This window comes from Anabrus simplex, chromosome 6, assembly GCF_040414725.1.
Source record: "Anabrus simplex isolate iqAnaSimp1 chromosome 6, ASM4041472v1, whole genome shotgun sequence".
NCBI classification, from domain to species: Eukaryota; Metazoa; Arthropoda; class Insecta; order Orthoptera; family Tettigoniidae; genus Anabrus; species Anabrus simplex.
In genome coordinates, this window is record NC_090270.1 from 314,484,674 (window position 1) to 314,628,852 (window position 144,179).

Here is a 144,179-nt window from a genome sequence, read left to right on the forward strand (position 1 = left end):
GACCTCTGCCTATTACAGCTGCAAAGAAGAAGGACCTATCGGATATGTGTAGATACATTCCAGTTAGATCTAGAAAATTCTATGAGGACCTGCTCTCATTAAATTAAATTTATTTGCAGAATTTTCAGCATGTTTTTATTTCTTATTAGTGACAAAATGTAATTGTGATCTTTTTTTTCTTTCTTTCTGACATGCCTATCATAACAGGATATTTACTGATAAATATGACACTGTAACAAAGGGGATTACATTAACAGCTGGTAATGTTGTAAGTAAAAACAAAAACTATCTTTGTCAGTTACAAATTTGTTCTAATTTTAAAATATGTAATGCAATATTTTTTCAAAACGTAATTGCTGTATGAAAAAAATGACTACTTTACAACTTTTATATGAACATAAAGTATAGCTAGCAGCAATTAGTTTGGAATTCTTTCAATATAAACAGTCAAGAAATGTTTTTTCCATCTCCTGCAAAATTTTCATTTAGTCAGTTACAATGTTGTTCGGATGAGCCATTCAATTTCAGAGGTGAAGATGATGTTTTTGTTCCACATTTGTGAACTGGCAAGCCTAATAGTTTAGCACATTGCAAATCTTTCCAGAGTAGATTTAATTCAATCTTCTATTCAGCACATCCAGACATTTGGATCTTTATTGATGTGTTGCATGGGTTTCCTCAAAATCATTAATGATTCTGCGAGAAAACAATATTCCTCCAAAGAGAAAGAATATAAAATCAATCATTATGCACTGGAATACAAAGCAGCAATAATTACATGATATGAGTATGTGAAGATGATGAACTTAAACAGGTCTGCAACATTTTATCTGTTACTGAAAAGCAGTCATGTATGCCTGATAGTTTAAATTAGATGTTACATATAGAAATTTTAACTTTTGTTTACTTTGTATCGCGGAGAGTCCTCAGTCTCTAAACATGTAAATGAAAATATTGCATGTGTACAACTGGGTGCAAAATTTTAAACATATGTTTGAAAATGTCATGGTTTAAACAACTCTCTGAAACATTGTGGCTCAAAAGCCATGCACTGGCTGAGAATGACATGCCGGTATTGAAATGACCAGTACCAATGTCATCAGGAAGAACTGAACACTCAAAACCAGTTAATATTTCTTGTAAATTAAACAAACAGACGAAGTAAGTTGTGCAAGTCATCAGTTGGCCTGTAAAATATATTTCTTCTTCTTCTTCTCCTCCTTCCTGATACATTTCTGCTTACCAACTTCTATTTCACTCCCTTCTAAAGAAATTAAAATAGTGGGAAACTTGTTCCAACAAGTGCCACTTTCTATCAGAAACGTTTCCAATGAATATGAATGAATTTGTAAACTAGCTGATGTTAAGCATTGAAATTTTCTCAAGGATTTCCCAAAACATCCAATCACATAATAAAATCACTGAACAATTTGAAAAATTAAAATAATGTTGGGAAGAGAAATACTTTCCACTGAAAGTGAGCAAATATTACATAGCAATTACATTATAATCTATTTATACAACTGGGACCACTAAAAGCTATTTATTAGGAGCATACATAAAAAGGAGCAAGACTATACGCTGTTATATACAAAAGAAATGTAAAAAACTAATAAAAATAATAAGGATCAGCTTTTGATCTGGTTGTGCTCTTTTCTAGCAAGTTCATTTAATCTATTCAAGGTACACATGTTCAGCAGATGTTGAAGTAAAACTGCAAACATCTGCATGGATTCATATAGCATGTTCACCATAGGTGAACGGATCAGATAATTATTACAGGTAAATTCATCTCCAATTAATGAGTAAAATCACATAACATCATCTACCCTCAATCGCTTCTGAGGTGAAGCAACTTGAGGTCTAACATCTGGAGGACGCTTTGCTGCAGGAGGACTTTCTTGAAGCCACCTAACCTGAGTAGCAGGTCCATAACCTTTCTCATTTCTTGCAGCTATTCTGAAGATGATAGCTGGTTTAGTTGTCACATCAATATGAGCAGCTGCCAGAGAGGAACTAGGAACTGTGCACTGATTTGTTGGCCCAGAGTACACTCTAACAAAAGCAAGTTGTGTTAGAGTACTAGCAGCAGGTTTTCCATCCACCTGCACTTGAGGAGCATTTCGTACTGCCAGATACACTGAATATTCAAGGATTTTGCCAGAGTTGGTTGGAGGAGGTTCCCAAGAGAGATGAGCTCCTTCTGCAGATTTTGTGATCTTAATGGCAGAGGGAGCACCTGGAAAGCCAGGTAAACAAGTCTTAAAAGCAGCCACCTCACTCCATGGACCTTGGCCACAGGCGTTGATAGCAGCCACACGGAACTTATATGCTGTACCAGAATCTAATGTCATCTTGATGTGATTACTGTATTCTGGAAGGAAGTCTGTAGTCCACTGTCCTTCTGGGAATGTCTCACCATTATCTGTAGGAGTATAATAAGACATAACAGTGCATGATGTACCTTTAATTATACCTACATCATACCATGGTGCAGGTTCTCTCTTCTTGACAGGCACTATCACTGGGGTAGTCACAGGTGTTGGAGGAGGAGGAGGAAGGGGCTCTTCAGCAGCAGGAGGAGGAGACGGAGAAGTTGGTTCCTCTTTCGATATGTCATCACATGCTTCTGTCTTAATGTCTGGGGTAGCAGCTTGATCGCAGCCCAGAGCAGCAGTTGCCAGGGTACTGAGAGCATCACTCTCCATGTCATCTGTTTTCATCTGTTGAATTCCTGATTTGTCCTCACTAACTGCAGTATTGTCCTCTGGTATTATGAATTTGGAGTCCACATCCACATCCTGACTTTCATCCTGATCCATTATTGCCACTGGTTCATCGTCATCTGGAGGTTCCTGCTTGCTGGGTAAGGATTCCTCATCCTGATGGACAGAGGGCGGACTCTGCGTCATTTCTTGACTGAAAAGAGATCATATTATGAAGTCTGAATCTCAAATATAATACCTTCTACAGCACACCTGGAAGACATATACAGCAGTGAAATTAATTAGAAAGAAAGAAAGAAAGAAAGAAAGAAAGAAAGAAAGAAAGAAAGAAAGAAAGAAAGAAAGACAAGAAGGTTGCACAATCAATTAACCTGATCTATGACTTGCAACATAAATTCAGCTAGGTCCATAGAAAATCTAAGTTTTATAAATATAAAATAGTGATTATGTTATCTGCATAAACATACTCTATCTTCAATTGCTATTTTAAAAGACACCAGAATATTGGAAAATTTGAGTTTATTAATAATAAAAAGATTGATGGAGATTTCAATGCAAAAATAGGGCAAGAAAGAAAATATCGTACAGTAGTGGGAAGATGGTCAGCTCGTAAATTCACAAATAAAAATGGGCTAAGATTAATTGAACTTTGTGAGTACCATGGACTTATTCTGGAAACCACAAGATTTAAGAGACAACCACACAAATTAATGACTTGGAAATGTCCATGTGTAAAATTGGCGGAGTTTCACATTGACCATGTAGCCATGGACAGAGATTACTACAAAGAAGTTTATAATGTGAAAGTCCTCCGGGGGGGAAGGGGGGCGACATTGATTCAGATTATTATATATCAACAATAAAAATAAAGTTAACACCTAAACGAAGACAAAAATATCTCAATTCACTAGACGAAGAAATTTTGATCCCAGCTATTTAATAAATAATAAAATGTGTATATGGAGAGATCTAAAAGACCTCTGTGACAAATTGGGGACGATAATTATTAACAAACTGAAAACTGTAGCTGAGGAAATTGCTCCCATTAAATGGAGAAAGAAACATGCCTGGTGGAATGAAGAATGTGACAGTGCATTTGAAGAAAGGCATATAGCAGGGTTATCTGACCAATAACGGAAAACCGAAAAATCCTGCAAAGAACTCATGAATGCCAGAAGATAAACAGCCAAAGAAATTAGAATAATTAAAAGAAATTATCAAAAAGAAACACGCAATACCATAGAAGAAGTATTTAATTAACATAAAACAAGCAACTATTACAAAACATTCCAAGAATATCAAAGTACACTGCACCTACACTTATGATGAAAAATAAAAATGGGGAAATGACACACAATAATAGGGATAATGCTAAAATTATGGCCAACTATTTTAAAGAATTACTTAACTGTGAAGATCCAAAAGAATAATTCAATTTTGATCCTTCCCCAAAAAATAAAACTCCACTGGAAAAGGTTATACCGCCAACTTATGATGAAGTGATCAAAGCAATAAATTCCCTCAAGAACTACAATGTAGCAGGAGAGAATCAATTGGTAGCAGAACTATGGAAGAATGCAAACAAACCAACCCTTCAAAATTTACATAAACATATCACAGACATCTGGAATACTGAATAAATGCCTGAGGAATGGACTAAAGCAATAATCCAGCCACTGCACAAAAAAGGTGATAGATCAGACCCCAGTAATTACAGTAATTATCAGGGTTTATCTCTGCTTGATGTTACTTATAAAATTTTATCTAAAATTCTATATACAAGAATTCAGGAACAATTTGACCAGGAACTGGGAGAATATCAGAGAGGATTTCGACCACGATGAAGCTGTTCCGATCAAACCACCAGTCTTAACTGGATCATGAAACACCATAGAGTTTGGAACAAGAGATAAATCATCACTTTTGTTGATTTCAAAAAAAGCTTGACAGTATTCATCATGAGTCACTATTGAAAGTCCTTAAAGAATTTGGTTTGCAACAAAAACACATCAGTCTTATTGGAATCACTCTTAAGAATACTAAGTCAACTTTAGAGGTGAATTGTCTGAGGCATTTGAAATCCACACTGGACTTAGACAGGGAGAGGGACTCTCGCTATTATTGTTTAACTGTGCCCTGGAGAAAGTCATGTGAGAATGAGTAAAGAAATGTCATTCAACATCGAGATAGGCAGAAATATTAAACTTAATTGTCTAGCATTCGCAGACGATCTCGCATTACTAGCAAACAGAGTGGAAGAAGCTAAATTTCAAATTGAAGAACTTGAGAAAATTGCTGCAAAATTCTACTGCAAATCTCGTTTGAAAAGACTGAAATGATGCCAACCTTCCAAACTGAAACACCAGCCATTCACCTCGACAATGGCAAACAAATTAAGATTGTGAATAAGTTCAAATATCTTGGAAAGAGAAAACATCAATTGACAGCAGAAAATCTAAACTGAAAACAGCACAGCGAATTACCTGGTCAACTTATTAAAAAACAAAAACAAAACAAAAAATCACTCTCCATGAATGCTAAATTTTGACATTACATTATAGCTGTAAAACCCAAAGCAACTTATGCTAGTGAAACACTTTTCAAGTTGAACACTAAATCAACAACTGATAAATTGTAGAAAGTACACTAGGTAGACGAATCATCAGCATAATCATCAATAAGAAACACCGAAGTTGATGGCCAATGGAGATTATTACCTAAAGAAGTGGTATATTGTGAAAGCGAATCAATAACAGATACAATGTGTCAAAGGAGAACTGCCTTTTTTTGTCATATATTCAGACTACCAGAAACCCGACTAGTAACGCAGTTATTTAGTTACTTCTGGAAAAATAAACAAAGAACACTTGGTTCACAGAGATCATGAATGATTTAGAAGAATTAAATATATCAATGCTCCAAACTGAAGGCAGCAAAGAGGAGGGGATTCTAAGGAATAAACATGATTCAAAATCATAACATTTGAACGAAGGAAGTACACCATTACTGACAACTAAAGGGCAGCCAGGTCCAAAAGGATGAAGAGGTTTTGGGAGCGGAAGAAGAAGCTGAAAAGCTGACTATTTAATACTATTAGACTTTCATGTACATGACTGATTGAAGTGCTCCAATGGGGGCAATAAACTATGTAAAAAACAAAAACAAAACGATTGATAATGTTATTTGTAAAAACGTATCATAAATTACTGTTTGAAAGACACCAGGATGTTGGGATACTGTCCTGCAGTAGTTCTTTAATGTTATGGAAGACAATGACAGAGGTGTTACCCTCAAATACCACAGACCTCAGCTGGGATTAAACCCACAATCTTGGAAATAGTAGATCATGACTAACTCACTGTGAAACTAAAGCTGAAAATTCCAATTTACCCCCGCACCCCCTCTGTTCACAGATATGTATTCTTCATTATAAAAGAAGAGTGGGGTCATCAAATCATGCCAGCAAGGATAAGGAAGACAGGGATGGAGGTGGGCAATCAAGTGAAGTGGATGACACACAGTGAGCAACCATGGATAACAGAATATGGAGGAAAGATCCTGAGACTACTGCAGGCTGTAGGAGCATCCAAAGCAAAATTACATAGAATTTCAGAATCTTGAAGAATCATATTCAGTGGATATTGTCATCTGTATAGGGTCATAATAAAAGTGAGAAAGTGAGCATTGATAACTCCAAGCAATTTTGTTATGTACGGAAGAGACAGAGGTACTCGAATGGTGTAATTAAGGGTCTCTGTTGGAGCATACATAATAGTTTCTGACGATAGGCCAACTGTTAACAATAGTGAGCACATGTTCCTGTGGTTTTTGGTAAATAATTAGTGTGTAGTCAGCTGGGAAAACTGAAACTGAATTTTATTCTTCAATGAATTTCTTACTGATTTTTAAAATTCATTCATTACTTCCTAATTTATGGGTTGCTAAACATGAAGAAGTATACTATATCAACAATGTTAAATGCAGAGGTCATTAAAACTAATATGAAGTGACCCTTTGATCACTAATATTGATATATCTAGGAGGATGCTATTAAGTGTTGTAACCAAGGTTGAGATTTACAAAACACAACTTTATTATTCGCTTCAAATGCAAAATACACTATTTACACAAATGAAATTGAAATTTAACTTGAAGCAAAATGAATTAAGAATCTTGAGAAAGAGTCTATCTTCTGTATACTATATACAAGTTTACAGTATTTACATCCACTTCTATCTCGAAAAGATAGTCCTTGATATGAAAGTCGATAGTCGAAAACTATCCGAAGTACTGACATAAATGTTTTGGAAAGTCCTTTCTTGCTGAGTTCATAAAAGCAAGTTTAATGTTGGAAGAATTCTTACTTGGCGAAACCAAGGGAGCTTGCATTAATTAGGGAAATATTACGGTATGTAATAGTATGATTGGATATGGGCAGCGGGAGAGGAGCGGTGACCAGAGGTGAGACCTCGTACTGCCAGAAATTCAGTCCACCTGGTCGAAGCACATTTTCAAGAGGAGTAGCCTCCGTGCTCGACGTAGGGTGTATTCTGGAGCTGGACACCGGGGCAAGTGGGCATCTGGACAGGCTGGGAGTTCCTCTTTATATTACACACACGATGGTTCAGGCACGCGCACTGAGGGCTACGCGTCGAGGCTAGAAGAATGACACTTGGCGCGCGTGTAGCTGGCTGGCGGAGCGAGAAGGGAGCGCCGGACATACAACATTAAGAATCTCCAAATTTTGTAGATATTAACATAAAATTTTGTCATTACAGTATTCCTCTGGCACCGATCAACAGTCTAACATCTTTAATGACAGACATTATGTAGAAGTGTTTGGAATATTCTATTGTTGCTCATAGATGGCTCTGTTTTCTTGGTCTATCTTCTCAGGTTTGCTGAAGCTCACTTGAAATGTGAATGTGTGCAAGGTTTTCAGTCTTGCTGCAGACACTACAGCGGGTGGGTTCGGTCTTGGCTTCGATCTGGGAGGGGGCTTCCATCCACTTACATCTTGACAAACCGTTCAGGGTCTCAATATAGTGGTTCAATGGCGTACGTTCTTGATAAAGTACAGCTCCTTTCCCATGTACACTCACTTCACACCATTTATTGTACTTTCACGTTCTTAAGAGCCCTCTTAATTCTTTGCTAGTTTTGATGTTCCTCTGTTTCATTGGTCAGACAACGTTTAGTAATGTAACTCCTCTGCTCAGTATCGAGATGAAGTATGTTTACAATGTATTAATTTCCTGACTTTCTTGGAATGCAACATATGTTCAGACTTAATTATGACAACAAATGATTTTCATTTTTCGTTCCATATTGACTTGCAATTTTAAGGAAAAAAAAAAAAAAAACTACAAAAGTAACTTTCTTAAGGATATGCCCTATACCAACTGTGTTACAATTGCAATACTGATGGCCCATTATCTCAGAAACTTTGATAGAGATCTGAAATTTTTATGAAGTTCTGTATCACTTCTTTTCTTATTGCTGAACCAGAATCAGAACATAAAGACAAATAATTAATTAGTTCTGAATTTTTAAAATTATGATCAATTTTTCTTTAAAAAAATTCAATGTACATGAGGAGGTACACGGACTGGCCATAAATGGTACTTCACAGAGAATTGACATCATAGCCTTTAAAGACAACAGCTCTCAAGGATTCATATTAGATCCGACTGTCAGGTTCGAGCACCATAGCAGTCAGCCAGAGGAGGTTAATCTAGAAAAGGTTAACAAATATAAACCCACTATCCTTTACTATAAATCTAAATACCACCTTCAAGAAATAGAAATAATAGGGATAATGGTCGGAGCTCGCGGTTCCATACCTCGTCACTTTGTCGCCACATGGAAGCGCTTCCAACTCCCAATGAAGCTCATCCCCGAAATCACGACCCTCGTCCTTCGAGGCTCCATCAAGATTCTAAGACACCACCTCTACAGCTAATTTTGAATTGTCTTTAATTAATAGATATGTACAGAAAATTGATATGTTTTACCTTGTTCTTAGCAGCAGCTTGTAAATACAGGAGGTCCTTTCAAAATAAATGGAAATTATATAAAAAACCATCAGAGGCAGAAATGTTAGTAGCTGCAGTATACTAAGTGTTAACACAGTGTGATATTATGTATCCATGTCTGTAATAGTTCCTGAGATAAGGAGTCTCTCCGCTAGTCCCACTGGTTCTGGTCGTACGTGAAACAAATAACATCTTATTCATGAGGTATATTTTTTGGGCTTATGCCGTGTAATTAATTTTAAAACATACTCGATGCGTTTCGAAAGGAACCTTGCCTTTCTTCCTCAGGATACAATAATTAATTACACGGCATAAGCCCAAAAATATACCTCATGAATAGTTACACGGGCCGTGAAAGTCTAAATGATAATCAACATCTTATCAACAGATAAGACACCACCAAATACCAAACTTCAACTACAGTAGAGAGGAGTTTCCTCTGCCAACCAAAAGAGTCCCTTTAGAATAACAACAAAAAACATCAGCAGTTTATACATTAGAAGGTTTTAATCTATACGAATATCATAAACAGAAAAAGATTTGTATGTTTGTATATTTGTTTGTAATGGATAAGCTCAAAAACTACTGAACAGATTTAAAAAATTCTTTCACCTATAGAAAGCAACATTACCAGTGAGTAGCGTGGGCTGTATTTTATTTTCAAAACAATTAGAAATCCCTACGAAAATTGAAATAATGTAATCCAAGGTATAAAAAATTTGCCTATAAAAGTGATTATTTGGCATGCGATGCGAACACGATTGATGATCCATAAGATAATGTACACGTTTATGGTCTAAACATGGTCTAACTATTATAGTTAAGTCACAATAACTGCTTTTTTTGTTCAAATTAGTCAATCAAAACACGGGTAGAATCGAAAGATGACAACATTCGTATCATGATGATAATCCTTATATTCTTATAAATTCCTCTTTAAATTAATCGTTTTGTACCTTTCGTTTAGAAATTACGACGGGTTTAAAAAGGCTAGAAGCGAGACAAATGTCACGGTGTGAGCGACCAGCCCTAGGATAGTATAGAACAGAATAGTAAGAAATCTAAACAGTTTAGTGACATGGTTAAGGGCACTTACAATTAACATTTTAATACCTGTTGAAATACTGCAAAATCCCTAAAAGAGCAAGATCTAAATTTTCTAAACATAGTTCCCAGACAAGGGCAGCTAAAATACGTCATATTAGAGAATCTTCATTTAAAATGAAAATTGTCTTGCAAGTCAGAGAGAATACGCGTCGCAATCGCGTGCCAGAGAATCGAGCGCCGAACGTTCACAACACGCATTCACAATGTCTAGCTGAACAAAATCTTAGAACCTCACAGGTTCGCGCACGAGAGTCGAGTGTTTGCAGTGGCTTGATGAAATGAGGACTAGAATCACACTAACACACGCAAGGGAATCAAGCACTGAATGTTACCAACGACTTAAGAGCAAAGAGAGAAAGAGAGCAGGCGTCAATAACTAGAGTTTGCGATCGAAATGTATCTCACAGTAATAGATTGGCTTTCACATACGATCCACAGATTGATTATGCTCAATAGACCTCCGTCCAAATCGGAGCCATGAATAAGATCTGCTCTAGGTGCTCTGCCAAAAAATAGACCGATGAATCTAATGGTATATGCTATGCTTCTGGAAAAGTTAGTCTCCCCAATATTCAGAAGCCACCACAACCAGTAATAAGATCACTTGACAAATAATCATTCACTATTTGGATATTTTTTAACAAACATATGTAGGTACAATAGCCTCTTTCAAATGACTTTGTTTAGTGCGAAAGAAATTAGGGAAAGAAATTTTATGCCCACTTTTAAAATAGAACGACAAATTGTATCATCCCATACGTAGCCTTTTACCACCATCAAGCCAAAGCCTATAATACTTGCAGATATATTTAATTTCAGATGCAGATCAGTTATCGTTGCGGTCAAATATAACCCCAACGCTAAAAATTGATTTAATCAGCGAATTACAGACCGCTTTGAATATTTTAAAGTGAAAACTGTCAATATGGAATGATTCTAATATCGCACTCTGAATAGTCACAATGTATACATACTGTCCCCTTCAAATTTGGCCTACAATAAGCATTTTATTGTATATTCAAGTGAGATGATGTTATTTCATTAGCACGGGTGATATATCTCCAGTCCTGGGTTGTAGAGACGTGCTCGCCTCTTCAGAACTAGTTCCCACCAGCGGGAAGCAAAGTATTGATTTTATATCGACCAGTCAGCTGTGTCACATGACCTACTGGGGACATCCAAGGTCGCCCTGATGTAAATCGCGCATGCCAGGTTCTTCAAATGAGAGTACTTTCGAGAATTGTAATGGCCTATCAGGTGTAAGATGACGGCCAATTATGAGTCAATGTGGTGACACACCCTTCTTAAGAAATGCTTAAATACCTCAGTTTTCAGAAAAAACACTCACTTACTTACTTGCTGTTACTTCTGCCTTTACTCTGAATTATTCGCACTTTACTGGGATTTTACGACGCAGACACTCTGTCACTGGACTTGGCAATATTTTTACTTGGCGCAGTGCAAATCAACTATCTTCCTGTAGCACATTAGTCCACGAGTCTGGCAGATTTTTGCAGGCTAAGTTAAGTGTTATTCATCTTTAAACTCGACGTGATTGTGTGCAGAATATCTTCTAAAATTTCTTGTCAGTTTCAGCCTCTACTGTGTTAGAAGAAAGAAGAGGATCACCGTGTGGTTGTTGGAGTTCGTCAAGATGTTTCTACGATCTGAACAGGAGACCTACAATACTTCTGCATTGGACTTCACTGCTGCAATGGTGTATTAAAATGTAGGCAACATCTAACATGGTGAGATAACGACGGAAGCAGATAACCAACTGCATGTGATCCAGAAATTCCAGATCATCGGCAGAGATCCAGTTTCATCATACATTTAAGTACCCTTTTCTAATGTTTTATCTGTTCATTTTTGTAGAAATAATGCTTACTTATTCATTAGTGGTAGTATTTCTTCTAGATTTGAAAAAGTAATTAATATTTTCATCCTTCTTTCACATGGGAAATAGTAGTGTTGTTATTGTGTGTGAGTGATTATTGGATCCTATTAGAATAGCTAGGATGTGCGTGTCTTCTACGATTACTCTAAATGTCCCATTTAGTAGTTCAGTGTTATTCAAAAATCACTGTCCTCATCGATAATTAATAATTTAATTTTGAAAATATTTTCAAGTGGAAGCCATGTGGGACAGATTTACGGCATGTTTGTTATGCCGGATTTCAATGTAAAATTTCTTCTAGTTGGATTCAAGGCATGTTAGTATTTCTTTTTAATATTACTAGTAATGTTGACAGGCAGCATTGATTTCAGACACGCAATTTCTGTATTGAAATCAACCAAATGGTGCTTTGTTTGGGGTTCATCGACTGACTACAAAGTTTGTTAGTGTGTGTTCCATACATGATAGTGTTGTCTTCCGTGGCTGAATTCTTTTTAATATAATATTTCCACTAAATTCTTAAGTTTAGTTATGAACAAGACGGCAGCCATTTTGTTATAGTTTCTTGTTTGTCGTTGATTGTAAAATTTCTCTTTGACCTTTTCGGAAAGTATATTATATTAGTTAACACAACCTAGGTGTCCTTTACACCAACTAAGGAACGGTAGCCATATTTTGTTAGTATTCATGCGTCGTGTATTTCCAGTATGATATTCAACGTTTAAGTTATTCTCTGTTATTGTGCGTATTGCCTGACATCTGTGTGGGAAATAAGGTGACGTTATATTCATTGAATTACTTCTCTGTGATATATGTCATTTGAGGATTCACGGAGTTTACGCTGGCATCTCTGATGTGGAAGTTTAAGTTCTTACTAGCGCTGCTGACTTGTGGTTGTGTCCATCGTGCGAATTAATAAAACTGTCCTATCTGTGATAATTTCGTTAAAGGTACGAAAGGTCTTCGTATTCATTGGTCTTGCAATAATCCTGATAAGCCTATTAAAGGAGATGGTATGATAATGATATCGCGGGATTCTTTCTATGAGAAACCGGCTTCATGTAAGAATAAAGTACATATGCTACGTCGTATTCCAAAGGATACTACTAATCAAAATTCATATTGTAGAATATTTTATTGATAGTGCCTACTCTACAGTTCATTTTTGGAAGGTGTGGTCTGGGGGTTAGAATTCACCCACAGTAACCTCTGCTTGTCGTAAAAGGCGACTAAAAGGGGACCGAATATCTCCCGGTATAAGGAGATCCCCTTCACCAGATGCCAACAGTCTCCTTGAGAGTGGATGAGCGGGTATAGGTCAGGGCACTCTATTGTCCAAGGGGTAAGAAATTGCCCCTAAAGGCGGAGGAACCAAGTGTGGTCAACGGCAGTAGAATGCAGAAGGCAACGGGAAACCACTGCATTAAAGGTCCTAAAGGACATCCCTATAAATTCACATAAAATGGCTCGGAAATTAGTATCCGGAGTTTCTATTCCCCCAATCGGATCCCCGGGGGGGAATGTTGCGAACATAGTTGTGAACGATTGTGTACTTGACAGTGCTAGGAAAATCAAAATCTATGACAAGAAATTACGAGTTGCTACTTGGAATGTATGCAGTTTGTATATGAGTGGAAAACTAGCAAATGTGGAAGCAGAAAGATGTAGATTGAAAGTAGACATCCTTGGATTGAGTGAGGTAAGATGAACAGGATCAGGAATTCAGAACACGAAGGAAGGATATATGTACTTCTCGGGAGGAACCGACTCCAATCACAGATATGGAGTTGCTGTGCTTATTTCATCAATGATCGCAAATTCAGTTCTAGATTTTGTATCACTTAGTGATGTTGCTGAGGTTACAAACATCACACCGGAACATGAACGTTATTCAGGTCCATGCATCAACTGCCGATAAAGATGATGAGGAAGTAGAAGCATTCTATGACACCTTAGAGGAAGCTATGAAAATAACTAAGATTGGAGAAATAACATTGGTCATGGGTGATTTCAACTCAAAAGTAGGGGCTGGCATTGAAGGCAATACTGTAGGCAGCCATGGTCTTGGTGAACGTAACATAAGAGGAGATAGACTTGTTCAGTTCTGTATGGAGCACAATCTGTTTGTCTCTAACACATTCTTCAAACTTCCTCCTCGGCGACTTTACACATGGATATCACCCGCCGATAACGACTAAAAGATCATAAGAAATGAAATTGATTTCATTTTGGTAAAACAACAACTAAAGAAATGTGACGCCCGTTAAGACGTATCCCGGTGCTGATGTAAATAGTGACCACAATCCAGTTGTAATGGACCTTAAAATGGTACATTTCAGAAAAATTAGAAGAAATGTTAAACTATCCAAGCATATAGATATTAAGAAACTATTGGATCTCAAAGTAAGAACTAATGTTGGAACTGCACTGGAAAAGAAGATGGAATTAATAAGATACACTGAATCATCAGAGGTAGAATACACATGGAACGCCATTAAAGATAGTGTGATTGAAATCCAGGAAAATGAAATTGGACAATGCAACAACATCAAAAGACAGAGCTGGATGACAGATGAAATTCTAGAACTTATGGATGAAAGGAGAAAGCACAAAAATACAGATCACATTCAATACAAAATTCTAAACAAAGCTGTATGCAGAAAGTGCAGGGAAGCCCGAGAATTATGGATGACAGACAGATGTAAAGAAATTGAGATCCTTCAAGAGAAGCACGACTATTTTAACTTGCATAAGAAAGTGAAAGAACTTGCTGGTTTGAAACGGAGACGATATGATCAAATTTTGAGATATGCCAATAATGAAATCATCTTGGATGTGGAAGGGAAACTCAAACGATGGAAGGAATATATAGAAAATCTCTTCAAAGATGACAGAAATGATCCTCCTTCACCTGACGAGAGAATAAATGAAAATAGCCCTGAAATAACAAAAAGTGAAGTTGTACATGCCGTAAAACTTCAAAAGAAGGGTAAAGCAACTGGACCTGACGGTGTGTACACTGAAGTTCTCAAAGTAATAACAGAACAGGAATCTACCCTCCTCAATATCTTAACATCATTATTCAATCAAATATATGTATCAGGAGAAATACCATCAGACTGGCTGAAATCAACCTTCATACCACTACCGAAGAAGCATAACTCGTCTCAGTACGATGATTATCGTATGATAAGTTTGATGTCTCACGTGCTCAAAATATTCTTGCAAATCATTCACACTAGAATATACAAAAAATGTGAATCCCACATGGATCAGAATCAGTTCGGTTTCCGAAATGGCGTTGGTACATGTGAGGCACTCTTCTCGTTAAATGTATTGTTACAGAGGTGCAGAGATATGATTGATATCTATGCCTGTTTTATAGACTATAAAAAAGCTTTTGATTGTGTCAGGCACAATAAGTTGATAGAGATTCTGAGATCAACAGGTATTGACTCCGTGACTTACGTATAATCAGTAACCTGTACTGGAATCAGTTTGCAAATGTCAAAACTGATCAAGGAACTTCAGAAACTGCTTCGATCAGGAAGGGCGTCCGCCAGGGTTGTGTACTGTCACCTCTGTTGTTTAACATTTACTCGGAGGCAATCTTTAAAGAAACATTGGAAGACTATGGTGGGATCAAAATTAACGGGAAAATCATCAACAACATCAGATATGCAGATGATACTGTTGTCATAGCTGATGACATGCCTGCCCTTCAGTGCATGATAAACTCCTTAGTTCAGCACAGTGAAGAGTTTGGATTATATGTTAACCCCTCAAAGACGAAACTGATGGTGTTCTCTAAGAAGACAATTCGGACAAATCTCACAATAAAAGATAAAATAGTTGAGCAAGTGTCTTCTCTCAAATATCTGGGTACCATCTTGGATGACCAATGTAACTCCAAACAGGAGATAATATCTAGAATTGAGCAGGCCAGGAAAAAATTCATTACCATGAAGAAATTCTTTGTGAGGTCAGATCTCAGTCTCCAACTACGAATTCGTATGATCCGCTGCTATATATTTTCTGTTCTCCTATATGGATGTGAAAGCTGGACTCTGGATCCAATCACAGAAAAACATATTGATGCCTTCGAAATGTTCCTGTATCGCCGTCTCTTGCGGATATCCTGGGTAATGAAAATCTCAAATGCCGAGGTCCTTCGTCGGATGAAAAAGCAAAAAGAACTACTGCTCACCATAAAACAGAGGAAAACGGAATATCTAGGACATATCATGAGAGGTGAGAGGTATCAGTTATTACAGCTTATTATCGAAGGGAAGATACAGGGGAAGAGATCTGTTGGGAGAAGAAGAAATTCACGGCTGAAAGACCTTCGAAGATGGCATTGCTGCACTTCAGAAATGGCATTCCATTCTGCGCTGTCAAGATCAGAGCTAGTTACGTGGATCGCCAACCTCCGCTCGGAGACGGCGTCTTAAAGAAGTGTCATCTGGCTTATTGTCGAACTCTGGTTTACATAAATTTAATATCTAGCACATCTAATAATAATACTACTACTAATTAATAATAATAATAATAATAATACCGGTTGGTACACCTCTATGCTGGAAATTTGAATTTTCCGCCTTAGAGTACCTCTCTACAGGAGGAACCCTGAACTGTAACAACTGAATCAACTCTACTGTTTATCAGAAGATGTCACTGGGTGTCTTTGATTTGCTTTTGTTGATCAAGAAGTGTGGACATTCTCTAACAGATGTCTCTACTAAAAAACTATGATAATGCACTCTGGTGTGAAGGAATGAACTTTCTTGGAGAAATTTTGTATTCATAAGTTCTGTCTTTACTAAATTTTGTTCTTTCATTTGGGGGTTGGCAATATTAAGCTTTCTTTCTGCCTGTTTTGAATTTAACCAATCCTAAATATCTGTAATTAATTTCCCACCAATAAGGTGTTTCTTCATCGATTTGTGTGTAACTTTTGCTGTTAAACAAACGTTTGTGGGCGGGTCTTAATCATTCACGAAAGGTCTCGAATTTTCCGCGAGGGTATAAAAACTGCTGATTTTCTCGTCTCTGCGCCACTTCAATAACATCTAGCTTAGCGTGTGGATATGTAGCAGGGGGCGGGAAGCGCCTCTTTCTTCGGGCAACAGATCATCAACAAGGTAATGGCCATTTAACATCTTTTCTTGCTAGCTCAGCAGTTTAACTCACGTGGAAGGTTCGAAACCTTTAATATGTAACCCATCTCTTTAAAATGTAAATCCCTTTTCAGTCTATGTAAAAACTACAAATTTCTTCAACTGTAAATCGGGGATAGAGGGTGCTTTACCCTCTCGAGTTCCCCTTCATTTTTGAATTTGAGGTGACTATGTTCTCGTAACCGTTTTTCTCTTCCTTCTTAATGGTAAAGTTATTTTGTATACCAGTCACCTCCATAGATTGGGATTAGCCCCTGTGTAATCGGCCTAGTGCCTCTTAGGTTTTAAAATGTGTATTTTGGAGAGTTAACTCACGCTCCATTCCTTTTGCATTTAGGGCCATTTAAAGTAACCTATTATTTTTTCATTTTAGGCCCAGTAGAGTGGGTACAAGTTACCCCTGTTTATTTATAAGTGTGCCTTGAAGGCAGTTAGTAGTAAGGTCCGTTTATGGCCTCTTAATAGGCTTGAAAGATTGAGAGCGGGTCAGCTCTTTCTGGTATTTTGAAAGGTGCCTCAGGGAGGTGAGACATTTTGATTGCTGGGAGCTAGTGCTCAATGTAATTAGGGGCGTTCTGCCCTTTGGTATTTTGTGGTTGTGAGCTGAGAGCTCAAGGATTGACGAATTTGGGCTCATAGCCCAGAATTTGTAAAGACCCCTTAACTTGTGCTTTCTTTTGTAAAGTTGCATTGTACCTGATTTTCTTTGTTATTTCACCTAGTGAAAATTGTTAAATGTTGTTATCTGTTGAAAATATAACCTTCATTTAAATTTTAAATTCATCTTTAAGACTTGTAGTTAGACCCATTCCAGCCCGCACTTTCTTTCACCTCTGCCTTCCACGGATAACTCCGTAACAACAACAACAACAACAACAACAATAATAATAATAATAATAAAAATTTCACCTCAGGTTAAATGAATGAATAAGGATCATGAGTTTAAATATTGCTTGATCTTGTTGTAAGATGTCAATGTGTGCTCAATTAGGATGAAAATGAGCCTGGAATATGGCGGAATCCTGACGGATTGTTTACTATTTTTATTGACTTGTGAATTCAGTTGTTGAATTTATTTGAAGGGTACGTGTGTGGTAAAACATAATTTCTTCAAGTGTGGAGCACGTGCCAATTGATAAATGTAGAGTTAAGTGATAATAATGTCGTGACTCATGAACCATGAATGCGAATGCTAATGTTTGACCTGTACTATGTGCATTTCTGTAGACGACAATTCTTCCAGATATCAACCGCTGATGTTATTATGACCAACGTTGTGAAAATTTTCATCATCTTTGACTAAGTGATCACTCTGATTTCATCACATTTCTGAGAATTGTAAATGGATTTTTTTTACCTGATACAGTCATCATGATATTTCATGTGCCTAGGGTAAAAATCAAAATAAAAACTTCGAAGTCTAGAATTCGTTGTAAATAATGCAAGTAATTCTCGTGTGTCTTTGTGTGAGTGCTGTGTGTGAGTGCTCTGTGTGTGTGTGTGTGTGTGTGTGTGTGTGTGTGTGTGTGTGTGTGTGTGTGTGTGTGTGTGTTGTAGCAATTTCAGTGATTTGTGATATATTTTTGAAATGTGGTTTTGACCCGGCTACGTGTTCATCACGTTGGGCCCAGGTTATCAGCACCGTTGTTTGAGTTGATCTGACTTATTGAGAGTTAAATCTTTAGTAAATTTTATTTTAAAATTATGTTGAGATGAGTTCAAAGTATCAGACAGCAATGAATAAGAAAGGATTATTTCACGCGCCTGGACAAGGTTCACTGTTATTGTAAAGCTTATAATGTTAAATTTTCCTCAAAGCGTCAGATGCTAAAGATTAACCTCACGTTTTGTTCAATCAAATATTCAAGGAAGTTTCGTAGAAATTATTATTGTACGAGTACAATTTGATGGAAATAAGTCTGATAGAGACATTTTTAAGTAATGTTTCTGATAAAAAAAAATCTGTGTTTTTTGTCCAGTTCAATGGATATCACGTTTAGTTCAGCCACTCAAAGGAGTTAAATTTCATTTGAAGTAATGAATGTTGACATGAATGGATATGATAATTTAAACGCTTAGGGCCAGTTATGAGTCAGACAGCTTACTGAGATTTGTTTTGTTTCAACTTGTAAATAATTATGACATTACTAAGAGGTGGTCCTCCCATAGAAAAATTATTTTTTTGTTTCGTTGAGCCAGAAGTAGGCTAATATCCATCTGTATATTTACAGAAATTTTTGACTTCCGAAGGTGTCGGAGGAATTAAATGCTGTATTTGAAGGGACTTGCTGAGAAGAATCAATTTAAAATTACCATCAAGATTTGTTTAATATTAATTTGTTAATTGCTATTGAGTGCTAGTAGTTAATAAATGTAAAAAACCTGTTGTTTTGATATATTTGTATTATTGTCGCTAGTCCTTGTCTCTTTCCCTGCCTTCAAAAATAAGCGAAGCCAGACAGCGAACGGTCCACCCTTGAGACTCTTGCTCTCCAACTGAGCATGCCAGGTATAAAGGGGGCAATACGATGTTTTAAACAAACGTAGAACTTAACTCTTCAGATAATTTAAAGTTAATTATTCACCCAGACCGCACACCACAGACAGAACACGGAGGTAGATATAATAATGCTCCGACTGAAAGCGAGGTAGCCGTTCTATTGGTTGATGAAGAAAAAAGGTCCCAGGGATATAGTGATGCATGGTAGAGACGGCCAGTTGAAAAAGGTCTCTGAATTGTACCGCTCCTATGATCCATTACAGCCTATAAGTTTCAGCGTGTAATAAAACCGTTTCGTGTATGCAATTTTATGCATTCATACTGATGGTTAGAGCTAACTCATTTAATCCATTACATTATTACAGAGAATCAATCAATCAATCAATCAATCAATCAATCAATCAATCAATCAATCAATCAATCAATCAATCAATCAATCAATCAATCAATCAATCAAATCACTACTGATCTACATTTAGGGCAGTTGCCCAAGTGTCAATATGATGGCTAAAATGATATAAGAAGGATTAAATTACATATCTCAAAATCAACGATTGCTGCCTGGGAGACAGATTACCTCAGATCGAGTAGGGGTATTACAGTCGCCTTGACAAAGAATACTGCAATGTATTCAAAACGTCGGCAAACTGTACGTAATGTACAGAAAACAACAACACGGTTCAACCCGGAAAATAAACTAAATAACAACTGAGAGCTGATCACTGCATCCATCTCAGAGATGCTTTAAATGAAGACGCGAATGTTGACCATCAAATATAGGTCAACATGTAATCTTGCCACCTTCATTCACAGGTTCTCCACGTTATCAGCATGAAAAAACGCAATGATGTACGGTCGAAATTATGGGAGACCCTACTTATTTGTCACGTTTACATGTAATCCAGAATGGGGTGAAATTAAAGTAGAACTATTACCTGGTCAATGGTCATTCGGCCATCATGACATATTATCAATGGTATTTCATTTAAAGATGAAGAAATTCATAAAATTATTCACCGAAGATCAAATATTCAGAAAAGTGAAATGTTACATGGCAAGTGTGGAATGGCAGAGCGCGGTTTACCACACTGGCATATGCTGTTCTGGTGGTGGTGGTGGTGATTGTTTTAAGAGGAAGTACAACTAGGCGACCATCCTCTATAACACTAATCAGAGATTTAAAAAAATGGAAGGGATCCGACACTTCAAAAAATGAAGATATCGGCCAAAGAAAGATAAGGCTAGAAAGAAAAATCCAGCCAGACGAAATTGATAGTGTTATAGTTGCTGAACTACCTGACTAACAAAATGATCGGATACTGTACACCATCGTAACTAAAAATATGGTGCATGGACTATGTGGAGAGCACAACTTAGCAGCACCCTGTATTAAAAAATAAAAAAAAAAATTCGTCAACGATACCCAGAACAGAGAGTATCAGGGGAAGTAGGTTCACTATAGATAATAGGTGGGTTGTCCCTTATTCCCTGTAGAATGTTTAACGCTTATATAAATGTGGAGTACTGCCACTCCGTTCAAGCTATCAAATACCAGTATATTTATAAATATATCAATAAAGTATCAGACCAAGCTACTTTCAGCGTAAGAAATCCAAGTGACGAAGTGGAAACCTATTTAATTGACTCATTAATTTAATTTAATTTTTTTTATTTAATTTACTCATTCAGGACAAATGGAATCAACATCTATATCATCTGATGGCCAAGCAGGCATCAATTTTTAGTGATGAGACAAAGTCTCTTAGTGCATTGGCACTGCCGGTGGCTCCAGTTAGCCTACGCAGTGGCCTCCACGGTATGCACTAGCCAGCGTATTGGTAGGTGTGCTAGGTACCAACTGATGAGCCCACCCTAGCACACGAGGGCGAAACGCTGGCAACCAAGAATGAGTTAGCTGGAAAATTTATAATGTCCAATAACGGACCATTTATATTGGTATTATAAATTTACTCATTCAGGACAAATGGAATCAACATCTATATCATCTGATGGCCAAGCAGGCATCAATTTTTAGTGATGAGACAAAGTCTCTTAGTGCATTGGCACTGCCGGTGGCTCCAGTTAGCCTACGCAGTGGCCTCCACGGTATGCACTAGCCAGCGTATTGGTAGGTGTGCTAGGTACCAACTGATGAGCCCACCCTAGCACACGAGGGCGAAACGCTGGCAACCAAGAATGAGTTAGCTGGAAAATTTATAATGTCCAATAACGGACCATTTATATTGGTATTATAAATTTACTCATTCAGGACAAATGGAATCAACATCTATATCATCTGATGGCCAAGCAGGCATCAATTTTTAGTGATGAGACAAAGTCTCTTAGTGCATTGGCACTGCCGGTGGCTCCAGTTAGCCTACGCAGTGGCCTCCACGGTATGCACTAGCCAGCGTATTGGTAGGTGTGCTAGGTACCAACTGATGAGCCCACCCTAGCACACGAGGGCGAAACGCTGGCAACCAAGAATGAGTTAGCTGGAAAATTTATAATGTCCAATAACGGACCATTTATATTGGTATTATAAATTTACTCATTCAGGACAAATGGAATCAACATCTATATCATCTGATGGCCAAGCAGGCATCAATTTTTAGTGATGAGACAAAGTCTCTTAGTGCATTGGCACTGCCGGTGGCTCCAGTTAGCCTACGCAGTGGCCTCCACGGTATGCACTAGCCAGCGTATTGGTAGGTGTGCTAGGTACCAACTGATGAGCCCACCCTAGCACACGAGGGCGAAACGCTGGCAACCAAGAATGAGTTAGCTGGAAAATTTATAATGTCCAATAACGGACCATTTATATTGGTATTATAAATTTACTCATTCAGGACAAATGGAATCAACATCTATATCATCTGATGGCCAAGCAGGCATCAATTTTTAGTGATGAGACAAAGTCTCTTAGTGCATTGGCACTGCCGGTGGCTCCAGTTAGCCTACGCAGTGGCCTCCACGGTATGCACTAGCCAGCGTATTGGTAGGTGTGCTAGGTACCAACTGATGAGCCCACCCTAGCACACGAGGGCGAAACGCTGGCAACCAAGAATGAGTTAGCTGGAAAATTTATAATGTCCAATAACGGACCATTTATATTGGTATTATTTAATTGACCGGTACATAAGTACATCCGAAGCTGTCTGGTGAATATTAGAATTTCCGATTCACGACTGGTATCCTACAAAGTAGAACCATAAAACTTTGATTTCCACCTATTTGCTGCCACACATACAACACGAGGAGCACAAACAGTTGAGTGCACAAATGTAAATACAGGCAGAAATTCAAAATTTGAACTTAAGGACGAATATGAGAGTTCATCTTCATGGAAACACGCATAGCAATTTCCCACAACAATTGCTAAAACTTCTGGATGTGTCTCTAGTCAAATAGTCCATAATTTATAAAGTTTAATAGATGCAGTATACCCTGACATGGAAAAGTTACATGAAAGGGACTTTCATTGGCTGTATTCTAGAGCAATAGTGTCACCTACGAATGACAATGTCAACAAAATAAACAATTTGATTATACAAAAAAGAATCCGGCCAGGTCAACAAGTATACATAGATCGACACAGTAACTAATATCGAAGATGCATTCCATTACCCACAGGAATTTTTAAATAAACTAACCCCTATGGACTGCCAACTTATGAATTAACATTAAAAATTTGAACTCCAAACATGTGCAATGGGACGAGGCTACTTATAAAGGAATTGAAGGACAATTCAACTGTAGCGACCATTATCACTGGCCCTGATTTGTCAATTCCGTTTAAAAGACTTCAATTTCCTATAAAAACATATTTTGCTTTAACAATCAACAAGTCCCAGGGCCAAACCTTTGATTTAGTAGGGATTGACCTACGAAAAGAATGCTTTACTAATGGCCAACTGTATACTGGCCTATTGCAAGTCGGAGCTCCCGAAAATGTATCTTGCTGCCACAAAATAAAACAACATCAAATATGAAGCTATAATCGATAAACTGTGAAATTCCTGGATCGATTATCCAGAAGTAACACAGACTACGTATAAATGTTCAATGAATTAAGTTCCACAAATAGTATATTATTTAGTATTATACAAGAAAAGTGGTTTATGTCTGTTTTGTTTATGTAAGGGTCAATCACACAATAACTACAGCAGCACTTGATCTAAAACTTTGCATGCAAGTATCTAGGTTGCCCATCAATAACACAGCAATAATCTTATTTTGATATTTGTAATAGTCACAAAATGTTGGATCAAACAAATACATTCAATAATATTTACATTTGTGGTACTATCTTTTAGGAATGGGAAGGAAGCGGCCGTGGCCTTAATTAAGGTACAGCCCCGGCATTTGCCTGGTGTGAAAATGGGAAACCACGGAAAACCATCTTCAGGGCTGCCGACAGTGGGGCTCGAACCCACTATCTCCCGATTACTCGATACTGGCCGCACTTAAGCGACTGCAGCTATCGAGCTCAGTATGTGGTACCATCTAGAGGCAGTATACTTACACTATAATTTCAAACATGACAAATCATTTCTAAGTACTTAAGTAAGTACATCAGTGATATAAATATCAAATGAAGTCAGTATGAGAAACTAAAGCCGGTTTCTGATAATCCGTTTAAATAACGGGCACTTCTGCTAATATGCAATATAAGACAAACATTTTACCACAACAGCGCCATAGACATAATAATTTTTAACTTAAAATTAGAAGAAGACATCATAAAAATTAAGAAAAAAGCTAGCAACATAAATGTTTTTAATGACTTTCTATATTCTTTATATGGGTTAACTGTCTGTGTCAATTTTATATATTTTTTAGCTGAAAATGTCTTGTAACGAGATGAAACATGTCCTAAATTAGCATATGTATATAAAGTGTTAATCCTATGTATATGTAGGGCAAAATAGAAGTACGGAAAGGTGGATATTCTGTCCCTCAATCAAAGCTGAGGAAGATGAAGATCGAGAATTTCCTTAACGGCGCTTCTAATTAATTTATCAGTGCTCTAAAGGAATGTCTGTGGAATATTTAAGCTAGTGTTCTGTAGCAGGCAGATAAATGTGGGTCAGATTAGGTGATTAATAACCACAAACTTCTGTTCAATTTTTAGGAGAGGGCTATTCAACAGAAGATTGAATTTCTGTTTCAAGTTATTCAATACCTCGTGATTATCTAAAATTAATGTATCATTAAAATCAATGCCCAGGTAACTGATCTTCCTACAGTGAATGATGAAACTGTCATTTATAATCATGGGTGAACCACAGATCTTTTCCTTAACAATGTTGACGGCTACAGATTTTGAAGGACTGAGCTGCAGCCGTATTTCATTAAATGATTCAACGGCTGTACTAGTCAATATTGCATCATGCTTTTGGATACAGATAGTTGGAAGAACTTTTTGTCACTTCTACCTACAGACAAGACTGGCGAATAGAAACAAGAAAAGTTTATTGATCTGACTACATGTAACGAGGATGATCTTAGTCACCGCAGTGAAACCACACGTACAGCTGAATTTCAACAATGGCATTTGATTTTTTCAAAGGGAGAAACATGCCAATTATGGTAAAGAAGCCATAAACTGTTGTAAACAATATGCATTTCCCAATGTGTACAAGTTGCTGACAATAATTTGTCCATCACCTGTTTCAATGAGCACCACAGAATACTCTTTTTCAATGCTTTATCGAGACAAGGCGTGTCTAATAAATTTGATAAGTGAAGAAAAAATTGAATGGTTCAGTTAATCTGAATATCCAAAGAGAAATAACAGAACCTGCTAAAGAAGTGATTCAAGAATGTCAGCTCTGATGTCCGTGCCGGCTGAACTTTCACCTGCGATTACAATTTACAGTTAAATTAATGGTTTGCTGGTATTGGTGGTTTTAATATGATGTCCATTGAATTCAAATATTAAAATTCCCTGACATTTTCCTGTTTTCCAGTGAAGCGTTATATATCAAAATACGCTAGTTATGTCATATACTTTGGACAATCAACCGTCTACGCGATATATATTTAAATTGTGTCTCCACTTGTAATTTCGTGAATGATTTCATTCCGTTATGGACATTGTATTCACGGCCTAGTGATTGTACGGAACTGTGATATTACCACGATTATATGAGACCAGAATGCTACTATATTTGGAGTATTGGTAGTATAAAACTTTTGTATCTGGTGGATTCGGAAAAATTGTGCCTAAGCACTGTGAACTCTTTGCCTACTGGTCATCCACTCTGTCTATATGTGGAGAAGTGAACCCTTCGTCACATGGTTATACTGTGGGTTATTATCTCTAAGGGTATTATTGCATTGCGGACGGCTACACGTATTCTTACACCATCTATGAGACTACATTGCTACTACAGTGTGTGTTTAGACAGCGCCCACCAGGGCGAGTATCGGTCTAGTCCGTTTTGCTCCTGGCGGGGAACTTGGAAGTGCACTGTTCTATGCTTGAAGGTGTTTGAAGACAGACGTCTCGGTACAATGGCTTACATTACCGCTGCCAATCCTATGCGTCTGCAGACTGATATAGGGAGATGCACTAAAACCTTCCCACCTGGGGAATGAAGTTTATTTTAAAAGTGTAATTTTGTTCCATAGTTCTTCTAGTGTAAATATGTAGTAGTAAGAATGTGAATAGGTAAAGTTTATTTCTTACTCGTGAGTTGTAGTGATAGTTCAAAACACCGTTGCCTTACCTAGGCATATATGGATTAAAGTAAGTACGCTGTTATTTCCTTGTGCTTTTCTCTTATGTAAATTTGTATATGCTGGTGCGCGTGTCCATTATGATTTAAATATATATCTTAGTTTGGTGGTAAGGCGTCATGTTTTCTATGTGCCTGTCTGTAATGAAGTATGGCATTATTGCCTAGGTAATTTCAAAATTCTCCTCTGCCTTGACTGAAAGTTGATTTTCCCTTTGGTTCATTGGTTTTCTGTATCTTTGCGTGTGATTATGGCCTTTGTTTGATGTGTGTGCCATTCCTATTTCGAATATTTTGCTGTCGTGGTGTGTGTGTGGTACACATTCCTGCGTGTGATTTTGTCGTGATTCTCACCTAATATTTTTTGTACATATTTCTGTATGTTCTGGGCATTTCATTTGCCCGTGTTCGAACTAACACTACACTTATACTAGTTTCTAAATATTTTTAAGTTCATTATTATTATTATTTTCGTTATTTAAATTTTTTTTCTCTCTCTCTGGGAATATTTGAGTTTAGTTAATTTATTTTCATCCCTATTGCAGGCTTTTAATGATCCTTGTTCTAATTTTTTTGTAATCCCGCATTTATATTAACGTTTGTCAACAATGTCATTGTAACGTGTCCATTTAATCGAGGGCTTGCATACCCCTAGTGCGAAAGATATGGAGCCTGGTCCTTATCTTATCGCTCCTGTTTATTACTGTTGTGTTATCTTTTCGTGCCTGACAGTTACGTAACCTTTTATAATTATTGGGGATATTGTGAATTGTCGCCGGCGCGATAAGAGCATCTTGTGGATTGTTCCATGAAGATTATTATGACTTGTTTCCTTCAGAATCTGTGTGTTCGTTTTTTGGGTCTCGGTGATGTTATGTGAACTGGTTCTATCCTGTAAATTATGTTTCGGTGATTAATTTATTAATTGTATTTTTATTTTCGGGGCGTGTCTGCTGTGGTGACTTTATGGTTGGTATTTGCTGTGTTCTGTGTTAATGGTGATATGTCGGGTTTCTTCATTAATATGTGGTTTGGTGGGATTACAGTTTCCACTGGGGTGCTGTCAAAAGCCCTCGATTTACAATCCAACACTTCCTTTTCTGCGTTAAATTTTAAATTCAATTAATATTAATATACTTCAAACATGTGTTTATCATGGGTAATTGTTAAGCTAAGCTGATGCATCAATATATACATTTTTTTGGAAATAGAAAGGTACTATTTATTAGGGATATTATTTTATTTACATCCAAGTCATTTATTTAATGAATATTCATTTTACTCCTTAATGTTGTGTTTGTTTTTTTGCAACTTCCGTTATTCCTCAGAAATATTTAATTTATTTTAAATTTGGTGTATATTTGTAACCATTAATTATTAATTATATTTTTTGAAAATTCTGGTGTCAATCCGAGGTGAATTGCCTCACGATTCCTAGGATCCCCTCCTCTATCTTTTTTTTTTTTAATGGGTAGGTTCCAGTAATCTTCCTTGCTACCTTTTATTTTGATGTATTTTTGGTGTTTTGGGGTTTATTTGCTCCTTGTTTATTTTGTCTAGTGTGTACACATCCCTATGACGCATGTCATTAATTATCATTGTTTGGGGTGTTGCACCAGACAGAAAAATAATTTTTCCCCAACACATAATGACTAAAATCATAAATTAAGTTTCTAACTAGAGTTATAACAGTAATTCTGACATACATTTTAAAAGCTTAATATCGAAAACATAAATGTACAATGAATGCATACTAAATTAAAAAATGTCAGTTTAACTTAATTCAATTAAAATAATTTCAAGATAAAATCACTACTGATTCAGTGAGAAAATTTCTTCATTAATGTCTACGATGAGAAGTGTAGTGGGTGACCGTGTATCATTACTGAAGACTTGGTGACTACCACTTGTTCCTGCACTTGAAAAAGCATTTAGGAGGTCAGCGCAACGATGATGACCTAAAAACGACTGTGCTGCAGTGGCGGGCACATTAGGCGGCAGATTTCTATGACAAAGGAATTCAGAAGCTGGTTTAGCAATATGATAAGTACCTTGAAATGAAATGGCATATGGCTTCTAGTGACGTGAGTGTCTGAGGACATGTTCGGCTTGCCAGGAGCAGGTCTATCGATTTGACTCCTGTAGGCGACCTGCTTGGAATTTATGCTGGAAGAAGTTTAAGTTACAGTGTTACGTGTAAAAAAAAAGAGAACTGTTTAAAAATCGCATTACCTTTTTTCTATATCAAAACAGTGCTTACTTAAAAAACATGCCTTGTATAAGCAAGGGAACAGGAAGGATTGGAACAACTATCGAGGTATCTTACTGATTAGTATACAAGACAACGTATTCACTGGCATCTTGGAAGGGAAGGCGTGATCAGTGGTTGAGAGGAAATAGGATGAAAACCAGTGTGCTTTCAGATCACAGAAAGGCTATGTGCCGAACCAAGCATCCTTGGTGATGCACTTCCTTTATTCCCACTTCTCCTTGACTGTCGTTGTTGCCATTAATGATAACACAACCCGAATGTGACGTGAAACTTATAGTTTCTCATTGAAGATGGCACTCTGGATACACAGTCTATCTCTCACTCTCCAAGTGTTAATTTGGTCTGCTTGTAATACCAACAATGGAGGAATTGAAAATAATGAACAAACTAGGATTTAAAATATGCTTCTTGATCTACGAATTGCTATTATCATGGATTTACTTGTTTCAATGCTCAGCTTTCTGCTGGGATTCATTATTTTGATTGACGTAAATATTTCGAGATTCCTGATGTGCTGCTCCCAAGTATTTTATTTTATTTCACGTGCCATAGTTACAAGAACGGTTCTATGTAATTGCATTCCCGTACTTTTATTACCTGTCTTTGCAGGCTCTTAGTTAATTAATTTTGTGTGTGCTTTAAATTTTTCTATCTTTGTTTGTGTGCACACGGGCGAGCAGAGAGTAGTATTTACCTATCTGTTTGTTTGGACCTGTGGGTTTTGAGACCATCCACTTCTGTTTCCTCATAGTTTTGAATCATGGCTGAACAATGGTATATTGTATGATTTGACGCTACGGGGTTTAATCCATGTCTGTCCAGGTGAGGCAATTTGGATGTCCCGGGCTCATCAGTTGGTAACCAGGAATGAGTTAGCTGGAAAATTTATAATGTCCAATAACTGACCAACTATATTGGTATTATAAATTTACTAATTCGGAACAATTATTTCAGGTTCCCTATGGGAATCAACATTTTTTTTTCATCTGATGGCCGGGCAGCCATCAATTTTTGAAAATGAGACAAGGTCTATCATAGTGCATAGGCACTGCTGGTGGATCCAAGTAGCCTACGCAGTGGCTTCCACGGTATGCACTAGCCAGGCGCCTTGATAGGTGTACTATTTACCAACTGATGAACCCAACTTAGGACACTGGGGCGAAACGCTGGCAACCAGGAATGAGTTAGCTGGAAAAGTTATAATGTCCAATAACGGACCAACTATATTGGTATTAAGTGGTACGTTCTGAGCTGCCAGTGAAGAGATGGCATGGAATGACATCAATAGACGAATAAGTTTGAGTGGTGTCTTTAAAAGTAGGAAAGATCACAATATGAAGATAAAGCTGGAATTCAAGAGGACAAATTGGGGCAAATATTCGTTTATAGGAAGGGGAGTTAGGGATTGGAAAAACTTAACAAGGGAGATGGGCGACTGCCCCAAATGCAGATCAGGAGTGATTGATTACAAATGTGCTTGACATGTCCAATGTCCTGAGTTGCTTCATGACATGCATGGGCCATCTGTTTCTAGGAATTCTGACTTGTGCTGGAAGTGAGGAAAGTCACGCTGAATGCTTCTCATTGCGGGGAGTGTAGTAAAGTGTATGTTATTTATTTCATAACAATGAGTGACATAACTGAAACAACATAGTTGTTAAACATCTTACAATCAAACTTTCTATCAAATTATACATACAAAAAACAATAAGAGTTGAAAGCAAAACGACCTAATCCAAAATTCAATATTAAGGAGATTAACAAAAAGCAAACATGTCAATTTCAATCTTTGTGGTATGAGGGGTTCTTTATTACAAGTCATTAATCTCATCTTTTGGTCCGTATTGACAACAGTGATCACATTAAATTTTACAAAGTATACATTTATTATTCACCTATTCAATACCTACAATACTACGTTTTGTGGTTACATAATCATAAAAGATTAAAAAGTTGTGGACATGTTTTGCCCTTCTTATTGGGCATCATCAGCACTTTAGTGAATCTTAAAACAAACAATTAAAAAAAAAAATGATTACATTATTGATTATGAAAAATTGAGATGAGATATGCTGTGATATTTAAAAAAAAAAATTTTCTTTGCATCAGTAGTTAAGAAATTTGACATGGGAAGTGCGAGCACATGATAAAATTATTGTAGTATATTTTACAATATTGTCTAAAAAATTATTTGTAATAAGTTTTTAAAATCGACATGTGTCTGGAACTGAAATGGATCCTTTTAGTAAAAGTCAGTAAAGAATTTTTTTTTTTTAAATATCACAACATATCTCATCTCAGTTTTTCATAATCAATAATGTAATCATTTTTTTTTAATTGTTTGTTTTTTCACTAAAGTGCTGATGATGCCCAATAAGAAGGGCAAAACATGTCCACAACTTTTTAATCTTTTATGATTATGTACCCACAAAACGTGGTATTGTAGGTATTGAATAGGTGAATAATAAATGTATATTTTGTAAAACTGAATGTGATGAGGGGTTCTACAGACTTATAGGTACTTGTGAAACAAACAAGATGTATTACGTTTGCATCATGTTCGCTGAAAAAGATTTATTTAGAGTGGTGCACATGAGGCACATCTGATTTAAGTAACATTATTAAAAAATCAAACATGAAACAAAGGTGCATTTGTTAAATAAAAAGAAATTACAGCTTCTTGGAAGACATTGGATTGACCACATTGTTTTCAGAAGATGCACGTCTTCAGGCAATAAAGCATTATGAACCAGGTAGCATCAAATAAACTTTCTTGGATGTATAAATAAAAGAAATATACTGTCGTTGCACCTGTGAAAAAAAAAAAAAAAAAAAAAAAAAGAAAAACTATGTGATAATATTTTTTGAGAAATACTGACCCGCAGCACATATATTATGAAGAGCAAAATTCCTTGATGTTACTCACATAATATTGAACCTTAGATGACATAACCTTACCATCCACAGTTCTAAGCTAAAATATTTCACATACAGGTTTCTGCAAGTGCAAAAACAATATATTTGTACAAACAAGAATTACCCTCATGTAAGCACTGAGAAAATGACGAATCAAATAACGGGCAATTATTTAGGGTTTTAAATTTACTTGCTCAGAATGATTGTATGCAATCTTCATTTCTGTCCATATTGATACAATTACAATAAGTAAAATGAATAAGGATTCCACCTAACCAATACATATTTATTATATGATGTGACTGTATATATATATATATATATATATATAAATGAAGGTTATTCGCCAAAGATGTTACAGGGAAATAACGTCTAAACCATAAAGATATCTGTATTCTGTTTTCATATTCGTAAATGGTACCCAGGGGCTTGTAAAATGATGTGCTACGTATTCTCATGGGGTGATTAATAATCGAGATATTGATATTAACGCCAAATTTTTAAATGGAATGGCACAAATTCATACAGCTCGCCTAAAAGTTCAATTGCGTACAAGTTCAAATATTACAAGATATTAAATACAATAAATTCAATTCAATACAATACAATTTATTGTATTGAATTAGGAGGATACTCTCATTTTTCACCTTTGTAAAGCAAGTTCAAATAAGTAAATATTTTCAAAATTGGTCAGTTATTTATTGAGATATCAATAAAAACAGCATGCGCAGTTTTGCACGCCGCATCAGCAGCGTACAGTCGGCCAAGGACATACTGACGCGCAAGCAGTTTCCTGGGTGTGGTTCCACCAACAGAATGGATACCAGACATGTAAACATATTGTACACATGTGATGGGCTTGCAAAGTGTGCATGACAGGCAAACTCATGACAGGATAGCGAGAGTTGATGTTTCTAAAACATACATACATTCATACATACATTATCATTATAGACTGTTATGCCTTTCAGTATTCAGTCTGCAAGCCTCTGTGAATTTACTAAACGTCGCCACAATCCTCGATTTGCAACTAGTGTTGTGGCCTCATTTAGTTCTATACCTCCTATCTTTAAATCGTTAGAAACTGAGTCTAACCATCGTCGCCTTGGTCTACCTCGACTTCTCTTACCTTCCATAGCAGAGTCCATTATTTTCCTAGATAACCTATCCTCCTCCATTCGCCTCACATGACCCCACCACCGACGCCAGTTTATGCGTACAGCTTCATATATCGAGTTCATTCCTAAATTAGCCTTTATTTCCTCATTCCGAGTGCCCTCCTGCCAGTGTTCCCACCTGTTTGTAAGAGCAATCATTCTTGCTACTTTCATGTCTGTTACTTCTAATTTATGAATAAGATATCCTGAGTCCACCCAGCTTTCGGTCCCGTAAAGCAAAGTTGGTCTGAAAACAGACCGATGTAAAGATAGTTTCGTCTGGGAGCAGACTTCCTTCTTACAGAATACTGCTGATCGCAACTGCGAGCTCACTGTGTTAGCTTTACGACACTTTGATTCAATCTCTCTCACTATATTACCATCCCGGGAGAACATACAACCTAAATACTTGAAATTATCAACCTGTTCTAGCTTTTTATCACCAATCTGACATTCGATTCTGTTGAATTTCTTACCTACTGACATCAATTTAGTCTTTGAGAGGCTAATTTTCATACCATACTCATTGCACGTATTTTCAAGTTCCAAGATATTAGACTGCAGGCTTTCGGCACAATCTGCCGTTAAGACCAAGTTGTCAGCATAGGCCAGACTGCTTAGTACATTTCCACCTAAATGAATACCTCCCTGCCATTTTATACTGTAACGTGTTGGCGGGGTAAATAAGTAAATAAACGAGTACAGCACCTGGTAGCGTCCTATTTCTAAGACTTATTAACTAAGCACTACAATTACAGATTTGCACACACACAGAAGAAAGCCGACATTACAACTTACACACGTACATGGTCACACACTCACACTGTTCGCACGCTCTCTCTTAGTTTCTCTTATGTTCCATCTACAATGATACACACACATGCACACGCGTGCACACACACACACACACACGCAGCGAGAGAGAGAGAGAGAGAGAGAGAGAGAGAGAGAGAGAGAGAGAGAGAGAGACATCGATTATGTACACTACACTCACTCAGCCACTCAGTCACACTCGTTAGCGCTGTCACGGTCCACAGCCTACACGTCAGTCTCGCAGGTCGGGACAGTATCCGCTTTTCATTCAATCCGTCGAACCCCGTTCACAGTCTACACACATCATCACTCAGTGTTCCCTTCTTCGCCGCTCCAGAACACCCAAGGTTCTTCTCCAGCAGCCAGCCACAAGGGACGCGCACACACACACGATGTCAGGGGAACAGGAACGAGTCCTCGGCTCCAACAGGCAGATAATTCATCAGGCTGCGATCTCCCAGGCCATCACTGACTGCGCTCCAGCGAACTCAATCTCGCTCTCACTCACTAACTCCGTCTCTCACTGACTGACCGACCGACTCCAAGTTACTCCTCTCCTTATATACTTGCTCTGGGCCTTCCAGAACAGTCTGGATGCTACATGTACCCAGGAACCTCGTGAGATAGAAGACTCCAGATTAATCTTCCAGTAGTTTCCGTAGACCTCTGCTGCGGGACCGCGGGCGGAAGCGAGAGTGGCTGGCCTAGCACTAAGGTGCTGCACATGATTGGCGCAGCTGAAGTAAGGGGGTGGGCCGAATACGGTGACGATGCAGGCCCGTAGCAATTTGGCATGGCAGACACTATAACCATTACAATACCTTTCAGCAGATCCATGTAAACTACGAACAGCACAGGTGAAAGATTACAGCCTCGTCTAACCTCTGTAAGCACCCTGAACCAAGAAATTCTACCATCAATTCTCAACATAAATGCCTTTGATTGATTTGAATAATCTACCTTTAATTCCATAGTCCCCCAGTATTGCGAACATCTTTTCCCTCGGTACCCTGTCATATGCTTTCCCTAAATCTACGAAACATAAACACAACTGCCTATTCCTCTCGTAGCATTTTTCAATTACCTGGCGCATACTGAAAATCTGATCCTGACAGCCTCTCAGTGGTCTGAAACCACACTGGTTTTCATCCAACTTCCTCTCAACGACTGATCGCACCTCCCTTCCAAGATTCCAGTGAATACTTTGCCTGCTATACTAATCAATGAGATACCCGATAGTTGTTGCAATCCTTCCTCTTCCCTTGCTTATAGATAGGTGCAATTACTGCTTTTGTCCAATCTGAAGGTACCTTACCAACACTCCATGCTAATCTTACTACTCTGTGAAGCCATTTCATCCCTGCCTTCCCACTATACTTTACCATTTCAGGTCTAATTTAATCTATTCCTGCTGTTTTATGACAATGGAGTTTATTTACCAACCTTTCCACTTCCTCAAGCGTAATTTCACCAACATCATTTTCCTCCTCCTCATGATCTTGGCTATTCCCAACACCACCAGAATGATTTCCTTTTACATTAAGATGATGTTTAAAATATTCCCTCCACCTCTCCAGTGATTCCCTGGGATCTATTATGAGTTCATTTGAATTGCTCAAAACACTGTTCATTTCCATTTTCCCTCCCTTCTTAAGATTCTTCATTACTGTCCAGAAAGGTTTCCCTGCTGCTTGACCTAGCCTTTCCAGGTTATTACGAAAATCTCCCACGACTTCTTTTTGGATTCAACAACTACTTGTTTTGCTCTGTTTCTTTCATTTACGTACCAATCCCTGTCTGCCTCGGGTCTTGTTTGGAGCCATTTCTGATAAGCCTTCTTTTTATGTTTACAAGCTGCTCTCACTTCATCATTCCACCAAGATGTTCGCCTTTTCCCATCTTTACACACAGTTGTTCCTAGGCATTCCCTTGCTGCGTCTACTACAGCATCCCTATATGCCACACATTCACTTTATATATCCTGAACCTGCTTACTGTCTACTGTTCGAAACTTCTCACTAATCATATCCATGTACTTCTGTCTATTTCCTCATCCTGGAGATTTTCTACCCTTATTCGTTTGCGGATAGATTTCACTTTCTCTACCCTAGGCCCAGATATACTTAGTTCACTACAGATCAGATAGTGGTCTGTATCATCGAAAAATCCCCGGAAAACTCGTACATTCCTGGCAGTTTTCCTGAATTCAAAGTCGGTTAAGATATAGTCTATTATGGATCTGGTACCCCTAGCCTCCCATGTGTAACGGTGAATAGCCTTATGCTTGAAGAATGTATTCGTAACAGCTAAACCCATACTAGCACAGAAGTCCAGCAAACGCTTCCCATTCCCATTAGCTTCCATATCTTCCCCACATTTACGAATCACCCTTTCGTATCCTTCAGTTCTATTCCCAACTCTCGCATTGAAATCGCCCATTAGCAGTCTTCTATCCTTGCTGCTGACTCTGACCACGGTCACTCAATGCTTCATAAAACTTGTCAACTTCATCCTTATCTGCACCCTCACATGGTGAATACATGGAGACAATTCTAGTCCTAATTCCTCCAACTGACAAATCTACCCACATCATTTGCTCATTTACGTGCCTAACAGAAACTATGTTGCGTGCAATGGTATTCCTGATAAACAGCCCTACTCCAGATTCTGCCCTTCCCTTTCTAACACCCGTCAAGTACACTTTATAATCTCCTATCTCTTCCTCGTTATCTCCCCTTACCCAAATATCACTTACTCCTAGCACATCCAGATGCATCCTCTTTGCAGACTCAGCCAGTTCTACTTTCTGTCTTACATTAAGCCCCATTAATATTGGTAGCTCCCCATCGAATTCCATTTCATTTGCCAAGTTTTTTCCACGGAGTCCCTCGCCTGTCAAATGGGAGTGGGGCTCCGTTACTCCCATAGGTCCGAGGCTTGCTTAAAATGTTCTGAGCTCAGTAAATTCATGAAGCAGGATGCTACCCTACTTGCACGTAGTCCAAGTGAGGATCTCTCCTCTAACGTGTTATGGACCACCGGTGAACTGTATAGTCCTATCCGTCTGAGCACAAGGAGGGCCACGACTCAGAATATGTCCGAGATGCCCACTCCCATTCCATAGCAACTGATATCCCGACTCTCAGGACCACTTACTAGGCCACTCAGCCGTTGCCCATGGTTCACGAACTAGGACGTGACTACAGTAACCCACACCATGAAACATCAAAAGGAATAAAATAATTACTTTGACTTTAAAGAAACATAACGAATCCTAAATTGTCACTGGTTTGAGTGTAGAGTACATACTACTGGATGAATTGAGAAATAAACATAATACAGGGCACCTGAAGAGCTCCTTCTAAAAAAGCAAATGAATAATGTCCGAGGTAGACTTCATAGGAAATGATCCTAAGTGCGTGGGCACGGGAACATAACATCTCGTCAGTGTAATACTGTTATGACGCTGACCTGTTACACATGGATTTCAAAACAAAACAAACAAACAAACAAACAAACAAACAAACAAACAAACAAAAAACTTTGACCTCACTTCCCCGCTGTGTGTTCATCAGTTATACAATAATGTTGCACACCCAGGGTATGTTATGGCTCATCACATTATGCGTACGATAGTTTACAGTACATGTCTGGTATCTGTTCTGTGGCTGGACTCAATGCCAGGAAAACAACTTGCGCGCTGATACATCATTGGCCTACCTCACGCTGTCTGATGTGGCACGCAAAAGCTCAAATGAGGGTTTTGATATCACAAAGAGTAACTGTCCGATTTTGAAAATACTTACATTTTTGAACTTGTATGCAGTTGAACTTTTAGGCCAGCTGTATGTATTGCTGCTGTTCCATTTAAAAATATGGAGTTAGTATCAATAACCTGGTTATTAATCATCCCATGAGCATAAGTAGCACATTACTTTACAATCCCCTGGGTGTCATTTTACGAATATGAAAACAGAATACCGATATCTTTAATGGTTTAGACGTTATTTCTGTGTAACATCTTAGGTGAATAACCCTGTATATGTATCACATTGTGGGACTAGTTTCAATCATATCATCCTCAGCCACTTACACTAAAAATTGACAAAGCATTAACTCTGTGTATATACATAAAACAATGACAATACTTATACATTAAAACTGGGTGATGTGCTCATGAGCTGTATTTTGAAGTTTGATGTTTCCCAAAAAAAGTAACATTTTGAGCCTGGTGATGTCACAACATGTATAAATTCTTGAAATAGTATTAAAATTACTTCTAATGACATTTTTCATTGGATAAAAGATTATTCTGATGAATGTCAAATTCATTCCATTTGATTAGTTGAGTCTGTGGAAAGTACGCCTATGAGAATCTCAGCATTTACTAAATCATGAATGCCACATGAGTGCTATCGGTTGAAACCCAAAAATTGGGTAATAAGATGCTGCTGAGGAGAAATTGCTCGTTTTTTCATGAGAGAGCTTCAACAGAGTTGATTGTATGTGTTTAATTTGTGAACTTTTATCATTTTCCAAAAATTTGAAAATGAAGTGTGGCTAACTGACATTTGTATGTACCGTATGTATGTTCTGTCCGTCAGCGATGCGGCTGGTGGGATCCTCAACAGCTCTGCCATCAACTGTCATAGATGGCGTAGGCATCACTGAAGAGGCGTACTAGGGAAATGAGGAGTGAGGTAGTTTCCTGTTGCTTTCTTCACTGAGCCAGAGTTGCTATTACATATCAGTCTGCCAAGCCCACTGAAATGCATACACCAACCGACCCTAAGAGCAACATTTTCATACCATTCATAGCAGGGACTGGCTGCATAAGTATTGGCATTACTAGCATCGCTCATAGCTCAGTCACTTTCATATTGTCAAAGCCAAAGACAGCGACAGATGTATGAAAGTAACAAAATTGCTCTAGCCTATACCAGAAGACATAGTGCACTGTAAACACTAGGCCCTGCCAGCAAAGGCATACTGACATTTGTAGAACCTCGAAAAAAGTGTATATAGATTTGTGAATTGTACCAATACGGGTTGTTGAATATAGCATTTCCGGTATCTCGTCAGCAGTTAGTTGAGCTTTAGTCTGTGTACAATCAGCAGTGACGGTGGAATTCCTACATTGCATATGGATTTCTAGGTACAATTAAATTAAACTCAAAAGGACATATTTTTGATAAACAGGCAAACATTGAAATGGCCTAGTTCCTTACACAATGCGAGTAAGATTTTAATAAACTGCATGTATCTTAGCGTTACCAGAGAAACACTGTAGAGAGGTCCCCATGTGTTGTACCTCATGTAAAGTCTGGGTAGGGGAGTTTTGATCATAATGGCAGGTACTCTTTCCTAATGCCAGCAACAGTCAAGTTTGAGAGTTTTGATTACAGTGCCAGGCCACCTTGTATACTGCCATTCACTATCGAGTTTGGAAGTTTTCACTATAATGGCAGGCCCATTTGCCTTCTGCCATTCACCATCGAGTTGGAAAGTTTTCATTCTAATGAAAGGTCCCCTTTCATATTTCCAGTTACAATCAACTTGTGGAGTTTTCATTATAATGACAGCCCCTCTTGCCTACTACCACCCTTCCCTAGGGCCAGTTAAAATGTCAGTGTCCATCTCCACGTTTTATTTTTAGGTCTAAGGCATTTAAAATATGGCGTTTTGATTTTTTATTTCACACTACGCTGTTGTTATTGTCACAATCATACAATAGCACGTCGGATCAAAAACCCCCATAACTGTTAATTGACCTGTATAGGAAACACAAATCTGGATTATATTTTTCCACTTCCGGGCAGTTGATCTCAATGTTGTCTGGTCTTTAGCATCGAAGATTACGCATAAGTTTTGTTTCTGAGTCCATTCCACAAGACTATTACCACAGTTATCACTCTAGACACAATTCCAGTTATCAAGGAGGCTGTTGAAATCGTCTGCAATGTCTGAGGGGATGGGTTTGGGAAGAGCAAAAAAATATTCTCAAAAATGACCAGTGTCATTGATTTATGAGACAAAGGAACCTACAAAGGCTTGAAGATTGTGTCAACCAGAACTGAAATGGGTTCCGTGAAGGAAGGAACCTTGGTGATCAGGTCTAGAGAAGCACCCAGCCTTAACATTAGACAACAGATTCTTTTCTCCATTCTCCCTCTCACCTCAATTTACCTCACAACAGCATAGTATACTTGTCAACAATGATCACCAACAGTTTTTATTTTATCCGTCTATGACAAAGGCTGCAGTCAAAAATTTTGTACCCATGTTCTTCTTTTGAGTGTACTCCATCTACATGCATTTACACTGCAAGTTACTGCTCTCCATCTGTTCCCTATGTCTGTCTACCCCATGTATATTGCATTCCTGTTAGCTTTCTTTCCTCAGCATTCAAAAAAATGTACATAGTACCTTCAAGAAAATACCTTGAATTATTCACAACTTACTCTGCTGAAGTTTCCTCCATTTTAAAAGAGTATCTGGTTCAGGTGCGAGAAAGATCACTTTCTACCAAGCAGCTTCACAGACCTGAAAATAAACATATGTCACTATCTTAGTTTTATTATATATTAAGATTGAATTTTTTATTATAGTTCGTTCTTACAATTTGCCTGGTGTGAAAATAGGTAACTACAGAAAACAGTCTTCAGGGCTACCGACAATGGAGTTCAAACCCACCATTTTCCGAATGCAACCTAACAGCTATGTGACTCAAACCATGCAGCCACTCACTCAGTATTAAGACTGAAAACAATCAACATAATTATTATCAATCTGAAAAGCATGATGGTTGCCACTGCAAAACCAAAAAACAATTGTACCTTTCATATACGTGCACTAAAAAAGTAAAATTAATATTTCAATGAAACCTGCCTAAAGTAGCCACCAGTCGTTCTTCAAAAACAGGTCATTAGTACAAGTGGCCGCTGAAATAAGTTAATGAATTATAGATTACGGGAAGAGGTTAATTTAAGCATATAGAATATTAAATGTAAAATATCTATATATACAAAATAAGTTTTGTCTGTACATTGTTCAACATTAAAAAAGAATGGTATTTCTGTATCGGAGGTGTCCACAGTAAGAAGGAAATGTGATTATTAATTTTCTATCATCTCTGTCTATAGGCTATGTACGTACGTGTATCGAGAGAAAATGGCTGAACAAAATTTAATGAAAATCGGTATATAAAGTCGGGGAATAACGCACTACAATCTACGTTATACATAATTTTATTTACACTGAGTGAAATGGTAGTTTAGGTGAAGGCCTAAAATTTAATTCTCAAATATCTATGTCATTAGTGGTCCTATTGGTAACCACTGTATGTTGGGTATTCAGCCCAAAGGCTGGTTTGATCCTCTACAGGTCCACCAACAGCTGTCATAGATAGCCTAGGTGTCACTCAAGAGGCATACTAGGAAAATGAGGAGTGAGGTAGTTTCCCGTTGCTTTCCTCACCGAGTCAGAAGTTGCTATTACATATCAGTCTGCCATGCCCACTGAAATGCATGCACCAACTCGCCCTATGAGCGATATTTTCACACCATTCATAACAGGGACTGGCTGCATAAGGAACGGTGTTACTAGTATCGCTCATACCTCGGTCACTTTCATATTGTCATATTGGCTGCATCAGTTACTAAGAGAGCAAGCCAGTGAACTAAGAGAAATAATGAAAGAGGAAATAGTCAAGGTGACAGAACTGGTGGTCCAAAATAATAAAGAAATATCAAGTTTGAGGTATAAGGTGAGAAGAATCGAGGAAGAGATAAAAGAACCGAGGTCACAGGAAAATAAAGCACCAGCAGGAAACTCTGAAGAAAAATATTTTTATATACGGGTTACCTGAGGACACTAAAGAAGATCTGGTATCTAAAGTGCTGGAGCTAATAAACGAGAGGTTGAAGATCAGCTGCCGATATAGACGAGATTCAGAGAATGGGGAAGGCAAAAGGCAAGAGACCAGTGAAAGCGAGGTTTGTATCAACTTTATTAGTGAAGAAGATTTTGTATAATATAAGCCGATTGAAAGGTGAGAAATTATGGATCAAACAGGAGCCGGAGAAAGAAGAAGAAGCCTTTAGGAACCAGAAAACGCTACAGTTCAATCTTGGGAAACCTAGGCATGCAGGATTAACTGCCTACATAAGGCGCAAAAAATTAGTGGTAGGTGACAGCAAGTGGACTACAACATGGGAAGTGGAGCAGTTAAAGAATATGTACAACACGGAAAGTACAATGTCCGATGAGGAAGGTGAACGCACGAGGCAGCTGAGATCAGCAGAATGCGGAGCAGTGAGCGGTGACCAGGAAGTGAATCGAAGAGGACAGAGAGAGGAAGAAGCTGACGCAGAGACAACTAGTAGTGAGTGCAGTCCTAGTAACCTACAGCAGCAGCTGAATGCTGACTCCGCGAGACATGCAACATCGAAATTCAGACGTGTGAGTCTGAAGGACTTCTGGCACACAAAAGGTAATTTAAACGAGGGTGGCCTCGATAGAGAACATGTTAATACACTAGATGAGAACTCAGACGAACTGAGTGTTACTAGGATTACGAGGTCCAAGACGGGCAGCCACAGTGAGGGGCATGGGAGGAAGAAATAACTAGAGATAACAGTAGGGTGCATCAATATTGAAGGCCTTAGAAGTAAGTTACGGAATGAATCTTTTAAAGAGTTGTTACGAAGCTTGCATATCCTCGCGTGTGTGGAAACCTGGATTCCATCGAATAGTAAGGTAAAAGTAGAAGAGTTTGCAGTTTACTATAAGGCAAAAGAAAGACAAACTGGCAGGGGTAGATACCTGGGTGGGATAATGGTTATGGTTAGGGAGGATTTTAGAATAGACCATATTGAATCAGAAATGGAGGATATGATTTGGGTTAAAATAAAGATGTACGATGAGAGTGAGGGAGATGTATGTATCGGTTTTGTCTACAACCCTCCTGAAGCCTCTCCACTTGCGAAAAAGGATTTCTTTGAAGAGTTGGCATTAGAAATTAATAGAATTAAAATTCTTCTGAGGATGTAGGTATTCTAATAATGGGGGACTTCAACGTGAGGGTTGCGGATCAGAAGCCGTTGTACGACAAAGAGGCAGAAGTTTATGTACAAAAAGGACTGAGTCAGGATAACGGCTGTAATAAAAATGGGGAGAAGTTGTTAAAGCTGTGTGGTACGGTAGAACTATATATTTTGAATGGATGGTGGTATGGCGATCTGACATACATAACGGAGACAGCGGGTAGTATCATAGCTTTAGTGCTATGCTCTAGAAATGCGTTGCCTATGATTAAAAGCATGAAGGTTAAGGAATGGGGAGAGTCACATCACCTACCAATTATTGTCAGAGTAAATGATAGAGAGGGTAGGGCATTAATAAGCAACACGATAGAATTCAAAGAAACATTAGTTACTAAATACAGGTGGAGAGAGAAGCTAAAGAAAGAGTTTATGAACTATCACGAGGGAGAAATAGGCCAGATAGTGAAAGTTGGAATAGACTCAATGACCGAGAATAACCTAATGAGTGCACCAGTAAAACTAATAGAAAACACTGTAAAGATGACAGGGGAGAAGATGAGGATAAAGGAGAGGAAGAATATAATAGAAAAGGACCGCAAAGCCCGAACAATCCCTTCAAAGAGACCTGAACGACGGACTAACTAAAGTGATCCTGTGTGGTCATAAAGGAAGAAGAAGAAAAGGGTTGGTACAATGATGAATGCAGGTGTAAAAAGTATGAAGTACTGAAAGCATTGAAGGCGTATAGAAAGCACGGGGGAGAAAATCATAGGAATGAATTTTATAACTTAAGAAAAGAATATAGAGAAATACTGTGTACAACTAAGTCTGAATGGCAGAAGCAGAGAGTTGTTGAATTGAATAGTAATTCAAAACAGAATGAAAGTAGAAAAGTATGGAGTACAATTAAGAGGATCTGCGGAATGCAGAAACTTCCTCGGCAGGCTGAAGTAAGTCAGGCTATCTGGGTGGAGCACTATAAGAAATTATTAGGGGTTGAAGATGGGTGGAGACCGAAAATAGACATAAACGGAATATCGGTAGGACTGGGGTGTACTGTGCCTGCATTAAATACAGAAATATCGATGGAAGAAGTAAGAGAGGTCTTAGGGAAAGCCAAGAAAGGTAAATCAGGAGCAATTTTGGGTATCACAAACAAATTTTGGAAGCAGGTGGTGAAGAATAAGGATATCCTAGAAAGTACTGTTAAGTTATTTAACAGGATATTTGAAGGGGGGGAGTTTGCCAAATCTTGGCAAGGGGGAGTGATCTGCCCAATCTACAAGGAGAGGAATATAACCCGAATAATTATAAGGGTATAAAGTTGTTGGATAGATTAAGTAAAATATACACAGGTGTGTTGGCAAAAAGGATTATGAATTGGGCAGAGGGGGAATCGATTCTGGAGAGACTTCAGGCAGGCTTTAGAGAAGGATTGAGGACAACTGATAATATTTTTTGTAGTGAAAACAATAATGGATAAGTATGTAAAAAAGAAAGGTGGAAAATTGTACATTACTGCTACCGACTTGGAGAAAGCATTTGATTCTGTGAGCAGAGGGGCGGTCGTAGCTAAGATGAGAAGGATAGGGGTGTCCTATAACATAAGAGCGGTTGAGAACGTATATTCAGAAGTGAAGTGCTCAATTAAAATTAAGGAGGGAGTAGTAATTGGGGAAATATTCTCCAAAGTAGGGCCGAAACAGAGTTGTAAGTTGTCACCTGTACTGTTCTTGCTGTTTATATATGACATCTTTCGGTCGAAAAGGTTGGAGGCAGGGGTTTACCCACGTCTTGAGAACCAGGATATTCCGGTTCTCATTTTTGCTGATGACATCCTTCTGCTCACATTGACACCCTATAGAATGCAGGGTAGTATAAATTTAGTAGTAAATTACTGTAAAGTGCGGAATTTAATGCACAGAAAACCAAGGTAATGGTGTGTAAAAAGGGATATAAATTGAAGAATGAAAAATGGTGGATGGGCGAGGCAAGATTAGAAGTTGTCAAGAAAGTAGAATATTTGGGTTTTATATTAAGTGGAAATGGAAAATGGGCAGAGCAAATAAAAAGAGCTAAACTAAAGGGTATGAGTGCACTGTCAGCCATTAACATATTGAATAAAAAGATGCCCAACACAGATTACAGAGTGTATAAAAATGTTTTTAATGCATTAGTTAAATCTAGAGTGTTGTACGGAGCGGAAATCTGGGGAGTTGAAGGGAGGGTCGATTTACTTGATACAATTACGAGTAGATTTGGTAAAATAATTACGGGACTACCCTGTTGTACAGCTAACTGTGGTGTGAGAATGATGTGCAGTGATATACGTCTGTAAGCGGATATTATTAAAAAGATAATCAAGTATTGGTTGAGACTGAAGCTGGGAGAAGGTGGCAAAGTATTACAGATAGCATACAAACACCAAATGAAACATCAGAACCAAGTATACTGGGTGGATGAGGTACGGAACATTTTGAAAACTGTAGGAATGGGATATTGCTGGAAAAGAGACTGTATTGAGAAGATGAGAATATGTAAAAAAAAATAGTCCTAAGAGTTAAGGATATTGAAAAGCAAACTTCTTGCTGTACAATGTAGAAGTAAGAGATCATTAGAAGAATTTTGTAATATAAATGGAAGAATGAGGATGAATGTAGAGATTACAATAAATAAGGGAATGAGGGGAATAATATGGTGGTTAATGGAGATACATAAAAATAAAGCATATAGACAAAACAGAGATGAAAATAAATGTCCACTATGTTCTGAAGAAATGGGATGGGTACACCTTATTAAAGATTGTTCAGAGATAAAGTAAAAACGAGAGAAATTTATAGATGAGGAGGATGTAAGAAAAATTGATAACGAAAATCAGCTGCATACAATTGTAAAGTTATTGAACAGAAAATGGATCCACCCGGGCAGAATTGCAAAATTATTTAACATTATTAGGGGAATGTGGAGTAGGAAACTGAGGGAACAAAATCATGTGATACATGTCAGCCAGGAACTGAATTGTGCCTAAGTTAATCTAGACAATATAATTCCGTTGAAGTCTAGAGCCATTAGGTATGTAGATTTAAGGTATAGTATGGAACTACTACACAGGGTGTTTCAAAAAGAACTTTACAACTTTGACAGCTCATAGTTATTTATTCATTTCAGTTACAGGCATGGTTTTGGTGTCATCTTGACTGACAATAGATCAAGTTTAGACTTGCGCGTGGTATGCTGGTAAAGAATCGCGCCACTGCAAGTGCTAGCGGCAGTTGCAGCAAAGATGGCTGCCTTCACTGGTCCCGAGCGTGTTCGCTGTGTATTTTGGCTGTCGAAGTCAGCGACAACTGTGCAACGTAATTTTCGTACAAAGTATGGTAAAGATCCTCCCAGTAGGCCTACTATTTATGAGTGGCATAAGTGCTTTATTGAAACTGGATGTTCGGTAAGCCATAAGAAATCCTCAGGTCGTCCACGTACGTCTGACGATGTCGTAGAGCAAGTGAGACAACGCTTTGAGCACAGTCCTCGAAAATCGACACGGAGTGCTTCTCGAGAACTGGGCGTCGCACATACGACTATTTGGTGTGTGTTGAGAAAACGGTTACATCTCAAACCATACAAGTTCACAATGGCACAGCAACTAAAAGACACTGATAAGATTGCTCATAAGGACTTTTGTGTGGACATGTTACATCGGTCGGAAGAAGATGAACATTTCATTGGAAAGATTATCTTTAGCAATGAGGCAACTTTCCATTTAAGTGGTAAAGTTAATAGACACAACTGTAGGATCTGGGGCAGTGAAAATCCAGTGAAAGTGCTAGAACATGAACATGATAGCCCAAAATTGAATGTGTTTTGTGCATTGAGCAAGAGCAAAGTTAATGAGCCTTTCTTCTTTAGTGAGAAAACTATGAACAGAATAGTGTACTTAGATATGCTGGAAAACTTTTTAATCCCGCAGATTGACACTAATGACAAAGAAATCAGCATACACTTCATGCAAGATGGCGCATCACCACACTACCTCTCCGACGTCCGGGATGTCCTGAATGTACGCTTTCCGGGTAAGTGGATTGGATGAGGTGCACCAATTGCATGGCCCCCACGTTCACCAGACCTGACAACTCTTGACTTTTTCTTGTGGGGATTTGTCAAGAAAACAGTGTTTGTTCCACCCTTACCAGCTTCTCTACCAGAACTCAGACGTAGAATCTGCATCGCAACTGAATGAGTCACGCCTGACATGCTGCAGCGAGTTTAGTAAGAAATCGACTTCAGATGGGGTGTGTGCCCCATGACCGATGAAGGTCACATTCAACCCGTTTAGGTAAAACTTGATCTATTGACAGTCAATACGACACCAAAACCATTTCTGTAAAATGAATAAGTAACTATGACCTGTCAAAGTTGTAAAGTCCTTTTTGAAACACCCTGTATAAGTGTCTATGTCTGTTCTCAATTTTCGGCTGAAGTTGATGCAGAAATTGGCGTTGAAACTAGTCTTATAAATAACGCTGTAGGGGGTCCACTGTCTGTAATTTTGTTTGTTTTGCCAATTTTTCAGATATTTATCTGTTTTAGGTCAACTCAAGACCGAATCGGTGGTTTTTACTTTTCGTGTCTGTTTGATTGTTTGTTTGTTCCACCATCACGGCAAAACGGCTGGATAGATTTCAACCAAACTTCATATTTGGTGTATACTCACCCCGAGGAAGGTTTCTATATGCATTTCATTTTAAAATCTTTGATTAGACGGGGATTTATATTATAGGAAAAACAGAACGGTTTTCCTCCATTTTCTCTTATACTATTGATTTCCTGTAAACTCCGTGGACCGTATGTGAAATGTCTCCTCATTATAAACAACTTTCGTTATGTTCATAATTTACATTACTATTCAAATGATGGAGAAATTTACTATTTTCTGCGGGTATCATGGTCTGCGTGTGTGACCAACAGACCGACAACGAACGTACAGGTTGCCATGGCCACGTCTCTGACTGCTTGCCAGCAGGGAAGTAACGTATTGCCATTTTCCTCATCATACCTTTAAATTCATGGTTGTTCCTTGGGTAGAAGGCATATTGGGATATTGGCGGAATATCGTTGGAGTTTATAACCGTCCTCGAATAGCTTAAGTAATAACACCATTAGTCATCTTATCTGTTGACCTAAGAATGCCTGCACCTAAATTTCTCCTCTGTTACCTCTTTCTTATATCCATAACTCACACCAGCATATTTTATTGAGGGGCATTTGATTTTCCAATACATTCACTTGGTATTTACATATTTGTCGTCATCCGACTGTCCTCAGTTTTAATCCATTTTCTATTAATTTCAACTTTCTTCACTGAATTATTTTCGTCCTTAATTATTAGGCCTACACCGTATGTATGCGAGTGCTAATCCCGAAAGCTTGACACTCTTTCCTTTGAGGAAATATTCTAAACTATGCAAATGTATAACTTTCGGCCCCAGAAAATATTGAAATATGGATGCAATTTTAACGACGGTGCATACCTTCGTTTCGGGATAATTGGTGGCTAATCTTTCATTTTGGAGAGATCTACAACTTTGGTCCTATGACTTTTTATCGTATTTCTATTCCTTATACGTTAAATAGAAATGTATTTCTCGATTTCAAATTAATTTTGTACTTTCACACGTATATGTTAACATTAATTTGGCACACTTATAGGAAAGATAGAATCATGACATTCGGCCACGCACATTGGCATGACCAGTGGCAATGTGATAGCCAAAGTTTATGATTCTAACTGTCACATGAGTATCACAAATATAAAGTAGTCTGCGAAAACTGTACAAAATTTCACACCCAATGATTCTAACTCAATCTAACCCATAAATATAGGAGATACGAGAAGATGTCATGGGACCAACACTGAAAGAGGCGTCTGATGGTGAGGTCCGTTTGCAGATATGTCGCAGAGTTTCAAAGCAGTAACTCTCGAAATAAAGGTCTGCACTTCTAGAGTGTGTCTGTACATTGACTATTTTGGCAACATTTCTGTACAGTTATCCGTTTCAGGTGTAATAATGATCATCTGCATACTTTTAGCTTTGGCGTCTGTTTATCTGTTTGTCTATAACTTGGAAACTACTGGATATATTTCCACCAAAATTCATATTTAGAATCCACCTGTCCTTGGGTAGGTTTCAGGGCAAATACTGTTTCTAAATCCATGCAATGACTGGGGGGTTTATACGAAACCGAAACCGTGATTTTGCACTCCCACAAAATATACACAACCAAACTTAATAGAAATCTACCTGCCTTAATGGAAATTAATTTTCAAACCTTTTTTCTCATGTGCATCATTTTGGTAAGAGGATTTATAAGGGAGATATCATTAACTTAAGAACGGGTGCGTGTTGAGCGTATTTCTTACAACTTGAAAACTATTGAAGATATTTGAAAAAAACTTTATATTTAGCATTCACCTTTCCAAAGCTAGATTTTAAAGGTCAATAACATTTCCTGTTCCTGGAATGGACTGGCGGTTTATAGGGAACCGAAATGGTGAATTTACTCTTCCACAATATATACAGTACATGACCAACCTGACGGGAAATCGACCAAATTTGTTGGAAATCCGTTTCTAAAACTTTTCTTCATGTGTATTTTCTCGACAGAAAGATTAATAAGGGAGATATCATGAATGGTCGGTTTTGCAGGGTAAGTCCAGCAGACATAGACCAAAAGGTGTTGTACGTGGAGCAGATTCCTTATTTATCTATATAAATAAAATCCTAACGACTGTGTGCCTGTACATTGACTATTTTGGCGAAATGTTCGCACAGCTACACGTTTAAGGGGTAATAATAACAACCATCTGCATAATTTTTTGGTTTAGTTTCCTGAAAGTCCTAATTTTAACCCTCCTCGCCCAAAATCCACATTGCGGCATAATCTGCCAGACGAACAAGAAAACAGAAATTTGGCAAAATTATACGTTTTAGCCTGTAACGGACAGAACATTTCCGAGAGCTTTAAATTTTCACTTTTTTCCCCGAAGAATATCAAAATATGGAGGCAATTTTAATGATGGTGCAGATCTTCGCGAAGTCCTATCACATAAGGGAAGGCACAATCTCCGTTCAATTTGGAGTGATCTGCAACATTGGTCTTATGACTTTTTGTTGTATCTGTATCCCTTTTAAGTTTGATTTTTGTCTATTTCTCGATGTTAAGTAAATTTGGACTTTTCACATGCATAATTCATACTTTCAGTCACTTATAAGAAAGATAGAATCATCAAACCCTACACGAAACCATATGTGAGCCAAATGCTATGTATGTAGCTGTCACATAATTATCTGAAAAGTAATGCAATGTGAGATAATCTTACAAAAATTTTACCCTATTCAATGTTTCTAACTCAATCTGACCCATGAATAGATCAGATATCATACGACCATTTAGGCCGCTAAATCTGACGTCTTATGGTACAATCCTTTGTCAATATGACGTACCGTTTTGCAGCAGTCAATCTGTAAATGAAGGTCTGCAATATTTTAAGCATGCATATACTTTCGTATGTCGACCTATATATATTCACTGATGTGTTGTAGCGATCGAGAAAGGGTGTGCCTGCTATTGTAATCAGTACTCCCCACACAGACTTTGACTGGCAGTAGGAATGGGGTCCTTCTCCAACACCTGTGTAATGTACATATTTCAATGTGTCACTACACCAGTTTTGGTTATTATGTCCTTGCTCATTTGTTTGTGATTTGTTTACAGCTGATGATGACATTTAAATGGCGAAACCGGTCCCATGTTAAATAAATGTTGTATATAACATCTATACAACACGTAATTAGTATTGAATAGGTTGAACCTTATAAATAACTCATCTCTGTGATCTCAGTTCAATACGGAAACAACAATGAAGCTTATATCTTTGAACCACATGGGTATGGCGATAGAAATGCTAGGGGCTTTACGTCGCACCAACACAGGTAGGTCTTATGGCGACGATGGGATAGGAAAGGCCTAGGAGTTGAAAGGAAGCGGCCGTGGCCTTAAGGTACAGCCCCAGCATTTGCCTGGTGTGAAAATGGGAAACCACGGAAAACCATCTTCAGGGCTACCGATAGTGGGATTCGAACTTACTATCTCCCGGATGCAAGCTTACAGCCGTGCACCTCTACGCGCACGGCAAACTCGCCTGGTGCGATAGAAATGAGGATGGTGTGAAACTATTGGACTTTTGTATCAGAAATAACCTGATGATAAAGAACACATGGTTTATGAAGAGGAATAGCCATAAAATCAGCCGATATAGTTGGGATGGACAGTATGGAACACTCATTAATTTTATAATAACAGACCGAGAATGGGGAAGATATGTCATGAATATGAAGATAATCCCCAGTGAAAGTATGGAGGGTGATCATAGATTATTAATTATGGAATTAAAACAAGTAAAAGTCCCTAAAATTGTACTGAGGAAGAAACCAAAGATCAGGATTTGGGAATCGGAGAAGGAGGATACAAGAATGGCATTCGAAGACTGTATAAAAAGGAAGTTGCCTAACATGGAAATACGAAGTGGAGAAGAAGAGTGGGACAATTTAAGACAGACATTTGTGGAAGCAGCAGTTGAGGTATGCAGAAAAACAAAAGCAAAGGTTAAGGGAAAGGCGACACGGTCGTGGACAGACAAAATAAAGAAATAAATAAAAGAAAGGAACAAGGTGAAGAAAGAAATGGATAAGGAAAAGCAAAAAAATGTATCAGAGGGATAAGATAGAAAGGTTACATGTGGAATACAAAAGATTGAAACTAAAAGAGGAGTATCAAGGAAGAAAAGGAGAAATGTTGGGGAGAGTTTACCAACAAAATTGAGCAAGATAGTTGAGGAAATCAGAAACTAAAATCGAAAAGAATAAATCAAGAAAAATCAAGGCATTAGAGAGAGAAGATGGATCCATACAGTAGTACATGACGAAAAGGGTCTTCAGAAGTTGATGGCAAAGTATTTTGAAAAAGTTTATGAGGCTGACTGCTCAAATGAAGAAAGAGATAAGAAAATGGAAATAATCGACAGAGAAAAAGAAGAGAACCCGATAACATGGTTGGAACTTGAAAGGGGAGTGAAAGCAATGACCAAGGGTAAAACAAGTGGAAAAGATGAATTCAATGCTGATCTGATTAAGGCAACAGGAAGCATTGGACTACAGTGGCTATACCGAGCCCTCAACGCCATATGGAAGGATGAAAGGATACCTGAAGATTGGCAACAAAGAAGCACTGTACCATTGTTAAAAAAAGGAAATAGGGAGAAATGTGAAAATTATAGAGATATAACCCTATTATCACATGGGCTAAAAATAATGGAGAAAGTCATAGACAAAAGACTGAGGGTTATAATAGAAATACAGTTATAGGAAGAATAATATGACTTTAGATCCAATAGATCAACAATAAACTTGATATTTACAGTACAAACGATAATCGAAAAACATTTGGAAAGGAACAAGGAAATCATCTTCGTATTTTTGGATTTGGAAAATGCTTATGATACAGTTAAGAGAACTCATATATGGGAATGCCTACTGAAAAGGAATGTACCAAAATCATTAATTAACAAGATAAAAATGTATCATGAGGGTGTACAAGTGGGGAGTGGTGACTCTGAAACATTTTATCCAAAAAAGGTCTCAAGCAAGGAAGTGCTCTGTCGACATTTATTATATTGATGGATGAAATCATAAAAGGTGTAAAGCAGAGTATAAGTAGTGATGAAGTGAATTGAATGCCTTGGTATTTGCAGATGTGGTGATTTGGAAAAAGGGAGAAAAGGAAGTACAAAGGAGACTGGATGTTTGAAATGAAAATCTGAAGAAGTTTGGAATGGTAATTAGAAAAAAAAAACTATAGTCATACACTGTAGAAAAGAGAAAAAGAGAAGCCAAGTGAACATAGACGGAGAACGGTTAGAGAATGTAGAACAGCTTACACATCTGGGTAGCATTATTAATGGAAATAATCAAATCAACCCTGAAATTAATAACAGACTAAGTAAAGGTACAACATTTTATCATCAAGTCGGAGAGCTTTTATGGCATGACAAAGTACCCAGGAGATCGAAATTAACATTATATAAACAGTATTTCATACCAATTGTAATATACGAACTAGAAACGCTGGTAAACTAAGAAGAGACAAGATAGTAAGATCCAAGCAGTAGAAATAACATTTTTATTGGTTAAAAAGACAAGAACAAATAGAATTTAAAATATTAAAGTCAAAGAAGAGCTAAATATAGAACCGTTAGTACAGAACATACAGAAAGCAAGACTGAGACGGTTCGGACATGTAAAAAGAATGGGAAAGGAACGGGTAGCAAGAAGGGAATTGGAAAGAGAAGTTAAGGGAAAGAGACCAGTTGGAAGACCAAGAAGAAAGTGGATGGATCAGATTTGGAAGGACATTAGAGAAGATGGATTGAATGTGGCAGAAGTAATGGAGCAGGAAAAGTGGAAGGACAGAAAGGAGTTGAGGAGGCTTGTTAACCACACCCGGGCGACTGGAGTGGGACAATGAAGATGATGATGATGATGAGTGGACACTCAACAATATTGGCTCGTTATCCAAATATCACTGTGGAGATTATTGGAATACCTACCAAGAAAGAATGGAACAGTGTTTCATATCAAATTATGTTAATGATGATCCAAGAGTAGCAGTCTTGCTAACACTAGTTTGGGAGGAGGCGTATAAAGTACTGAAGGATCTGTGTGATCTGACACTCCCTGAAGATAAAACTTGTGAAGAATTAACACGACAGTATTCCAAAAGGATAGCTATTTTCAAAGAGAGAAACTAATTTTATAATCTACGTCAATCATTTCAAGAAACAGTTCGGCAGTGGTATGTAAGAATTAAGAGGAAGGCTAGCGACTGCAACTTTGGAAATATATTAGAGGAGAAGCGAAAGGACAAGTTTGTTTGTAATTTATTGGAAGGACCCGTGACAGATAAAATCTGCGAAGAAATACACACAATACCATTACAAGACATAGTTGTGCTGAAGGAGGAGGCCGCTCATGACAGCTTCGTCGGCATACCAAGAGGTTGACTGTGTTGTTACTGTGAAGAAGCCTACCACGCCGATCAATAACAGACAGGTCAACATGAAAGAAAGGCTAAGCAAGTGTAAGTGTTATGGAGGAAGTAATCATAACTTCAATGCATGTAAGTCTAACAGTTACAGATGCCATAATTGTAATCATACTGGGCACTTATATCGGGTATGTAAATTGCTAGGAAATAATTACGTAGGTGTGCATGTTGAAAATCAGTCAATATTGAATTTCGTTCAAATGAACTTTTGCAATAATAATCATAATAATAAAGCTTAAATACATAATTATTTAATTACAATAATAGCTTGTTGGGTGGTTTTGTAACCCTGCGAGGTCTTGACAATGTGTTACGCAGATGTGTTCCATTAATCTTCGCAGCACCCCTTCTCGTCCTTCACTTGAGGATTAAGTGGTGTGTCTTCATTTGAAGTTGACCCATTTTGACCCACTTCAGCAATTCCAGCGTTCTTTGGATCACTGTTATCAACTTCATCATCATCTTTATTTGGCAGTTTAACATCACTGTAAAATTCTCCTATTCTAATAATCTGATGAGTGTGCATCTTCCAAATTACATTTTGGTGATTTACAAGCTTGCACAAATAGGTTTTTCTTCCTAAAACTGTAATGATAATTGCTCTAATCCATGATACTTTATTTAAATTTTGATAATCCCTAACCTCTTCATGAAAAGCTACATCTTTGGTACCATGGTGAAACTGAATTAACCTTTCTTGATATTGCTCTACAAAGGATTGAGACAGAAAATCTAATTTTTTTTTTTTTTACTTTGTGACCTAACATGCGTTTCGATGAGGTTTCACCTGTAGCACAATAAGGTATGGTATAGTAGGAGAAGAAATATTTACTTATTAAAGAAGACATACTATGGCTTTTTTGCCTGGCGCATAACAACTTCCTTAAACTCTCTTTAAAATGTTTCATGCCGTTTTCAACACTTCCATTAGTTGAGGGGTGATAGAGTGCAGATGTTCTGTGGATAATCCCATTTGTCTCACAGAAATGGTTAATTTCTACTGAAATGAACTGGCTACCATTGTCTGTGATAATATTAGGCAGTCCAAAACGTGCAAAGCAATCACTCATTACCTCAATATTTGATAAAGAATCAGTCTTTGCATCAGATAAACTTCTGGTCACCTAGAAAATGCATCAGTAAGAATCAAATACGTTTTCCCATGAAATGGTCCCAGAAAGTCTATGTGAATGCGATCAAAAGCATGCTTAGGTTCTTCAAATTCAACCAATTTTGTCTTTTCTGGGTTTCTTGAATTTCTCATACAGGGATGACAATTTTTTAACATCGTGCTCGATATCTCCATCTATTCCTAGCCACCAAAAATATTTGACGAGCCAGCATTTTTATAACTCCACAGTGAGAACCAAGAATCTCTTCTAAGAGTTGCTCATGGAATTTCCCAGACACTATAATTCTATATCCTCACATTATAAGATCTCTATCAAAATCAATTTCATCTGTCCTCCTTAAAAACGGTTTTAAATCATAATTTGCCTCAGCTTCTGCAATACAAAGCAACTAAACTTTTCCTCACCGTCGGCAGCCCTGAAGATGGTTTTCTGTGGTTTCCCATTTTCACACCAGGCAAATGCTGGGGCTGTACCTTAATTAAGGCCACCGCCGCTTCCTCCCCACTCCTAGCCCTTCCCTGTCCCATCGTCGCCATAAGACCTATCTGTGTCGGTGTGACGTAAAGCAACTAGCAAAAAAAAAAAAAAAAAAACCTAAACTCAATCCTACTGATTTTACTCCATGCCTTATTGAAGAAGTTACGGTGTGCAAAGAAGGTTGTTATTGATATATTACAGCAAGAGCGAGTATAATATTTAGTCCCGTTAATAAGAATAATTGGCACCAGGGCCTGTTTGTATTGGCAAATTTTCAGATTATCAGAATTTTCTTCCAAAATTCAACAATGAGCTGCAACTACGAAGACTGTGTGCAATAACTAAACAGGAACAACTGACTTAGCAAAGAGAAATAAATAATGACCAATATTTGTGGAACACTGTGTTTTATTAATTTCTGCACGAACAAACTCTATGAAACCGATTAACTTTGTTACATTATTTCATTCCAATTTCTGCCTCCAAATACAGCGCTCTCATTTTATGATGACATTTTGTATCATTCTGCTGCTGACCAACTTCCAGCTCTCTCAACTGCAGCGTGGGAAGGTAGGTGCCAAAACATACCAGTAGTTAGTTGCTTCTGAGAATTGTACCAGAACGTGTGTGTGATTGCTGTCTGTGTCCTACTGTGTATTCAGTAACAGATGGGAAAATTAAGTACTCGGTTCAACAGAAATTTTATTTGGTGGAATGCTACGTATGAAAAAGAGAAGTATATAAGATGTGTTCAGATATTTGCCCGGTAACATCCTGATTCTAGCATTCCTACAAAATCTTGTATTTCGAAGTTGATGACAAAGTGGCATATAATAGATTCAGTTTGTGATGTAGGGCCTACAGAGGAAGTGGAAAAGGCAACCTTTAAACTTGGGGATATTCAGGTGTAGTTAGAGACAAGTCTGAGAAAACCACTCAATCATCTAGTGCAGGAAATTAACATATCCATGGGATCGGCCCACAAAGTGACCAGACTGCTGAAATTTCGACCATATAATCAAGTTTCTGCAGGAAATTCACCAGACAGATTTTGCCACAAAAATACGGTTCTGTAAGTGGTTTTGCAAAAGTGTTTACAATGGAAATTTGGATCCACAGCTAATGTTTATGCCTAACAAGGCATGGTTCCATCTATCCGGACGTATACATTCTCAAAATGTGCGACTGCTGAGTAGTGAGAACCTTCAAATTGTACTGGAAGTGCCAATGCAATCCATTAAATTAAGGGTAGGTGGTGCGTGATTAGCGCACTACGGGCAATTTTTTGATGACTGTGTGAATTCAGATGTGATGTAACTTTACAAAGGAAATATACACTAGTGGACATAATTCTGGACACTTTGTTATAGGTTGGATTCAACCATACATCACAGGATAAATACTTACTGAGAGTATATAGCTGATTTTCTTCAGTTGTTTATGACACTGTACAACACTGTTAATTGTTTATAACTTAGTAATTGTTGGTTTTATTGCAATTTTACTCTCACTGTTGATGAGTCATATGGTATACTGTAGCTGATGTCATTGTTAGTAATATTCACGGATTACTGAGTGCCTGGTGTACTTTAGTGTGCTTCTGTAGCCGGCTTTACATTTACGAGTAACTCGGATACGAGTGCTCGTATCCGAGTAGGAAACAGGCTTACATTTATGGTACTTACACGTATAAGAGTACAGTTTCCAATATGGCTCCAAGCAGACGAAAACGTCTTGCTATGGATGGTATCTTGCTTGCTGTAGTGTTTTAAAACAAGACAACAAAATGAAGTGCCGATCTGAGTGGCTCAGACGGTTGAGGCCCTGGCCTTCTGACCCCAACTTGGCAGGTTCGATCCTGGCTCAGTCTGATGGTATTTGAAGGTGCTCAGATACGTCAGCCTCGTGTCGGTAGATTTACCGGAAGAAAAAGAACTCCTGCTGGACAAAATTCCGGGACCTCGGCGTCTCCGAAAACCATAAAAGTAGTTAGTAGAGCAAATAATACAACAAAATGAAGCGAAAACTGTCAGGAGCATTTAAGATCCGTTTTTGGAATACAGGAAAATTTATTAGTTGATTTACTAAATGAGGGAGGAAATGGTTATAGAAACTTCCTAAAAAATGATAGTATATTTGAAATGTTGCACCATTGGTGTAGGTGGACAAAATGACTTTTATAATAATGTCGATATACTAAATACTGGCATATTACTAGTAATTTATTCTTTTCAGGATGTTCCTCACATTTCCAAAGAAAGTACTCAGTTAAGATGTTGTATTAGTTCTGAATTACAACTCTCAGTGGCTATTGAGATTTTTGGCTACTGGAGATAGCTATATACAAATCATTAGAATTTTTGACGCGTATATCGGCCTCAGCTATTTTCTTGTTCTCTCCAAGAGTATGTGAACTGTTGTTTAAATTTTTGAAGGCAGAATATATGAAGGTAAGTTTGGAAGGTAAATTATAAGGTCTAATGAATGAAAGGGATGTAAAATGACAAACCGGATAGGAAATCAAATTGTTATTGTATTTGGAGTATCTGTAATTATAATAGTATTCTAGTACAATCAATCAATATTCGGCATCTTTACTCCTACAGTAATTAATCTGTTGGAATATTTGCTGTCTTCAGTGCTTGTATGTGACGAGGTATCCTACAACACTGATACTCGTGTAGATAGGAAAGTTTGTCACCCCGGGGAGAAATGCTAGAGATATTCAGCCAGCTAATATTTCATCTGGTGTACCACTGAAGCAGCCCAAGAGAGGCGATGTAAGGAAGCTACTTCAGGTCCACTTTGGTCCTACATGGGAAAAACCTTCCAAAACTCCACTTATACAAAACCCTCCTTCTGCCAAATACTGTGCAAGATAAGGAAAACATTTAAGAAGATGAAAATGGTCATTTTATGGAGTCGTGCAATAAATCACGAATCATATGGAAGGTAATCAAGGGAGAAACCAACAGACATGCAGTTGGAAATAAAGTTGCTGCCATAAAAAATGATAAGGGAATACAAATGAATGACCCTCATCATTTGGCTAATTATATAAATGATTTCTTTCTATCCCTACCATACAAACTTGAAAATGCAAATAAATCAGATGTTGGCATTTTCAGTGAACACATTAAAGCTTCAATAAATGTATTACTTCCATCCATAACGAATCTCATGAACCTCTGCTTGTTACTAGGAGACATCCCCAAAGCATGGAAAACCTCCACATTGAAGGTCTTATACAAAGGAAAGGGTAACTTGCTTGATCCAAATTCCTATAGAGGGATTGCTCTGGAGAATAATTTGATGAAGATACTCACCAAGCTAATAACCACTCGACTGACGGAAGAAATCGAAGCCAAACTTCCGGAAGAGCAATTTGGATTTAGAAGAGGAAGAAGTACTCTACACGCAATAAGAAATCTACTGGACGATATACATGACACCTTACGGCTACCAAAGGGTAAATTTCACACAGTGTTCATAGATTTCTCCAAGGCCTTCGATAATCTTAATAGAAACATCATATCGTCGAAACTAGATTCTCTTGTAGAGGACAAGGCGCTCACTCTTTTGATCCATAACATGTTGATAAATAACACTGTCATCATCTCAGACAATATAACCTCATCGAGGGAGATCACGCAGACAAATGGCGTTCTACAGGGTGACCCTCTCAGTCCTCTATTGTTTAATGTAGCTACCTATGATGTGGTCCAAGCGATAAAAGAGGTGACAAACGAAGTAACCACGTATTTATATGCCGATGATATGGTTCTAGGATCACACGATGTTAAAGAGCTACAAAAAGCACTGGATGCACTGGAGAAGTGGGCAGATATAAATGAATTGCAGGTAAACATCGAAAAGACTGTCTACATGATTTTCAGGAAGGGTGGACGAACATCCTCAAGTGACAAAGTGACGTACAAAGCAGAAACATTAAACGACGTGAACAGTTTTAAATATCTGGGCTTGACGATGCAGACGACAGCAAACTCCTTTAGACTTCATATTAGACTACGTGCTGCGGCAGCTATGAAAGCGATATTTGACATCAAGAATCTAAACAGACTATCTCTCAAGACGGCCATTACCCTGTTTGACGCAAAAATAATCCCTATTTTAACATATGGACTGGAAATCATTTGGGATAAGCTAACAAAGAATGACCTACACATTCTAGAAAAAGTCAAAGCCCGATTCTTAAAGACAACCCTGTGTGTGTCTAGATTCACTAGATCAAGACTGGTTTATGAACTCGCAAAGGAGCCTTTCCTAATCGAAGATTTGAGATTCAAGCTTGCTCTACCTTATACAGACCAATGGAAGAAACTCCTGGACGAAAGAGTGGCCAAAAGGAATGATATTTGTCCCGAATTCTATACGACTGAAGCAATGACGAACAGAACATGGACCAATACAAACCAGGACCTCCGACATTTTATCAATTCTATGGCAATTCATGGATACCACTACAAACTCTGCAAAACCAGGATCTTTCATGAACCGGACGAGAGTTGTGTGTGTAAACTGTGTAATTTGACTTGTTCTCGTTACCATGTCGTGGAATGCTCTAAGAGAAATAGGCCTATAATTGACTTATGTTTAAATGACATGTAATCGCTTTATATACACAAATTGTGTGCTATTAAATTATATATAAATAAATCAGATGTATTACCAGAACTCCCAACCTTTGTGCAAAACTCTATGCAGTTAACTCCAGTAACAGAACTGGAAGTTTTTAAAATCATACAATCTTTGAAAAACAAAACTTCCACAGGTGTAGATGAAGTTCCCACAAAACTCATTAAAAAATGTGCTCCCTATCTGGCACAGCCTTTAACTTATCTCATCAATGAATCATTTTCTAGTGGTCAGTTTCCTAATCTCCTAAAAATAGCTAAAGTTATCCCAGTCTTTAAAAGTGGAAACTTACACGATTTACATAACTACAGACCAATATCAATACTTACTGTTATTTCAAAAATATTTGAATGTGCTATGAAAGATCGGCTTACTAAATTTTTAATCAAATATAACTTGTTAAATAATGCACAACATGGGTTCAGAGCCTACAGAAGTACTTTGTCTGCTTTATCACCATTTTGCACAGTTGGTCGTAAATGCTCTTGACAATGATGAAACTGTGATAGGACTATTTCTTGACCTTTCAAAGGCATTTGATACTGTTGATCATGAAATATTGTTGCACAAATTATATCAGATTGGAGTTAGAGGAATTATTAATGACTGGTTTAGATCATACCTGAATAAACGATCCCAGTATGTTGAAATTACACATTGTAACAGTAAAGGGCATAATGAGACATATCACTCTCAGGTAAAAAGCATAGACTTAGGTATTCCGCAGGGTAGTATTTTGGGGCCTGTTCTTTTCTTGATCTATGTGAATGACCTTCCTCACAATAATCAAGTAGAAACAGCAGTTCTGTATGCTGATGATACAAACATAATTAGGCCTATTAATAATCCTGACCCTACGTCTATAGAAACTACAGCAAATACAGTCCTGTCTAGGTTAGAATCATGGTTCAGGAAAAACAAATTAACATTGAACTTTAAAAAGACCCAATACATGGAATTCAAGGCATCTAACTATCATGACAAAACTGCAAAAAAACACAACCTTATATTAAATGCAAATGCAATTGAAAATACGTTGACCACAAAATTTTTAGGTGTCCATATAGATGAAAAATTAAGATGGGATTGTCATATTAAAAAAAATAGGGAAGTCTCTGAGTTCTGTTTGTTTTGCCTTAAGGATTTTGTCTAATAGTTGTAGTGAAGAATATGTTAGAATGGCATATTTTGGATATTTCCATTCAGTCATCACTTATGCTATTGGTCTCTGGGGCTGTTACAAATCAAATCTTGATGTTATTTTTCGAATACAGAAACGAGCTATCAGAATTATATTGAGACGTAACAGGTTAGATTATTGCAGACCATTATTTAAGAGACTAAGGATACTCCCAGTACCAAGTATATACATCATGCAATGCATTCTACACGTGAAAAAAAATATTGATCACTTCAGAAAGAATTTTGACAATCACAATTACCAGACGCGAACAAGAAATAATATTTTTATCGAACACAAGAGTAAAACCATTGCCTTGAGACATGTAGACTCTGTTGGAATCAGATTGTATAATAAGCTTCCAAATACGATTAAAGATATTAGTCCCGTCAGTTCATTTACCACAGCTTTAAAAAATCTCCTGCTGAGTAGCTGCTTCTACAGTACAGAAGAATACATGATGAAGTGCTGGTAATGATGCTACTACTTATTAACTTGTAATCTAGTATATAGCCTTAAAAATATGTTAATGTCACATTGACTATGTTCACATTATTAACACCACACCAATATATTTTTATTTTGTCTTGTAAATATTGGTTATTAATATTATTTAAAAAAAATTAAGATGTGCTGTCCTAACATTGAGGTATTTGGTGTTTCTGTTCTTTTTCAAAATGTTCATTGTTGTGCATATATTATTGTTAGCATTAGGAAATCACTTGACAACTCCTATACTGTTGGCATATTTCAAAATGTGTAATTGTACAGTCTATGGAAGCTAAATAAATAAATGAATGAATGAATGAACGGATATTGATGACATGGTGTAACTTGATGGCAGTGTTCCCTTAAGGAAATTACTTCAATGAAGATTAATAGCCTATGCTTAGTATATTGTTTAGTTTTGCTATTTTCAAGGAGAAATTACTTTTCGATTTCAGTAAAACATTGTTTATTGTGTAATTCAGAAGACTATTACTGTTCTTAATTGTTTAATATATGCAGTTTCTTTGAATTTTCATCCTTTAAATTAAAAGCTTAAAGAAAATTTCCATTTGCAAAAATTATTTTATGTCTCTCGATCATGGCTCTGCAATAAAATTCTTGAGTTATTGGGATCACGGAGTATCCATATTCCCAGTCATATAAATTAAAAGTATGTAATGCAGAAACAAAAAAGGGACCTTCTTCATGTCATTCAGAAACAAAATGCCCCTTGGCCGTTCAGCAGTTCCAAAATGACGTTTGACCAAATATTTTTTAATGATTGTGGAGTGAATATGTGCTGCATTACCTATGAAACTATCTAGATAGTTCATTTAGGAATGCACTAGCTCTATCAGGAAAAGAACATTCTAACAGGTTTCTAACAGTTTATCAAAGAAATGTACCATACTCTACTCATGGACAAGACTTGTTTGAAAAATTGACACCTCATATTTTGATATCAAATTGTTGATTTTCTTTTCATCTAAATCCGTAGTTATGTTTAACATTTACGCTATACCTTCATAGGCCTTATTTCTCGTATTTATGTCACGATATTGAGTACACTTAACATTCCACAGGCATTCCGCACCGTAGTATAAATCAGTGACCTCCTCTACATTTCCACCAGACATCCTGCAACATCTAGTCTCCGCCATTTTTAAAACAGTCGAACTCGGATGAAAGTCGGAAGCCTCTCTATTTTGATTGGTATTCGTATAAGAGCTACGAGTACGTACGAGTCGTCGTCTATATTTACGATTTCTTATCCGAGTCAGTCCGAGTAGCCTACTCGTATAAGAGTTACTCGTAAATGTAAAGCCGGCTTTAATGTGATCTGAAGAAGTCTTTCATTTTGGTGTGTGAGTGAACATTTCTTCAACTTGTTAGCTGTCCTTTAAGTGAAGAAGGACTCCTACGCCCAAGAAACGGATTGATTGGTCATCATCTAAACGTAGTAGAGCTATAACTTGATGTGAGGAAGGGTATACGTTTGAAGAGTTTGCAGCAAGACTGGTGGGTGTTGGTGCTACTAAGTCAGGTGTAAGGTAGGTGTGGGAATGTTATAAGATAACCAACAGTACTAAAACTGCTCCTAGAACTGGACGAAAACCTGTGCTTTCTTCTCAAGATGATAGAAGAATTTGCCGCCTTGCGTTACAAGACTGTCGGCGTACTTCAAAACAGATTAAGGAAGTGCTGAAATCATTTGGAGTCACCATTACTGACAGAACCGTCAAAGAAAATTGTAAGCAAATGGTTTGCCAGCCAGGAGGCCAAGAAAAGAGCCTTATCTTAATGCAAAACAAAGGGAGAAACGCATGAAGTGGGCTTTGAAACACAGAACATGGACTGTGTGGACTGGAGCAAGGTAATTTGGAGTGATGAGACGCGTTTCAATATTTGGAAGTGGCGGTACCAAATACGTGCGTCGTCGACCTGGCGAAGATTTGTTAACAGAATGCTCAACCGCTACTATGAAACATCCAGTCAATGTGATGGTGTTGGTCGACTACATGTGATAGATGGTACACTAAATGCCCAAAGATACCAGACTGAAATCTTGGAACAAAATCTGCTACCTTCAATCAACGATTTGTTTCCTTACCATCAGAGACAGTGCTTCTTTCAACAAGATGGTGCACTATGCCACACTGCAAAACTGAGCATGAAATGGTTGAAAGATGTTTTTTCTGAAGCTCTTGGAATGAGCCGGTAGATGGCAGTGGTAGAGTGAGTCGTAGATCCTCAATGAAGTAAGTTTCCCGTGCCAGTACATAAACAAGTCTGGAGGGTGCCAGTTTGCCTACTCCTAGGGCCTTCTTCAGGAACCTTGCTTTGACCCTTTCTATCCTCTCCAAGTCACCGATTGTCAGGTTATCCCATATCATTTCGATTCCATATGAGACAGTTGGGGTTATTGCGGTCTTGAATAAAGTCATCGCTGTGTTAAGGGATAGCACAGATATATTCTTGATATTGTGGATGGCTCTGATTGCTGCTGTCGTTCTGTCTATGACGTGGCTGTTGAAGGATGTCATGCTCGTTTGAAACGTGATGCCCATGTATTTGAATTTCTTGACTATTTCTAGGGGTTTATTATTGAATGATATAGCGTCTTCCTTGGCCGCCTTGCCACCTTTCCTGAACACCATCTGTACTATCTATTCCTAGTTAATTTCCAATTTGTTATCTGAAGCCCAAGCTTCTAACTTCATTACTGTCTACTGTAGTTCTGCCTTTGAGCTCAATCCCAGAGCCATGTCATCAGCGTACATAATTTGAATAGTCTCAGGAGAGCCCGTCATTATTTGTGCGATATCTGCCGTTGCTACGTTGAATAGTAGCGGACTTAGTGGGTCTCCTTGGGGTACCCCGTCTGTTTGAATTACTTTCCCGGATGAGGATGCTCCATCTTCAATTTGGATTAGGTTGTTGTCTAGTATGGTCTCAACGATTCTCACGAGCATGTTGTCACCAATCATTTGTTTCAATTTTCCTATCAGGATATCTCTGTCGATAAGATCAAAAGCCTTCTTATAGTCAACAAAGACGATGTAGTACTTCCCTTTTGGATGCCTCAGTGCCTCTTCAATTTTTTCTTTCAGGCATGCTGCGGCTTGTAACGTGCTTTTTCCTTTGCGGAAGCCCAGTTGGCATTCTGGTATGAATGGGTCTATTTCGTTATATCCCCAAACTACAATGTCATCAGCAAAGAGCATAGATGTTGTGTTATCATTGAATAATATTTATAAAGTTGTTCTTAAGAAATGAAAGAAATGCACTGTAGCACCCTTTAAAATAGTACAGAACATGTATCATGAATATGTAATAAATAATATTAACTGACTGATTTTGTCAGTTTCTCCTTTCCCTTTGTACAAAATCTTCAGCGTTGCGGTTCTCCAAACTTCCGGTATTTTGCCTAAATTTAGACATTTGTTGAATAGTTCTGTCCAAAAACTTCTTAAGAAACGCGCAGAAATAGACCCCGAATTCTACAGAAATGACGCCATGATCGATCGAAACTGGACCAATCACCTTCAAGAGCAAAGACATGTCATAACAAGATATGCAATACATGGCTTCCACCACAAAATATGTGCAGACAAAATTCCACAACCCAACAGATGACTGTGTTTGTACACTGTGTAAGGAAAAGTGCGAGAACAGAATAAAGACTAACAGAATACAGCACAATGTAAATTGGCACAACAAACTCAATACTCATTCGAGTGCTCCTTATATAATTAAATGGTTGAAAGATCATAATAGTGTGGGGTAACAGCCAGGTAACAACCCCGACCTAAACCCAATCGAAAACTTGTGGGCCAGACTGAAAGTACTCATTTCACGCCAAAATCCAAGGAATGAAATGGAACTTGTCGAAACCATCATCCAGGCTTGGTCCAAGGTCATAACTACAGACGATCTTCAAAGGTTGGTTGGCTTCATGTCTCGCAGAATCAAAGCAGTAATAAAAGGCAAGGGATTCCCCACAAAATATTGATTAACTGTTACGTTGCAGAGACTGTTTTATACTGTGGAATTAATTAATGCCATCCTTACATAACACCCGTGATGTTGTGTATTTCAAATTTCAAACTTAAATACAATTACATGTCACAATATTACTTATGCATTACATTAATTTGCTTATAAACCCATCACCTGCCAAGTAAATAGGTCAGTAACATACAAATATATTGTATTATTAAAAGTGTCCAGGATTATATCCACTAGTGTAATATGTCCACTGGGCGAGTTGGCCGTGCGGTTACGTCGCGCAGCTATGAGCTTGCTTATGGGAGATAGTGGGTTCGAATCCCACTGTCTTCAGCCCTGAAGATGGTTTTCTGTGGTTTCCCATTTTCACACTAGGCAAATGCCAGGGCTGTACCTTAATTAAGGCCACGACCACTTCCTTCCTACTCCTAGCCCTTTCCTGTCTCATCGTCACCATAACACCTATCTGTGTCGGTGCGACGTAAAGCAAATAGCAAGTGTAACATGTCCTCCTATTCAATACATACACATCTCCATCATTAGATGGAGTAATAATAGTCAAACATGTTTCAACTCGTTTGAGCCATTTGAGGTTTTTTTTTTTTTTTTGCTAGTTGCTTTACATCGCACCGACACAGATAGGTCTTATGGCAACGATGGGACAGGAAAGGGCTAGGAGTGGGAAGGAAGCGGCCGTGGCCTTAATTAAGGTACAGCCCCAGCATTTGCCTGGTGTGAAAATGGGAAACCACGGAAAGCCATTTTCAGCCATTTGAGTAAAAAACGTTCAAGTTATTTACATAATTGGTGCTAAAAAATATGTTAAAACATAATGAAGGAAAGAATGAAGAACAAAAGAAGACATGACGGAATTAAAACAATTCAATATATACATATTTCCATCATTAGATGGAGTAATTATCAACCCATTTGAGACATCTTCAGTGAAAAAAAAAAAAAGGGTTAAAGTTTTTAAATAATTGATGCTAAAAAGTGTGTTAAAACCTAATGAAGAAAATAATTAAAACAAATCAGACAAGACGGAAACAAACAAAAGTGATTATGGTGAGGTTGTGGGCCTCTTCGTCTAAAATTTGCAGTGTGTTATAATTAAAAACAGGAGGAAAACACTGTGGTAAAAATTCAAATGACTGTCTCTGTTCAGTCACCATCACAAATACTTAAGAGGGGAGTGAAAAACTTGAGAAACTAAGTTTGAGAGGAGCACGTGCCAGGTAAACTGTGTGTGACACATAGTGGAAAACCGCCATCGAAGTTCAAATTTTTGAACAGATGCACTCTCGAAAAGCCTGATCTTCTCAATTTTAGCAGTTCCGTCCTCAGTGATCGTGTCCAATGTTGGTTAGCTGTGTTTGCCATTTTTTATAGTGAGGAGGGCAGTGAAAACATTAAGAAGCTACGTTAGAGAAGATAACAGATGCCACGTTAAATGTATGTGATACTTAGTGGAAACCGCCAATGAAGTTTAAATCTGTAGTGGAAAAGGCAACCTTCTCAATCTTAGCAGTTCCGTTCTCAATAATCATGTCCAATGTTGGTTATCTGTGTTTGCCATTTTTTATAGTCAGGACGGCAGCAGGAGACAATTTGGACACCTTGACGTCTCCGAAAGCAGTTAAAGTAGCATGTGCCTAAGAATAATCAGTAAATTAGGCATTAGATACAGAATGAATTGCAGGTAACTGAAGCTATGAGACTGGACTTTAACACTTCTCCCATTCAAATAGAGAAAATACAGAACATCATTCTAGGGGATAGCAACAATGTCAATCTATGTACTGTATCACATAGCTCTATGATTAATGTAAAAACTTGAAACAATTACAAATTGCACTGTGGTATAAAACCTACTGTAGGTGGCAACTCTCATTTGTATTATACAACTACATTAAGCTGGCATATAAAACCGCGCAGTACAAGAAGTCAGACATTTAGCAGCAACATAAGAAACTGTTAGCCGGGCTGAGTGGCTCAGACGGTTAAGGCGCCAACTTGGCAGGTTCGATCCTGGCTCAGTCCGGTGGTATTTGAAGGTGCTCAAATACGTCGGCCTCGTGTCGGTAGATTTACTGGCACGTAAAAGAACTCCTGCGGGACTAAATTCCGGCACCTCGGCGTCTCCGAAAACCGTAGTTAGTGGGACGTAAAACAAATATTATTATTATTATTATTATTAAGAAACTGTTACGCAAACCCGAATCGTTGTACTGGTACAGTGGTAAACATTCCTCGAAGCTGCAATTTGATCCTCTTCTCAGTTTCAAAGAGGCCCTCGAATAATAAGAAAACAAATCTGGTAGGCCTAACCCTAGAATCACCCGTCAGATAGACTTATATGGCAGTGTAAAGTGTGTTAGTAGAAAATAATTGGTGAACTAATTACTACCAGTAGAATATTTAAACTCACAAGTCGCGTATAGTTAATTCTTTACGCAGAAATCACAGTCAACCGCAAACTTTGACAACCCAAACACTCCCTCCAATATGCAATATCAATATACACAACAGTTGTGTGTTGTGTTGGTATCGCAGAACCCCTATGGTTGGTATTAACTTTATACAGCATAGCCAACAGTTGAACACTAAAAGCAACACTGGTACGAAAGCGAAAACCCATCAATTTCAATTATTGGAGGAAATATATTCATTGAAAATAGAATTGGAAATATTTAAATGTGTAATTAATTTATTTCTGTTCGTGAACATTCTTATTTTATCAATGACTAACGGTTGAAATTAAGTTCATAATGGGTTTTATCAAATACTATCGACGAAACACTGACATTGAACAAAATAAGACATAACATTAAAGAAAGACTGGGAGCAAATCTTGTGATGTTCGTACCGAGTTTTCACCATATATCATTGGAAGACTTATTATTCAAACTAAAACTGTAGGTTACTGGAAAATATAATCTTTTTTAGTGTCTGTGTTTCTAATAAACGAAGGAAGATAAACCACTTCACTTGTTTTCAATATGGAAGTAATATACAAGTCATAATAAGCATTAATAAATACTTTGCTGTGATTGGGTGTAAAATTGAAAGAATGAAATAACATCCTAAAATGTGAAACTATAGTATTATAGATTTACAACTGCATCCAAAGGATTTATTTTGTACTAAGATGCAATCATTCTGCAGGAAGTAAAACATCTTGATGCCTCGTGTATCCTGTTGATTCATGGGAAGAGTGGATTGGAAGTGGAGATCCTCTTTGGTGGAGACGTTCATTTTGGAAGCGCTAGGGTTTGGGGCAGGTCTTCACTGGGGTGTGAGAGGTATGTTTCTTGGGTAATTTGCCTTTGATTTTATGTTATGTTATTTATATTAATGTAATATGTATTAATTTATTGGGTTCTTATTTTGTAGGTAATTGATTGTGTAGATTTTTGCAGATTTCTATGTTTCATGTTGCTACAGTTAGTGGCATTGTCTTATATTAAAATTACAGTCGCTCTTTTGCAACATATATATTAATTACGCTCCGCACTATCCTGTTTCTGTTGCTTTTTTTTATTATTCTTTGACATATTGTGTATTTTGTTTCATGTAATTTAATTTGGGCACTTGCCTGTGACATCTTTCGCGTGTGTGTTAGACACGTGGGAAGTAATATAGAATTTCACAATGTGCGTGGAATAATTAATTTTCACAGAACTTTCTCTGCCGAGCCAGGACATAACACCAGGCGGGAGGGGGTGAATTTCCAAGGATTCGTAGCCTTTTTCAAATACCTTGCATTGCCAGTTTTATAGCTTCAGGTCTTTTTTCAGGTGGTCCCATATGCATTCCGAACCATGCGACAAGACTGGTGTCACTTTCAGCTTAAGTAGGTCCATAGCCGTTTTGAGCGAAAGTTTACTAATATTCTTCACTTCACTCATTGAAGCCACTGCGGGCGCTACCTCTTCCTTTATATGTGTGGTAATGATATCGCTATGGGTTTGGAATGTCAGACCCAGATACTTGAAGCTATTTACTATTTGCAAGTTTATCCCTTCTAATATGATTACTTGGTTTGTAGCTACTCTTCCTCCCTTTCTGAAGGTCATCATGATCCTTTTCACTTTATTCATTCTTAGACCATTTCAGTAATTTGTTGAAGGCTACTTGTAATGACCCTTCTGGAAACCAAGTTGTTCCTCACGTATTCTCATATCCGCTAAGTCTGATAGTCTTCCCATCAATAATCTTGTCAGTGTTGTAAAGCCTGGACATTCCAGAGCAATGCCCCTGTTTCCTTTTCCCTTGTATAACGCCTTTAGTAATGAACATCACTTGCCGGTCGTGTTTCTTCCTTCTGTAACACATCCTTGAAACATGTTATTTATTAGGTTCAACCTATTCATATCACCCATAAACAAATCACAAACTAAAATCAGCAAGGACATAATCAAAACTGGTGTGGTGACAACATTGAAATATGTACATTTCTAAGAGTAAGAGAAGATTTGAAATGTTATCAAAGCACTAAAGTCTTTATACGCCCATTCATACCTTATGTTAATGTGTCACTACGCCAGATTTAATTTCCATTCAGTTGGCAGCACTACCGGAACCGGCAGAGCTCCCGTATTACTCTTCACCCCCATACACAAATCTACCCAGAAAAAGTGTGCCGATAATAGTCAATTGCATCGTCACCCGCATTGATTGCCAAATGAACCGGCACACGATTGAAACTTGTACTTCGACAGTAGGACACAGCACAACTTACCGATTCTAACTTGAGATCATTTGATGGAATTGATGTATTAAACGTATTTGTATTAGTGGAGTCTCATACTTCCGCTGTTTTAAACAGACTATGATAGTAACTGCATCTACGTGGTCAAGATATCTACTGAATAAATATGGCAGCTCTGCATAGACATCATTGCCGTAAAGATAAAATTTTCATTGTTCCTTATTGAAAAGTATTAGTTAAATTTAAATATTAAATACTAGCTGATGTACCCGTGCTTCGCTACAGGATTGTAAGAAAGACTGACTTGGTGGTTTTCCTAACTGAATTCAACATAGGTCATTACAAAAACGTCAGTAGGAATGTAACGATTGAAAGCAATGTTATGATATAAAATACTCGATCAAATGAAAAACCGCACACTTTCTCACTTTCAACGAACAGTACTACGGCGCTGATCTAAGAGTCCAAAGTTCCAGAGCTGGAATAACCAGGTCGCAGACTGCCGTGGACACTCCTGTCATTCCGTTAAATATGCACACTACTCATTCCAATCAGTGGCTCAGAGTAGGGATTGTATAGCTCGAATACTATGATGAACCAGTGTGTTACGTACCAGATATATCAGAAAATGTATGAACCAGAGGAATGGCATGCTAAAGAAGAGTTATGTTACACCCCAGCTACTTCCCACCAATATACAGGTAGGCTGTTACAGTCGGTACGACCAGGCGAGTTGGCCTTGTGGTTAGGGGCGCGCAGTTGTGAGCTTGCACCTGGGAGATAGAGGATCCTAACCCCACTGCCGACAACCCTGAAGATGGTATTCGGAGATGGTGGGTTCGAGCCCCACTGTCGGCAGCCCTGACGATGGTTCTCCGTGGTTTCCCATTTTCACACCAGGCAAATGCCAGGACTGTACCTTAATTAAAGCCATGGCCGCTTCCTTCCACTTCCTAGACCTTTCCTATGCAATCGTTGCATAAGACATATCTGTGTCAGTGCGACGTCAAGCAAATTTTAAAAAACCTCGGTACGATGCAGTAATCCTATCTATCGGGGATGAGAGGAAAGAGAAGACAAAAAAGCACATCACAACAAACAATGGTCAATGTAGTGTTATTGTTGATAAAGTTTATGAACTTTCTATATTGCAGGCCTTCACATTAGTTTTCTTTCGACTCTGTGATATTAGGGAGTCTTACAAAATTATTTATATCGTAGACTGTACTTCCTTATTCTCAGACTTTACGTACCGATTTTCACTAAATTCTGTTTACCCATTTTCTCGTGACTCGGCGCTGATATGGACTTAGTAAAAAAAATCTAAATTCGTGAATATCTCAGATTATATGCCGTACGGTAACAATGTATAAGACATAAGTGATCGGAAATTTAATAACTTCTTACTTAACTATTAACTTACGACAAAACTAAAGTTAGGTTAGTTATGTAGTATTTATCGATACAACCACTAATAACATAAATAACTTGCTTGAGAATTACATTTCAGACCTTCCTCTAAACTACCAGCCTAGATTGCAGTGGTTCATCACTGGTCATTACATACCGATTTTCATTAAATTCTCTTCAGCCGTTTTATTGTGATGTGTGTACATACATACGTACAGACAGAAATTAGGGAAAAGTAAAAAATGCATTTCGTTGTCACTGTGGACATGACCGATACAGAAATACGATTCTTTTCAAATTCTGAGTAATGTACAGACAAAACTCTTATTTTATATATACTATCTGCGCACTTTTTAGTGATAGATTTACACCCTAGTGCTGAATCAGTCTACTTTGGTTATCTTAGAGATTCGTATTTGTAACCTATGAAACACAAACTAAGAATCGCTTATCATCGCTGTGCGACATCTGGCGTACACTTTAAGTACTCGTACTGTTGTTGTTTACACAGCTAAGCCAAACTATAGAATTCATGCTAGGAACACGTTTCGCATCGGGAAATATTAAATATTGTGTGCGCGACACAGTTGTTGGTGTTAAGATAAATAAAGGTTTAGAAAATTCATATCGATCGATCATATCGATTCAATTCAGATTTCATTTCCATTCAGTTGGCGGTATTTGCCGGAACCGGCAGTTCTCCCTTCTTACTCCTCACCGAGCACAAAAATCTATCACTAAAAAGTGCGTGTACAGTATATAGATTACAATTCAGGCCTTCCCCTAAACTACCATTTCACTCAGTGTGAATAACATTATAGCGACCTATTCCCCGACTTTGCATACCAATTTTCGTGAAGATATGACCACTAATAAAATAAATATTTGACAATTAAATTTTAGGCGTTCCCCTACACTACCATTTTTCTCAGGATGTATATTGTAGCGACTTATTTCCCATCTTTGTCTAGCGTTTTGCATTAAGACACGACCACTAATAACAAATATTTGAGAATTACATTTCAGGCCTTCCCCTAAACTACCATTTTACTCAGCGTGATTAAAATAATTGATAGCCTAGATTGTAGCGGTTCATCACCAGACTTAACATTCCGATTTTCATTAAATTCTCTTCAGTAGTTTTCTATTGATGCGTGTACATACAGACAAATTAGGGAAAAGTAAAAAATGCATTTTGTTCTTACTATGGACATGACCGATACAGAAATACCATTCTTTTCAAATTCTGAGCAATGTACAGACAAAACTCGTATTTTATATATATATAGATGGTAGTTCAACCTATTCAATACAAGTAAATAAGAATGTAATCTCTAAATCTCTTATTTACTTGTATTGAATAGGTTGAACTACCATATTTATTTATTTCAATCATTGCCGTAACTCGTGCTGACAAAAGGCATGAATCGCGAACCTGATTGTCCCTCTAGCATGAGACAACACCGTGTGTGCAGTCCCTCTCACCTGTCTTTTCCCCTGGCCTATACCCTCCTTTAGTCTGCCCAGAGATTAGTGGCTGTAACCTATCTTAGCACATCCAGGCCAATCTCTATGATTAGAACAGTGCCCCATTTGGTGCCACACTCTTTGGTAGGGTTTCTTCAATGGCAGCGGTGTATGCTGTCTGTGGCAAGTATAGGGTGCGCCAGAAATAGCTGACAAATTTCTAATGTAAACAATGCAACATGCCATTCACAAATTTATTGCAGTTTAAAAGAGCAGTGTTTGCCATTTACCACATTCAGTAGATTGGAGCAAACTCACACACATTGGCCACAGCTCTTAAGCAGGTGTTATTGTCGCAGCGTTGGGAAACGTGCATCGTCTTGCGCTAGTAAGTTATTCTCCTGAGACTATACAAGGGTTAAGCCAGTTTTGTTTGTAACTATGTAGTTGATGTAACTTTGGAGTTCTGTAGTTCAGCTACTGATGTAAGCTGCAATTTATTTATTCATTTTTCTGACTTCCTCTGGTAGGAATGCCTGTGTTGCTGGGCAAGCAACTTTGAATATGTTTCATTGGTTGTTAATCAGCACAGGCTATAGTAAGTCATTGGTAATCCCAGCTATGATTTGTATCATAGTTGTTTCATGACAATGGAACAAATTCAGTGTTTCTCTTGTTATATCTGTAATCTTAACCCTGCAAGAAGCTTGCATGAAAGGAAATGTACTATTTTGCCTGTGTTTTTTTATCCTAGTGTTTTCTTGAACTAGTATTGATTTGCAACTTCTTTGTAATTGTATTCTACTGTGACATGAAATAATCTTCATTGTTATAACACTTAATATTGTGAAATCTTCTTTGTGTTGCCTTTACATTATTTTTCTTGCTGGAGCTCGTTTGGGTAGAGCGCTGGAGTGGCTCACAGCTGAGGCTGTAGCTAGCATCACCAGAGCAACAGTGTGCATTGTGCACAACTGGTGATGAATACTTCAAACTTGGCCAGATGTGTTTCAGCTCTTCAGGCACCCCTATTGTAGGTGCACTGCATGTACAGTTCTAACCACGTAAGATTGGGGATAAATAGTTCTCATATCAATTATGTCAGGAAATACATTTACAGAACAGTCCTGCAAAACTCAAAGCATGGCCATTGTATGCCGTGTTTATTGTTCATTGCAAAATTATATCACCCTTTATTCGTACAAGTTGGGTTGTTTCTGGAACAGACCATAACCTCTGTCCTGGAACAGGTACTGGACCTGACCTGCACAGTTAGCATGCCCAATCCCTGGATGAGGTGTTCTGAAATTTCTGGAAGTTCTAGAATTTCTCGAATGTGTAGATGTTCTCAAATTTGTGGAAGTTCTTGTTTGATTTCACATGGAATTGATAAATGTGAGGCATGATGAGCACACTCACGCAAAGAGTCCAACACTGACTGACTGCTCGCGTGATTTGGGCCAGAAATTTTGCAGTATCACTAGAGGCAGATCATTCATTTTGAATCTCCAAGAAACTCGCAGGTAAGCTGGTCGACGAGAACATTACATGGAAAGGCCGCCCCTCTCCCCCCCACAAGCCGCCTGGGAGATCCCAGGTAGTCTTGAGTCACTCGCCCCTTCCTGAAAGTACCGGAAGGGGCTGCCATAGGGCTGGCACATAATTGTCCCCCTTCGAGAGCACCCTGTATGTGATTAGGAATTACATTTGTAACGCACGTGTACAACACTGCTTGGTAACTGAATGATGATTTCTAGTGAGGTAACTGTTCCATAAATGAACTGAACCTTTGATTCAAGACTCCTCATGGTCGAATAATATGCACATGTCAAATGTTAAATGAAATTAATGCCCGAAGAATATTTACAATTTTGAAATAAATACATTGAATTGTTGACTGAAGATACCCTGTAGTCACAATTTGTACATGTCAAATGTTAATGGAATTGACACACTAAGCCTATACATTAGACTGCAGATCAAGTCCGAAGATCGTACGATTTACACAGTTCGTAATATCGAGCTTAAGAGTTCATAAGGATGTCTACTGGCCTTGTAATGACAGTTTGAAAAATTATCTACCACCAACTTGTTAAGTTCATTAGTTCAGCCCTCGGGCCAAGACTTTCGCAGATGCGTAAGGACTGTCGTGTGTTTACTCGCTCGCAGCCTTCTCAGAAAGGATGTTCAACAATGCTCACTGCTGCTGACCTCTGTACTTACGAACTATGCTTGATAGTTGGTGATTATTGTTACATGGTTACGATAGGATCTGGACAAGATTCTTGCTGTGCGGACGGTTAGGATAGGATCTGGACAAGACCATTGGTCTGGACGGTTAGAAGCCGTGAAGCGGCCCTGTGCCTCCAGTTTCCTTTAATGCGCTGCGGTTGGTAGCGGATTATGATAAACTTTCTTCACAGGAAGATCACGTGCCATTTACATTGGCCAATAGGGCAAGTAACTACTTCAGAAATGAAAATGGCATGTAATAATCTTCATTAGGTTATAAAAGTAAATGTACTTTCTGGGGTGGGATGGTGGGTTCCTGGACATCGCAATGAACAAATCTCTCCCGAGACGCTTTCCAAGTAAGATTGCAGTGATTTCCACTTGTAACATTAGAAACATGTTGGCCCGCGGGCTGAACTAATACCAGTTCGTAAATGATCTAATCATACCCCGTCGCAAAGCCCTCCTAATGCTCAAATCCTGATCAATAGGTCTAGAAGCTATAATATTTCATAAAAGATAAGGGATCTATCTCTTTTGACTACACAATTAAAAAAGCATTACAGCTTGCCACCCCCAGCTATTTACAGTCATGTGCCAGTTCAGAAGTCCCCCAGCTTTGTTGCCTTTCACGGTTAAAAATATAAATTTGAATTAGACTTAAGGTTCACTGTTCATACAAGCTCAAGATAAATTGGTACATTTTCTGTTAATTCTGCATGAGAAAAACCAGTTCAAATGCACTCAATGAAAATATTCAATGTTCTGAGCATTAGAAATATTCAGTGTTCACGAAAAAAAAACCCCCAAGAGTTCAAATACGATACTGGAAATATTCAATGTCCGCGTGGCTGTTGCAACATCTTGTTGGTATTATTATAACAATTATTGATGAAACCAGGCCTAGCTGTAAGATTCCATGTTTTATGGTATATCAAACTTTGACATGCATTGTTACTAGTTTCTGGATAATAACAATGAAGTTCAAGGGGAGAAAACTTTTTTTTTTTCAAGCAAATGATTGGATGTCCGTTTAATGTCAAGTGTTTAATAGGCTCTTGCTCTCAGATGGTGTTAGAAGTTGGAAATCTTCAATTGGTTGGCCACTGAATTTTCTTCAATACTGAGAAGTTTCTCTAATGAGAACCTGCCAGATGAAACAACTTGATTGTGCAATAACTTCACTTGCCGAAAGAGGGGCCAAAATAAGTGAACAAGTTTTGGCTTATCCGTAGACACTGCATTTTCCGAGAAACTGGCTGTCTTTGTTTCAGACGTGCTTTACATGACTTTTAGAGTGTAAAAAGTTCAAATGACGCAGTAGCACAGCAGTGATCCCCGCGGCTTCACACTCCGTACCCTTGTTCGAATCTCTCGTTTCATTTCTTTTATGCTGTTTGTGATTACTACACTGTTTATCAAATTAGTCAATATGAGGGCATAATGGTGATTGTAAAATTACAATAAGTTAATACAGTATATATGGTATTTTTCAGGGTTTACACCGTTTTGTAAGTTCATTCTTATGTGAATGCTTCAGAGAATTCAGTCCATTCTCTTGGATGATCCGATCATAACAACATTCAAAACATAGACATTTTGCACACCACGAGCATCATGCGAAGGAAAGTTTACAACAATTAAGTTTGGGGTGGGCATGTCGCTCAGGAAACCTCGTTAACATTACTGAAGATTTGAAGTGTTGACAATAACTTTGCTATCATCTTTAATGATGTACTGTTGGACTGAATGTGGTTTTAAATTTGCTTTGTTAAGCAAGATACTTTTTTGTATATTTATGCCCAAATATCTGGGCAAGCAGCTGTCTGTATTGACTGATTGCCAACCAACGTGGGCTATAGCAAATCAGTGGTGATTTTTGTCAAAATTTGTATTTTAATTTTGACTGTAGTGCTCCATTGAGACAGTTACTGTGTTGTGTGCATGGTATGTGTGTGGGGTGCAACTCTTATAGAACAGTTCATGCCAATTTTGCATGCTTCCAGCAGTATTGTAGCAACTTAAGACTGCAACTATAGTTACGGTGGCCTTGGAAATAGTTCCAACTAAGCTCTGACAAGGATGTGAACGTACAGGATGAGATTTGAATAATTGGTGGTAGTCCATGCAGGTATTTGATAGCACTCCCAACTGCAAGCTTTTTAATAGTGCTGGGTGTGGAGCAGTTATGCTTGTGATTGCAGTTGGTAGTGAGTGCAGCGCCTCATCTGGTATTCTGAGGTAGTTCTCAGATTCACTTCACTACAATGGCAAACTTCAAATACATCTGCCAGTGGTGTATTGTTTTCAATGCTATCTTTTACTGCATTTATTCTCCTCCAGGTACCATTTTAAACAAAATATTCGGCAACGAAATGATCAATTAAAGGAATTAGAATAAAACTGATTTTAAGTATAAAAGATTATATGACAGGAACGTCATTTGGTGTTGAGACCATATTTGTCAAAATACCTTTTCTCAGTACCTTTGAAAATGTTTGTCATAGGGGCCGTATTTTTTGGTTATAGCGATACGCACAAATTTCTTCATATCTTCTTTCTTGCTTCTATATGACCTATGTACTTAAAGTACTGTATTTTAGCAGAATGAACTCGACGTATTGCAAAATTAATTTATCGTGCGAATTGCACGAATGATCGTGTAATCTGCCCCACATTGTACGAAAAATGTGCAATATTGTCAAAGCTCTCCAATAAAAGTTTAAATTCTTCTGATAACTTGATTATTGTAATTTTCTTGTTCTTTGCTTGATAGCGCTGTATATTCTCTGCATAAACCTATACAAAGCGATGCGCACTGTGTATCGGAAGTAATGTCTGTTCAGTTTTGCGATCTCTAAGGCTATCGATAAAAATCGGTACGTTATAGATTACTGCAAATGGTGGTGTGGTCGTGGCAAGATTGGTTGTAGGTACAGCAGTACGCACTATACTCCTTGGCAGTGAGAGTTTGCTACTTACGAAACTTTATTGGGAAATGTGCAGCGTATAGAGCATTCATGCAAGCAAACATTGCTCTAGAAAAAGTGGATAATCCTGTCGTAAGGAAGTGTATAAATATAAAAGATTAAGATAAATACTTTCTGTATTATAAAATATGATGGTATTAGTAGGCCTGTTGTAAATCAGACGTCATCGCATACTTGCTCTAGGGAGCCGGTGTTACTTGCTCCGCTCAGGACAGCTGTCAAGTCACGTGACGAAAGCAGCGGACAGCCAAGTTTCAGACCGTGGCGGTACTGTACTTGCCTCTTGGAAATGTTACCATATGAACAATGAAATGCATACTGGTGCATAAATAAATAATCTGAGGAATTATCAAACAGTTGAGTAGGGTAATATGAAATGTACGTACATCCTGAAATGTGTTATTTTTAAGTTTTTCTAGTAACGCTATGCTTTCACGGCCTTCATATTTATCGTACTTGTTGGAATGACATAAGGAACAACGGCACTGCAGATTAAATTTAAATGTGATTCAATATTTTATTATGTATTAAACATTTTGTGTTATTTTCTTGAAGTATCGGAACTCTTTCATCCCAAGATGATTTGAAACTGGTTGGCGTCAATGACGTAAGCTGTGCTGAACTCTTCCATAGTAAATGCAACATTTACTGAGTAGGCTTGAACGTTGTGTGGTGTGACGATAAAGCCGGGAACGCACTACTGTCGCCTCATGTGAGTTCACGTGTATCGTGTCTCAATCTAGCCTGTCCAGAAAGATGTGGTATACCTTTGCGCCACTGACCCGTCATTGTGTGCTAAGTCATGCACTTCCCCCACTTCTTCCCCTACTTGCTCGCTAAGCTGCTCTTGTTCAAGAGCGGAGAGCAAAGTGGCTCTGAAGGAATTTAGCTCTCGATTGACGATGCCTGTGGTTGAGTGTTATTTTTTTACGTGCTGCTAACTATTTTTACAGTTTTCGGATATGCCAGAATATTGTCCGCAGGAGTTTTTACATACCAGTAAAACTAGTAACTCGTGGCCGACATATTCACCTTTGGACTGAGCCAGTATCAAACCTGCCAACATGGGTTTATAAAGCCAGCGCCTTAACAGTCTGAGCTACTAGTCTTCCAGGGCTATATATATAGTGTTACAAAATGCAGTGAAAGCACATCTGAGAGAGAAGACATTGTTTGTGAAATATTAGGTTTGATAGAAGACCACAGTAAATTTGCATCCAAGTGTTCGCAAGCATTATGGTTTTGTCATCCATTGTGGTCAGCACGAGGGGCTTTTCTGCTTACACAAAGATACTTTGTGATTCGCACAGCTCTGCATCCTGATAATGTTGAAACCATGCTTAGTTTGTACTTTGGAGACAAGAAATTCAACATGTAAAAAAAATGTAGGCTATGTATAAATTCATATCACAGGGAGATAACCTAACTTCATTTAGAGGTATTAGTGTTTTATATATTTCTATAACATTCTGTATATTTAGTTCTAAGGTTTAATAACGCGGATAAATAAGAGTTCTCTCTAAAACCCCATATCACAAGATTAGATTTACCGCATACTATAAGGTAGATTTCACAAGAAACATTCATCAGTATGACAATTTCAGGAATTACCTACCGGAATAGTGTCTGTTTTAACACCAAAATCAACAGTTTTATTTGACCAAAAAATAAGGCCCTTGGTCATAATGAAGTAAAACAAAGTAGATTCCTGTACAAAAAAAGCACTTCCTGAAAAATCAAGATTTTTGACTTCATGAATTTTGGGAAAAAGCTCTTCAATTGGGCTGCAGTGAGAATTGATAAAATTAGTTCTTGGTTCAAGGTACTTGGACTGATGTGTGCTTGTTATGAATTGGATTTAAAGTTAAAAATTTCATTGTTCCGTATTGAAGAATATCACAATTAAAATTGAAATAATTGATAAGGAGATTCCACCTATTCAATACCAAAGAATAAGAAATGTAGTGAATTACATTCTCATTTAATAATAATTAGAAATGGTACCGGTTTTGACCTTAGTCCAGGTCATCATCAACCGATTAAGAAATGGAAAACAATGCATAGGATCAGTAGAAGAGGCAATATGAAAAGGAAATGAACGGGGTAGACACTGTAAAACTTAGAAGACGTAAAATACAAGTCATTTAAAAGAAAAAAGGTGCACAGTTCTCTTAGCGGCAGCAAGGCACACATAGCACTAGAAAAAGTCGTGATCATTGTGCAACTTTGCCTAGCGCTACGTGAATTGGTTGCAAGGTTTAGACAAAGCTGTTTTGTTGTTCATAGTTTATATGGATCATCTGAAAGATATAAAGTGGTAGGAGAGATTCAGTTTGGAAATGTAGTAAGCAGTTTGGCCTATGCTGAAGACTTGGTCTTAATGGCAGAATGTGCTGAAAGCCTGCCCTCTAATATCTTGGACCGGGCGAGTTGGCCATGCGGTTAGGGGCGTGCGGCTGTGAGCTTGCATCCGGGAGATAGTGGGTTCGAATCCCACTGTCAGCAGCCCTGAAGATGGTTTTCCGTGGTTTCAAATTTTCGCACCACGGCCGCTTCCAACTCCTAGGCCTTTCTCGTCCCATCGTTGCCATAAGACCTATCTGTCAGTGCGATGTAAAGCCACTAGCTAATATCTTGGAACTTAAAAATGATACAGTTTATACATCAAAATTAGCCTTTCGAAGACTAAAGGGATGTTAGCAGGGGAAAGAAAAGAATTGAATGAATGAGAAAGGAGTTGGCTCACTGATGTAACTATTTTCACACTGATCTGTTTTCAGATCAACTGTGCTGTATGGGAGTGATAGCTGGGTGGACTCCAGATATCTTTTTCAATAGAAGTCATGAAAGTAGTGAGAATGATTGCTGGCACGAACCAGTGGGAACAATGGCAGGAGGGTACTTGGAATGAGGAAGTAAAGGCTCAGGAATCAATTGATTGAAGTGCTATGCATAAATTGACTTGTGGTGGGTCATGAGATAAATGGCTGAGGATATATTACCTAGGAGAATATTGGATTTCAGGTCATGGAGCATAGAGGGAGACTTGGTTTATAACCTTTTAAAAGTGGTATGCAATTGAGGCCATGGCACTAGTTGCAAATAGAGGATTATGGAGGCATTTGGTAAATTCAGAGGTCTGCAGAAATGCTGAAAGGCGTATGTCTGTAAACCTGTATGGTAATCACTTCATGAAACAGATAGTACCGCCAAGCAGATAATACGTAGTGAGCACCTCTTGTCTTTACAAACTTAGTTGATGGAATACTTTGCTTTCCGCAAGTCTCATGATCCCTGAAATGTACTTTCTGGAACTAGTTTCTGCCTTAGAGAACCTTCATATACCTTAATTTTTCACTGAAATTCTGTAGACTGCTAGTTATGTTTGCCATCATGTTATTCTTAGCTGACTATTAATAATTCTATTTCCTAGTAAGTTCTTACAGTTTATAGTTAACACCATTCCTCTTTATTTTTTCAACTTCCTGACCTTAAACTCTCATTCTGTTATATTGTGGGTCCTTACCATTCCTAAACACTTTTATAGGTACATACCTTTTTTTTCACACTGTTCAACAATACTTTAAACCCATCCCAGAGGCTGTTAACTTTTTTCATTCATAATTGCTTGTTGGCAGCATATGCCTCTTTTTTCCTTGATTGCCAAATAAAATTTTATTAAAACTGTTTGTATTAACCGACAACAAACAAAAGAACCCTCGGCTACTTCGGTTCGCGCAGCTTGTTCCGGTTCATCCCGATGTTACCCGACGAATCAAGGACAAGCACACGCGCAACTGGCTGACAAACCTGCCGGCTGTCAAGCTGCCGTTAACACATACTGCATGTAGCTGCAGTCAGGCTCTTCGGTTGAGGTTATTCTTTCATTAAAGCCGGAAACGCAATGCAATTAAAAGAACAAAAGTAAATGTAAAGTGGCCAAAAGTATTAAGCATAGAGTTAAATGGAACTACTTACAATACCCAAGCTGTAAACCATATTTAAAAAAAGTATACTGTTCCAATAAGCGTACACACAGAGGACATAATATGAACAACACAAAATAACCGTCGAAGATACTCTCTGCTACAGTCAAGTAGCTTTTCCAATTTTAACACATGCTTCAATTTGTCCAGTGTAGGTACAGTTTTTTCATCATGTAAAATTCGCTTATTTTCCGACGTATCACATCTTTTGTGAAGTCGTCTGTTTCGATCCTTTTCTTGTGGACTGTTTTCTTGCCATCAGGTGTAGAAAAATGCAAACGACCCTTGGCCATAGACTTCTTCCCTTCCGCTAAAATACGTTTCACCAGTGACTTTGAAACCCCTGTTCCTTCACTTGTTGAAGCCACTACATTATAATTCAGTTTATGATATGTTTTCTGTTCTCGTAAGTGAGCAGCTACGTTATATACTATTTCTCTGACTTGTCCCCTTACAGGCTGTCTAGATTTGCTACCAGACTTCGAAGTAGCAGCCATAACTACTGTACATTTAAATGACGCTCTCACTAGAATAACATGATACACAACACTATATTGCTGAAAGACTGGGCTGCCGTCAGTTATTTCGCTGCTGAGCGGCTTTAGATATGTGTGTGTGTGTTGGCATACTAGTTGCGCAACTGCCGATACTTCTAATTCTGTTTTTTGCACAGTCAAGAATTTAGTTTATTCACCTGGTTAATATGGTCCGTAATGAGTAATGACCCTTGAAGGTCGCTAGGTAACAGTGTTCAACACTATATACATATACATTTACCAATACAGTACACGCTACACGCAAAGGAATTATAGGACTATAATTAATACAACTAAAGAAAGAAATGCGAATAAAACTGACCAAATAAACAAGAGCGCTAAAACTGATACAGAAGTGACAACGAAACTCTTGTGTAACCGCGCTTCACAGTGTGCACAGTACGGTGGCCAGGCAGCTTGTGATCCCCTCCACTACTCCCTATGATAGACGTCCACTCGGAGAGAATGCACGGAGAAGTGTGCTTTGCGCAGGTTCTTTTGTTAGTTGCAGGGTAATAGTTGCTGGCTCTTAGTAGTGCTAAGCAGGAATGTTGTCACCAAATACATATGGAGCAAAGTAGGCTACCAGGGAGGAAGAAGGTGGGGGAGGGGTTGTTCCAGAATGTTAGAGGGAGAGGGTAAACTCGGTATTCTACAGTAGGGACCAGTAAGGCGCTTATCTGGACACTTCTCATTGTGGGTGAGACTGCATTCTGCAGACTGAATCCCAAGAACTGTTTAAACAAGAGAGCAGTAGGTAGTCTAGAGTTTCACTTTTGTGCAGTGTGACTCAAGGACTCGCTAGGTTATGCTGCCAACCTTAATAGCAATCTGAAGGAGACAGATTTCTCTGCGACTGTCTGTACTGACATCCGTATTAAAAGTGTTAGGAATAAACGGTCATGGCTAGTCAGTTTAAAATAGATTAAGGAATGTTCTGAACAGCTTCAGCTGGTGTGTGTGTGTTTGGGGGGGGGGGGGATATCTTCATTAAACTTCTAATTTTATAGACTGCTGACCTACTTTAATATAAACAGTAACCTTTTGTTATAAAACAATTGAATATGTGGTTCCAGTAAGTAGTCCTGTAAATTTAATAACAAAATTGTCTGTTACAGGACTTGCAAGTGGGCTGAGTGGATGGTTACACCGTACATTACATTAGTAAGTATTCTTGTGCTTCATATTTGACATTCAGTGAAGTTTGTTTAGCTCAATTATCCCTGAGAGAGAGAGAGAGAGAGAGAGAGAGAGAGAGAGAAAGAAAAGTATTTTGTAACAAGGATGCAAGAAAGTAATCTTAAATTCAGCAGATGAACTAAAGGTCTGTGGATTCTGAAATGTTTGTAACTCTTGTTTCTTGTTGTAGCTACACAAGTGCTGGATGCTTGGATAGTATTCTTTCCTAAAACGTAGATAATGCCCATGCCTCTGGGCAAGCAACTTTGAATCAAAATTTCATTGGTTGCTAATCAGCATGGGCTATAGTAAGCCATTGGTTAATTCCAGTCATGATTTATATTATGGCTGCTTCATGACAATGGAACAAGATCTTATGTATGGTTCCATTTTTATTTGTATTTATTTATATTTCTTCATACTTCCTTGAAGGAATCTTAGTTCAATCCATTGATTGGTTGGCTTGGTATACAGACGCCTTGGAATGTCTGCATCATTGTTGAGAATGTGTCTCAGGCTCGTTATAAGTTACCAGAAGTCAGACGGTGGTGCCAAACTGCTACGAATACAAACAGCTGATACACAACACAAACGGAAATGTATATACTGGAATGTAAGTCATAAATGAAAGAAAAGTTCCACCTAATCAATACTATTTTATTTTATCACATGTAGGATCGGTTTCGACCTCAGGTCATCCTCGGCTACACTAGAATTGCATTTACATGTTATGCCTCATATTGGGAGCTAATGACATACTCTAGAATTCAATGATTTTAAAGTGGTTATACCCATGCTGAGAATTCAATATTATACAATTACACAATTGCTCTTATTACACTTAATGTACATATGTAAGAAACTAATGAGTTTGTCTTTTCTTTAATGTGATGAGTATGTCGGAGTATTTTTAAACATAGGAATTTGCCTAGTCAGTTTAACTGATCTCAGTCTTACGAATATTTAGTCCTGTACGAAATGAACTTAGTTAAGCAATTGTAAAATAATCACTATTATAGTCGTTTTAACAATAATTTACACTAAATGTAGAGATATACATGTTGATAGTTCAATAAAACAAATGACTAGCCAAAATAAAACATTAGTGAATATAGTTTAACGTGCTTAACTGCACTGTTGATTGTCTAATGCGGCAGGTAACAGTGGTTCTTGCGTTGTACAGTTCATGTTAGAATAATAAGTTAGCACATAAACACTTCAACACATTAAAACAATAAAAGTCACAATAAAAATTAGTGAACATGCTTTAACTTGATTGCATTGTTGACTGTCTAAAACGGCAAATGATAGTTCTTGCGTTGCTGCAGTGCGTGTTATGTTAGAATGACGTGAAATAGCTCATAAGCAAAACTCTTAAACACATTAAAACATTAAAATCACTGTGATGTGCGTTTGATGTAAACTTCAGTTGACAGTCCAATTTAATAAGAGACAGACACCTTCTTATGCTGTTTGCAAGTTTTAAGCTTACATTATTGTAATCATTGCCAATATATATTGAATATTACTCAACCACTTTCCAATTTAGTATTTGTAACTTGTGGATAGTCTGTTTGACGTTGACTAATGTTCTAGAAATTGTTCACTTTGACTCCCAAGTCGTTAATGGTGGCTCTTTCCTTTCTTATGATGGTGAATATCTGCAAGTCAAAATGATTGAATTAGAAATCTGGTTGAAATAAAAGTTGAATACGAGTGTGAGAGTTCTATGAAGTTTACTTACTGCTGTGGGGTGGTTGAGATGTTGGCTGCTTGGCTGTCTGTCGCGTATTGTATCTTGTACTTCTGATAATGCTGTCGGTTATTGTGGAGGGGTGTGTGGGGGAAGCCTTGTGTGTATGGGCGGGGCCGGGCATGTCCGCTGTCTGCGCTACGGCTTGTGTATGACGCTGTTTGTTAATTAATTTGATGTAATCATTCTTTACAATTGGGATAATTTTATGAAATAAAATAGTAGTTTTCTCAGTTCGTTGATGTTATAATTGGGATTTGTATATTGATCAAATGTTATGTATAACTCCTCGTATATATTAAGCAAAGGGCCTTTCGGATTTGTATTTAATATTTTCAGATCATTGTCTATATCCGTAAAATTATGTTTGTAATCATGCATGTGCTGTCCTATTGCAGAGAAATGATTATGCTTAATAGCGTTGACATGTTCATTATACCTTATCGCAAAATTTCTTCCAGTACGCCCTATGTAACTTGTTAGGCAGTTGTTACATCTAATTCGATATACTCCTGATTGAAAATATTTATTATTGTTGACTGATTTGGTATTATGTATAATATGCCTGCTGTTATGTGTAGTTCTGAAAGCTATTTTAAGATTATGCTTCTTAAAGACATTAGATAGAGAATATATGCATGTGTTATTAAAAGTGAAAGTTGCGTAATCTTTTCTAGGTTTATCTGGTTTCAGCAGTGTAGTTTTGGGACGGGATTCGATCTCACGAATAATGGAATTTATCATCTCTTTTTTTATAACCATTTTTTCTGGCTATTTCATGAATTGTAACTCTTCATTGAGGTCTGTTTTCGATAACGGTAAATTAAAGGCTCTGTAAATCATGCTTTGGTATGCTGCTTTCTTATGGGAGTCAGGATGAACGGAGTCCATCTTTATAGTATTTATTGTGCGAGTGGGTTTACGGTAAATTTTGAAGGTCAGGTGTTTTTCATGCCTAGTAATCGTCAGATCAAGATTGTTTAGCTTACAATTATTCTCAGATTCTTTAGTGAATTGTATATTCGTGTCTGGCATTTATTTTGTCTAGTATATCGTTGGTTATTCTGTTGTCTATAATGACGAATACGTCATCGACAAATCTACACCAGAAGAATATTCCTTCCATTTTGCAAATAGAATTGTATTCTAGGTGGTCTATGTATATTTCTGCTATTATGCCAGATGCGGGAGATCCCATCGGTAAACCTGTTTGTTGATATATAGTGTCGTAAAAAAGTTGTAATTGACTGCGAATTCGAGTAATGTCATGAATTCTTCGATTTCAAAAGTACTTAACTTACTGGAAGTTTTTAGATAAGTTCCGATTATACTTATAGTTTCTTTAGTGGGGATGTTTGGGTACATGTTATTTATATCGTAAGAGGCTATGGAGTGGTACTGTTCTAATTGTAAATCTTTAGTTTTATTACAAAAGTCTGTTGAGTTTCGTACGGACTTATTTGCTTGAAAAAATGATGGTTTCTAAGAAATTTCTGAATATATTTAGAAATTGTATAAGTCGGACTAGTTCTGTAATTTATAATGGTTCTCATAGGTGTTTTTTCTTTATGAATTTTTGGAAGGGCTTTTGCATTAGGTAGTTGGGGGTTCATTGTTATAAGATTATTTGCTTCTGTTTCAGTTAGCAAGAAATTTGTGTTTTTGAGTAATTCTTTAATTTCCTTGTACTGTATTTGTGGGATCTTTACATATGATGCGAAACGTGTCATTGTTGAAGCATTCTTTCGTTTTGAGAATGTATTCACAACCGTATATATCACTAAAGCTTCCTTCTTGCTAATATTAAGTAATGTCATTAAGTTGGTAGTCTGTGTCTTGTCTTGGCGTTAAGGATTTTAACTGTTTTACCGTATAATCTTGAGTACCACCTGCACTGTTTTTTTTTTCTTTTTCGAAAATCTCGTCCAAATTTGGGTGTGGGTTTTATTTAAAATTTTGGGAAACCTATCTTTCCGAATGCGCGTAAATCGGGTTCTAAATCGTGGGTGGGGGTCATATTCAAACCGTTAATTCTCATAAACATTTACTACGTTTGCATAGAGTATTGGAGTATTGAAATAGATTTTAATACAGTTACCGTACTCAATATACCACATGTAAATGGGCATTCAGGTCTAATTGTTTTAGTTGCGTTCTAGAAAACAAGATAAGAGTTTTTCTCGGTACGGTTATAGTGGTATGTAAATGCGAAATACAAGCTTATGAGATACAGTGAATCGAAGAATGAGTAAATATGCAGTAAATACGCAAGCTGTTGTTGCGGATGCTCGATTGTCAGTTTCGCAAGTGTTGCTGGCATGCTGGGTGCGCGAATAGCTGATCTCGCGGATATCGTACCTTGCAAGAGTCGAGACTGTTGGTTACGGAAGTCCACCTCTCGCATTCAAGTTCCGTACCTGTCCCGTGAAAGTAGTTTCAATAGCAAGCGATGGATTCAAAACAGTGTCTGCGGTCATTTACTGCGCGTGAGAAACTTGTAAGCGAATGTGATATATATGGAACTCGTGCCGTTGGCAGAAAGTACGGTGTTGATGAATTGTGTATTTGTGATTGGTGGAAGGAGAAACTTCTAAAAAGGAATGGTGGTCGCAGAGCGTTCCGTGAGCGGAGTGCAGTGTTTCCGGAAATTTAAGAAAGACTCCACAAATTTGTGATAGAAAAAAGTTAGTTAGGATGTGGTTTCTAGTGAAATGTCAGTTGAAATTACTAGAGATCTCGAAGTCAAAACACGGTTTTACTGTGAGCCGCGGATGGATCCGAAACGAGGGAAGGGATTGTGCATTTGGAGACATGTCTTTTTCATGATGTCTCCGTGGGGTGTATTAAGAGAAATTAACGGCCTTTTAGCGTCGCATTCATGTGAGGATGCAAAATTCTTATTGCAACAATTGTAGCGAATCGCCTGAACGAAATAGGCCCATTCATACCTGAATGCCAACTAGGCTTCCGCAAAGGGAAAAGCACGTTACACGCCGCAGCATGCCTAAAAGAAAAAATTGAAGAGTCACTGAGGCACCCAAAAGGGAAGTACTATGTCGTCTTTGACTATAAGAAGGCTTTTGGTCTTATCGACAGATATCCTGATAGGAAAATTAAAACAAATGATTGGTGACAACACGCTGTGAGAATCCTTGACCATACTAGACTACAACCTAATCCAAATTGATGATGCATCCTCCTCCGTGAAAGTAATTCAAACAAGTGGGGTACCCCAAGGAGACCCCCTAAGTCCGCTACTATTCAACGTAGCAACGGCAGATATCACACAAATAATGACGGGCTCCCCTGAGACTATTCAAATTATGTACGCTGATGACGTGGCTCTGGGATAGCTCAAAGGCAGAACTACAGTAGACAGTAATGAAGTTAGAAGCTTGGGCTTCAGATAACAAATTTGAAATTAACTAGGAATAGACAGTACAGATGGTGTTCAGGAAAGGTGGCAAGGCGGCCAAGGAAGACGCTATATCATTCAATAATAAACCCCTAGAAATAGTCAAGAAATTCAAATACATGGGCATCACGTTTCAAACGAGCATGACATCCTTCAATAACCACGTCATAGAACGACAGCAGCACTCAGAGCCGTTCATATCAAAAATATATCTGCTGTCCCTTAACACACCGATGACTTTATTCAAGACCCAAAAAACCCCATTTGTCACATGCAGAATTGAAATATGGGACAACCTGGCAATCGGTGACTTGGAGAGGATAGTCAGCAAGGTTCCTGAAGGCCCTAGGAGTAGGTAAACTGGCACCCTCCACAGAGATGCCAACTATTACGATTTAGTCGTAATAATTACGAATTACCCATCATAATTACGCCTTTACGAATCACACCACAAATTAAGATTTTTTGTTGCTTTTTAAATCTAAGTTTATGAAGTGTTCAAAAGGATACACAAGGCGGCTTGAATTCTCAGAATATTATTTTCCGATTTCTCAGTAATAATTTAATACCCCTATCATGTCCCTCGTTTAAGAATATTTAGAGTTTTCACGTGCCGAACGCAGTGTGTGCTTCCAGTTCCGGAAATATAGGCACCTGTGAAGTGGTATATCTTCCGGAGTTGTCTTTGTTCGTCACATAATCAGACTTCCATGCAAGTATGCGAGTTCTTTTGTCTTTGTTTTGGCGGTAAAGTGGTGACAAACTCCGTTTACCACTGAATACTGTGTGTGTGACTGTTGAAGATGTATTTATTGCGATTTTGGTTGCCAAATTTACATATATTGCTCTTGTAGGATGTATGCTAATCGTGTGTTACGAAATGCGAATGGTTTGAAATAATGAAACGATGACTAGTTTTAAGCCTTAGACAACGTCTACCTGTACGACGTTTAAAACTAGCACTGTCTTCCGTTGCGTAAACAATGGTCAGTCGATGTTTAACTAGACGTCACGTAAAGTTTCAATATTGTTTCGAAAATGAAGATGGGAGTATCTTTCATGTAACTCTTTGCATGTCACACCAATGAAATTCGTCGGTGTGCGCGCTGAATGCCAGTCAGCTGTTTGTCTTCCTACACATTACTCAAATATGGCTAAGCTTGAGAATGACTTGCACACAGATAGGAGTATCGCTTTCGGTGGAAATTAAATTTCATAATATTACCGACACTAAGTGACACGCCACCGTGCGGAGAAGTGTCGCTTTGATTATGGCGTTAGTGAATGTAATCTACTCATAAATACGGTAGCTTTGACGAAGAGAGGATGAAGCAGTAGTAATGTGTTACCAAGTGTGTTGTACAGGCCGTATAGATGTAGCTTGCATTCTGGAGATCTTATGTTCGAAACGCATTATCAGCAGCCCTGAAGATTGTTTTCCGTAGTTTCCCTATTTTTACACGAGGCAAATACTAGGGCTGTTGTTATGGACACGGCTCTTCTACAGTCCTCTTTAAACTGTAATCGCCACCACTTGCCTTTTCCTATCTGATAGTTGCCGAAAACTGGTACGATTATATATAAAAAACCACAACCTATTTTTTAGTTTTCATTATGTATGTTTACTCGGCAGTAAATGTAAGTGAATCCCTCCCGGTTGATGTGACAGCCCTCTGACGATCGGGACACGTAATTCTGATATGTAGTCAAAGTGACCCATAATTCCATGGAAATTACCCCATGTATATAATAAAATGTATTGGTTGCCAAGAATTGTATTCAAGTTGACAATTACCGGACTGTCCCTTTTTCAGTCTCAAGAAACAAGTCTCTCGAAAAGCAAAACCTTATTTTAAGATCTATCTCCCTGTATATGTCAAATGAATTGCTGCGATTTAGCAGCAGGCGATCCACAGAGGCCGTCGGACTAACCTTCTCAGAATCGTCTCAACATAATACAAATTATGTTTCGTGGTACATAACCTCTGTGATTCACTCATTTGAGGGTAGACAGTGCTCTCGGCAGTGTTTAAACATGACCATTTGAGCATGGGATTTAGACAGTGTCTAAGTGATAAACGTCTCTGCATTGCAGCAGCCATACTTAGGCATTGTTTAACCATAGACATCGTCTAAATACCGTTTCTGCAATCGGCCCTATGTGTTATAAATGAGAATGATTAGGTACATTTTCTTGTAACCATTTTTGTTTACATAGTTTTAGATTTTAAATTTAATGGTCAGTTTGCATTGTAACTATAGATATGGCTTTTAGTGTCCTTTTTTCAGACAGTGGTGCAATGTGTGATAAAATCCAAGAATTGTGGAAACCCAATTTTTTTTATATGTTGGCAGGAGTGCAATTGCAAAATGGTGTTTATGGCAACCTGATCGAATTTAAATCTACAAAATAGTGCCTCTCCTTTAATAGAACAATTAATTTTCTTTCATGATCACACACTTTTTATTTTATTAATAATTACTGTTCTAGTTGCTTATATTATAGGAAGTTTATTGTTCAATAAATTTACACATCGTTATCTACTTGAAGGACAAACAATTGAGGTAATTTGAACAATTCTTCCTGCAATTACACTTATTTTCATTGCCCTTCCATCTCTTCGACTTCTCTTAACATATTTAACATCTTATATCAAATGACTTGGTTGCATGTTGTTGGTAAGAAACTGGCATCCTTTTCTCAAGTTGACTAGATCAATCCAACATTTTAAAGGACAGTTCTGGACCTCTCCTCTTATTGAGTCCTTGCAAGAGCTTTACACAGTGTATTGAAATATTTCAAATGGCTGGTTGGGGAGAGATCTTAGTGATCTGTATTTGTACAGAGTACATAGCCAATTTTTACTTGTTTTGTTACAGGTAACAGGCAATTATGGTTAACGGTAGGATTCCTTCAGTCTTCAGTAAGACGTATGTAACTCCTCGTAGACCTTATGAAAAGGCACGTCTTGATCAGGAATTGAAGATCATAGGAGAATATGGTCTTCGAAATAAGAGGGAAGTATGGCGAGTCAAATACACTCTTGCCAAAATACGTAAAGCTGCTAGAGAATTGCTGACGTTGGAAGAGAAGGATCAGCGTAGATTGTTTGAAGGTAAGTATTACATGAAATGGCATGTCTTAAACAGTTTAGTTGCAAGTTGTCTGCTCCTAAATGATGAAAAATTGCTTTGTTTTTTCTGACACCTCTTGTCCGATGAAAGTATGAGGGATGCAATGTTCTGAAGGAGATCATAGAAGATTTAAATCTTGTTTGTTTGTAGGTTGCATAATATTTATCTGTTTACATTTACAAATTATTTTTGTAACAATGTAGGAAAAGCATGCCAACTCCCTTAAACTCTGGTTTTGAGAGTAGATTTAGTATTTTTGTATTAAGAAAATCAATTTTCCTCATTCTTTCAGTACGAGGGAATTTTCATTGGCACGACAGATGCAGTTGGTGGCATTCTTATGACACTTAACACAATGCTGCTTACTTTTGACATTTATAGCAGTGCCTTATGCAAAGCTATTGTTTACACAACTGAAACACAGTTCAGATCAATGGTTTCTGAATAAGGACAAGAAAAATATTTAACTTCAACTCATTGGGGACTCCATGAGTAGAAACTACCAGTGCATTATTTTAATTTCCCCCCTGATGGAGCTTAGAGCATCTATGCATGTGTTTTCATTGTAGCTAAAAATAGTAGTTGCCATTGCAGCTATCTGAGATAGAATACTTTTGGATGCGTTTGTAACCGTAAAATGTTCAGTTATGAGTAGGGCCTGGATACTTACGTAATTACATATTCCTCCTCTACTTGTAGACATCTGAATGTCTACCAATTGTGGTTCTGGGATGGTTATACCTGCATTTCATTTTACATATTTCTTCTATATATTCTTGGTAATATTACATATTTTTGCATATGTGAACAATGCATCATTTTTGTACTATCTACAGTAGATATTTGTTCCAAAAAAAAAACTGAAAAAATTGTCACTTCGTTTAATTTTCAAAGTATAGGTCTAGTAAAATAATTGATTTGCAATTGTTCGTGCGAAATGTGCTTTAGTATGATTACTCCAGAGCGAGATAAGCATGCTCAACTGTCATCAACTGTCACTTTTATGTATTGTGTCCCACTAAATTTAATGCAGGGAAAATAGATTTAGGTTACTAATGGTTACTAAAGTTGATTTTATTTTTAATTTCAATGCAGCCTTAATCCTACTAATGAACATGGGAGATTCTTTACAGCAACTTGGCATATGGAGATCTTGGCATTTTATTTTAGAAATATTTTTCTGGTCGTATGTATAGAAACGTGGATGTGTCTTGGTATATTGGTTAGTCAGTAATTAAAAACCCCATTCACAGTAGTGTCAGGTAATCCAGAGGGGGGTGGGGGTGGTCCTACTAACAGTGTTAGTATGGTTATGGACTAAATTTGAGAATTGGCATGCTTGATCTTATTTCCTAGGTTGCTGTTAATTAAATTATACATTTTTGGAACTTAAATTTTGTTTATGCTTGTTCATCTCCCTTACACGTCATGCTTCAAAGACTTATTTTCTTTAATTTGCAGGTAACGCTCTTCTACGTCGTTTGGTGCGTATTGGTGTTTTGGACGAAAACCGCATGAAACTTGATTATGTCTTGGGTTTAAAAATTGAAGATTTCTTGGAGAGGCGTCTGCAGACTCAGGTTTTCAAGCTTGGTTTGGCGAAGTCAATTCATCATGCTAGGGTGCTCATTCGCCAAAGGCATATTCGGTGAGTAGGTTATTGCATTCTTTTGTCTTGCATCTTCAAATATGCGTAGTGTTCTTCAGATGCACGTGTAATTGTCTCTTGTTGATATTAAATTATTTACCATTGTAGGTAGATGGCTGTAAATTCTCGCACTGTTTTTGTTCTAAAATTCCAGCAACTTAATTGTTTGGCATGATTTTCTTCAATATTTCCTATAAGCCCTTCCTCCATGGAATCACACATGGTTCAGAGGACAAATCTTGCGTAATGTGATGTGTATAATTGAATTGCTTTTGGGAGGACAATGGGGCTGTCGTTATCGAGAAGGTAGGAAGTATGCTTAGTATTTAAATCCAAAATTTTCTGGATGGGTGGGTTACTAATGACCCACTTCAAATGTTGGCACCTCTGCAGCTATCAATGTATACTGGCAGTATTGCTGGCGAGTTTTTCATAACAGGATTAGCTTGCGACGTGCCAAGGCTGCTATTCGACCACCTACACGTCTAAGATATTGGCAAAGCATTTGTTTTCGGTGACATGCCAGTAGTGTGTTAATAGTACTCTCTACTCAGGCCACCTTTTAAGCCGACTAAAGCGGAAGAGAGGGCAAGGGCGAGGTGAAGATGCAGGTGAGAGGGGCAAGGAGGCACGCAATTGTCTGTTTACAAGCATATCCGAGTGAATGTTGTCGGGGAGATTTCCACTGACTGACCCCTCTACCTGGCGAAATTCAAGTAGGGGCATCATTCCTTGTCTGATCTTAGACTGTAATCAGGTAATAGATAATCAGTGACTGATTAATAATGTTATGTAATATATTCTACGATAACCAGAGATGGCAAACCTATGACGTGTGCCGCACTGCTTTTGTGGCACTTCGGATAACACAACATTAAGTTTTTTATAGGTCGAAAATCTAGCATCATAGCATATTTTAAAACTGTTTTCACAAAGGCGTATCTATCAATTCATTCTAATCCCATACTTTTTCAAATTTTATTTGGTTCTTTCTTTCTTAATCCGTTCACCTCCAGTGGTTTTCCCTCGGACTTAACTCGGGCAATTTTATTCATTCCTTTCCCTATATCTTCTTTCTTCATCTGTTTCCTGTCCTGAGTTGGTTTTTCCCTCAAACTCGGCGAGGGACCCCACCTCTACTGCCTCAAGGGCAGTATCCTGGAGTGCAATACTGAGTTGGGGTTGTACAGCTGGGAGGAGGACCAGTGCCTCGTCCAGGTGGCCTCATCTGCTATGCTGAACAGGGCCCTTGCGGGGGAGGGTGATTAGAAGGGAAGGAAACGGCCGTGATCTTAAGTTAGGTACCATCCTGGCATTTGCCTGCAGAAGTGGAAAACTACTTCGTGGATGCTGAGTGGGAATTGAACCCCCCTCTACTCATTTGACCCTGTTTCAGCCCTCATACCACTTTTCACATTTCATGGCAGAACCAGGAATTGTAACTGGGCCTCCGGGTGTGGTGCTACTTGCATTAACCGCTACACCACAGAAGTGTTCTGTCGTGGTTAACCCTACACTGCACGATTTTTTATTTTCTCTTTATTTTAATTCTAGACATGCATAATTTAATCCTGAGTAAGGGAAAAATAGTTAAGTCCTTAAAATAGTTTTGATGGAGTTTCTGCATTGAAACACATGTGACAGTTCACCATGCACAGATGACAATTTGTTTCAAGATTTATTTCCCGTTTTCAGTTTGCTCACTTGAGGTGAAAGTCCTTGAAACAGTTCTTTTTGCTTGTGATACACGATGCTACATCACACTTTTCACAAAATATCAGGTTTTTCCCCTTACATAGGGAACTTGGCACCGTTGTAGAGTGTCTGTGAATTGGGCCAGTGTTCCAAACAATCTTGACGAACTGGTTGTGGAGAGCTAACTGCTGCTGGGGCCTTCTTCCTCTTCTTTCTGAAGTCTCCTACTTCAAAACTTGGCTGTCCTCTTTTTGGGATGATTGACAGCCCCATTTGACAGAGTGAAAGCGCTAATTCTTCCCGGAATGATGCCTGTGTCGTGGTATGCTGGATAACCAGCCGGTCAGCAACCACAAAATTTAGGGATTCACGGTTCTGACATCGAAGAAATGGTAGAGTTTAATGTACCATTTCTTAGTTCTCTTTATGATTCTAAAACGTGCCGTTGAGTCAAATAGGTAGACTCCTCCCATATATAGATTGTTTACAATGACGGTTATTGGACAGTCTACCTCAATTGTTTCTTTCTTTCCTATAAATTTTGACTTTTTGGTTGGTTCCGAGCTTACAAGTCTGGACATCTTACAGCTTTGTCCTTCCATGCTACTGCCGAAATAAGAATCAACTTGAGCAACATAATCTTCCACATTTTCCCCTGGAATTTTTCTTCATATCACTTTAAAACTTCAGTCCCGGTACGCAGTTCCTTCGTGCGGTTCCAAAACTATAAATATCATGTAATCTCGAATACCACCTGCCACTGAACAAGACCCTTACCCTTATTTTGAACGAACAAAATTTAAAAAAAAGTGAAGTCAAAATTATTTACAATCTTTACTAACACACATCAAATGATTAGAAAATATAAATAAAAGTAAACAAACATTTCCAGAACGATGTCTGAGTTCATCCATCATCATTAGTACCGACTTTGGAACTTTCATCACCTTCACACAAAATATCGTTGCCATCCATAGCATTAGAAATGCTAAATTTCCTGAAGCTCTTCTGTATGAGGTCTCCTGGGATGAGATTCCATGCCGTCAAAATCCACGAACACAGCAGATAAACTTCCGGGCGTTGAATGCGACCACTTGGTGTCGGTGTGTGTTGGTAAAGATTGTAAATAATTTTGACTTCTCTTTTTAAAAATTTTGTTCTTTCAGAATAAGATTGCGGGTCTTATTCGGTGGCGTATGGTCTTAGGGGTTATATGATAATTTTTTCAGAATTAAATTAAACGTACACTTAGTATCAGGTTTCGAAAAATATAGGTCTAACATACTAGTAACCTCACCTTGGTTGAGTTGATGCCAATGCGGGACAAACAAATGAGATTTTTGAAACAAGTAAGCCGTAGTGTGGATATTATATGCAAAAACACAAGTTTTGAACAAATTGATTGCAGTTTCATACACATTTTAATGTGCATGGGGTTTACAGTTTTATGAAAATCTCTTATGACAATCCGTTATAGCCAGTAAATTTTTCACTGTTAGGAATCTTTGCCATAACGGACTTCTTCTGTACAGCCCTATGAAGCAGAAGGGTTGGCTGTTTTCTCATATTGGCTTGTCATGATTGAGACACATTGTAGGTAGGTGGTGGTAGTGGAATATTACTTGTTGTGGAATATTACTTGTAAGTGTGGTACATGCCTTTTAGTGAAAGGTTTGTATGGGTTAACGACAGCTGTGTATTAATCAATTTTAATTACTGTCAATAGAGATGTTTCATTTAAATTCTACGCATATTCTTTACTTGTCAAACTGGTGTACTTCCCTTAAAAAGGGTATCATAGGTAAAAATATGCTAAATGGATAAAAATTACTACTCCATACAATTAACTTACTCTTTCCCCATTTTTAATGATTGTATGTTACACATTGCCAAATCATGAAATGCATACTTGCAGAAAATGTAAAATTCAAAGCGTACAGTGAATACTGATGTTTTTTGTTAATTTCTTAATTACTTTATTGCTCTGAGTGTTTTCTTTATTCTTATTTAATTATTGACGTTTGACAAACCTAATTATGAATTAAACAGAAAATGAACATATGTTAAACTCTCCACATTTGCCATCTTGTACACTTTGGTCCTTTATATTGCTTCCATTATAACTGATCCACACCATTGTCTAATTCAAGAGGAATATATGGAATTTCTTTCAGTGTTCGATATCTGAATCTGCACTTAGTACTGAATGCTTGACAATAACTTTTGAGTGTGTCTTAAAATATTTAGTTTTGAATGCCTAAAAAACAAGCATATTTCAAATATAAATGTGTTATGGCCTGTACAAGTCATGACTTAGTCCATTTACAAATTTATAACTATAATCTGTTAAAATAAATTTATTCATTATTTATGTCAAAATACTCACTTTGAAACTGTAGGTTCTGAGAGATATTACATTCACATTACAGTTATATGCTGTTAGATTTAGCAATGCATACTGCCAAAAACTATGCGGTGTTAATCATATGCAGTAGAGAGCGCGAATAAAGTGTACGTATTATACAATGCTAAGGGCTAACAGTACTACTTGCATATAAACTTGAAAATGTATGTTAGTCTGAGTTCATATGCAGCATACTCAATTTCGTACGGGATATTTTTTCATTGATTGCCATAACTCTCCTTGTTGATAGGCTGTGTGCAATAATTTGGCTAAGCTGCTTTTCTGCTTTTGCCAGGTATAATTCGGGATGAAGCTTAGAATGATCCTGATGTTCATTGGCAGACTGCTTCTGGAAGATATTTCCTTACAGGCCACTTGAGTGCAACATGTTGTATCTCAATGTCTGTTGAACGATGTCGCCTCAAAGATGCATTTGTGTAGGTTTCTGACAGGCCACTTGTGGCAAGGCTTTTTTGCCTTGTCCAATGTCTGTTAAGTGTGAGATACTTTCTGGAACTGGTATATCCATGTTTTCTTGGAGAGCATGTAAGAGTAGGTTTTGATGGATTTAGTATAGCAATACTTAGTGGATTTAGTTTTCCTTGTTATGCAATGTATCTTCTCTCTGTTACTATAGAGTCCGCAAGCAAGTTGTGAACATCCCAAGCTTCATTGTGCGCCTGGATTCTCAGAAGCACATAGACTTCTCCCTGAAATCTCCATTTGGTGGTGGTAGACCTGGCCGTGTTAAGAGGAAGAACCTGAGGAAAGCAACCACAGGTGGAGGTGGCGGTGATGAGGAAGAAGATTAAGCTGGAAAATCTTCCTTGATTTCTGTACAGTGCTGTAATAAAAGTATTCACTGGAATTACCTGATTTTTTTACATGCATGTTCCCAGTATTCCTTCGTGAGAAATTGCTTTATATGTTAGACTGAAAGCTTGTGCTAATGGAATGCTAGACACTATAGATAATTTGGTAGGTGAAATGCTTATTTTTATAGGTTGATGTAATTACTTCTGGAACTGAAGGAGTGTGTATATACCAAAACTACCGATTCTGTTGTGTTGTGGTGCTGCTTGCTTCGTCTTAAGGGTTACGATGTATTGAAGCTTTACTGCTTCAGGTCCTAATTGAAACGGGGTCAAGGCGCGTGATTAGTGCTGTGGCTTAGCTGCTGGTGTGCTCAGATGGCTGAAGTTCAAATGTTGCGTTGGGGAGGACTTCCTACTTTCATTTGCTAGGCAGTTAGGTCTTTGAATGTTAACCCCTCAGTGTCGCGGCCATATAGTTTTCCTTCCCCGCGGCCGGATGTGATTTCAACTATGCGCGATTGAAATACATTGATTCACTTCAAGCGTTACAAGTATAAGAGTAGCCCGATATTCACAAAATTTGGAATTCCTCATGATAGAACTATGCACATGCAGATAATTACATAATTGTTTCACATTTCCTTAGTAATTTAGAATCATGTGATAGTTCGAAGCACTCTTCGAGACAGAGACCCAGGTCACACTCCTGGCAGCAGTACACGTATTTTTTTGGCAGTGTTTTGAACATTCGATGCAACGTCTCTGAGGTTTGGGTTTCTTACTCTTGGGTGCTACTTTCCTAATAAAATGTCTTTCCTGTAACCTTCGAACTGTATTTTCTGATGCGCGCTGGCCTTGAATATTTCATTCCCCGAGCGAGCATATTTTGTAAACAAACCTTCCATCAGCTGAACCTGATGAGATAACTGCTCAATGTTTGTCCCTGTGACTTGTCTGAATATTATTAGAGAATTCAGGAATCTGAATGGACGCTTCCAACTCCTAGGCCTTTCCTATCCCGTCACCATAAGTCCTATCTGTATCGGTGCGACGTAAAGCCACTAGCAAAAAAAAAATTCAGAAGACGAACCTGTATCTAAAAAGGAAACGAGGAGTGGTAGACAAACTCACATGCGTAATATTATTCGGAATGCAAGGGTAGAAGGAGGTTATGTTTCTTACTCAGACAAGGAAGTACCTGGTGTGAGCCCTACATTATTCTTTGTTACTGTTTGTTTTAGGTGCCCATCAATATCAAGACGGTACATGAAATACATGCCTTAAAACCTTACCTGATGGAATATGAACTCTTTTTATGACAGCATTTTACAATGGCCTACAACAGACAAGAATGTGCTGTGGAGTTTAGAGGACTGATTACCCCTTGTCATGAGCAGGCAATGCTGATTTCACCCTTTTGTATCAGCAACCTTCAAAACTCAGGAATTGTCCCATAAAAATGTTTGCAACACTCGTTTATTTCTGAAACCAGTTAAGTGGAAATATTTTCCGGTTTAGCAAAGTTAATGAGCACAAAATATTTTTCCTTAGAAATTAAGATATAATACTTTCATGCTAAAATATTAAAACCCCTACCATAACAATGTCTGATGCTAGACAGTTTTTTTTCATTTTCACAAAAATAAGACTTGGTGCTTTACTGGTTTCTGAAATAATCGATTCAACTGAGGCACAGCCCCAGCATTTGCCTGGTGTGAAATGGAAAACCATTTTCAGGGCTGCCGACAGTGGGGTGGTGGTGATTATTGTTTTAAGAGGAAGTACGAGGCAACCATCCTCTATTAACACTAATCAGAGAGAAAAAAATGAAGGGATCCGACACTTCGAAAAAATGAAGATATCGGTCAAAGGAAGATGAAGGGCGCGAAAATGGACTCCCTAGCCCTCGCATACCTAATAGCGTCGGGGTCGGGAAGAGAACGAGTAGACCAAGGGAGGTCGGATAGGATAGATGAACATGAGGAGCCTGGCACAAGTGGAAGCAATGCTAGGACTCGGCTAAGGGCCCCGTGGTCACCAGCCCACGCTCCAAAGTACAGAGCCATTGGGCCCCCTATTAGTCGCCTCTTACGACAGGCAGGGGATACCGTGGGGGTTCTACCACCCCCACCCACGGGGCGACAGTGGGGTTCGAACCTATCTACTGGATACTGGCCGCACTTAAGCGACTGCAGCTATCGAGCTCGGTTGATTTCCTTTCAGAAGATCGGCTACCATCATAGCGATTCTTGCTTTGGATGTTGCTCAGTAGTGGAGCAGTTGAACCAAGTTTTCAAATTATCAGTCCAAGGAATGTGCCTTCTTCCTGGTCATCTTTTGCCTTGTATCTGCCCTTGAATAACCAGCTGCAGTAGACAATATTCTCTTCTCTCATCTATCCTATCCGATCACATTTAGTCAACTCTTGTTCTTTTCCGACCCCGACGGTATTATGTAAGGAGGCCTATGGAGTCTCATTTTCACGCCCTTCGTGGCCCTTGTCATTCCTAGGCCGATACCTTCATTTTTCAAGTGTCGGATCCCTTCCATTTTTTCTCTCATTAGAGTTATATAGTGGATGGTTGCCTAGTTGTACTTCCTCTTAAAACAATAATCGCGACGTAAAGCCCCTAGCAAAAAACCAATCACCACCTCACTGCAACTGAAAAACGGTTATTTTCTTGTAATAGTTTCATTCAACAACGGTTGTGTTTCCGAAACGGTTGCGTTCTATCTGTCCCAGCTGTAATGGGTATTACAAACAGTGACACATGCGCGGAGCCTCAAGGAGGGTTGTAATGCAGAAACAGGGGAGGTCCGCCTGCCAGCCTCGTATCGAGAGCAAGGGTAGCAGTGCAGCGGTGAGTTTCCGTGCACATTAGTAACAAATGTAGATTTAAACCCATATCCAGTGGCGTTTCTAGCCCTGGCGGGGCTGGGGGCTCAGTTTTAGTGAATTGTTTTAAAATTCCTTGATTAATAAAGAAATTGATAATTTACAGTCCGCCTCTGTGGTGTAGTGATTAGCTGCCACCCCCGGAGGCCCGGGTTCGATTCCCGGCTCTGCCACGAAATTTGAAAAGTGGTATGAGGGCTGGAACGGGGTGTACTCAGCCTCGGGAGGTCAACTGAGTAGAGGTGGGTTCGATTCCCACCTCAGCCATCCTGGAAGTGGTTTCCCACTTCTCCAGGCGAATGCCGGGATGGTACCTAACATAAGGCCACGGCCGCTTCCTTGCCTATCCCTTCCAATCTTCCCATCCCTCCACAAGGCCCCTGTTCAGCATAGCAGGTGAGGCAGCCTGGGCGAGGTACTGGTCATTCTCCCCAGTTGTATCCCCGACCAAGAGTCTGAAGCTCCAGGACACTGCCCTTGAGGCGGTAGAGGTGGGATCCCTCGCTGTGTACGAGGGAAAAGCCGACCCTGGAGGGTAAGCAGATGATGATGATAATTTACAGATATAACGTACTTGAAATAAACATGTTAATGGTTGTGCTAATGTTGCCCATTGTATTTTCATAAACATGGTTACTTTTCTTTTGAATTTCGTTACCAAGACTTTCAATTCCAAACAGCCCTCCCCTCCCATTTAAATTTTTTTTTTTGCTAGTTGCTTTACGTCGCACCGACAGATAGGTCTTATGGCGACGATGGGAGTGGGAAGGAAGCGGCCGTGGCCTTAAGATACAGCCCCGGCATTTGCCTGGTGTGAAAATAGGAAACCACGGAAAACCATCTTCAGGGCTGTCGTCAGTGGGGTTCGAACCTACTATTTCCTGAATACTGGCCGCACTTAAGCGACTGCAGCTATCCAGCTCGGTTTTTAAGTATCTAGAACCGCCACTGCCCATATTGTAATAGGCTACAACTGAAAGAGGAACAACGTATATTTATAGCAATTTATTCTTATTCTACTAGCAACTACTATTCAGTATGCGGATTCTCAACCATTACTGCATCTCTTTCTGTAACGTTACGCCATTTAGCCATTCTTTTAGTAAGATATGTTGTAGCTTATTCGAACTGACGATTCACCTCCGACCTACAATTACCAATAAAAATAAGTTAATTGTCTTATTTTGAATAGTAAGTATCATTGCGTCACTAATATAACAAAGACAATTCATTAAAGTCAGGTAACATCTACCTCAGATAAGGCAGCTGTTTTTTAAGTTCATTCGCAATTTCATGGTGTTCTTCACCAACATATTTGTCATATTCTTCGGCGTGTTTTAAAGAATAATGTCGATGAATGTTAATATTTTTTGCTAGTGGTTTTACGTTGCACCGACACAGATAGGTCTTATGGCGACGATGTGATCGGAAAGGCCTAGGAGTTGGAAGGAAGCGTCCGCGGCCTTAATTAAGGTACAGCCACAGCATTTGCCTGGTGTGAAAATGGGAAACCACGTAAAACCATCTTCAGGGCTGCCGACAGTGGGGTTCGAACCCACTATCTCCCGGATGCAAGCTCACAGCCGCACGGCCAACTCGCCCAGTGTTAATTTTTTTTTTAAATACAGTTTAATGTCTTATTACAAATCAAGCATTTTGCCATTCCATTGCACTCGGTAAAAGATATAACGTGCTATTGAAAGGTCATACCACAACTAGCGAGTAACGAAGTATTGTCAGCGTGTCCACTGCCGCTTGTTATGAAGCAAGGGTGAGGAAGCAACTGATAGCTGAAGATCTCACTCACCAGGTCCCTTTCCGATTCGTTGGCTGAACGGTCAGCGTACTGGCCTTCGGTTCAGAGGGTCCCGGGTTCGATTCCCGGCCGGGTCGGGGATTTTAACCTTAATTGGTTAATTCCAATGGCACGGGGGCTGGGTGTATGTGTTGTCTTCATCATCATTTTATCCTCATTACGACGCGCAGGTCGCCTACGGGCGTCAAATAGAAAGACCACCTGGCGAACCGAACCCGTCCTGGGATATCCCGGCACTAAAAGCCATACGACATTTCATTTTACCACATCCCTGCATGGGTAAGAGCTAATCTGTCATCATCCCTCTTCAAGGACAAGGCTTTGTGACGCTGCGGCATCTGACGGAAACTGGCTGAACTACCAGCACTAGAATTCGGCCGACACTCGGAAGTCAATAAGCAGAGCTTTATTAAAATCACGATTAAATATATAAAGAATCCCTAATTTTGAAGTATGTTAAAGTAGCCGCTTAGAGAAAAAAATAAACTTCCCTACGGTATAGTTTGCTTCTAATTTGAACACCATCTTGACTTAAAACAAGTTTAGGAAAACTGCGGTTCAGAGCTCACTTTCATATGGTGATTCGTTATTTTAACTACCATTTTATAACTATACTTGCATTTCTTTTAAAAATGCTTTTACACTAATGAGAAGTGTATCACAGACTACCGTACGCTATAAAAACAAAATAATTTTACCTTGTTCCGTTTCCTTATAGAAACTCTTACCAACTTTTGACCCATGTTACAATTACTGAGCTGGTGGCCGGCCGTTCCAACTCCGGCCGCCTCTTAAGCAAAGGATATAGTCTTTAATTAAATTGGAAGCTTCAAAGACATGTATTTATCATTAGGCAATCAACTGACATTAGCGTTTTGTGATCGTGGTGGTCCACTCATCGATATAGTTTCACACACCCCCCGCTGTTAACCACTGTTGTTATTGAAGTATCTATAGTAGGAGCATGATATGGCACCCATGCTCTTCATATAACACCGAGATAATTGTTCAACGAGAACTGCTGTAAGAAATAGCAGTTGCAGAATTGTATTGATAAGACACAAAAACAACGAGTATTGGGAAAATACTTTAAAATTAATTATTTACATTTAAGAGCACTAATGTCTCTACCTGTTTTTGTGTGAGCTTAGTTCTTGGCATTAATGACCAATCCAGTTTGGGAAAATAGGTGATGTGATCCCTATGCTACCCTTTATTATTTTGTTCACATGATACCCGTTACGAAAAATACTCGAGCATAATTTTTTCCTATTTACATTGAAGAACATAAACATTTTGGCCTTTTTTGATGACAGCCTTGTTCTACTTACACTGACTGACAGAGCAAATGCAACACCAAGAAGGAGTGGTTCGAAAGGGATGAAAGTTGGGGAAAAAACAGAGACGGCACGGACGAATAATTGATGTTTATTTCAAACCGATATGCAGGTTACACAATGCGCACGGCATCGACTCAGTAGGATGTAGGACCACCGCGAGCGGCGATGCACGCAGAAACACGTCGAGGTACAGAGTCAATAAGAGTGCGGATGGTGTCCTGAGGGATGGTTCTCCATTCTCTGTCAACCATTTGCCACAGTTGGTCGTCCGTACGAGGCTGGGGCAGAGTTTGCAAACGGCGTCCAATGAGATCCCACACGTGTTCGATTGGTGAGAGATCCGGAGAGTACGCTGGCCACGGAAGCATCTGTACACCTCGTAGAGCCTGTTGGGAGATGCGAGCAGAGTGTGGGCGGACATTATCCTGCTGAAACAGAGCATTGGGCGGCCCCTGAAGGTACGGGAGTGCCACCGGCCGCAGCACATGCTGCACGTAGCGGTGGGCATTTAACGTGCCTTGAATACGCACTAGAGGTGACGTGGAATCATACGCAATAGCGCCCCAAACCATGATGCCGCGTTGTCTAGCGGTAGGGCGCTCAACAGTTACTGCCGGATTTGACCTTTCTCCACGCCGACGCCACACTCGTCTGCGGTGACTATCACTGACAGAACAGAAGCGTGACTCATCGGAGAACACGACGTTCCGCCATTCCCTCATCCAAGTCACTCTAGCCCGTCACCATGCCAGGCGTGCACGTCTATGCTGTGGAGTCAATGGTAGTCTTCTGAGCGGACGCCGGGAGTGCAGGCCTCCTTCAACCAATCGACGGGAAATTGTTCTGGTCGATATTGGAACAGCCAGGGTGTCTTGCACATGCTGAAGAATGGCGGTTGACGTGGCGTGCGGGGCTGCCACCGCTTGGCGGCGGATGCGCCGATCCTCGTGTGCTGACGTCACTCGGGCTGCGCCTGGACCCCTCGCACGTGCCACATGTCCCTGCGCCAACCATCTTCGCCACAGGCGCTGCACCGTGGACACATCCCTATGGGTATCGGCTGCGATTTGACGAAGCGACCAACCTGCCCTTCTCAGCCCGATCACCATACCCCTCGTAAAGTCGTCTGTCTGCTGGAAATGCCTCCGTTGACAGCGGCCTGGCATTCTTAGCTATACACGTGTCGTGTGGCACACGACAACACGTTCTACAATGCCTGTCGGCTGAGAAATCACGGTACGAAATGGGCCATTCGCCAACGCCGTGTCCCATTTATCGTTCGCTACGTGCGCAGCACAGCGGCGCATTTCACATCACGAGCATACCTCAGTGACGTCAGTCTACCCTGCAGTTGGCATAAAGTTCTGACCACTCCTTCTTGGTGTTGCATTTGCTCTGTCAGTCAGTGTACATTAACAATCAGTCCAGTTCGGGAAGAAAGTCTTTCACTCGGCACTAAAGTGGCCACTATATTGCACTTTTCTTCTGAAAATTTGTGCTAAATTGTTAGTGATTTTTCCACCAGTCAAAGGGACAATTAGGTTCACTCGTTTCATTTACACAAGGTAAAATGCCATCTTTCATATACAAATCCAGTTCCTTGTTGGCTTGTGACAGAGAGCTAGTTTGAGGACGTTTATCTGCAATAAAGTCGTTGAAAATGCCCCAAGTGCTTATTGATCAAGAGGGCTGAAATGCACCAGCTGTAGGTGGAAGTGAGGACGGAATGTCACTGTTCTGTTTCTCGCTGGTCCTCTCTATTAGGTCCACTACTACATTACGCATACTCTTTTTGACGTTATCTAGTGCTGTAGGTTCTTGCTAGTGCACTTCTCCTGAAGTAGCTGACATTCTTTTTCCCTCAATGGTGAATTGCATTTCCTGAAGAGAACCCTAGAGAATCAAATTCAATTTATGAGCAAAACAGCCATAGTGTTCCCACTTCAAATTTTCTCAAACGCGTTTATTACATTTACTAGCGTTATCAGAAATGGAAAAAAATAACTGTCATTCAGCTTCCAATCGGTTAGTATGCACTTTATTTCGTTTGCTAACACAACAGGCGTATGGCATCCGGAGAGGCCTGGTGCAGGTCTTTATCTAGTAGACGGCCTATTAGGTGACCTGCATGTCTGTGAAGATGAAGGCCCTACCTAGGATGATTTCTAATGTTGAATACGCCACACATACCCAGTCCCCGAGCCATTGGAATTAACCAATTAAGGTTAAAATTCTCGACTCGGCCGGGAATCGAACCTGGGACCCTCTGAGCCGAAGGCCAGTACGCTGACCATTCTGCAACGAGTCGGACAACATTTCAGTAAAACAGTTTTGAAGAAAACTCCTTCATAATGCAATGCGCTGTTACGGCAGTCTTTACTCTGCAACTAACGATGTCCACAAATCGGTTCTGCACACACACACTCTGCTTCATTGCTCACTTTGTCTCTTATTAGAGAACTATTGATGATAGAGTGCTGGAATCATCACATTTGAAATAGTCTTTCTACCAGGTAATTATTCATAACCAGGGATCCACTTCATAATTTTAGAAAACCCTCTATCCCCAAACAATACTAAAGGGCTGATAATGTAAAATAAATAAATCAAGTAAGTCACGATCAGTTAGTGAGGCAGATGAAATATTTTTGGTGACGTACGACCTAATTAATCTTTGTCTTTAAGGCGCGACACACGAATCAGCCGTCGAGGCTGCGCTATCAGGCCTGCTAGTACTAAGTTCCTCTCTATCATCTATAGGCCTGCTTGATCGTTTTTGCACTGACGGTATTTCCTTAACACTACGAAACGTTAGTTCAGAGCAATATGTTTTCTTTGCAAATGTACTTTCAAATTGGTAATAGTTGACTTGTAAGAAATACTTTGTAAGTTGCTTGCAGATGGCGCAAAGCGCCTTATCATTTTTCACTTTTCGTGAAATAATTCCACACCTCGCTTCCCTCAGCTTTCGGCAAATTTAACACCGTTCCGTTTTGAAACTGTATTGGGAACACCGGTATATCACCCGCCAACAGCCAGCAATAAGCGAAAACGTTGAAGAACTGTTCGGCTAAAAACTGGTTTTCCAGACTGTAGTAGCAGCCGTCTCATTGGCGTAGGCGGGGCCTGCACTGTGAGATTGTAGCCCGTCAGCCTCAGGCTATTTCTGGATGTCTTCTTTCCAACGACGACTTTCTGTTGTTTGGTGGCCGATTATCTCTTCATGACTGGACTGAGTATGTGCCCTGCGTCCTGGCGGGCGGGTTGAAGACGAAGTGCAGCAAACAGCAGGTTTAGTGGTCACACACACCACTGCAAGGACTGATTCCTTTAGCATCCAAGTGGTGACGACGCCCAATGTTGCTTAACTGTCGTGGAACTGATGTCGTCGTCTTGATGCTCGAATTTATCTAGTGCATAGGTCAGAACGAGGAGGTTGTTTAATAGAAGGGGTTAGCTTTGGCAGGACAGTACTAGGGTGAGGGGGGGGGGGGTAGTGCTGTAAGGACTGGCTTGGCGGGGGATGTAGTGCAGGATTAGTTGTTTACTTGGCATGGTAGGGGGAAAGGGCTGGTTTTGGGCCATGGGTAGTGTAATGAGGTTTAGCAGAGTAGAGTTGTCTTGACTTGGCTGGGCATTGAGATGAAGGGTGGATGGTCCTGGGTTTGAACGGGGGGGGGGGCACTTGGATATTAAGCAGAGGTGGAGGGTGTGAGTGTTTAGGTGTATTGTGTGTCTGTAATGTGCTTAATTGGCCTCTTCAGAAAAGGGCATCCAGGAAAGGAGGTGGCGTGGCTGCCTTGGCAGTTCGCACCTCGCCTGGTCCCTTGGAACCGTACAAACAGTGTGGCGGTGAGGGCCACCACATCTGTTGCAGAGGGTTGGTTCTGAGCAGGAAGCTGCAGTGTGATTCAATTTCAGACAATTAAAGCACTGTTCTGAGTGCAGGGGAGGGGCGTGTACCTGGAGTGGAAGTGTAGCGTGTTGGTGGTTGCCTGCGTCTGGGAGCAGGTTTGTTACGTCTGGTCCCAGTCTGCGTGTGTTTGTTTTGAGAGTTTGAGCCCGGTTCAGAGAGTAATGGGGTTTCATTGTCGGGGGCTGGTTGGAGGGGAAGTGGGTGTAGTGAGTAGTGTGTCTTCTGTCTGTGTCTGTTCATGTGAGGTGTGAAGTTGAGGGGCAGGGGAGAAGGGGAAGGTGAGTGTAGTGACTGTAGTAGGTGGTATAGTGAGCTTGGTCTAGGTTAGACGATGCTTACTTTTCTTGGATGGTGGAGTTTGAGTGATTTTGGTGAATTTCAGTGGTGGCGGTGTGGGTTTGGTAGTGGGAGTGGTTTGGGTTTCGGAATGCTTGATGAGTGGCGTGGTTTGGGTGGAGGCGTCATCGGCACAAGTTTAATAGAATATATTGTGCTTTACGAGTTGCTCCTTGATTTTAAAGTAGCCTTCTTAACTGTGAAAGAAGATGAAGACGTAACCGTTATTGATTTCCTGTAGTAGCTGAATGTGGTCCAGGACAGAGGAGGTGGCAGTGGAAATGACGTTTCGGTGATCATGTAAGGCCTGTAGTTGTTGGAGGGCATTTGATTCAGGATCATCAATTATGGGAATGATGAATGGTGAAAATACGGATTCGGGTAAATTGGTGCGGAAGAGTAGTGGCTGATGGTGGTAAGAGTCAGGCAGTACGAGTTCTGAGTCGGAGAACATGTTGTCAGGGCGCAGGTGTCGTGGCTACTCAATTCACCCGGGGGGTCCCGACAGGGTAGGGGGGGTCTTGGTAAGAGGGAACGCACTGAAAATGGTCAAACTCCGAAGAGGACCTGCGTCAGTAAAAAGCGCACTCAGTGGGTGTCAGTCGTGTCAGGTGTAGTTTTATCGGGTCGTGCCGAGACAAGACACGAGCAAACATACACTGAGCGCAAGACAAATTGCTCTTTCCTTCCTTGTTGGCTAACCCTGGTAGGCTAGCAGACAATACGTGGCTGGGCTGGTCGAAAAGCTGGTGGGAATATGGCAGACCGCAGCCATGCCATGCCATCCCCCTGTTCGCAGCATTGAGCCGTCCCAATGCAAGAGCTTTTTAGCCCGTCGACTGATACCGGTCTTGAGCGCTATATCAGTAATGTCTAATCCCATGGCTGTAATTTTGCTAGTGAATGGGGTTAGGGCGAGAATCTAGACAATCTTTGGCCAGAGTGTGGCCGGGCGTGCGAGCGCTGTGTTAGTGAGGTGTCAAGTAATGGCGCTCGGCGCTTGGAAGGGAAAGTAAAATGAGCTAGATGCGCGGAGAAGTTTACGTTATGAGTACCCGCGATCTCTTGTGCTTGAGGCCACGAGTCTCATAGGAGCCTAAATTGTGAATGAGGTGGTTACCACTTAGTGGGGCCCTCCTGTAAATTGTCTTAGCTAGATTAATCATTCTCACCCTAACAGTGTCTATCTGACACAGGTCGTGGAGGTGGGTGATACGTGTGTACCGATCGCAACCCGTTATAAGCCGCAGAGCTCGGTTCTGAACGGACTGCAGCCTACGCAGGTGGCAATCAGCGGCCACGACCCGTATAGGACAGGCATACCCAAGTAGCGGCCTAACCATCGTCGTGTACAGGAGGAACCTGTTTTCTTGTGTGAGGCTGTTTTCAGCGTAGATCATGGGGAATAATTTAGATACCCTTGCGTGGGCGAAACCTGAAATATTAGTTACATGCTGACGGTAGGTCAGTCCGCGGTCTAGGGTGACCACCAGGTACTTGGCACTGTCGGACCATCTGATAACTTCACCAAAGAAGTTCAGACCGCTCGACAGTCTGCCGCGTCTCTTCGTGAAGAACGTAGCCTGTCTGTCTGAAGGTGCTGTTCGACTCTCGGGGCCTGCCACGAGACGCGGACAGAGCTGTGTCGTCAGCATAGAAATAAAGTTTGGTGTTCGCAGGTTTTGGCATGTCGGAGGTATACATTTTGAATAGCACGGGGGAAATTACCCCACCCTGCGGTACTCCGGCTGTGATGGGGCGTGCTATCGATAGATCCTTGTTTACGGAGATATGGAAGCTAGGGTCGCTGAGGTAACTTGCGACTAATGCTATAAGATACCCAGGGAAGCCAAGGGTTCTTAGCTTGTATAATAGTCCGTCGGCTATTTGGCTGCATTAAATATATTATTATAATAGTCCGTCATGCCAGACCTTGTCGAAAGCCCTAGCGACGTCAAGAAAACAGACTCCTGTGTACCTGTTGTCGTTGAAGTTTTTCGTAATGTCGTCAGTCAGTCGTAGCAGTTGGTGAGTAGTGGAATGGCCTTTCCTAAAGCCGAACTGTTCGTTCGGCTCTAAATTGAGGTTGTCTATTACAGTCTGTAGGCGGGAGAGGAGAATAGCTTCAAACAGTTTTGAGATAACTGAGAGCAGGCTAATAGGTCTGTAGTTCTGTGGGAACGTCGGGTTAGCTGTTCCTTTTCGCAGCATTATAACCTTAGCCACCTTCCAGCAGGCTGGGAAGTGAGCAAAGCGAAATATTGCGTTGAAAAGTTTGGTCAGAAAAGTGATGGCTTTCTTAGGGAGATTCTTAAGAAAGGTAGGAGAAATCCCATGGAGGCCGGGGTTTTTCCTGTTCCTCAGACGCTGGATGTGACGTACCATCACTCTAGTTGAAATAAATTTTAAGTCCCTAGAAAGGTCATTATCGTCATGTTCGAGGAGGCTGTCCTCGACCTCATCTATAAAGTCTTCGTCAGCTGGCTCCTCATTCGGAGAGCACGTAGTTTCGAACGTGTCTGCGAACGCCTCTGCCTTATCCTTGTCTGAGTGGGCCATTCTACGTAGTCCGTGCAGTGGGGGTATGCCTGACCTTTCACCTGTAAATTTACGCGCCATACGATAAATGGAGCCATCCGTAGAGCTTAACTCGGCCAACCTCGACTGGAATGCAGCTCGGCGATTGTGTTCCATTAGTATTCTAATGTTTCGCCGGTGTCTGTTCCATAAAATCTTCATGTTGGGGCCCCTAGTGACGTGCCACAGCTTCCTAACTCTATTCTTGAGCTTCAGAAGCTGGAGTACTTCGGAGGTTAGCGGACGCCGTAGCGGGGGTCCGGTCTTCAGTCCCATGGAGGAAGTTTCAACTGCATTCCTAATAGCTGTGGCAATTAATTCAGCTTGGACTTCAATATATTCATTAACGAAAGAGAAGACAGAATGCCAGTATCTTAAACCGTTCACGAGTTATTGTAGGTGGACTTCTTAGTTGAATAACGCGTATAATTTGTTAATAACTGTTATTAGGATGTAAATCTACCTGGATGCCTCGTCGGCAGGGTAGCTTCTTTGATTCAGACCGGGCCGGAGGTGTTCTGTGACTATTCCTCTTCATTTATATTATGTTTTAAAGTGTGGGATCATCCCAGAAGTATTTCTGCCGACGTATTTTACTTCTTTTGAAAAAGCAACACAGCGGGCTCTGCTATGTGACGTCTCTTCAAAATAACGGATATCCACGACTTACGTTGCGTTTCGGCCATCGTCTTTCAAGTTGTCGCGTACAACTAGTACAATTTCACATAGCTCCGTCATATATCGAAGTACCTAATTATGCCGGGAATACTCTATAACATTGTAAGGAATTACATCCTTCGTCACTAAAATATCGGTAAACACAAGCAGTGGTCATATGTTATTGAATGTGGGGTCTGATAACGATGTACAGCTATCCGTCGAAAGAATTGGAACAAACTGAAGCACTTAAGATTACACATTCCACTCATTGCGTAATGGTGCTTGCATGCGCAGCAAGGCGCATCTTGCCTCGTCTCGAGTTCGAATAATGCACGCTTCTCGTACAGTGGCCGTCAGGTTCTGTACTTAAACCGCTCATTTGTGTACCTACCAGTGCATACAGTGCCAGAATTCATATCCTTTATAATTATATTATACTGCGTCAAAATAGAACTCGGTAAAAATGAACGCCGTAGTCGTTTGTTGACACGTATTTACGAAATGGAGAAGGCCTGTGGTTGGCTATTCGCATACTCGGCACAAACAACATTCAGCTCCGACTACCTGTAGGCCCACGACACGCTGCTCGCCGCACAATGCGGGGACAACGCTCTCGAGATCTCTCGACATTTCTCGCGAGAAATAGTGCCTGCACTACTCTCGAGAAATCTCGAGACCTAGTCTCAGACTGCCCATCACTACTAAAACCAACCATTACGGAGATATTGCCACCACACTACGCCTGCTCTCGAACTCGGATAAAGAAATGAACAGCCGTAACCATGGCAACGTCAGCTCCAGGATTCCACAGCAGCGAGATTATGCGTGTACGTTTGGGCATAGCTGCCAACCAAAATTTGTACACATAATCCCTGAGCATATCTACAATATACCTCAAAAACTTAACATGTTACAGACGTAAAGTGGTATTTATAATCTCTTTTTTAAAAGTAAAGAGACATGTATTTTGTTTTCGGAAAAAGCACTTAAAGGGGGGGGGGGGGGGAGGTAAAAAGGACTGAAATGTGGGTCGGTATGAATTTTTAAGATGAGCATATCTACAGTATATCTCAAACACTGTAACATGTTCAGATGTGAAAATGGATATTTTTAATATTTTAAAAATGAAAAAGAGATATTATTTTGTTTTTTAAAAAAAACGTGGCAGGTAAAAGGGACTGAAAATGGGGTTGAATTATTTTTATTAAGGTACTGATATCTCAAAAACTGGATTTGTTACAGACGTAAAAATTGGTATTTAGTCTCCTTTAAAATAAAGAAATACGTATTCTTTTGGTTTCGGAAAATCCACTTAAGGCTACGGCCACACGAGCAGTTAATGCTGTTGGAAGTCTGCAGCAAATACAGGAGAAAAAATGTGCACCATGTGTTGCAATGTGATGGGCCACACTTGCCAGTAAATGCAGTTAGCCGGATGCAGTTCAAGGTCTTGCTGTTGAAGGGATAGGCCAGAGCCCACTTCTTTCACTGCATAAGCTGTTGGATAGTGGCCACACGAGACGGTATTTAAAGCGTATTTCATTTTCGTTCATTAGAACATTTACGAAATATGGAGTATGTGGACAGTGAACGTGTCATTCTGGAAGTGGAGAAATACCCATGTTTGTACAATACTCGATGTGAAACTTTCAAAAATCTATATATAAAATAAGAGTTTTGTCTGTACATTGCTCAGAATTTAAAAAAAAGATGGTATTTCTGTATCGGTCATGTCCACAGTAACAAGGAAATACACTATTTAATTTTCCGTAATTTCTGTCTGTCTGTATGTACACGCATCACTAGATAACAGCTAAAGATAATTTAATGAAAATCGGTATGAAAAGTCGGGAAATAAGTCGCTGTAGTCTAGGCTATAAATAATTTTATTCACGTTGAGAGAAGAGGTAGTTTAGGGGAATGTTCAAATATTTATGTTATTAGTGGTCCTATCTTAATGAAATTCGGTATGCGAAGTCGGGGAATAAGTCGCTACAATCCAGGCTATAAATAATTTTATTCACGCAGAGTGAAATGGTAGTTTAGGGGAAGGCCTAAAATGCATTTCTTAAATATTTATGTTATTAGTGGTCCTGTCGATAAATACTACATAACTAAAGTCATCTAGTATTAAATTTTCGATCATTTATGTCTTATACATTTTTACCGTACCGGCTATGATAGAGGTATTCATGAATTTGGGTTTTTGTGGCTTAAGTCCATATTAGCGCCGTCACGAGAAAATGGGCAAACACAATTTAATGAAAATCAGTATGCGAACCCGGGAATAAGAAACAACAGTCTACGCTATAAATAAGACGCCCTAATATGACACAGTCCAAAGAAAACTAAATGTGAAGGCCTACAATACAGAAAGCTCATAAAATTGATCAGCAGTAACATTACATTGACCATTGTATGTTGTGATGTGATTTATGTCTTCTATTGCCGCTTATCTCCTATAGATGGGATTCCTGTTGCGTATCGAGTTTTTAAAATTTGCTTTACGCCACACGACACAGATAGGTCTTATGGCGACGATTGGGTAGGAAAAGACTAGGAGTGGGAAGGAAGCGACCGTGGCCTTAATTAAGGTACAGACCCTGCATTTGCCTGGTGTGAAAATGGGGAACCACGGAAATCCATGTTTAGAACTGCTGACAGGGGGGTTCGAATCCACTATCTCCCGGATACAAGCTCACAGCTGCGCGCCCTAACCACACGGCCAACTCCGCCGGTCGTACCGTGTATAACAGCCTGCCTGAATATTGGTAGGAAGTAGCTGGGGAGTTACATAACTTTCTTCTTTAGCATGCCATTTCACAGGCTCATAAATTTTTTGATACTGCTGGTACGTAACACATTTGTTCATCATAGCATTCGAGCTATTCAATCCTTACTCTGTGGCACTGATTGGAATGAGCAGTGTGCACACTTACATAAATGATGGCAGAGGAGCGTTCACGGCTATCTGCGGCTTGGTTATCCCAGCACTGGAACTTTGAACTGTCAGATCAACACGATTAGAGTAGATGATATCTTCTTTATTGATGGTGAAGTTAGGGATCCGGGCCCTTTCTTACACCTAATCACTAGTGTATAATTTGATTAAAATGCTACAAAATTAAACAATACAACTAAAAATAAATTATAATAGAGATAAAATAATATGATTTATTAAATCAATCAACTTCCTGTACATACGGGCTGCCAACAAAGGACAAAATGTACAATACGCAAATGATAAATACATTTAGTTTTCAGTTAGAACCGAAACGAAGTTTCTCGTTGGCACTGGGCGTCTCAAGACGTACCTGAAGAGCATCTAGAAAATAGATCTCAGAGAATTAGAGTAGGTGATGCTTTATCTGACCCTGTAATAATTAAGAGGGGAATTCCTCAAGGCAGTATTATCAGACCTTTATGTTTTCTTATATATATAGATGATATGAGTAAAGGAGTGGAATCGGAGGTAAGGCTTTTTGCGGATGATGTTATTCTGTATAGAGTAATAAATAAGTTACAAGATTGTGAGCAACTGCAACATGACCTCGATAATAATAATAATTTCGTGTGGCTATTTCTAGCCGAGTGCAGCCCTTGTAGGCAGACCCTCCGATGAGGGTGGGCGGCATCTGCCTTGTGTAGGTAACCGCGTGTTATTGTGGTGGAGGATAGTGTAATGTGTGGTGTGTGAGTTGCAGGGATGTTGGGGACAGCACAAACACCCTGCCCCCGGGGCATTGGAATTAACCAATGAAGATTAAAATCCCCGACCCGGCCGGGAATCGAACCCGGGACCCTCTGAACCGAAGGCCAGTACGCTGACCATTCAGCCAACGAGTCGGACATGACCTCGATAATGTTGTGAGATGGACAGCTGGCAATGGTATGTTGATAAACGAGGTTAAAAGTCAGGTTGTGAGTTTCACAAAAAGGAAAAGTCCTCTCAGTTTTAATTACTGCGTTGATGGAGTGAAAGTTCCTTTTGGGGATCATTGTAAGTACCTAGGTGTTAATATAAGGAAAGATCTTCATTGGGGTAATCACATAAATGGGGTTGTAAATAAAGGGTACAGATCTCTGCACATGGTTATGAGGGTGTTTAGGGGTTGTAGTAAGGATGTAACGGAGAGGGCATATGAAGGTAATCGCCCACTACACCGCGCCGCGCAGCGCAGCGCAGCCGAGAAGAAATTTCCGTGGTCTGCTTCTTGTGAAATGAAATGGCTTAACGCCCACTGCAGGGAGCCGCGCCGCGCCGCGCGGAACAAGCTTGTGGAATTCCCGCGCCAGAAGCCCCCAGGTTTCTGGAACGGAACTTTTTCCTTTCGGCGCGCTTGTGTGGGCGAGGGTAGAAGGAAGGAATAACGGAAAGAATGTGGTTTCGTGCCGTTTCGGCAGTCCTCGTAAGTCCTCGAGTAGTGCCAGCACGCCCGTACCTTCACGCGGTTAGTGGTATTGTACACTGTACGCCTTTCTCCGCGAAAGGTGGTATTTTCTCGCTCTACACACGGCTTTCTTATTTGCTAGTTGCTTTACGTCGCACCGACACAGATAGGCTGCTGACAGTGGGGTTCGAACCTACTATCTCCCGAACACTGGATACTGGCCGCACTTAAGCGACTGCAGCTATCGAGCTCGGTGCACACGGATTAACTAGGTTCAATAGTTCATAGAATTTTTCTTGGGACATACGAAAGTAGTGGGAAAATTTACTTCGGCCCTTTAGTAGATCAGGAAATAAATAGTGAAACTATCCGTACGTTTCCCTTTTCTCATAAATGTTGTGGACCCAAACTTTTCTTTTGCGTTTTTTTTCTTCCTCGTTTGCAAGTAGCGCAACCGCAAATAATAAGTCCTCCTCGGAACTAGAACTCATATTTCTGTGTGAGCTGCACTTCCCCAACTGGAGAGACGCGGCGCTGTGAGGTGTGCTGTATGGGCGAAGTCTCGGAAAATGGCCCGTGGTATGTTCCACAAGCTTGTTCCGCGCGGCGCGGCACGGTTCCCTCCAGTGGGCGATTACCTTAAGTCTCTGGTGAGACTCCAACTAGAGTATGGTTCCAGTGTATGGGACCCTCACCAGGATTACCTGATTCAAGAACTGGAAAAAATCCAAAGAAAAGCAGCTCGATTTGTTCTGGGTAATTTCCGACAAAAGAATAGCGTTACAAAAATGTTGCAAAGTTTGGGCTGGAAAGAAGTGAGAAAAAGAAGGAGAGCTGCTCGACTAAGTGGTATGTTCCGAGCTGTCAGCGGAGAGATGGCGTGGAATGACATTAGTGGACGAATAAGTTTGGGTGGCGTTTATAAAAGTAGGAAAGATCACAATATGAAGATAAAGTTGGAATTCAAGAAGACAAACTGGGGCAAATATTCATTTATAGGAAGGGAAGTTGGGGATTGGAATAACTTACCAAGGGAGATGTTCAATAAATTTCCAATTTCTTTGAAATCATTTAAGAAAAGGCTAGGAAAACAACAGATTGGGAATCTGCCACCTGGGCGACTGCCCTAAATGCAGATCAGTATTGATTGATTGATCCCTTCTTTGGGCTTACTAGATGTAAGCGGAATTGAAACTATCTTCCGAAGCACCAGAGAAAAGGCGCCTGGCAACTCTTAGGTGATACATTCAGTGCAGTCAGAAGTAGACCTAATGGCAAAAAAATAATGCCATTTTCAGAATTTACAACCCCAAAATATCTCAAAAAGGACCTAGGATTTTAGGCACAAAAAGTTGTGTTCCTTAGCGTCAATTTGATTGTGATTTTAAGTTTTTTTAGAATCGAAAGTGAGCTTTATAACCTCTTCCGGACTTCGTGATTTCTCCTCGTAGAGTGTGATGGCAGAATTGATACTAAACCTTACGTTCTATGACATACATATGCGACCTGTGAGGAAGAGCGATGATATTGCCATTACGGACCGTCAATTACTGAGTTCGCTTGTGGTGGAAGTTAAAAAGCAATTACTGCTCGAGGTACGGACAAAATTCATCTGTACCAGAAAATTAATTGTCGTTCAGTATTCATGAAATATTTACTTTCTATTGATTTTAAATTTCAACTTAATGAGTTTTGACTCGTCAAGCACTGGCTTCAGTTTGTCATAACTTGTGTTTTCAGAATGTTTAATTTTGTATCAGAGACTACTGAGTCCACAAGATTCAAAGACCAAATATTTTCCAGGAAGTATTTGAGCGGTTACAAAAAGGAACAAATAGAGGTGTAGATGATATTAAGAATTCTAGGTAATGTTTTGTAAGGGACAAGTTGTTGTGAAACTGTCTGTAGACCAACAATCCTTTCAAGTGTAGTTCACTGGTAAATGGATATATGTGAATAGCATGTTTAGCATTCAAAACTAATGTTTCTCTGAGGTTATAGAAGATAGCAGTCGCTACAGTGTCTGTCTTGACCCTTTGAATTCATATTACAAGACCGAGTCCTATTTATGAATACAAATGTAGTACCTCTCTTGTTAAGATTTGCAGATCAGAAATATATTCTCTTTTTGAGTGGACTTCAACCTGTACCCATAGTTCATAAACCTTACTTATTTAACATAAATAGTTACAAACAAGAAGCGAGTTCATAAAGATACACTAATTTTGCATAACAATCAATTTTACGAATAAACCTTCGTAACGAAAAAATACTAATAAAATAACGTCCATGGTATACAATTTTCAGTCTTATAAAATCATTCTCGAAGACTCCTATATGCGAGTTTAACAAGATTTTCATTATAATGACATGAAATAAATCGTGTATAATGGGCCGTAAGATTGAACAATCACGCGCAATAACTTTTTTTATTTGTTGCTTTACGTCGCTTCGACACAGATAGGTCTTATGGTGACGATGGGATAGCAAAGGCCTAGGATTGGGAAGGAAGCGGCCGTGACCACAATTAAGGTACAGCCCTAGCATTTGCCTGTTGTGAAAATGGGAAACCCGAAACACATCTTCTGGGCTGCCGACAGTGGGGTTCGAGCCCATTATCTCCCAAATGCAAGCTCACAGCTGCGCGCTCCTAACCGCACTGCCAACCCGATTGGTGAACAATAACTACTTCTATCAGCTTTCATAACCGAAACTCATTTCTTATGCGAAAGAATATGCTGAACTTTGAACAAAAGGCTGCAGTACATTATGTCTAGTTAAAAAATAGACACTCTTGATTTAAGTACAGTCAATTTGCCTCAAAGCCTATTCTTGAATATTATTTATTTGTATTAAACGGGTGAACTCGGTTAAACGCGTTGGAATATACATGAATAGGGCGCAAATTTCATCTCGTCCACCTATTCATGGAAGGAAAATGAGTGAACATGAAGTGAAGGTCGACAACGACCAAATTCTAGAATGCAGATTCTGGAAGGTTGATCAAAGGAATACATTTCGAGCATCAATAATCAAAAGACAAGTTGCCGAAACGATTGCCACATGCCGATAGGAGGATGCTCGGGAGATATTGAAATAAAAAGAAACGGCAAAAAAAACATTCTCTTGTGATATATGATTTATTGAACATTTTGTTCTTTGTATTCCAAACACTTACCTGGAACCATATTCCAAAACGTATCCAGGGACTGATCTACACATCAACATCTGTCTACGATTCTTAAACTGAGATTCTGGAAGAGAGGTTGAAAAGGGAAATAGTTGGTGAAATGTAAAGTTGTTTGATGAGAAGATCCGAAATATTTAATGGAACTTCAAGACAAAACTTGCCTCCGGCGCAGAGCCCACATGGGGAGACATTTAGCAAAACATACATAAAAACAGGGCTTTCTGTTGACGGTAATATTTAGTTTCCCCTGGTGAAGGTTTTTCTGTTTGTCACCCATTGGCAAACAACACGGCATCTCACAGAACAGTTTCAGAACAGTTCACTTCATATCTATACAAGCTTCATTGAACTCAGCTTAGCTGTCTGACAGACTCACTTCCGATGCTGACACGTCACCGACTCGCGACCGTCTCGTGACTTCTTACGTTCATTCGCGATTGACGCACTCAAAACTAACTCGCTCAAGACTGACTGACTGTCGCTGGTTCCAATCTTTGCGTAGACCAGCGGGCGATGTTAGTAGTTTCCACTTCCACATCACTTTGGTCGCCTGCTTCATTGATAATCAGTTTCCAGCTTCTTCAAGAAGCTTCTATATGGCGACCCTCAACTGTTCGCCAGTACTACTGTTTTGCTTTGTTGTTGGACCGCCCACATTGTTGCCGCTCAGGTGACATCGTCGTACCTCCCCGACTCCCTTGCCATTCATCTATCTTTTTCTGCATTTGGAGCGAATATTTGCCCCCATTTTTTCCTCTTGCTTTAATTAAGGCCACGGCCGCTTCCTTCTCGCTTCTGTCCCTGTCCTATTCCATTGTCGCCATAAGACCTATCTGTGTCGATGCGACTTAAAGCAAATCGTAAAAAAAGAAAAGGTTGTACAAAAAATTATAACGATAAAACAGCCTTAGATCCTCGAATCTAAAAGTCATACTGGCTGCCAAGCTGGGTAGTTCAGACTGTAGAATGCTGACCTGAGCTCAAGTTGGCGGGTTCGATAGCAGCTTTGCCCGGTGGTATCTGAACGTGCTCAAATTCGTAGCCTCGTGTCGGTAGATAGAGAAGTCTTGCTGGGCAAAATTCCTGCACCACCACCTCTCCTACCCTGCCGGCTAATAGTTTGATGGTGAAGTTTTCTTCGACCAGCGGGACTCGAACCCGCTAATCACAGCGTCAGATCATAGAGATTTGACACCTTAACGATCATGGCCACCAGGTGGGATAATAATAATAATAATAATAATAATAATAATAATAATAATAATAATAATAATAATAAAATGCTTTCAATTGAGTTTAGAGTCAATTTAGTCAAGGGGCCGATGACCTTCGATGTTAGGCCCCTTAAAACAACAAGCATCATCATAAATTTAGTCAACATGTATTGTACAGCGTTAACTACGAGAGGTATTCCTCTACAAAACCGAACGAAAGCCGCTTTCATTTGATCGTTTATGGACTCTCGAAGATCGGTTGAAAGTGCTCGTATGAATGAAATAATTTACTGTCTACAACAGTGAGGTTGGAGCAATTCACCGTAAAAAATTATTATTAAAACGACCGTATTTAAACCCTCGGAATATGATAATTTTTAGTTGGCCCTCCATTCTTATGCCAGGGTTAATATACAGGCAAAAATGTTGTAATTAAATGTTTTCTTAGTTAGCGGAGATGTTATCCAAACCAAGCCCCATGGCACTACAGCCCTTGAATGGCCTTGGCCTACCAAGCGACCACTGCTCAGCAGCCCGAAGGCCTGCAGATTGTGAGGTGTCGTGTGGTCAGCATGACGAATCCTCTCGGTCGTTATTCTTGGCTTTAGAGACTGGGACCGCTATCTCACCGTCAGATAGCTCCTCAATTCTAATCACGTAGACTGAGTGGACCTCGAACCAGCCCTCAGGTCCAGGTAAAGATCCCTGACCTGGCCGGGAATCCAACCAGGGGCCTCCGGGAAGAGGCAGGCACGCTCCCTCTACACCACGGGACCGGCGGAGATGTTATAGGAGCACAAATTAAAATATGATGGAAATAGAAAGAGGAAAGAGCTCGGACACTTATGATTTAAAGCAACATTCACTATACCACCAATTGGCAGAATACGTTTTCTCCAATAAGTTCTTATTGTTGACGGTTTCCTTAGATATGCTATGAGTATTTGTAAGAATCGTATCATAATTTCTATATTTTCTTTAGGTTAAAGTATACATGACATAAGTTTACAGTTCTAAATTATTCTTTCAGTAACTACTAGCGCATTACAGATTTTTTCAAGTGTTCAAATAGTGACGTATGCAGAGAGGACCTTAAAATTGAAAAACATGGCTAATGGCACAGCAACGACAACATCAACGGCGACAACGACCACATCGACGACCAGTACGACGACGGCAACGAACATCAGTAGGAATATATCATTCAGTGACATTGCGTTGCTAATGTTCCCGCTATAGGTGTGTCGCGCGTATGTTGATGGTCTGAAACGTAGGCACAGTATATTGACATTGAAACTAAAACAGTTTCTCCATGGTGAAGATGAAAACTGTAATATATGAATTTCCACGAGCATGAGAAATGATTACTCCATCAGAAACATCCGTGTATAAAATCAAGGGAATGGCGACAGTTTTCTTACACACTGAGACATAAATGTTAGTAAATAAAAATGATGAAGGAAATTAAATAATATTTGCAGTAAGATATATTTTTAATTTCTGTAGCAGTGATGCACTCTATACATATTTTATAAGGTAAGGCCAGATAAGACAACACCCATTTCTCATATTCTCGGGAATCACTGACTAGGGAGAGGTTACTGTTTATTATAATTTCTTTTGATACATGTTTTTAAAAAATAATATAATAACAAATAGCATAGTTGTACAGTTCAGCCTAAGCCACTGGTGAGTGCAGACGTATTGAGCCGGGGGTCCCTGGAGTGGGAGAAGGGAGTGTAGGTGCTGAGTGCAAGAAGGTAGTGAGAAGCTGACGGACAATGATTGGTGTGGACAAATACAGGGCGATCATAGGAAGATGGCAGGGAAGAAAGAAGAAAGAAGAAGTGAAGACAAAGGGGTATAAAATAGAAATGGAAACGAAAGGTGAATTAATGCTATCAGCGGTGGTGATTATGATAATGTTATGGATTGGGGGGTAGAATTGAACCCAGGTCCGACTTCCAGTGGGAATAAATACAAAATAGCATAGTTGAAAAACATGCAGTAGAAAGACAAATAAATAGAATAAAATGTCAGGAAAAGAAGCGTTAGGGTAATAACGAGAGCCAGGATTTTGATGACCTAAAAATGTTTAAAAATGTCATCTATAAAATGACACCAAAATCTAGTAAAATGATCTGAAAACTTTTTTCCATGAGTTGTTTTACGTCGCACCGACACAGATAGGTCTTATGGCGACGATGGGGTAGGAAAGGGCTAGGAGTGGGGAGGAAGAGGCCGTGGGCTTAATGAAGGTACAGCTCCAGCATTTGTCTGGTGTGAAAACGAGAAACCACGGAAAAACATCTTCAGGGCTGCCGACAGTGGGGTTCGAACCCATTATCTCCCGAATACTGGATACTGGCCGCACTTAAGCGACTGCAGCTATCGAGTTCGGTCTGAAAACTTCAAGAAAGGCATAAATTTTAAATGAAATTTTATGATCAATTTACTAATCGAGTTGGTATAGCCTATATTAGGGTTTTGCAATGTGAAGAAAAGAGGTGAAATTCTTTACGTTTCGTTGAGAACTTTACTCTGCGTCTTCAGAAGATAATCTCGACTGTTCACGAGGAAGACACCCGACTCGTTGGCTGAATGGTCAGCGTACTGGCCTTCGATTCAGAGGGTTCCGGGTTCGATTCCAGGGGATTTTAACCTTCCTTGGTTAATTCCAATGGCTCAGGGCTGGGTGTTTGTGCTGTCCCCAACATCCCTGCAACTCACACACCACACATAACACTATCCTCCATCACAATAACACTAATTTATTTACACATGGCAAATGCCACCCAACCTTCTTACAAGGGCTGCACTTGGCCAGAAATAGCCACACGAAATTATTATTAAGAGGGAGACCTCTCTGATTCAGATGTCTCTCCTGGAATGTGGACATTTCCAAGAAGTAAGTGATGAACAAAGTTTCTTTACTCCCCAGATCGACAAAGCGCTGTGAAGATTCTCAAGTCTCCGTATTATTCCTCACTTAAAGTTGCGATAATATCCAATACCACACGCCTAAATGCTTCAAAATCCTCAAACTTGTAAGAAAATGACTAAAAAGCATAAAATAGTGTAATAAATTAGATAAAATGATCAAATAATTATGTATAATTTTTGAAAATGACCTGAAATACAAAATGGCAAACAATTACAAAAATGACCTAATAAATAAGCATTTCTTCAATGTGGGAACTACGGTCAGATTTCTGTAATCCTACAAGTTAGCAAGTCTGTTGTGAACTCTGGTAAAAACCAAAATATAATACATGTAAGTGATTTGAACCGAGAAGGAATGTCCTGAAAGGAGTTTTAAAGGCACTACTGTGAAGAAATCAAACTTTTCGGATATGCTTTAAAGGTCCATTTTTGTTACATTCCTCATCTTGAGTTATTCTCTTTTGAATATATATTTCCTCTGCATCTTTGTCATACAACGGTCTCTGGTCCGCAACCATCGCGCTGAAGTCTCCCATCAGCACAATGCCTACGTCCTAAAAATATTTTGGATTAGATTAATTTATAATGCCTAATCATCGGAAAAACCTTTTTTCTCAAATGGAGTGGCCTGAGGAGTGTTGTAGACGACACTAATGCGTGAATCTCACCCAGTTTCATAAAATTGTATTTATAACCAAATAATTTTCTCAATTTATGATTTAATGGGTTCCATTTCATTCTGCACCTTCACCATAGCCATGTCTTCCTCTACACATTGTTCTTTTTTTGCTTTGGAATAGGCCGTACATTCTTTTCCTTGCATCTCAGTTCCCGGTGCAATCCAACTCTCTACACAAGCAAGGGCATTCAAGCTTCCCATCAATTCTTTAAAAGATCCATTCCCTTCATGTCATTTATTCCCCCCCCCCACCCCCTCACTGTGACTGCCAGTCTTACTCCTCGTAATTCTAATTACATCCTGTTCAACAGAGCTCGCATCTAGTGCGCTAACACTTTCCTATCACAAAAGTTCTTTATTTGGATTACTTCTTTATTTCTGCCAGAAGATATTCAAGCTCAAGCGCCTGCATCTGGGGGTTGAGTCCTTCCTCACAGTCTCCGTGCTCGTCCCTAGCTGAAGGTCGCCGCGGCCGATCTTCTTGCTGACGGACTCCGAGTTCGATTGTACCCGATTCTTGGAAGGGTTGGAACAAATGATTCCTTAACGATCTTCTTGCTGACGGACTCCGAGTTCGATTGTACCCTGATTCTTGGAAGGGTCGGAACAAAGGATTCCTTAACACGATAAACACCATCACCGCATCTCTGAAAACACTACTTGATTTCGTACGTTGGAAAACACCCAGTGCGCATCTTCCAATAACGTCCGTATTCACCAAAGCCAGTAGCTTTTGCTGTTAACTTAGATATCCAAACCTCGGATAATGTCATTATCTCGGATAACGCTCACTTCTGTATTCGCCACAGAATTTATAATCTCTGTTTACGAAAACTAAGTTTTCGTTTCATCTGAATTTTTTTAAAATCAAACATCTTTTTATTACTCTATTAACCTTTTACAATAAACATGTATAATGTATACACAAAAACTGATGACATACACTTCCTGAAGTTCATTGTCCTAGTTCCTTTATGCTAAACAAATGTTGTCATTTTAACTTTGGTTGTTTTTGTCGGTTCCTTAAGTAGTCTGTGGCACATTAACACCTTATACTGATCTAATAATTAAAACATTCAAACACTGTTACGCCATGAACTAAAACTGATATAAGAATGAACCAAAACCTATTGATATCTTCTGATTGCACTTATATGTCCACCTTTCCATCCGTATGTATTGCTGAAACGATCGTAAGTTCAGTTGTCTTGGTTTCCGTCGGTGTTCCATAATGAAGTGAATGGTTGCTGCAGTGAGCCATAGAACTGCGTTGTTGACCGTGGCCGGGAGGAAAGCATATTCTATGTCGAGAAGTCGATATTCTAAGATGGGATTTGGAGTCATGTGAAGTATGTTGCATATTTTCGCGAAAGACCACGCCCATATGTCCGCACTGACACAAGACTTAACACGATGTATTAATGTATCTCTTTGTTGACAATGTTCACAGATATTGCAGTCAGACCGTCCATGTCGAAATAACTTATCCTTTGTTGGTATAGTTTCATTTATTGTTAAGTATAAAGTTGTTTTCCACTGAAGAGGAATCCATTTATTAGCAATATTATTCCATACTAGTTTCCAGTGTCGCGAAGGATACTTTGCCTGTATTTGAGGTGGTTTAATATTCTGGTTCATTATATGGTTATAGATGGATTTTGTTGTTACAACTGAAGTTGGATCTATTGTAACCGTACAACAGGGTTACAGATTCCATTCAGTATTTATTATTATTATGATTATTATTATTATTATGATTATTATTATTATTATTATTATTATTATTATTATTATTATTATTATTATTATTATTATTATTATTATCATTATTAACCTGATTCATTAGATTTTATATATTCTGTTTCTCATCATTTAGACTGTAATAATTAGGTATCACGTATATTATTGTATTTCATCATAGGTTAAGTGAATATGTTTGTAATTATTCTGTATTGTAGTAAGTGAGATTTGTTGGTTTCATATTGTCATGCTGTGGCTTGTAACTTTGGCTAGATGAGCTGGCATAGTATTTTGCAATCGAGGCTATGTTTAACTGGGAATGTTGTGTACAAGGAGATTTCCCGGTGACGCATTCGGTATAGTCATTCTCGGACCGCTTGGGTACGCTTAGACGACACATGACTGATGACATCAGTGCGTGGACACGTGATTGCGACCAAGTGTCGGTATTCGCCAGCTACTGTATGTGGAAGTGGAAGGGATGAACAGTGAGTGGGGAGATGAGTCGTCATCGCGAGGTGATATAAGTCGAGGCAACGGTAGTGAGAGATTCAGATGATATCAATCAGTTGATAGTACTCAGTTCATCATATCTATTCTGTTCTTACTCAGTTCATAAGCAGTTGATATCGTGCAGATCATATTTTACAGTCAGAGGTATCAAATGGAAGAAGTGGTCTTAGTGTGATGGTCAGAGCTAAGAGTTGTGTTTTCAAGAGGTCCGGTAATAATCGAGGAGGTCTACAAGTGGTGCTTGTATCCGAGCAGAGACGGGTACTATGCTGATAAAGAAACATCATCTTCTTGTGAGGATGGACTTCACAAGATGTTTCAATAATATTTTCCAATTATTTAAAATATATTGAGTGGACGTAATTACATTGGAGCTCCCTACACGCGTACATGGTATGTAGGCCAACTCCTTGTTATATAAGAAGATTACAACAGACGGCTCCCGACTTCAGCTCACAGGTTTTCCCAAGAATTTTCAAGTTCAACAGCGGTGTATGCAGACAACAGGTAATTAAAGCATCAGACATGTTATGCATTCATAACATGAAGAAGAGTGTAATCAGCGGCGATATCACATCTCACTTCAAGTTCATGCCAATAGCTTTTTTTTTGGTTTAGATTAAATTTTCCTTTTCTTTGTACCGCAAATCTCACGATATATTTCTTTTGTTAAATTAAAAGATGTAAATGATTGTTCAGTGTGACGTAAATTTAGTCATAAACTCAGTTTTATTTTTAATTATAATAAGTGATTCCAGTTCCATGTACAATCCTCAATTGTGGAAATGCAACAGTAATTTAATATTGTCCTGATCCATATCCCTGTATATTGCCAGATATGTGAGTTTATCACCTCACGCCTTGAGATAATTGATATAAGAGGTATGCTCTACCGAATTTTGTTGTTTTTCTTAAAAAAGCAACTGGCGCTCAAACAAATGTTATTTATATTATGTGGAATATATGAAGGTATAAGAGTAGTGGTCAGAGTAGCCACAAAGTGTCGCCAGCAACGTGGGACTCGAAAGGTTCAGAAAAAGTGTTTCTGAATGGCAATATACATGGATCAGTTCTTTTAATGAGTACGCACATGTTAAATTCACCGAGTAATGTTAGGAAGGTCATTTTGTTGAAGTTTGTATTTAAGGGGTAATGTCAGAGGAATTGCAAGGGGAAATAGCTTTGAGATCGCGAAAAATTAGTAGGAAACCGAAGATGGACAAGGATAGCAATATGCAGTCAGGTGATGAGGCTGAGGTTATTGTGTCCAAGGAAATCCAAGGTGGTAACATGAATAGGAAGTTGGTGACTAAGGTGGGACCTGCTGAAAGTCAGAAAGTAGTAGAAACTGAGGAAAACGCTGTCACGGAAGATCAAAGTAAAGGGGTGATTGACCTGGGTTTATTTAATTTGCTGATGTCCAAAATGACTGAGCAGAATAATGCCATTAGTGAGAAAATTGAATCTCAGAATATTATTATCAGTGAGAAAATTGAATCTCAGAATAATATCATGAGTGAGAAAATTGAAGCTCAGGGTATTAGTATTAATAAGAAGATCGATGATGTTAGTAATAAGATAGATCATAAGGTGTTAGAAATAAGTAAGCAAATTAATAATTTAGAAAGTAAGGTAAATAGGGAGTGTAGTGACATCAGAGCTGAGATGGAATTGGGTCGGAGCAATCTCCATACGGAAATAGAGCAAATTAGTGAGACATGCATCAAACAGATTGATGAATTAGGCGCCAAGATCGAGTCTAATAAAGGAGAAATCAATGAATTAGTAGAAGAAAGGTTTGAAAAGATAATCAATACAGTGGGGCAAGAAACTAGGAAATGTATTAGTAGGGTAGAACAGGTGGAAAGAAAACTTGGAGAAGTAGGTGATCTAGAGAGTGAACAAAAATCATTATCACAGAAGGTGAGAGAATCGGAAGAAAAGTTGCAGGAGGAATTAAGAAAAATTCAAGAAAGGGCTGAGGAAACAGTGGAAGAAAAATTTCTGAGTTGCCAGAGAGTACTCCAGAAAGAAGTGCGTGATAGTAAGAATGTACGTGAGATAATTGTAAATAATGGTTTAATCACTAGAGATCATGATTTACCTAAGTTTTCTGGGAAAGAATTTAACCCGATGGAATTTATGAGAGTAGTAGAGAAGAAATTTGCTGTTCAATTAAGAGACAATATTATTAGCTGGGAAACTGTATTGGAGATCTTATCTAATGCTTTCGTAGGAGAGACTAAGTCTTGGTTTCAAGTATATAAAAGCTCGATGTCTAGTCTAACTGAATTTAAGGAGAAATTCATGGCTAAATTTTGGAGTGAAGGTGTTCAGAGTAGAGAGAGAGAGAGAGTAATGTTTGGCAGGTATAATTCTAACGAGGGTGTTAGAATGACTGAATACTTTTTGGCTCATGTTTTGGTGTGGAGAAATTTAGAATGTATTGGACCTGAGGCTGATATAGTTAGACTTATGGCTAAGAGTAGTATAATGCAGGGATTCGGCCGCCTCCTCCTCCTCCCGCCGCCTCCTCCGCCTCCTCCTCCGCCGCCGCCGCCCGCGGGAAATTTGAATTTTGGCGGGAAATTTGAATTTTGGCGCGAGATTTGAATTTGTAAACAAAGCCACGTGCTTTTTGACAGCTGTCATCGACAACAACGCAACGCTAACCTCACTGCTGCCATCTTGACGGGCCTAAACCTCACTAGTGCCAACTTAACCTAACTAGCATGAGGTAAACAAAGCCACGTGTTTTTTGACAGCCACGTGCTTTTTGACAGACAACAACGCATCGCTAACCTCAGTACTGCCATCTTGACGGGCCTAAACCTCAGTAGTGCCAACTTAACCTAACTAGCGCGAGGTAAACAAAGCCACGTGCTTTTTGACAGCCACGTGCTTTTTGACAGATTTGTAAACAAAGCCACGTGCTTTTTGACAGCTCTCATCAACAACAACGCATCGCAAACCTCAGTACTACCATCTTGACGGGCCTAAACCTTAGTGGTACCAACTTAACCTAACTAGCATGAGGTAAACAAAGCCACGTGTTTTTTTGACAGCCACGTGCTTTTCGACAGATTTGTAAACAAAGCCACGTGCTTTTTGACAGCTGTCATCGACAACAACGCATCGCTAACCCCAGTACTGCCATCTTGACGGGCCTAAACCTCAGTAGTACCAACTTAACCTAACTAGCGCGAGATAAACAAAGCCACGTGCTTTTTGACAGCCACGTGCTTTTTTGACAGCTGTCATCCGCCATCTTTAAACTACAGAGCACCGTGCTGCCCTCTTTCGTCACCTGTCATCGGCAGTGCTGCCATCTTGACGGGCCTAAACCTTAGTGCTACCAACTTAACCTCACTAGCTCGAGATAAACAAATCCACGTGCTTTTTGACAGCTACGTGCTTTTTTGATAGCTGTCATCCGCCATCTTTAATCTATAGAGCACAGTGCTGCCCTCTTTAGCTACTTACCTTTGAAATGTGGTGGCGGATAATTTGAAAAATGCTTTTCGACAAGCAGCCATCTTTAATCCAGAGAGAACAGTGCTGCCCTCTATGTGGTGGCGGCAAATTGAAAAATTCCACGTGCTCTTGTTTGAAAACAAACTCACGTGCTTTTTTGACAGCTGTCATCTGCCATCTTTAATCTATAGAGCACAGTGCTGCCCTCTTTAGTTTGAAATGTGGTGGTGGTAAATTCCACGTGCTCTTGTTTGGAAACAAAGCCACGTGCAGCTGTCATCCGCCATCTTTAATCAACAGAGCACTGTGCTACTATCATGCGGGCAATTTCATCACCTGTCATCCGCCATCTTTAATCCACAGAACACCGTGCTGCCCTCTTTATGGCTACTACCTTAAGCACGTAGTAGCGGACAATTTGAAAAGTTCTGTTAGCTATCATCCGCCATCTTTAATCAAGAGAACACCGTGCTGCCATCTTTAGCTAGATACCTTTGAAATGTGGTGGCGGCAAATTGAAAAATTCCACGTGCTCTTGTTTGGAAACAAACTCACGTGCTTTTTCGACAGCTACCATCCGCATTCTTTAATCAACAGAGCATAGTGCTGCCCTCTTTAGTTTGAAATGTGATGGCGGCAAATTCCACGTGCTCTTGTTTGGTAAACATAGCCATGTGCTTTTTTGACAGCTGTCATCCGCCATCTTTAATACAGAGAGCACCGTGCTGCCCTCTTTATCGTAGTAGATGTAAATTCGTCACCTGTCATCCGCGGTGCTGCCATCTTTAGCTAGATACCTTTGAAAAGTGGTGGCGGATAATTTAAAAAGAAAAATTCTACAGCAGCCCTCTATCGACGCTAATTGCATAAGATGGTGGCTATACATGACTCCTTAAGGGTGCTTACGCAAGATGGCTGCTATACACAGGTTCTTATGAGACGCCCTTGGGATGCTTGCGCAAGATGGCAGTTATACATGGCTCCTTATGAGATACCCTAGGGATGCTTGCGCAAGATAGCGGCTGATCTTATGGGATGGCTTAAGGGTCCTTGCACAAGATGGCTTGAGACGCCTTAAGGATGCTTGCGCAAGATGGCGGACACAAGATGGCAGCTATACATAACTCCTTATGAGACGCTTTAAGGGTGCTTGCGCAAGATAGTTGCTACTCTTAGCTTAGAGGCTAACGTGTCGTGATAGTTCGATTCATTAAATTTAGGGCTTAAATGCAAAATGTTAAATATATCGAAAACGGTGCACCGTAGAGCAAACCGGACAAAATTTTTCTGCCTAATACCTAGGTTCGCAGTATGAGGAACAAGAAAATCATAGTCTAATGATGGGATCAACGGTTCGGTTCCTACTTAGGCCCTTTGGCATTTGCTCTGTTTTAGCTTGTATTGAAGCGAGTCTTCGTAACATGATCAGGTCTAGCTATGGTAGAGAGTATAACGTACCGTGCAGGTTCGATTCATTAAATTTGGAGGCTTAAATGCAAAATGTTAAATATCTCGAAAACGATGCATCGTAGAGCAAAACGGACAAAATTTTTCCGCCTAATACGTAGGTTCGTAGTATCAGGAACAAGAAAAAACATAGTCTAATGATGAGATCAACGGTTCGATTCCTACTTAAGCCCTTTGGCATTCGCAGCTATCTATTTCTACAAGATGGTGGCTGCTCTTATGAGAAACAAGATGTCTTGAGACGTCCTAGGGATGCTTACGCAAGATGGCAGACACAAAATGGTGACTATACATAGCTCCTTATGAGACGGCCTAGGGGTGCTCGCACAAGATGGCGGCTACTCTTATGAAGAAAGCTAGCTTAGAGGCTACTGCGCAAGATAACAGCTGCTGTTATGCATGTGGTGGAGGGCAATTTGAAATTCTATGTGCTTAATCAACAGAGCACCCTGCTGCCCTCTTTAGCTGAAATGTGGTGGTGGATAATTTGAAAAATTCTTTTGACAGCTATCATCTTTAAAAACAATGGCGACTATACATAGGCTGTTAAGGTCTTATCATTCTCCTCCTCCTCCTCCTCCTCCTCCTCCTCCTCCTCCTCCCCCTCCTCCTTCTCTACCTCCTCCTCCGCCTCTTATGTCAAGGCATAGCTTTATATCGAACAAGTTTAAACCTGCATCGCGAAGGCAAGCGTGTGCAGCGATAACATTATTGTGCATGTTTAGACTTTCGAAACATAAGAAGAGTAGAATCAAACGCTGTACTCGATACGACATGTGATCAGAACATTGATTGATGCGTTCAGAAAAACAAAATAAGTGATCAAGACTAGAATCGAACAATGTACTCAATACATCATGTGTTTAGAATATGTCAGGGGATACGCTTGTTCTAAGAAGATCAGATTGAAACATAACAAGACTAGAATAGAACACTGTAATCGATGTTGTTAACTTCAACATGTGATCAGAACATTGATTGATGTGTTCAGAACGCAAAATAAGTGATCATGACTAGAATCGAACACTGTACTCGATACAACATGTGATCAGAACATTGATCGATGTGTTCAGAACACGAAATAAGTGATCAAGACTAGAATCGAACACTGTACTCAATACAACATGTGTTTAGAACATGTTAGGGGGTACCCTTGTTCTAAGAAGATCAGAATGAAACATAACAAGACTAGAATCGAACACTGTAATCGATGTTGTTAACCTCAACATATGATCAGAACATTGTTTGATGTGTTCAGAGCAAAAGTACAATTTTGATGATTTGCTTAGTGTAAAATCAAAAACTATGGAAACACACTGTGCACATATCGCGTAGCTAACTCGCTCAGTAAGCAATATTGCAAAACTACAACTTCAATGATTTGCATAGTGTAAAAATCAAAAACACACTGTACCCATACTGCGCAGCTAACTCGCTCGGTAAACGATATAGCCAAAGTATAACTTCAAATTATTTACCTTCCATCATTCGTCTTGTGTGTAAAAATCAGTCGAACAAGTTATCGCATAAACATAGCTGAAAAAAAAATCGTGATAGGGTATGGAACCCAGGGGTTACATCTTATCAGAAGGGCAAAAAGGATGAAAGGACTCTTCCTCCTCCTTACCGCACATTCCTTGAAGGGCTAATTGGCTGAAGGGCTAAAGGGCTAATGGGCTAAAGGGCTAAAGGAGCAACAACCTCGTCGATCGCTATCAGCAAGAACGCTTGTACTTTGTTAAGTGTAGAAAATTAATCTTTATTTGTAAATGGTTTCATGTTCAGAACAAGGAATGGAAAATCCCCGAGGTGCGATGAGTTACGTTTTTCGAACTAGTGTTTGGAACACTGAACTTTTCAAGATGATAGCAGAGAGTTTAGCAATGTTCTGTTGTTGGATTTTAAATTCCGCGCTACAACATGCATAAGGTGGTAGCCTTGAGGTTTACCGCCGTAAAGATGGCAAGAGTGAGGTTAACAATGTTCTGTTGTTGGATTTTAAATTCCGCGCTACAACATGCATAAGGTGGCAGCCCTTGAGGTTTACCGCCGTAAAGATGGCAAGAGTGAGGTTAACAATGTTCCGTTGTTGGATTTTAAATTCCGCGCTATAACATGCATAAGGTGGCAGCCTTGAGGTTTACTGCCGTCAAGATGGCAGCAGTGAGGTTAGCGACGCTCTATTGTCCTTCAAAGTGAGGTTAGGGTTCGTCAAGAAGACAGCTGTCAAAAAAGCACGTGGCTATGTTTACCAAACAAGAGCACGTGGTCGTGACGTTACGGTCACGTAATCAATCCTTAGCTCGACGTCGTTAAGAGCAGTATTAGGGTTAGCTATGCTTAAAAGTCTTGGGAACAGAGCAGCAGTATGAATTGCTATGTTTCAAAGCGTGTACACATGACCTATCGATTTTACATGCATCGACCATCGAACTAAACTTCATCCGCTAGATCGTGCTGCTATCTTAGCATAACCTATACCCATAAAATTAAAGTACAATGAATAGCCATATTTCAAAGCGTGTACACATCACCTATCGATTTTGCACACATCGACTCTCGTACTAAACTTCTTCCCCTTGATTGTGCTGCTATCTTAGCATAACCTATACGCGTGACCTTAAGGTACAAAGAATAGCCATGTTTCAAAGCGTGTACACATTACCTATCGACTTTGCATGCAACAAATATCGTACTAAACTTCTTCCGCTAGGTAGTGCTGCTATCTTAGCATAACTTATACACATGAACTTAAAGTACAAAGAATAGCCATGTTTCAAAGCGTGTACACATTACTTATTGATTTTGCATGCATCAAATATCGTACTAAATTTCTTCCGCTAGATTGTGCTGCTATCTTAGCATAACCTATACCCATGAACTTAAAGTATAATGAATAGTCATGTTTCAAAGCGTGTACACATCAACTATCGAATTTGCATGTATCGACTCTCGTACTAAACTTCTGCAGGTAGATTGTGCTGCTATCTCAGCATAACTAAGACGCATGAACTTAAAGAACAAAGAAGAGCTATGTCTCAAAACGTGTACACATTACCTATCGATTTTGTAAGCATCGACTCTCGTACTAAACTTCTTCCGCTAGATTGTGCTGCTATCTTAGCGTAACCTATACGCATGACCTTAAGGTACAAAGAATAGCCATGTTTCAAAGCGTGTACACATTACCTATCGACTTTGCATGCAACAAATATCGTACTAAACTTCTTCCGCTAGGTTGTGCTGCTATCTTAGCATAACTTATACACATGAACTTAAAGTACGAAGAATAGCCATGTTTCAAAGCGTGTACACATTACTTATTGATTTTGCATTCATCGAATCTCGTACTAAATTTCTTCCGCTAGATTGTGCTGCTATCTTAGCATAACCTATACCCATGAACTTAAAGTACAATGAATAGTCATGTTTTAAAGCGTGTACGCATCAACTATCGATTTTGCATGTATCGACTCTCGTGCAAAACTTCTTCAGGTAGATTGTGCTGCTATCTTAGCATAACTAAGACGCATGAACTTAAAGTACAAAGAATAGCCTTGTTTCAAAGCGTGTACACATTACCTAATGATTTTGCAAGCATCGACTCTCGTACTAAACTTCTTCCACTAGATTGTGCTAAAATCGTGTAAGTGTGCTGCTATCTTAGCATAACCTATCGATTTTACATGCATCGACTATCGCAAGCATAACTAAGACGCATGAACTTAAAGTACAAAGAATAGCCTTGTTTCAAAGCGTGTACAGGTCACCCTGAACTTCTTCCGCCAGATTGTGCTGCTATCTTAGCATAACCTATACGTATGACTTTAAGGTACAAAGAATAGCCATGTTTCAAAGCGTGTACACATTACCTATCGACTTTGCATGTATCGACTCTCGTACAAAACTTCTTCCGCTAGGTTGTGCTGCTATCTTAGCATAACTCATACACATGAACTTAAAGTACAAAGAATAGCCTTGTTTCAAAGCGTTTACACATTACCTAATGATTTTGCACGAAACGACTATCATACTAAACTTTTTCCACTAGATTGTGCTAAAATCATGTAAGTGTGCTGCTATCTTAGCATAACCTATCGATTTTACATGCATCGACTATCGTACTAGACTTCTTCCGCTAGAGCATGTAGCAATCGCTTTTGTGTATCCCAAACCCCTGTGCACGAACTTAAAGCATAAAGATGAGCTATGTTCTAAAGCGTGTACACATCACCTATCGATAATGTATGTATCGAATATCGTACTAAACTTCTCCTGCTAGAGCGTACGAGTATCGCTTGTGCGTGCACGAACTTAAAGCATAAAGAATAGCAATGTATAAAAATCTTGTAAACAAAGCAGCAGCATTACGTATAGTCAAGATTAAATGCGTGCACACATCATGTATCCATGATGCACACAGTACTAAACTTATTCCATTAGAATGTACAAAGTTCGCATGTGTTTGTACTGCTATCTTAGCATAGCCTATGTGCATGAACTTAAAGCATAAAGAATAGTTATGTGTAAAAAACCTTGTGAACATAGCAGAGTGTTAACTACGTAGGTGTAGACATTGAACTTTACATGCTGAGGCAACATACTACGTGACCGTAACGTCACGACCACGTGCTCTTGTTTGGTAAACATAGCCACGTGCTTTTTTGACAGCTGTCTTCTTGACGAACCCTAACCTCACTTTGAAGGACAATAGAGCGTCGCTAACCTCACTGCTGCCATCTTGACGGCAGTAAACCTCAAGGCTGCCACCTTATGCATGTTATAGCGCGGAATTTAAAATCCAACAACGGAACATTGTTAACCTCACTCTTGCCATCTTTACGGCGGTAAACCTCAAGGGCTGCCACCTTATGCATGTTGTAGCGCGGAATTTAAAATCCAACAACAGAACATTGTTAACCTCACTCTTGCCATCTTTACGGCGGTAAACCTCAAGGCTACCACCTTATGCATGTTGTAGCGCGGAATTTAAAATCCAACAACAGAACATTGCTAAACTCTCTGCTATCATCTTGAAAAGTTCAGTGTTCCAAACACTAGTTCGAAAAACGTAACTCATCGCACCTCGGGGATTTTCCATTCCTTGTTCTGAACATGAAACCATTTACAAATAAAGATTAATTTTCTACACTTAACAAAGTACAAGCGTTCTTGCTGATAGCGATCGACGAGGTTGTTGCTCCTTTAGCCCTTTAGCCCATTAGCCCTTTAGCCCTTCAGCCAATTAGCCCTTCAAGGAATGTGCGGTAAGGAGGAGGAAGAGTCCTTTCATCCTTTTTGCCCTTCTGATAAGATGTAACCCCTGGGTTCCATACCCTATCACGATTTTTTTTTCAGCTATGTTTATGCGATAACTTGTTCGACTGATTTTTACACACAAGACGAATGATGGAAGGTAAATAATTTGAAGTTATACTTTGGCTATATCGTTTACCGAGCGAGTTAGCTGCGCAGTATGGGTACAGTGTGTTTTTGATTTTTACACTATGCAAATCATTGAAGTTGTAGTTTTGCAATATTGCTTACTGAGCGAGTTAGCTACGCGATATGTGCACAGTGTGTTTCCATAGTTTTTGATTTTACACTAAGCAAATCATCAAAATTGTACTTTTGCTCTGAACACATCAAACAATGTTCTGATCATATGTTGAGGTTAACAACATCGATTACAGTGTTCGATTCTAGTCTTGTTATGTTTCATTCTGATCTTCTTAGAACAAGGGTACCCCCTAACATGTTCTAAACACATGTTGTATTGAGTACAGTGTTCGATTCTAGTCTTGATCACTTATTTCGTGTTCTGAACACATCGATCAATGTTCTGATCACATGTTGTATCGAGTACAGTGTTCGATTCTAGTCATGATCACTTATTTTGCGTTCTGAACACATCAATCAATGTTCTGATCACATGTTGAAGTTAACAACATCGATTACAGTGTTCTATTCTAGTCTTGTTATGTTTCAATCTGATCTTCTTAGAACAAGCGTATCCCCTGACATATTCTAAACACATGATGTATTGAGTACATTGTTCGATTCTAGTCTTGATCACTTATTTTGTTTTTCTGAACGCATCAATCAATGTTCTGATCACATGTCGTATCGAGTACAGCGTTTGATTCTACTCTTCTTATGTTTCGAAAGTCTAAACATGCACAATAATGTTATCGCTGCACACGCTTGCCTTCGCGATGCAGGTTTAAACTTGTTCGATATAAAGCTATGCCTTGACATAAGAGGCGGAGGAGGAGGTAGAGAAGGAGGAGGGGGAGGAGGAGGAGGAGGAGGAGGAGGAGGAGGAGGAGGAGAATGATAAGACCTTAACAGCCTATGTATAGTCGCCATTGTTTTTAAAGATGATAGCTGTCAAAAGAATTTTTCAAATTATCCACCACCACATTTCAGCTAAAGAGGGCAGCAGGGTGCTCTGTTGATTAAGCACATAGAATTTCAAATTGCCCTCCACCACATGCATAACAGCAGCTGTTATCTTGCGCAGTAGCCTCTAAGCTAGCTTTCTTCATAAGAGTAGCCGCCATCTTGTGCGAGCACCCCTAGGCCGTCTCATAAGGAGCTATGTATAGTCACCATTTTGTGTCTGCCATCTTGCGTAAGCATCCCTAGGACGTCTCAAGGCATCTTGTTTCTCATAAGAGCAGCCACCATCTTGTAGAAATAGATAGCTGCGAATGCCAAAGGGCTTAAGTAGGAATCGAACCGTTGATCTCATCATTAGACTATGTTTTTTCTTGTTCCTGATACTACGAACCTACGTATTAGGCGGAAAAATTTTGTCCGTTTTGCTCTACGATGCATCGTTTTCGAGATATTTAACATTTTGCATTTAAGCCTCCAAATTTAATGAATCGAACCTGCACGGTACGTTATACTCTCTACCATAGCTAGACCTGATCATGTTACGAAGACTCGCTTCAATACAAGCTAAAACAGAGCAAATGCCAAAGGGCCTAAGTAGGAACCGAACCGTTGATCCCATCATTAGACTATGATTTTCTTGTTCCTCATACTGCGAACCTAGGTATTAGGCAGAAAATTTTTGTCCGTTTTGCTCTACGGTGCACCGTTTTCGATATATTTAACATTTTGCATTTAAGCCCTAAATTTAATGAATCGAACTATCACGACACGTTAGCCTCTAAGCTAAGAGTAGCAACTATCTTGCGCAAGCACCCTTAAAGCGTCTCATAAGGAGTTATGTATAGCTGCCATCTTGTGTCCGCCATCTTGCGCAAGCATCCTTAGGGCGTCTCAAGCCATCTTGTGCAAGGACCCTTAAGCCATCCCATAAGATCAGCCGCTATCTTGCGCAAGCATCCCTAGGGTATCTCATAAGGAGCCATGTATAACTGCCATCTTGCGCAAGCATCCCAAGGGCGTCTCATAAGAACCTGTGTATAGCAGCCATCTTGCGTAAGCACCCTTAAGGAGTCATGTATAGCCACCATCTTATGCAATTAGCGTCGATAGAGGGCTGCTGTAGAATTTTTCTTTTTAAATTATCCGCCACCACTTTTCAAAGGTATCTAGCTAAAGATGGCAGCACCGCGGATGACAGGTGACGAATTTACATCTACTACGATAAAGAGGGCAGCACGGTGCTCTCTGTATTAAAGATGGCGGATGACAGCTGTCAAAAAAGCACATGGCTATGTTTACCAAACAAGAGCACGTGGAATTTGCCGCCATCACATTTCAAACTAAAGAGGGCAGCACTATGCTCTGTTGATTAAAGAATGCGGATGGTAGCTGTCGAAAAAGCACGTGAGTTTGTTTCCAAACAAGAGCACGTGGAATTTTTCAATTTGCCGCCACCACATTTCAAAGGTATCTAGCTAAAGATGGCAGCACGGTGTTCTCTTGATTAAAGATGGCGGATGATAGCTAACAGAACTTTTCAAATTGTCCGCTACTACGTGCTTAAGGTAGTAGCCATAAAGAGGGCAGCACGGTGTTCTGTGGATTAAAGATGGCGGATGACAGGTGATGAAATTGCCCGCATGATAGTAGCACAGTGCTCTGTTGATTAAAGATGGCGGATGACAGCTGCACGTGGCTTTGTTTCCAAACAAGAGCACGTGGAATTTACCACCACCACATTTCAAACTAAAGAGGGCAGCACTGTGCTCTATAGATTAAAGATGGCAGATGACAGCTGTCAAAAAAGCACGTGAGTTTGTTTTCAAACAAGAGCACGTGGAATTTTTCAATTTGCCGCCACCACATAGAGGGCAGCACTGTTCTCTCTGGATTAAAGATGGCTGCTTGTCGAAAAGCATTTTTCAAATTATCCGCCACCACATTTCAAAGGTAAGTAGCTAAAGAGGGCAGCACTGTGCTCTATAGATTAAAGATGGCGGATGACAGCTATCAAAAAAGCACGTAGCTGTCAAAAAGCACGTGGATTTGTTTATCTCGAGCTAGTGAGGTTAAGTTGGTAGCACTAAGGTTTAGGCCCGTCAAGATGGCAGCACTGCCGATGACAGGTGACGAAAGAGGGCAGCACGGTGCTCTGTAGTTTAAAGATGGCGGATGACAGCTGTCAAAAAAGCACGTGGCTGTCAAAAAGCACGTGGCTTTGTTTATCTCGCGCTAGTTAGGTTAAGTTGGTACTACTGAGGTTTAGGCCCGTCAAGATGGCAGTACTGGGGTTAGCGATGCGTTGTTGTCGATGACAGCTGTCAAAAAGCACGTGGCTTTGTTTACAAATCTGTCGAAAAGCACGTGGCTGTCAAAAAAACACGTGGCTTTGTTTACCTCATGCTAGTTAGGTTAAGTTGGTACCACTAAGGTTTAGGCCCGTCAAGATGGTAGTACTGAGGTTTGCGATGCGTTGTTGTTGATGAGAGCTGTCAAAAAGCACGTGGCTTTGTTTACAAATCTGTCAAAAAGCACGTGGCTGTCAAAAAGCACGTGGCTTTGTTTACCTCGCGCTAGTTAGGTTAAGTTGGCACTACTGAGGTTTAGGCCCGTCAAGATGGCAGTACTGAGGTTAGCGATGCGTTGTTGTCTGTCAAAAAGCACGTGGCTGTCAAAAAACACGTGGCTTTGTTTACCTCATGCTAGTTAGGTTAAGTTGGCACTAGTGAGGTTTAGGCCCGTCAAGATGGCAGCAGTGAGGTTAGCGTTGCGTTGTTGTCGATGACAGCTGTCAAAAAGCACGTGGCTTTGTTTACAAATCTGTCGAAAAGCACGTGGCTGTCAAAAAAACACGTGGCTTTGTTTACCTCATGCTAGTTAGGTTAAGTTGGTACCACTAAGGTTTAGGCCCGTCAAGATGGTAGTACTGAGGTTTGCGATGCGTTGTTGTTGATGAGAGCTGTCAAAAAGCACGTGGCTTTGTTTACAAATCTGTCAAAAAGCACGTGGCTGTCAAAAAGCACGTGGCTTTGTTTACCTCGCGCTAGTTAGGTTAAGTTGGCACTACTGAGGTTTAGGCCCGTCAAGATGGCAGTACTGAGGTTAGCGATGCGTTGTTGTCTGTCAAAAAGCACGTGGCTGTCAAAAAACACGTGGCTTTGTTTACCTCATGCTAGTTAGGTTAAGTTGGCACTAGTGAGGTTTAGGCCCGTCAAGATGGCAGCAGTGAGGTTAGCGTTGCGTTGTTGTCGATGACAGCTGTCAAAAAGCACGTGGCTTTGTTTACAAATTCAAATCTCGCGCCAAAATTCAAATTTCCCGCCAAAATTCAAATTTCCCGCGGGCGGCGGCGGCGGCGGCGGCGGAGGAGGAGGCGGAGGAGGAGGCGGAGGAGGCGGCGGGAGGAGGAGGAGGCGGCCGAATCCCTGCATTATACTACTGCTAAGCACTATCCCGATAGAATAAGAGAAGCTGTTTGTATGCAAAGAGTGGAGACTATTAAGGAAATGGAGATTTTGTTGGAAAGTTTTGATGCTTTAGGTAGTAGCTTGAATAATAGTAGGACACTAAATGGGAATGTAAAAGGAAGGAGTAACCAATCTAATAATCAGGACAGGACTATGAATAGTCGTAACTACAGAAGAGAATATCAGGAGAGACCTAATAATAATTTCCACAGGGAGAGAAATTATCAAAATAGTTCGGAAAATTTCAGGACTGGGAGGCGTGATTATGGTAATCAACCTGAAGCTGGGATGCGGGAGAATACAGGCCATAATAATAATAATAATAATAATAATAATGACGCTAGAGGAAATAGGCAACAGGGGAGGCCGACTGAGGTGTGTAACCAACAAGTCGTAACCGAACCAAGTACTTTAAACGCGCAACGGACTGTATAAACAGGTCACTGAGACAGTCCGTAAATGGTGAGTTCACGTATAAGGTAGATAAGCATGTTAATGTCGACCAGCCTATAGTTGTAAGTGAACATGATTGTGACCTAAGTAGCAATAATTCAAATGTTTTAAGTGACGACTTAATCGTAGACAATAAATTTTATAAGTGTAATTTAAATTTAGATATAAGGCAAGATTTGTTAAGTGATCTTATATTATGTAATGAGGATAATTTAAGTAGTGTTACTGTTACACCGACGATTGAACTGCTGATATGGGGCAGAAAAGTTAAGATTTTGTTGGACTCTGGTAGTGAGAAGTCATGTGTAAATTCCAAGCTGTATGAGGAAGTTTTGAGAGAGAAGTATGAGGTAGCGGAAATTCCAGTGAGGAATACGTTCATCGTAACAGCTGTTGGAAACAAGTCTCAAAGAGTGAATAAACAAATAGCTGTCCCCATTAGCATAAGTGGAGAATGTATTTTCCAACCATGCTTAGTTGTGCCTAATTTAGTTTATGCCGTTATTTTAGGTACCGACTGGTTAACGTGTCACAAGGCTAAATTAAATTTTGATCTGTGTAATGTCAATCTTATTTGGGGAAAGAGTAGCAGGGAAGTCAGTTTACCATATGATGTTTTGTCAGAAATTAGTGCGAATAAAGTGTGTTCTAGTACGGAAGGATCTTGTGAAATTCCTAATATGAGGAAAAATATTGATGTCTGCCATGTGTCTATACAGAGAGATTCTAGAGATGAATTGTATGAGACAGTGGAGAAATGTAATTTAGCGGAAAGTCAGAAGGACGAATTGTGTGAATTATTGATATCACATAGTGATGTTTTTAGCGATCGGCCTGGTAGAACACATCTTTACGAACACAAATTTAATGTTATTGATAACTCAACTTTTGTAGGACCGAAATATCCCATTCCGTTAAAATACGCTAGCGCTGTTGAAGAGCAGATTGACATTATGCTAGATTATAATATAATTGAACCATCATGTAGTCCTAATTTAAATCCACTTGTTATTATACCTAAGAAGGATAACACGGTAAGATTGTGCATGATAATTTTTGTAAGACTACATTGGATGAATTTGAACTTGGTGACAAGGTTTTACTCAGAGTGCCACTCCCGTCATCAGCAGAAGCTGGTCAATTTTCTAAGTTCTTCTTGTTATATCAGGGATACTTCACCGTAGTGAAACGGATTGGGAAATGTGCTTATTCATTAGAAGACAAGGAAGGAAATATCGTAGGCACATACAATATAAGGAATCTTAAGAAATATATCATGTGAGTTTGTTGATTAAGTTTCATTATTATGTTAATTCACCATATTTTATGAAGCTGGCATTGCGAACAGGACTTCAGTGAAATTAGCGTGTGTTGTGATAAGTGAAGCACGGCAGTGCAATAAACTCCAGTGCTTGGAGAAAGTGTATATAATGAAATGTCTTCGAGAAGTACTTTTGGACACTAAATGAACGTTTGAAACGACAGAAGTGAGAAAGAAATGTAATCTGTATGTAAATAATACTGTATAATCAAAGTGAAATTGATAATTGATCAATGTTTTATATGTGTAACAACGAACATCCCGATGGATGATAATATGTACCCAATTTGTAAAGGTCATTTTTATACATGTATATATGGTGTACTCGATTTCAGGTGATTGTGTATATATTTCATGAATCAATCGATTCATTTCATCGATTATTTCATGAGGGAGGCGTTCTGTAACCGTACAACAGGGTTACAGATTCCATTCAGTATTTATTATTATTATTATTATGATTATTATTATTATTATTATTATTATCATTATTAACCTGATTCATTAGATTTTATATA

At 39.2% G+C, this 144,179-nt stretch overlaps 2 protein-coding genes across 2 annotated transcripts; one reads left to right on the top strand and one right to left on the bottom strand.

Annotated features, from left to right (window-relative positions):
• Nucleotides 1-594: 594 nt before the first annotated feature.
• On the bottom strand, nt 595-68,255 carry LOC136876528 (host cell factor 1). Its single transcript, XM_067150556.2, has 3 exons — nt 67,919-68,255; nt 39,805-39,886; nt 595-2,919 (listed from the first exon to the last, which is right to left on the bottom strand). Exons 2-3 carry the CDS (start codon nt 39,822-39,824, stop codon nt 1,812-1,814), a joined length of 1,128 nt encoding a protein of 375 aa, XP_067006657.2. The 5' UTR covers nt 39,825-39,886; nt 67,919-68,255; the 3' UTR covers nt 595-1,811.
• Nucleotides 68,256-68,730: 475 nt separating this feature from the next.
• Nucleotides 68,731-98,919, top strand: RpS9 (ribosomal protein S9). Its single transcript, XM_067150557.2, has 5 exons — nt 68,731-68,792; nt 83,941-83,986; nt 92,050-92,285; nt 93,766-93,952; nt 98,689-98,919. The coding sequence occupies exons 3-5, from the start codon at nt 92,063-92,065 to the stop codon at nt 98,861-98,863; spliced, it is 585 nt and encodes a 194-aa protein (XP_067006658.1). The 5' UTR covers nt 68,731-68,792; nt 83,941-83,986; nt 92,050-92,062; the 3' UTR covers nt 98,864-98,919.
• Nucleotides 98,920-144,179: the final 45,260 nt, after the last annotated feature.

Bases quoted from the DNA above. Each gene is read 5' to 3' on its own strand.
- LOC136876528 (XM_067150556.2), bottom strand. From the start codon at position 39,824: ATGGAGGAAACTTCAGCAGA. The intron at 2,920-39,804 runs GTAAGTTGTGAA...ATCTCTTTTCAG, and splicing joins ATGGAGGAAACTTCAGCAGA to TCAAGAAATGACGCAGAGTC.
- RpS9 (XM_067150557.2), top strand. From the start codon at position 92,063: ATGGTTAACGGTAGGATTCCTTCAGTCTTCAGTAAGACGTATGTAACT. The intron at 92,286-93,765 runs GTAAGTATTACA...TTTAATTTGCAG, and splicing joins TCAGCGTAGATTGTTTGAAG to GTAACGCTCTTCTACGTCGT. The intron at 93,953-98,688 runs GTGAGTAGGTTA...CTGTTACTATAG, and splicing joins ATTCGCCAAAGGCATATTCG to AGTCCGCAAGCAAGTTGTGA.